Below are 142,343 nucleotides of genomic sequence, written 5' to 3' on the forward strand. Positions count from 1 at the left end.
GAGTTGTGCATGAGCGATAGGTTAGATGTTACATGTGCCGTAAAAAGGTATTGTCGAGACATATCCTGTTATCTGGACCAATAGGATCACTGCAGGGGTTTACGCCAACCAGTTTTGCCAGGGCATCTTCAATCTGTCGAGTCCCTTACTAGAGATAGCATATGGCACCTTAGTATACTCTGTCGGGCAGAAGAGGCATAGAGATAAGACTATTCGGAGAAGTAAACTTAGATTTTCCAGAGTGACTCCTATCACTCATTCCTATAGCAGCTTGTCGTGTGAGAAAGACAACGTCCTATTAATTAACTCGTATATTGACAATTTATTTTGTCTTGACATTTTCATTTGTTTGCACTCAACACAATTCAATTTGACATGATATATCCATCTGCTACCATACTACCACCATTTCATTTCCACAACATCCATCTCATTTTGCCACAACATTATCATTTGTACATACCATCACTAACTTTACTTAGGTGACAAAGTAAAGCATTTTGATAGAACTTATTCGACTTCCTCCAATCCCTGTGGAGACGATACTCACTTATCACTGTATTACTTGTTTGATTGTGTATACTTGCAAATATATCCGCACTCATTTTATAGTACCCACAAGAGTGGACACTTTCACGTATTGCACATCTCGAACAACTTTAATTGTTCCATCATACATCTTCAATTTGATGGTTCTCACGCCAACGATCTCTAAGGCATGATCATTGCAGCTATACACAGATCCTCCTGAGACAGATTCAAAATGATGGAACCATTCTCTTCTTGAGGTCATGTGATATGTTGCTCCTGAATCAATGAGTCATATATCTACAAATCTTTTTCTACCTTCCACGGTGGTTGATGCTTCACAACATAGAGCATCTCCATTATCTGAAGTGTTTGTGGTATTGCCTTGTGTATTGGAGTTTTTATTTAGACTCCAACAATCCTTCTTCAAGTGACCCTTTTTTCTACAGTTGTAGCACTTTAAATTCTTCTTGCTTCTCGACTTTGATCTACCATGTTTGTGACTACTGTTTTGGCCACGTTTTGTTGATCTCCCTCTCATCGTTGTCAACGCTTCTGCTTGTTGCAGATTTACTTGTCTGTCTTCCTTGTTCTTGCGCCGATTTTCTTCTTCTAACAGCAACTGCAACGTCATCGAAAACTAAACTGGTGACATTATTGTTTGTCAAGTTGATGATGAGTTGATCATACGAATCATGTAGACTTTGAAGTAGAAGTTCAGCACGTTATTGTTATCCTATTGTACATCTTAAGGATGTAAGCTGAGAAAATAAAGTGTTTAGGCTGTTTAAGTGCTCCGTCACTGAAGTAGATTCTGGCATCCGGAAAGTGTACAATTTCTTCTTAAGGAAAATTTTATTGTGCAACGATGTGGCATCGTATAATTTTGTGAGATGATCCCATATCCCCTTAGTTGTCTTATTCTCTTCGATGCTTGACAATACTTCATCTACTAATGCTGGATGAAAGTTTGTCATAGCATTCTCGTCCAATTTTATCCATTTGTTGTCATCTGTGAAATTTATCGGCCTTTCACTGATAATTGCTAGACAACCGTCTTTCCTCAAGATGACATTCATCTTCAATTTCCACAATGAGAAATTTCTCCCATTGAACTTTTCAATATCAAATTTCGTTGTCATAGCTTCTATTACGGATAGTTTCCACTATTTCACTATCGTGAATAGTTCTCTAGAACCTTCAAAGAATGGATAATATATTCTTACTTTCTTATGTTGGAGGATCCACCTTTTGGTGGCAACCACAAAGACAATAAGTAGATATTACACACTCTAATCTGGCTCTGATACCCATTGTTGCGAAATACGGCTATCGGATAGAGCAAAAATCGCAACTGATAATTTGAGAAAATAAAAATGAAGATAAAAAAGACACAAATTTTAGTTGAAAACCCCTAAATAATATAGGATAAAAATCACGGGTAACGATAGAAGAATTTCACTATGAAAAAATAGGAATTACAACTTCTCTCGATTTAACAAATAAAAAACAATGACAATTCTCTCTTGATAAAAATGAAAAAACAACTCTAAAAAAACTCTCTAAAATCTCTAATATTATGATAAAACTAGAACGATTTGGGATAAATTTAAAGTTAAATAAAATAAAATATTTATAATTGAAGCTTAAGGACTAACTTTATAAATATTCTAAAGTCCAGGAACTAAATAAACAATCTTTTCATTACCATAATTTCAACAAAATCAAGCCAATTTTCGATGCCCCAATTTTGACAAATTTAATATTTTTTTTCAACTTTTCACCGAAAATTTGGTCATCAATTTGGCCACTTGATGTCTACTTTTCAACAAATCTAATATCCAAATGAAGAATTCTCTAACCCCAAATCATATAGCCTCAAAACTTAAGCTTCACATCCCGAGCCCGAGTTTCTATTTGAAAAATAGAAGATAAGACTACCTTTTTCAATCTGCTATCAAAACCAGTAAAAATTGCAATGCTTAAGCAAAACAATAATTGTCCTCGTAATATGAAGCCAGGGCCGAATTTCTATAGTCCCTCTAGTCGGGGACGTAAAAAATACAAAACATATTCGGGCATCTATATTCGATAGTTGTAGCATCATCTTTTCCCAATCGATACTTCAGACTTCCACAGGCAGTCTTTCTCATTATAAAATACAAATACTATTGAAGGCAATACGACGTTGCAAATCATAATGAATTCGATTCTGAGTTCAACAAAGCGCCGAAAGTGCTACCGATGCATCGGAAATTTAGATGTCAGCTCAGCTTGCCTGGATTTGTAGCCTGGTGCAATAGATTCCCGTTCTCTTCAGAAGTAGTAAGATTCAAAGTAGGTAAGGGGACCTGATTAAATCCGTTAGACTTGACCGCTCCAGGGGAGGTGTCCGTTGAGATTGTGACTTTTTCCGGTTCAACAGTTTTGACAGCTAACCCGTCCGCTGCATCTTGTTTTTCTAACATTTCCATATACCGTAAAGATGGGACATCACCCTTACAATACCTGCACCACATGTTTCGATATGTTGCCTCCAAACCGCTGATAAAGTTTTGTCCGTCGCAGATAGGTGATTTAGACATAAGGTCTCGAAGACTCATTCTCAGGTCCTGGAGGGCAGTGACGTCTGATGCTAGTTGTAGTGCCAACTGGACGTATTCATCTTCATTTTTGGCTATCAGATGTTGCAACCCTACATTGTAAGTACCCGTATAATATATAATTTAGCCGGACGAAAAAAATGCATTAACCGATAATAGATATTCACAAGAAAAGGCGAAGCTCCTTACCAACTTTGCTGAGAATACTAACACCAACATTGTGAGCATGTACTGAACCGGCCATGGTAACACATGGGACTCCCATGTATAGAAATTCACATGTTGTCGCCATTCCGGCATATGGAAAGGTGTCCAAACTACATAAAGACAAGTAACAAACATTAGAAGTAGAAAACACGGACTTATTTTTTGACTAAAACGCTCATAAAACTTTTAAAACAATAACGAGAAGTATCCAAGTCCGAGCAACATAGAAATATACAACAGGGAAGACAAGATAAGGAAAACTTAGCAAGGCACAAAGAATGCAGTAAAATTCTACCTGATGTCCATAAGAGAATAAGCTTGCATATGATCATGGTTAAGAAGAATTAGAGGTAGAAGATCGACACGGAGTGATTCTAAGCCCAACTGCTCTAATGTTGTGAGAAATTTCTGCCGAACACTGTCACAACAAAATGGCTTGCATTTTACCACGAGACGGGAGTTTGGAACAGCACATAATATCCTCGCCCATACTCGTAAAACCTTGGGTGTTATCTGACAAAAAGCTCAGATAATAGGTTAACTATGAATGCTCTGACAAATAAAAACTACCGAATACCGTTACAGTCACCAAACAGTACCTTTGCCAGATTATTAAAGCTGCCAAATGTAATGAACCCATTGGCAAGAGCAGGAGTCGGTGAAACACGTCCGGCCTCGAGGGAAGGAGTATAACAAAGGAAGCATTCTGGAAGTCGAACTAACTCTTCAACATGCCTGTCATTATGCATGATTATTGCCCGAGAAAAACCATTTCCATATTTCATGAACATAAGAATTCTAATTAAAAATGTAGGAGGCTAAACTCTAAAGTAAAAAAGGACTTACTTCTGCTTTGTATCAGGAGGATCTGCAAACGAATCGGTTATTCGATAATCGATGGTAGGCAAACCAGTAGTATTGGGATAGCCAATCCAAGTTACCTGCAGTGAAAGACATTAAAAGAAATCAAGGAGAAGTCGAAAAATTACTAGCCTACCAAATCAAGCTTACAGAAAAAGCAAAAATCACCGTGCATAAACCGAACACCCAAAAATCAACTTAAATTCGACTCCAACAGATTTCTTTTAAAAGGAAATTCTTTTAGTGCAATCAATGATAGAAGAAATTAAACAGGAAAAAGTTTAAAAAACAAAAAACATGGAGCCCTAAGAATACCTGAACTGGTGCGGGTCGACATGCCATTGTTCCCAACTTGTTGTTGGCTGTATGACCAGTAAGCTCTACCAAGATGTCAATTTTGTCCTCTCTAACCATACTTGCAACCTTCTTTTCATCAACACCATAAATATCTCTCCATAACCCACCCTTTTTCATGACCCTTTCCCTAAATCTAATAGTTTTTGCATCAGCCTGCAAAATCATAAGAATGTAAGTTCAGAAAGAAAAGCGTAGTCCATTATATATGAATATAACACCTTAAAATCTTGCAATAGAATATGGAGTCATAGTTCCAGATATTTTGCCACCGTAATTATTGATATGGACAACATAGTGGCGAGAAAAGAACGGATTAGAGGATTCTATTTAAAAAAAAACAATTCTAATGAAGGGCTTTGCACAGCTGAGCCGGCACTGGGTGTAATCATGGAATTACTTTAATGGATGATGATAAATACGGGTAAATTGAGGGAGGAAAACAATCCTAATGCATCCTTGATGCCGCAGATGGCATTGAAATATAATTTGAATCCATTTGGAGCTTTAAAGGAGAAAATAAAAGCAAAGGTGGTGTTACTCAACTAAACATGCTCATATCTGTAGGATTGCAGATGATGGAAGCTAAGGGAAGTCACTATGCAACTGACATAAATATCTCTGATGATTTAGTACCTTCACTACCGCAGAATAAACAACCACCTGATAGTTCCCATAGTCATGATAAATAAGAGGGCCTTCAATGAAATAAGACACGGAATGAGTGAAATAATCTGAAGAAATATATCCAATCACAAGAGGTCGTTCCGGATCTTTTGGCTTGTCCCATGAATTGTACTGCGGATATAACCTCATAAATCGCCTTCCCCAGTCCCTATTTTAAAAAAATATAAATAGAAGGCCTTAAGAAACTGAGTTTAAGATTAGTCAAAGATGATCAAAATTTGATCAAGTTTTTCCAAGATGCCAATACTTGCATTCACCATTCAGCCAAGAAATGTATAAAATTTGTCAATTGACCATAGAATTGAAACAGGGAAAGTAAACAGGGATTATCCATATCTTTTCTTTCAGGCATCTATTTAGAGTGTATATATCAGGGTATCAAAGATATCATCACTTCATTTAAATCAAGTTCTCAATAGTCATTGTTGCTAATATTTTCATCATCCATAACTTTATAAAAAATTCTAGATCAGTTTAGGCTTTTCACAATGCAGGTTATTTGTCAACACAAAATTACAAGGAAACTAGAAAGATGTTGCCATTATGGCTTAAAAACATGCATTTGTACAATGCATACGAAAAAACTATATGAGATAGAAGGCTTCAATATTATAGTAGCACATAAAATATTCATATAGTTGTTCTTAGATGCTCACACAAAGGTCATAAATTATTTGTAATGACAACCAGATATTAACATAATACTAATAGAAAAAAGATATCAAAATGCAAATTAGGGTATTACGAATTCAATTAAACCTGTGAGCGTCAAAAAGTTTATCATCTCCTTCATTTATGTAGTTCATTGCCAGCAGCCGGTTCTGCAAAAAGTTTGAAACATAATACAAACAAATGGGACCGATCAATAAACAAGGAGAACCGAAGCATACAGTATCAAACTTTAAAGGTGAATAGAAGTCTCGAGTGACAACTTATTGTGTTAATTTTTTTTCTCTAGTTCATTTTCCTTTTAATTGAATATTCTGTTTTTCTCTCAACAAACAATTAGCATTTAATCTAATAGACGATTCATGTACTTGTACCTGTCCTGCATTACGAGAATCAGGATCTATCTTAAGGCATTGCTCATAAGCTGTAATAGCCATGGATATATTGCCAGCATCTCTGTAGAGAACCCCTGAATATATATAAAAATAATAAATTAAATATATATATATATATATTTGTATATAAAATGAAATTATTTCCCAAAAAATTTTCTGTAAGATTGCTTATATGTCAAGGAACTGATGGCATGTGCAAGGTGCCCCGGTAAGAATACAGATTTTGAAACAACATAAGACAGAAGGGAAAAACCTAAATTATTATATGCTTCGGCATAGGTGGGACAAGCAATGATAGCTTTCTCGATCATGCTAGCAGCAGCATCCATTTTACCCTAACAATAGCGAGCACCTAGTCAATCACTGTAGAGACATAGTAGAGTCTAATTGTTAGATCTATACGCAGCATCATACCTGAACTGTGTAGACAACACCAAGATTGTTCAATGACTGAGAGAAGTTTGGTTTGATCGACAAAGCCAACTGCAAGAAGATATTATAACAGGTAATGAAGACCTGGGAAGGCAGCAGAGAAAGAAGAATTAAAAATGTTATACAAGCAACAAACATATACCTGATAACACTCTACAGCTTTATCAAGGTTGTCTCTATCTTTGTATATTACTCCTAAATTGTTGCATTCTTCTGCACAATGGGGGTTGAAGTGGAAAGCAAGTTCATAGTAGACAACTGCCTACCCAAACAAAAATTGATAGTTAAATTGCTATATGATTGAAAGCAAATGCATCTCAAATAATTACTTACCATATTGAACTTCAGCATTTCACCATAAGCGACCCCGAGATTATACATGGCATCTGCATAGTGCCAATTATAAGATAATGCCTTCTTGTAATATGCCACACCTTGGTTAATGTCTCCTTCCAACTTAACCTGAAGAGACATATCACTGAATGCAAAATCAGGGATAGAAAAACTAAGTAGTTACTTATTTCAAAGAAAACACACAGTGACGTCCACGAACAAGTCAATAAGAGTAGCCCATGATGCAAGAAAAGTATGTTGAAGCATTGGTGTAGATTAAAACATAAACGGAGATTCAAAAATTATAAGTCAAAACCCATTGTGATTGTTGATTGTAGATGCATATACCAATTACTAGAAGGGCACAATTGAGCTATGTTGACATACAATCCATATGTTATTCAAATAAGTAAGAAGTGACTGAAGATAGTGTAATTTGTTTAAAAGAACAGAAACACGAACACAAGTATGTAATGAAGCATCCCCATTCTAAGCTCAAGGAAATTTGATGGATATACATAGATGGTGACAAAATCAGCAAAATCAATAGTATTATATTAATTTCATTGAGAAAATTAGATGGCAGCCTCTTTTCAGAATAAAGAGCTAAATTTCTTCAATAAAGGGTCATGCAAGAGATAGGAAAACAAGGAAAGTTGCTTAAAATAAAGAGGGATAGGAAGCACCTTTGTTCCCAAATCTGTCAAGGCAATTGCCATATTATTTTTTGCAATCTCGAAGTTAGGGGATACAGCTAGACATCTGGTTATACAACAGTCAATCAAATAGAAAATCAGTTGAGATGGAGGCACCACTCAAATACATAAACTACAATTGAGGCCCAACAGGCAACAGTTTTAAGCAAACAGCAGCAAACAACCTCTCATAACAGGCAATGACAGATTCCAAGTCACCACGGATTTTATAAATGACACCCATGTTGCAATATGCTTCAGCATACATAGGTCTCTCTAGTGCAGCCTTCTCATAGCAACTAAGGGTCGTGTCGTATTGCATCATCTCAGAGTAGACGACACCAAGGTTATAGTACGCAGGTTGTATAAATGAGTGATAATGCTATAAATATACATTCAACATAAAAACGGAAGATTAAAAAACATCACATAGTGAGAAAATGGGAACTTGAAAGACCAAGACTGCATGCATTAAAATTTTAGTTTCAACAAAGTTTAACAATGGATTGTGAAGGAGAATAGATTACAGCATAGTGTGGATCTATTTTAAGAGCTTCATAATACTTCTGAATTCCCTCCTGTGTATTGCCAGCAAGCTTTAAGCTAGTTCCAAGATCAGTTAGAACAATGGCCAGGCATTCTGCAGCCGGTTTGTATGAAGGGTCTGCACTCAAAGCTTTTTGATAAGACTGCACAAGTAACAAGTAAAGACCAAAGACTCAAATTATAAATACCCACAAATTAGTTAAAAAAATTAATGGTAAAAAATCTAATGAAAATACCTCAGCTGCTTCTACCAAACGACCTTCATAGTTGTACAGTATACCGCAGTGAGTGAGAGCACAAGCATTCTGAGGGTCCAACTTAATGGCTTCTGTAAAGCTCTCGAAGGCAGCCCTTCCCATGTTCTGCATCTGCAGGCATATCCCTTTTCCAATATAGGCTTCAACACACCCACTATCCTTCTCCAAGACGCGGTTATATAGGGAAAGAGCATCAGCAAACTTGTTCCTTGAACGAAGAATGTTAGCATATGAAAGAGAATCTTTCCCTTCAGATGCCTTTTGAGCCGGAATCGCATCAGCTGTCGAAACACTTGAACAAGGAGATGACTGTGATTCTTTTACGAAACCATTTTCTACGGCCAGGTCCCCCTCTCTCTCATTCGCATCATTCTCAGACCTGGACATCTAGGAAGAGCTATGTTCTTACGTTTCTATGCAAATATAATGAAAAACTGCAAAAATTAATCTTCAAAAGGTGGCATCTTTTAGTTTTGAACTTCAAACCAGTAATGTGAGACTTCAGCTGGCATTGTATATACCCTTGTAAGGCTTACTCTGAAGCTGGTCATATCGAACAATATATAAGTATAACAACAATAAGTTACTTTACAATCATGGTTTATAATAATTTGAAGGGGGGAATACTGCGTCTTTTTAATCACTTCAAGAACACAGATTGAAACCCTAGGTAAATCAAAAGGATCCAGGCAGCCATTCCATTTTAGAAAACTGATCAAATATCATAAACCTTAAAACCTAATAAATAAGCTAAAAGAACCACTTTAAACCCCTAAAATCATGAGCATTTAATCAAACCAAAAAAAATTCTGATTATAAAAAAGGAACTTTATAAACCCAGCATCCAAAAACCCTAACAAAACAAACATATTAGGGATTTAACACTTACTTTGAAGAAACCAAACTTTGCCCACAAACTAAAACTGCATATCTAATGTCAGAAACTACTCAAAAAAATGTAAGGATAGGTGTAGGATAAGGGAGAAAAGGTGGTGTAGTTTGAGAATAAGACTGGGTTAGTCGAGTTTAGGGGGGAAAAGGGCAAGCTTTAGATTAAGAAAAGCGGGTGCTGTTCATGGTGTATTCAAATGTTGGTAAAAATAAAATGGGAGTTTTAATGGCGGGGCACCCTCTCTTTTTTCAGACAAACAGAATAGTGGAAGAGAAGTGGCGTTGGCGCTGAATGGTGTTTTCGATGTCTCCCAAACACGGAGGGCGAGCCCATGCTAATGGGTGTAATGGGTCGGGTCCAGTCATGATTCGACATTGTATTATCGAGTACTGAGATGTATGTTAATGATGGAATTAAGTTGTAACAAAAAAAAAACTTATGAATAAGTTTGAACAATCAACTTGTTTTATTATTTGATTTCAAAAATAATCGATCTAAATTTAAGAAAAATTTAAAAAATTCTTAGCCATAATCCATAAGTTTATTTAACTGCTAATTTTATAGATGTATGTTAATATTTGTCGTGATTATTATTTTTCTTATTTTTTATATTTATGTCTTTTTATTTTTTATTGAATTGTTTAATTATTTATCTTGAAAGTAGGACTATAATATTCATTAACCAAATAAAATATCATCAATAACGTGTTGTCATATGCATACTAGATAAATACATTTATGATTATCATAAGTAAAATATAATTGTGAGTGACCTATGGCAATAAGATGAATAAGAGTGTGAATAGTTGAGACAACAACATACAAAGAATTATGATTTTTGACGTACCCAAACACTAGATATAGAGGAGAAAATTTTGAAGAATATCCATAGCGAACGAATGAAAAGTCAATCCCCCTTATATGTAGTCTCATCTAGCACATATATCTGAAAATCAACATAATATCATATACAAACGAATGAATAAATCAGGCATTAGGAAAGTGTAACCAAGAAATTTCGTAGAACTTTATATCAAGAAGAAGACCAATAGAAGAAACATGCATCGAGAGCCCAAAAGTATATAGCCATCAGGGGCAGAGCTTAGTGAGGGCCCAAAGGGGCCTCAACCCCTGTTAAAATTTGTATATTATATATAATTTTGGTCTAATAGTATTTTGGTTCATATAAAAATAAATATTTAAATTAGTTTATTGTAAGTTTAAATATGTCACACCTCAACTCAGGGGCTAAATTTTAGATATTATAAAATATTGAATTTAAGTTATATTTTGAAAGAAATTGAGGATTAAATTGTAAAATCGCAAAGTTGGCATACCATTTTAGGAAGTCTAGGAAATTCAGGGACTCAGACCTGAATTTACATATTTTTCTTATGTGTTGAATTATAAACCCCCTCCCCTGTTTGTTTTCTCATAAAATTTTTCATTTCCTCTCCCCCGATCAACTATTTTGAGCTCTGATTTCTCCACCGTCCAACCACCGTTCGTCGATCCGAAACCACCATTGTGTTCGTTGTCAATCGATGAACAAAACCCCTCAAACCTCTCGTCGTGAATCAGATTCGTTCGCCGTAAATCTCAACCGAAAGTATCGTCGGTTTTAACTCGATCACTATTTGTTTTCCGTCGATTCAAGTCGATCTGGCCACCCATTTTCGACATCTCCTGCACCATCATGTTCCTTGCATCGTTCCGAGTCCACCGGTGTCCTTCTTGTCTCTGTCGTCGCCGGCGCGTGAGGGGTGAGGAAGTTAAAGTTTTCGATGTTTTAAAATCGAGCTCTCCGCCGTTCAAAATTGTGAACCGAGCTTGGTAAGTGTCTCAAAATCCCTTAAAATAATTTTAGAAATTTTTATGCAATTTTTTTGACCTCCTAGGCCTCCGCACGCGCCCCCACGCGCCCCCCTTTGCGAGTGAGCCTTGTCTGGCAGCTTGGTGAGCCATTGAGCCGAGCCAAGCCGACTGAGCCTTTGACCATTGTCATGTACTGACCGTTGACTTTGACCAAAAAGTCAAAATTTTTGAAAAGTTATATTTTATGTTTTTCGACGTCATGAGTCTGATTTCGAAGTCTGTTTTTCCAAATTCAAACCTCGTAAGCTGTTTTCCACTGATTTATTACTCAATTCGATCCGTTTTTCGCAATTAAGCTCCGTTTTTCGCAATTAAGCTCCGTTTTTATGAAATTTATGTTGATATATAACCGAGGAATTATTGGAAGTTGATTTTAAGATCAAGGGCGTTCGAATGGAGTTTAAATGTCGATCATTATAGCATGAAAATCGAGGTAATACATTACTACCTCTTTATGCTTTATGGAACATGTTGATAATGAATAAATGCATGGATGTATATGATTGGTCTATTATGGTTGTTTGATTATGGATGGATTTGAACCGAATACGGTTTACGTGATAAATTATGAGAATATTTCAATTAGGTAAAATTATGAAAATACCCTTATGTTGTAAAAAGACAAGAATTGACCCTGTAAGTTGGATAAGAAGTTTGTAAAGACATATTGATATGATGAAACTACTAATGTGCATAGAAAATACTAGTTTTGCTTAGAAAATATGGATAACCGATTTCTAAACTCAAGATGGCTTGTACAAGATACTAGAAGTTTGATAAGGAATAATTTAAAGTTTAGAGATTATCCGAAAAAGCGATTAACCCTAAAATCTCTAAATTATAATTATCTTTCTTAAGAGTTTTAATACCAAAATTATATGATTAAGAAATTACGAAATTACCCTTGAGAGGAAAAAGTAGCATGAATTGACCTTGAATAAAAAAGTACTCAAGAAGTCATGCCTAAATCTATGAATTACTAGTTTCATCGTTAAGTTTACGCATTTATACAGAAAATTCCTGATAATCCGTAAATCTCCGAGTTATGAGTAAATACCTGAAGAATAAATTATCGATGGTGCTCTTTTGACAGAATTGTTCGAAATGACTGAAATAGATGATAAGTTTGAATTAAATAATAAGATCAGATGGAAAGAAATGATTGAAATACCCTGTATCTGTAAAATAACCAAAATACCCCTAGAATGCAAATGACCCACGAATTTCATCAAACCCAAGAAGGATTTGGTATTCTCAGTCTATGAAATGAAAGGAACAACATTGAGTACCAAAATGACCAAAATACCTTTATGGCCAAGAATAAGTAAATGTCTTGGATTCATTAAGGAATCCAAATAAGCATGGATGTTGCATTGCCCTTAAAAAGTTATGGAAAACACCTTACGTTGGCCGACAAACGCTAATGCTATGTCAGTACCTGAACGACATAGATACCACTTGAATTTTGTTCGTCTCCTCAAATTTCGATCGATGATAATTCTGGGAGTACTCAACTCTAGAGCACATTCGGCACTAAGAAGTGAATATTCGTTAGACAAATCAATCACGAATACCAAATTGAACTAAACGGAAGTCTAATATGTATCCGAAATTTAGAAACGTCTGAATTACTCTGAAAAACCCCGAAGTAACTAGAATAGACTTGACTACTAAATGAACTTAGTAACCTCAATGACTGAGGATTAAATAAGTGATTTGGATAAGTCTGAAAACTTTGATGAGTTTACATAGTGTACTATTCCTATGGGTTATGAACCACAAATCAAGTACATTGGTATCTTTTAATATCGTTGAAACGTGAAAATGAAATAATGACTATTGGAATATCTGTTCGTTCCCCTAAGATCTATTCAGTGATGATTCTGAAAAGGATCTATGGACAATAAATTTTTGGTATTAAAGAGTGAATACCCTAGAAGGGCAAGGAATTGACTTGTCAACATGCATCAGTTCTGGGAGTTGTTTGATAATTCGATCGATCAATATAAAGGATAAAATGTTCTGAATATGTGTTTCTCCTTTATCAGCTCAAATCACTCTGGTCATATCTGATTCACACAAGTAACTCAGATACAAAAGATTCTGGATACCCTAGATTGGTTGAGTAATGGAATCACTCTCCATAAATCTGAATCTAAAATTATTCAGTATAAAGGTTCCTGAACACCTTCCAGATGCGCCTAAATCATAGTGGGATTATAAAGGATCGATTTAAATGTCTGATTAGAACGACTAGTAATCGACTCCTTTCAATAGGACCTCATTCCTGGGATTTGATCAAAAGACATCAGTTTCATGTTATCCATCTTGGTAACTACCAAGTGTCTCTGAAAAATACTTAGACCCTCTAGTGTGTTCCATATGTACTACTTAATTGGTTTATCTATTTTGAATTGTGGTACACCAAAATCTATGGTTTACTGTTTTATTGATGCACCGACTTACTAGTGATGACTTATGGACTATGATTGTTATATGATTATTGGTTTTCACTGTACAACTTGTATCTTTGAGATACCGATTTTGGAAGGACTGGTATATGGAAGTACAACTCTGATCAAGCTGGTAAAACTTTACTGGCCTAATATGACTCTTGGGTAGGCTCTGCGACCCCGAGATCATTCTTGGGTAGGCCCTGCGACCTTGGGATTTTTCTTGGGTAGGCCTCGTGGCCCTGAGATCATTCTTGGGTAGGCCTTGCGGCCTTGAGATCTTTCTTGGGTAGGCCCCGTGGCCCTGAGAACTTTCTTGGGTAGGCCCATAAGCCCCAAGATGTTCCCTTAGGTTGGCTCCCTTTTTGATGTGTGCTTAGGGTAAGCCCTTATGGATGCAGTTATGGGAAACTGCATAATGGAATATGGATGAAGGGTTTCATTATGGAATTAAAATATTTATATCTTTTCATTGGTTTTAAATGAAACACACTAGACATCATATTCGATCTCCTGAAAATGTGATACTATAAATGTTTCCTATTAACTAAGATCTTCATGGTTTTTACTCGATGAACTACCAGTAGAACCCCAGAATATTCTGAAAACTGGTATAAGTATGATTCGATAAGGAAATTATATGGCTTATTATTTATTTGTATGTCATGTAACATCAACTGGTAGTATTGTATTACTGAGCTTCCTAAACCTCACTCTGTTACTCACCTTTTCGAGTTAAAAGAATCGTACCAATGCATTTATCAGCATCAGTAAGGGAGTTCTTCCGACGTTACTTGCAGAGTATGGTACATGTGATTATGGGGCATGTAGGTTGTATTTTGTTTTATATACGAGTCTGAAAATCTGTTTTATTTCTGAATATTGGTAAAGTTTACTTTTGTATTTATAAATGATTTTATGAGTTTACATGTTTTAATAAAAGTTTTAAATTTTCCGCTATTTTTACGGTGGGTCGCTCCGGTGACCTTAATGTGACACCCCAGATCGGATCGGGTTACCCGCATCGGTCTGAGGGGGTTACAAAATATTAGACAAATTAGGTGATGTCTTGTGAATTTTGAGTTTTTTTAATATAAGGTGAATACAAAGTAATAAATGTATAAAGACTCTCAACTATTTGACAATAAACGCTCATACCCCTACATACGCAGTGCTCGAACTTGATACCTCGAGGATAACAATAATCTCTTAATCACTAAAGTCACTTGGTTTATGTTGAAATTTGAGTTTAAATACCTAATAAATCTATATTTTTTAAATAGTCCAATATTTATCCCCTTTCAATATTTAGTTATAGTTTCATCCCTAATAACCATGATATTATCTACCAAGAAAAGGGTGAAAATTAAATATTATTATAAATATGATAAAAATACAACTGAAAATTAACAAAATCGAACAACAATCAACTGAAAAATGATAGGAATGACACGGAAGTAGCTAACGAAAGCCACCACCGTTGTCGTTAATGCAAAAAGAATTGTGGTAACTGCGATATAGTTTTTTTCCAAATGTTTTATGCTCCATATAAGTATTTGATGATTTTAAATTTGAAACAAAAATTATCTTTGTAACACATTTTTTATGCTATTGTGATACATTTTTTTAATTTTCACGAATTTATCCTTATAATTCTCTCTTATTTAAGGATAATATCTCTATATATGTTCAATTATTTGTATTATCAAATAATATATATATATATATATATATATCGAATTATATCAATAATAAAATTTTATCTCAAAAATTAAAAGATAAAACATTCTAAAACGCTAAAACGAATCAAAACCAACTAAAAACTTTCAATTTTAAAATAAGATTAGACCGACAAAAGAAAATTGCCTGTCTCATCTCGTACTTATATTATTGCATAAAGCCCACTGTTGATTCTCTAATCCGAAACCCGCCATAGTCAACGGGCCAGCCCAACCAGCTGAGCAGTAACCCTAAATCCCGCATAAAAGGCTATAAATACCCTCCTTCTAGCCTTCTCTTATCCATAACGCTTCCATACTCGAAAATTAGGGTTTTCATTGGCTTCTCTCGATTCATGGCTTTCAGTCATAAAATTTTGGGTTTGTCTCTTGAATGAATTTTACAAGCGCAGCCCCTTAAGATCGCCTTCCTTTTGATATCCGTGGAAGCGTTTCGAGTCATAGCTGCGCTATAATAAATACTTTAGCGTTTGTCTCTTGAGGGTTTTCCTCTTGTGATTTTCCCCTCTTTCCCGTCTGGGTTCTTTTTCTTGTGGCATCTGTTGAATTTGGATTTGTATAATCTTGTTTTCTCATGTTCTGGAACATCCTTTATGATAAATAGTTTTCATGCTGTTTTTGTTCATTTGGGGTGGTTCAATCAGGGATGGGTAAACTAAAGTGTTCAAATTCAAATTAAGATTCTGAGATGCTCTCAATCATTTCAGGTGGGAGACACTCTTATATATATATTGTATTTTTGTTTGTAAGATCTTTCTGAAATTGTTAACGGCAAGAGTGATGAATCAATTAGATGTGTGAATGTGAATTAAATATTCTTTTCTATTTCCCATTTTGAACTAAGATTTTTGAGGCATTATAATCTGTCTGACTTGCCATTGTTTTCTTCGGTATTCACCATTGTTCGTCGTAGTGTCTTTGCATTTTTCATTTTGTCCCTCAGCATATTGATTTTCCTCTTGCAGGTTTGATGGTAATGCTTCGTATTTGAGTTTGAGTTTTTGATTGCAGCAGATTCCTTTTTACATCGTCGTGGTTCCACATGGCTGGTCTGGCCACTCCGGTTAGCAGTCTGCCGCAATTCCCAAACGATGTTCGAGTTCTACACCACCGATGCTAAAGTAGTCTGCCAACTGCCAAGTTCCTCACTGTCGTTGGCTTCTAGTGATCACTAAATTCTAATTTATTACGTAGATGCTTGTATATTTAATTGAACAACTTATAAGTTTGGCAACAAAAATTGTTTCCAAGGATGGATTCAAACCTCATTATGTATTATATTGCTTTGCTTCAATCTCCTATTTTCTTTTTACGAATTAAATAATCTCCGTGATGAATATTTTCTAATTTGAGCATTATTGATATCAGTGATATAAATGTTTATTAATAAGAATTTGAGAGTTATTTTTAAATATATTACTTAGTATTTACTCTAAATTAATAAAAAAATATTTTAATTATATTGAAATTCTTGAACTGTTAAAATATTATAATTAAATATTTTATCTTTTTCACCCAATTAAATTTTGAACTGTAAAGTTAGATTAATTAAATTATTTGATCAATTAATAATTAATTTTTTATTACTTTTTGAGGTATTACTATTCGTCACATATTATCTGTCATGTTAATATATTTATTTTTAAAGAAAATTTGTATAAATTGTTATTACGATTCTAAGATAAATTTAGAAAGTTATTTTAAAATAATAAGTTTTTAGAAATATTGTTCGATAATATTGTAATTAACATGTGACACTAAATGATTCAAAAGAAAAAAAAAAGTTTTAATCGTCAAACATTGATTAAATGAATGAATTAAAAATTATTTATTAAATGAATTAATTAATAAAATTTTGAAATATAAAATATACAATATAACTAAATAGAAAAATAGATTATTTTCCCCCAAAATTTGAGGACTTTTAAAACCTTCAACCTTGTATTTTCTTCTAAGTCCATGACGCATATAAAAATATATATTTGTAATTGTTTATAAAAAGAGTTGAAAATCAAGGTAAAAAGTGATTTTTATTTTTTATTTGAAATTACCTTTTTGAACATGTTGATTTTTTCTGATTTTTAATATATAACAAGGGATAGACAATCTATCTGAGTTTGAGTTTTGACTTTAACTTGAGTATAGGTTATTTTGTTTGAAAATACACTTAAGGTAATAATATAATTATTTTTTTAAATTTTTAAATAATTACAATAATTTTATTTTTTAATTAAATATATATCTTATTTAATAAAAAATGAAAAAATTTATATATATATATATTTTGTGTTGGGATTGATATATGTTTTTACTTAAAAATCGATTTGGATTGAATATTCCTAAACTTGATCGAATTGAGTGACTGATGAAAGAGTGTAATAATACTCAAGTCGAGTTAAGATGGACAAAAATACAACCTTGTTCGATCCTATCCATAATAGTGATTTTTATTTAAAAAATATAGTTTGAAAAGGACGCATTTACCCCGATATTAATATAAGACATAGAGGTCAATTTCGTCTTTTAATCAACGCGGCCATCAAATTCCAAAACCCTAACTATAAATCAATAGTAAATGATTTCATTGCCTCAGTTCGATAGCTAGAATCGTCCTCAGTAAAAGCGCTCTAAGAAAACCCTAACTTAACAAGCCATGGTAAGCATCTATTTACATCTATTACGATTATTCCTCGTTAAGCTAAATCTTGTTTTGTAGCTGAGAAAAAAAGGATCATGTTTTTGGTACATTAAATTGAACAAAAAGTGGGATTTTCCGGTTCAAATGTAAAAATATAATGAACTCTGAATTTCCTTTTACTTCTTTAAATTACGAATTAGAGTCATTCTCTAATTGTATTAGATTTAATATTGCATTTCTTGCTGAAGGTTATTTTTGAGATTGAATTGGAACATTGGGGCTTTTTTTTTAGTTTTACTAGTATAAGCCGTATTTATTGATTTAGGGTTAGATAGCATATCCAAGGAATTCATGGATTTGTGGTATCTTGTAGTCGAGGAGAAAGGTCAGAGAGCCGAAGGAGGAGAACACTGCCCTTGGGCCTGCCGTACGAGAAGGCGAGCATGTTTTTGGTGTGGCTCATATTTTTGCTTCGTTTAACGACACATTCATAGTAAGCTATATGGCTCTGTTTACATTGGTCTTCTTTCTTTTTTCCTTGTTCTTTATGTTTAAAGTGCCATCACTGAATTTACAGCATGTGACTGATTTGTCGGGAAGGGAAACCATGGTTCGCATCACAGGTAAGGTTTTACGCTGAGAACGTTTGTTGCCATTTTTGAACTTGTTTTGTCAACTGCCCAACTCCAATCATTTTCCAACGTACACTGACTAATAGTTCAAATGGCATTTGGACTCCATGAATTATTAATTAAGCTGTGCAACATACTTTCATGTTCATGTGCCGGTCTAGAGTTATTTTAGCGGGGAGTAATTCTTCAACTTATTTATTCCATAGGTGGTATGAAGGTGAAAGCCGATAGAGATGAGTCATCCCCTTATGCAGCCATGCTTGCAGCACAAGATGTTTCTCAACGCTGCAAGGTTTTATTAGCTTACCCTGGAAATTCTTGTGAAATATACTGTAAGTGCAGTGAAAATATTTGTATTCATTATTTTTTTATCTCCAGGAATTGGGTATTACTGCCCTTCATATAAAGCTCCGAGCTACAGGAGGTAACAAGACAAAAACACCTGGTCCTGGTGCCCAGTCTGCACTTAGAGCTCTTGCTCGTTCTGGCATGAAAATTGGTCGCATAGGTACAGTTCTATCATCTTATTTCTCCCACTTTATCACGTTGATTCGTTTCAATTCTTGTAAACTGACATTTATCGTTTTCTTTACCTTAGAGGATGTTACCCCTATTCCAACAGACAGTACCCGAAGAAAGGGTGGCAGACGTGGAAGACGGCTGTGAATTGTTGCTTCATATCTATGTTACTCGGCAGCTGCCCTCGTCTGCTGCAGTGCCTGGAGTTCTCTTTCTTTGTTGAACAATTTTGATTTGAGATTCTAGCTTCTTGCACGTTTATAGTTCCGTAATGGATTTTGATCTTTAAACGATACATAAAAAAGTTGTGGAACTCTTGAATCTATCTTGGAAATTAAGCTTTTATTTTTGATGTAAGCTTTTAAAATATGAGACTAAGGGTGTGAACAGAAGAACACCTATGCTTGCAAATCGTATTTGATTAAGTAATGATCAATACGAGAATCAAATTCGAGTACTATAATATCTAACTTGAATGACTTTCGAGTCTAATTGTGCTTTTCAATCATAATATATTATTGAATACGATACAACTTGATGGAACTTGAGTTTGAGCTTGGTGTAAAAATTGGTAAATAAGCTTAAATAGTTTGATTGTGTTGAGTCGAGTTTTAAGTTTTGAATTTTTGAAGAAAGTATATCGCTATTCAAAGTTTGACATGATTTAAATATGGATAAGACTAGCATTTGAATAAAAAAAATATAAATATATTTTTGAGTTTAAAATGTTTTTTAATCCATATCATTGATGTAATAGAATCTAATTGAAAGTAAAATGAAAATGTTATTTTGTATTTCATTCGTGGAGGAGAAAACAGAGTGACGGCAAAAGATGCAGATATTCGTGAAAACCTTAACCGGAAAAACCATAACTCTCGAGGTCGAGAGCAGCGACACCATTGATATTGTCAAAGCCAAGATTCAGGACAAAGAGGGTAACTTTCTCCCATTTCTTCTCTTTTTTTCTTCTTCAAAATTTTTAAACCTCTCTTTTAGAAGCACGAATTGATCATTTTACATATTTTTTAAACTTTGATGAACCAGCAGGAATTCCACCGGACCAACAACGTCTGATTTTGCCGGAAAACAGCTTGAAGATGACAGTACCTTGGCTGATTACAACATTCAGAAAGGTTTCTGTTCGTTTTTTTTAAATTTTAGTAATATTTCTGTGTTTTTGATTTGATTGTGTTACTTAATTGAGTTTTATCTTTTCTGGGTTTTTGTTTATGTCGACGTAGAATCAACGCTTCATCTTGTTCTGAGGTTGAGGGGTGGAATTATTGAGCCTTCTTTAATGGCGTTGGCTCGTAAATACAAATAAGACAAAATGATTTGCCGCAAGTAAGCTCCTTTTTCATTTCTATGATTTATACTGTGTGCATTCTTTAGTTTTTGTTAAGGCAAGACCTGGATACATTGAACAATGAACACAGTACTATACACGAACACGGTAACCGAAAATGATAACTAAAACACTAACATGACATGAATACACAAGTTGACACGAAAATGGTAATTTTAAGGGAACCTGTCGATATCGTATACAGCACAACAATTACACATGTGAAAGAATAATAAACTACAAAGATGACATGAAACACTAACATGACATGAACACAGCATGATTATATGCACAAGAATAACTGAAACACGAGTGTGACATGAAATATTCTAACATGATATGAATAGACAAACAGGCATATATGTTAGGTGCACTTTGCTTAGCCTCTAATGTTTGTTGAAACGGGATGTAGGCCATACGAGGTCAGGAAAGTGAATGTTAAACCATTCCTCAACTTTGTCAGCTTGTCTAATTTTGTTGGCACTTGATTTTCATGAATTGCACGGTAAAAAGTTCCAAGCATTTTTTCCATTTGTTTTTGTATTTGGTATATATTAACAACGGGACTACAAGTTGAACCCTCTTTTGAAATAAAAGGATGAAAAATAGGGCATCCTAGTTCCCAATATGAATATTTCCATTCGTTTTTTTGTCAACTGATATATATCTTAATTGCAGTTGATTTTCGAGGGTGGGACATGATAATGCTTTGCTTGTTTTTAAGATTTGTTCTATCTCTAATTGTTTTGGGACTTGATTTAGAAACCCTTTGTGCACTGTGAGGTGTTTTTGTGGAGATTGATGCTTATCTTTTATAATCATAGAATTTGAGCGAATGATATAAACTTGAAGGGTCTAGTGACGAGAATTACCTACTAGTTGCACTGATTGTTGCTTTGCTCTATTTTCTTAATAGATGGCAAAGCAAACCCAAACTAGGACGCTCAAGGGAATCCGGATCACCCTAAATCTGATTTGACCAAAAGCCAAAATACCCAACCCGAAATGCAGACTTGCACTGTGAATCATTGAAGTTGATGCATCTCATTTTTTGTTTGCTAGGTGTTATGCTCGGCTGCATCCTAGAGCTGTGAACTGTCGCAAGAAGAAATGTGGTCGTAGCAACCAGGTTTGTATGCATGCTCTGTATTTTCGGTTCTACTTGGATGCAGGGTACTAAATATTGATCTTTTTTGCAGTTGAGGCCAAAGAAGAAGATCAAGTAAACCATGACTATGGTGGTTATTTCATTTGCTTCAAAGAACTTAAATACAAGACTTGTAAAAAAAATTCCATTTGGCTCTTTGCTTTTCTATTTTTCTTTGAAATTTAATATCTTGATATCGCAGTTGAAAATTTTGAGTTATAATTGAGGGTAATATATACACTTTTGACTATGTTGGCCAGTTTTCCTTTATGGATTGCAATAATTCAAAGTTCTTCATTGGAAAATATTGAGTTGTGATCTCAATTAAACAAATTTATCATACAACATACTTTAATCATAATGTACCAAAGAAACATAAGTAGATCATTTGTACATATAACTTGTTTCAATCTTCAAGAATTCGCCTTGCTTTTAACTGTACAGCCACTTAAGTCCTTGTGGGACTCATTAAATTTATCATCCATCAACGGCAACTTTATGGCAGCCAACCTAGGTAATGTCGCTTCCTTTCCAAATAAAATACCTCTCCCTCAGGAGCCCCTTCAAGCTCTCCTTTGGAGAGAGACTTGGCTTTCACACCGGCTTCGATGATCGTCTTTTTTCACCGACCCTACTAAAGTAGAAGAGATGAATTCTCACTTTTCCGTCGTCTATAAATTTCCTTCAATAATCACCTCGTTATATTCTTTTATATCATTCATTAGTTATATATTAACAGTCCTCTATAAGACATCTTGATGTAAATAGTTAATATAAATTTAATGAATTTTCATTAAATATTACACAAAAAGTAGACTTATGAAGTTGGGTTTAAGAGCATAAATTACATTGGGAATGCAATCCTTGATCATGGAATTGGCATGGATCATAAAACGACAATTGCATCGGAATCAATATAACAACAATTTTAAAGCATTAATAAAAGCATCGAAACAACAGGCTGCTTTGTCTAGTGGTTTGATTTTTTGCTTCGGGTGCGAGAGGTCGCGAGTTCAATTCTCGGAGCACCCCTCTTTTTTCTGGAATTAAGTCCTTTCTGTCGCGGAATACGGTTATCGGATAGAGCAAAATTACAACTGATAATTTGAGAAAATAAAGATTAAGATAAAGAATACACAAATTTTATGTGGGAAACCCCTAAATAATATAGGGTAAAAACCACAGGTAGGACTGATACTGCTAGGACTCATACTGGAAGATAATTTGAAGTTAATAGGAAGAGGGGTAGAAATTGGCTTACAATCTTGCATGTTGAATCATGACAAGATCTTTTTCAAGTAATTCTTTTGTGAAAGCAAAATCTTCCTATTACTTCTGTCTCGGTGAATTTGCATCTCTAGAATCTTGTTTGCTGATCCCAGGTCATTCATTTCAAATTCCCTAGCCAGTTGTTCCTTCAATTCTTCAATATGATCTTTGTTGGGTCCTGTAACCAACATGTCATCCACATACAACAACAATATAACAAAATCGTTATCACCAAACCTCTTGAAATAAGCACAAGGGTCTGCATTAAGTCCGTTGTATCCAAGGCACATAATGAAGTAATCAAATCTCTTATACCAACACCTCAGCGCCTGCTTTAGACCGTACAGAGATTTGTTCAACCTGCAAACCAAGTTCTTCTTTTCTTTTTCTTCAAAACCTTCAAGCTGGAACATATAAATCTTTTTTTCAAGATTTCCATGAAGAAAAGTTTTTTTAACATCTAGTTGCTCTAGATGTAAGTTCAAAGTAGCACACATTATCAAAACTACTCGAACTGTTGTTAGTCGAACCACAGGAGAAAAGATTTCATTGAAATCAATACCTTGTTTTTTAGCATATCCTTTGACCATCAGTCTTTCACGATACCTCTCAACTTGTTTGTCACCATTTTGCTTGATTTTAAAGACCCATTTGTTACCAATTGGCTTCTTTCATTGTGGTAATGGCACAATGTCTCATGTATTATTTTTATGAAGGGCTTCAATTTCTTCTTGCATCGCCATCATCCACAGTGAAGCATCTGAGTTGTTTATTATCTCCTGGTATGTTGATGGCTCACCGTCCTCTGTTAAAAGACAATATGCAATATTTCCTTCTATACCAAATGGGATGTCTTCTCACACGATCTGATTGACGAGTTGTTGGAGCTTCAGAACTCTATGGTTCTTGTTCATCATGTGTTGGTTCTGCTTCAGAAGAATCTTCTTGTTCAAACTCCTTTTCCATATGTATTTGTGTAGTCTCTGACTTTCCAGTGCTATCATTGTCTTCTTTTCTTTGTAATTTGTCTTCTACAAATATAACATCCCTGCTGATGATCACTTTGCGGGTAGTGGGATCCCACAAGCGATACCCCTTTACTTCATCAGCATACCCCAACAATTTGCATTTCCTGGATTTTGGATCCAACTTTGAAATTTCTTGGCAGTTGTACATCACGTACACTATACTTCCAAATACATGGAGGTTTGAATAATCAGCTGGTTTACCAGTCCACATCTCCATTGGTATCTTCAGCTCTATTGCAGTTGATGGAGATCGATTCACCAAATAATAGGCGGTATTGACTTCTTCTGCCCAAAATGATTTTTCTAGGCTTGCAGCTCTCAACATTGCTCTTGTTCTTTTTAACAAGGTTCTGTTCACCAACTCTGCCACTCCATTTTGTTGTGGAGTGTTCGCCACTGTGAACTGTCTTTTGATGCCTTCTTTTATGCAAAAGTCATCAAATTCTTCACTTGTGTATTCTCCTCCATTATCTGTTCTGAAACAGTTGATCTTATTTCCAGAATCAAGTTTCACCCGCGCTTTGAAGTTTTTGAAAGTTGAAAACACATCTGACTTCTTCTTAATATGGTACACCCAACATTTCCTGGAATAGTCATCAATAAAAGAGACAAAGTATTTTGCTCTGCCTAGGGATGTAACTGGTGCTTGCCATACGTCAGAATAAACCAATTCTAGAACACTTTTGCCTCTAGAATTTGACGTGTTGAATTTCAACTGGTGATGCTTACTTGTTATGCAATGCTCACACAAAGTAAGTGGTACATTTGTTAAGCCTGGAAGTAGCTTTTGCTCCACAAGGACTTTCATTCCTTGTTCTGACATGTGTCCAAGTTTCTGTGCCATAGCATTGCAGAATCTGAACTACATGAGGCAACAGAGGCCTTTGCTTCTAGCAAAGTCTCTCCCTTAAGCATGTACAAGTTTGTTGCTATCTTTTCGCCTTTCATCACCACAAGCGCTCCACGGAACACCTTCATGATTCATTTATATGTTTCAATCTTGCTTGCATTATTATCCAACAATCCGTAGGATAATAATTTTTTTTCAGGCCTTTCACGTGCCGCACATATCGAACAACTTTAATTATTCAATCAAGCATCTTCAATTTGATGGTTCCAACGCCAACGATCTCTAAGATATGATTATTGCAATTATACACAGATCCTTCTGAGACAAGTTCATAATGATGAAACCATTATCTTCTTGTGGTCATGTGATATATTACTCCCAAATCAATGAGCAATATATCTGGAAATCTTTTTCTGCCTTCCATGGCGGTTGACACTTTACAACATAGAGCATATCCATAATTTGAAGTGTTTGCAATATTGCCTTGTGGATTGTAGTTTTTATTTAGACTACAACAATCCTTCTTCAAGTGACCCTTATTTCCATAGTTGTAGCACTTTAAATTCTTCTTGCTTCTTGACTTTGATCTACTATATTTGTGGCTGCTGCTTTAGCCACGTTCCGTTGATCTCCCTCTCATTGTTGTCAACGTTTCTACTTGTTGCAGATTTACTTGTCTGTCTTCCTTGTTCTTACGCCGATTTTCTTCTTGTAGAACAACAGCTGCAACGTCATCGAAGACTAGACTGGTGACATTACTGTTTGTCAAGTTGATGATGAGTTTATCATACGAATCAAGTAGACTTTGAAGTAGAAGTTCAACACATTCTTGTTCTCCTATTGTACATCTTAGGGATGTAAGCTGAGAAAATAAAATGTTCAGTGTGTTTAAGTGCTCCGTCACTGAAGTAGATTCTGGCATCCGAAGAGTGTACAATTTTCTCTTAAGGAAAATTTTATTGTACAACGATGTGGTCTCGTACAATTTGGTGAGATGATCTCATATCTCCTTAGTTGTCTTCTTCTCCTTGATGTTTGACAATACTTCATATGCTAATGCTAGATGAAAGTTTGTCATAGCATTCCCGTCCATTTCGATCCATTTGTTGACATCTATGAAAACTACCAACCTTTCACTGATAGCTGTTAGACAACCGTCATTCCTCAAGATGACCTTCATCTTCAATTTCCACAATGAGAAATTTCTCCCATTAAAATTTTCAATATCAAATTTCGTTGTCATAACTTATTTTACGGATAGCTCCCACTATTTCACTATCGTGAATAGTTATCTAGAACCTTCAAAGAATGGGTAATAATACCTTCTTACTTTCTTATGTTGGAGGATCCATTTTTTGGTGGCAACCACAAAGATAATAAGTAGATATTACACACTCAAATCTGGCTCTGATATCAATTGTCGCGAAATACGACTATCGGATATAGAAAAATCGCAACTGATAATTTGAGAAAATAAAGATAAAGATAAAGAAGAAACAAATTTTATGTGAAAACCCCCGAAATAATATAGGGTAAAAACCACAAGCAACGGTAGAAGAATTTCACTATGAGAAAATAGGAATTACAATTTCTGTCGATTTAACAAGGAGAAAAAAATGACAATTCTCTCTTAATAAAAAAGAGAAAACAACTCTCAAGAAAACTCTCTAAATTATCTAGTATTGAGAGAAATCTAGAATGATTTGGATGATTTTGAAGCTAAATGAGTTAGGGTATTTATAGTTAAAGCTTAAGGATTAATCTTATAAACACCCTAAATTGTAGGGACTAAATTTAAGATTTTACCTTTGCCTAATTTTCAACAATTAACACCCCTTTCGGTGCCCCCATTTTTGACTTCATATCTTTGCATTTTCGATGCATAATCAATCCAATTTTCAACACTTTCGCCCCTGTGATTTTATAATGGATTTTTAAATTTCAATCCAATATTTAAATGTTATTTACAAATTCAAAAAAAATTAAAATGTTACAAATTAACTTTAATTATTTAAAATTAATAGGTCTAATGATAATTTTAGGCCAAACTTATTTTAGTTCTTATCTTTTTAATATCTTTTGACTCTAGAATATTCAAAAAAAAATTGTGTTTCTATTAATCCTCAAATATCAATAACTTTATATTTTACACAAAAATAAATAAATAAAAATTTAAAATATAAAAAAAATATTTGAGTTAAAATCATAAAAATATAAAAAATCACAACAACAAAAAATTAACGTCAATTTAAGAAGCTTGTTACTTTTTCTATTAATTGATTGATTTTAGTGAAAAAATAAAAATTCAGGGTCAAAGGAGATAAAAGGAATTTAAGGAGTAAAATGATTTTTCAGAAAAGTTTTGACAGCCAAAATATCATTAGGTCAGTTATAAAACTTACGACTAAGTTGTTGAAATTAAAAGGAGTTACCAATTTCCGGTTGAAAGCAACGATTGGGACTTGTTATTCGGTTCGTTACTATGGTGCTTATTGGATCCAACGAAATGGATGGATATTTGGACCAGAGTACCAAGAAGTAGAAGGGACTCTAAGAAGGGGAAAACGCCTTCAAATGGAAGCGGCCTAAGGTAACTGTAGGCCTAGAACCATACATGATTCATCATGGAAGCCTCCACTGGCGGGGTACCTGAAACTTAACAGCGATGGAGGCCTAAACACAGCAACTGGCCTTGCAGTATGCGGTGTCATTAGAGATGAGGCCGAAACACATCAACTCACTCCTTTCCATTCTACATCAAAACACTCCAACGGAGAGCAAAAATGGTGTGGACATTACCTTTCGGCCTTCACTCTTTCTCACTGCCACCTGCAGAGATGACTACGTTGCTGCATGAAGATAGATGCAATGCTCAAATAGTTGAGCAGTAGTTTAGTGATGTTTTACTTCTCTCTTATTAAAAAAAAAAAGAAGGTAAAATACATATTTTACAGAAATTGTCGTTTTAAACAGGGCGCGCAATGCTCACACGCTGCTTTTCCCTCCATAATTTCATTTTGCCGCCATCAAGACCTCACTCTCGCTTTTCAAAGCCTTATTCTATTTATTATAAATCCTAAAATTCAGAACAAAAGGAAAGAAAAATTCTCATCTCTAAATCAGGTAATTTTTCTACACTGCACTCTGTTTGTTTTATGAGAAAATAAATGAAACCTCTTCTGAAATTTCATTTTTCTTTCAGATTTATCATCAATTAACTGTTCACGGTCATCAACTCTCACTAAACCTCACTACAAGTTTGATTCGGTACGTTCTACATCAGGTTTAAGTGAACTATAACGCACGGTTGATTAGTATTTATTTAATTTTCATTTCCTGGAAATGACTGTGAAATGAGTAGATCCGACTGAATTAACAAACTGTTAATTAGTTTGGCCTTCGATAATCTTGCTGACTATTCCTTTATGTTTCTCGTCTTAGATTTTCAAATGATCGTAATATGATAGGAGGCTAGATTGTTGATTGTGCTGGGATTTTCCCTATTAGGTTTGAATTTTGATGTAATTAGTGATAACAATTGGGTCAAGCTCCATTTTGAATCTACGTGTTTAGCTTTTTGGATTTACTGGAACAACTTTGTTGGAAATTGCTCTTGATATTGGTGAAATGATTTTTTTTGATGTTTTCGTATTTGTCATGCAAGATATGGATATTTCAAGCCCTGCAGCTTTTGTTAATGGAGGATTGCTACGGATGCACTTGGGACGTAAGGTGCGAACTGTGCTTCAGGTTACCCAGTCTGATATCGCATCTGTGATGGGAAAGTCTACGGATGGTTACCAGCTTGTTGCAAAAGGATCTCCACCTGTTCCTCTTACAAGTTATGTTGAGGTTGTTGGTGTTGCTGAAAATGAAAATACCATCCGAGCTGAATTATGGACCAACTTCGGTGACACATTTGGTATGCTTTTCTTCTCCATATGAAAATCTTGATCTATTTTAACAGTGCATATGTCACAATTTTTACATAGATTACTGCATTTTAGGCTACTGGGTATCACAACTACATGGAATTTCAGTTTGATTTTAGTACAATCACTTCTACATGTTTTTATAGATAATTTATTGAGGCAGCTGAATCAAAACAGTAATTGATAAATGTCTCTGATTTGCTTTTGGAAAACACTTTTCTGTTTTCACAATTTTGATGAGATTTGTTAACCATTGAGGATATAAGAAGAACAATGTGGTTGACTTGCACTGAAGATAAGTGCTGGCTGATTAACACGATGTGTCAATACCCGCTGACTGAAAAGATGCTGTTATTCTTTTTGGGTGTCCATCCGCCATTCGAGGTTTTGTCACTCGAAGGTGCGTCTCCTGAAGTTTGAACCCAAAATATCCCAATGGACTCTTGTATGTAGGGCGTCTTGGGTTCAAACTTGTGTTCACGATGCGTGATGAAATTGTATATCAAGTGTTCATTGCATGCCATATGTGATTGTTTTATAACTAAAATTATATATTGCCTTGGGTCCGTCTGAATTTCGAGCTATATCACTTAGCCTTTGAAGCCATATTCCTTGACATCTCTCCTGGCATTTTTAATAATGGCAGATGCATCCAGCTATGACCAACTCTGTCAGCTAGCAAATGGAGAGTTCAAACAACTGTTCCTCTAGTTTGCGCATTTTCTTTATCAAAAGAAAGCTTCTAGGTAAACAATCTACTAGGCACTATACGTCCATATAAATAGGTAGAATTTTATATGATAGAATATGCTCATTCTAGTTGTTTGATACTTCATGTAGAAGTCTCCTTGTATTGTTTGTTTTCGAGTAGCTATATTTCAGTATTCGACATTTTATGTACTTGTATTTCGTATGGAAGTATCCTCTGGTTCTATAACGTTTATGATTCGACCTCAAGCTGTCCTTCAACATTTGTCATTGCAATAATTTGTAAGGTGGTTAAATATTTGATGTGGGTTTTTTCTTGGTTAAAAATTCAAATGAGGGTCTAAATTTTTAGTATGTTCGGGTAAGAATTTAAATAGTCAAATAAAGATCTAAGGTTTTTGAATTTATTCAAATGAAGATCTGTTTTTTGAAAAAACAATATAGTGAGTACACAGGTTAACTTAAATGAGGGTCTAATGCTTTTTACAACATATTTTTCTTTATTCAAACCATATATATTTTCGTTCAGTTCTGTGTTGTTATTGGTGTCCGACACTCGTAACCGAACCATATGCAAACGTGGGTATTGCCGATCGACACTCATATCCGAATCATATACAAACATGGGTATTGGTGTCTGACTATCCGAAACATATACTGATTAGATCACAGTGAATAATCTCATCTCTGCATTTCTCAAGACTCAGTTCTACTTCTATACAAGTTACTTATAACATTCACTAACCTGAACTTCAAGGAATTTACTCGGCTTATTGAAAAAAAGTAGAGATGGTTGTTCAAGCTCCAGGATAGCGTGATCGTCCTTTCTTCTTCAGGAACTCTGGGATGTCGAATGAACTGCCTTTGTTGAAAGAAGGTCGATTGATTCCAAGGCCGGTATCTCCCTGTGCTACCTGGCCTGCCTGCATTTTTAACTGGAGTTCAGTATATATACAAATGAGAGATGAAGAAAGAGAGTTGAGGCATACCTGAAGGGGCCTTCCTTCGCTTTCTTCTTGACGTTTAAATCCCGTTGCAATTAGGGTTATACTTACCTAAATAAAGACCCAAAAATGATTTGTCATCAAATTAATGTTTCATATTGAGAACCGTGAATTTTGCAGTACGCTAAGACCAGTACATGGATATGGATGTATGGTTTTTTTCATGTAGAAAACTTTGAAATAAATTAAACATATAAGTTTATCCATCCGACACTCAAGATGCAGGGGACTTTCAAGATCAACTCGACAGCTATTCTAACTGTCCATGAGAATTCTGCATCTAAATTTCATTCTCATAGCTAGATATGTCTGAGACACTTATCACGTAAATACAAATTGGATACAGGAGAATCATCCCCTGACGTAAATGCAAAGGCATCTCTAATCGGACCAATATGTAGCCTTGACATTAAAGTTCATTCATAAGGCTATCGATTGCAGGTATTAATCCTACGTTTTAGAATGTTTAGTTCATAGAATGTTATCAAATACCCTAGCTTAAAACTACAGGAAGCAGGTCTACTCAACATATGTTGATCGAAATAGGTATTCGCATAACCATTTGTGAGTCGACTTTGGCTTGAGTACGAAAGAGACAAAATTAACTTACTTGGCCAATAAGTGATGGATCAATCACTGCTCCAAATATCAAATTGGCAGTTGGATCCACGAGATCATATATAACCTCGGCTGCAGTATTAACCTACAGAAAATTATTGGATATCAAATCATGTGTGTTGAAACAACCAAAACATTCAAGATAATCAAGAGCTCCATTGAATAGTATTTGAGATATGGTGCGACTGCTTGGGTTTCAATAACTCTTCTCCTATCGGGAAGGGCTCCACTTACATATAACCAACAATTTTGTGCCCAAATTCGAGATTATATATATATATGAAGTTAAATCCCCCCCTCCTGATCCGCGACAAAACACACACAGATTGTTAAGAGACGGAGTGGTACCTCAAACAAGGTTAAATCAGTTCCACCAGTAATGTTCCACACAATACCAGTAGCTCTTTCTATACCAAGATCTAACAAAGGTGATTGGATAGCATTTAGTGCAGCATCTCTAGCCCGTGTTTTCCCTGCAAACCAGAAACAAACAATTACAACAGAATAACCAGTTCGGAACCGAGTTTTCAACTTCTAAATTAGAATAGATAAACTACAGTCAGATGGTCGAAAAATAAAATAAAGACCGAGGTATGAACTTTATGCATTCAAAGTCCAAGCGTCGAATGTAAATGCTAACGATCTCTTTGATTACCAGTTGCAGTTCCGATCCCCATCAGTGAAGAACCTGCATTTGCCATTATAGTTCGCACATCTGCAAAATCCACATTGACTAGCCCAGGAATCTGCAATGCAGAAACACACAACCGAATTAGAGTGCAGAAGTATGGTGTGAACCCTGAAGCTCGTAATGCTTCGAGGTTTAACTGCCCAAAACATTACACATATGAACAGGTAGTCACTCTGATATACTGATTTTTGTAAAGCTCCAGGGTTCCATTCTATAGTTCTGGAATCAATGGATTTGGTGGTACCAAGGTTTATGACCAATGTTATCCGGACTAAATAACACACCGAGTATAGAGCATACTTGATAACAAATCATAGATTTAGCAGCACCGATGAGTATGACCAAAGCTATTATTAATCAGAAAATGGTGCTAGATATTTCATCAAAAAGTGCATCCACAAGTATTAGATGGGTAAAGAGTATACCAGTTTTACCACCCAAAGCCTAAGAATACAAGTATCTTGGAGCATTCCTTAATCCATACCGTAATTATATCAGAGATGCCACGAACACCTTGACGAAGAACATCATCAGCAAGATTAAAGGCTTCAGTTACTGGAGTAGATGGTGAAACTGCAGTTAACAATTTGTCATTTGGGATAACAATTAGTGTGTCAACATTTTCTCTCAGAGCCGCAATTCCTTCCTGTGCTTGAACAGCCCTCCTTCTTCCCTCAAAAGAAAAAGGGGTGGTGACAATACCGATAGTTAATATACCCATGGACTTTGCAACCCCTGCAATTACTGGAGCTCCACCAGTTCCAGTCCCTCCACCCATTCCAGCCTGTAAATGCAAGCTCAAAGTCCAAGGTAAAAATGTTAAAGAAAGATACTAGAACACAAAAGAAAGATAAAATCTTACATGCTCATTCTAATTCTTAACTCAGAAAACATCAATCTATAAGAATGCCACATGCAATCGTACCAGAACAAAAGGTTTCACAAATGGCAATTTCGATAATAAAAGTAACAGGAGCAAGAATGAATCATGAGTGAAATTAGTTCATGAACCATCAAAGTATAAGACAAATCAAACTCTAGGAAACAGTATGATCAGATATAACGATGTTTAGCAAGTAATAACAAGTTTGCGAATTGTGATTGCAGACATAAGACATGACTTTTACCACTCGTTCCTATAGACTTTGCACATAACTCATTAACCATTAGTTGAATGAAAAAGTTTCATGAAGCATGAATTCTCGTATCTGTAGCCAGACTAGTTGTGTTTATCATATGACCAATGAATATTCACTATAAATCGGAAGCTTGAAAGATTTTCTTTGACGGATATTCCAAAAAGAAAAACTAAAACCAGAGATAATTTGGGTTGAAATCACTCACGAAATCAGTATAGTAACGGTACACATCATAATCGAAATTCTACCTAAATGATCTAGGAAGGGAACTTACAGTAACAAAAACCATATCAGCACCATAAAGTGCCCCTTCTATTGACTCCTTGCTTTCTTTGGCAGCATTCATCCCAATCTCCGGGTTTCCACCCGCACCAAGACCCCGAGTCAGCTCCTGACCAATTTGCAAACGGTTTCCAGAAAAGACAGGTGACAGTTTCAGGGCTTGAACATCAGTGTTAACAATCCAGAACTCGACACCCTTCAATGCACTCTCTATCATGCGGTTAACAGCATTTGACCCACCACCTCCAACACCAATTACTTTGATCTTGGCTTCATTGTAATTACTTGAACCAGACACATCTTCTAAGCTTTCAGGACTAGAGCTATCTTTTCCCGGGCTGGTGATTATAGGGTTCCCTTCCCCCCTAAGCATTGAAACTTCTGGATGCATATGCAGAAAAGGGTCCTTATTTTGGTACGGACTGACACTTTTAGAGTTGGATGAACATCTAAAATGAGCAATGGTAGACCTTTGGCTCGAACTCAAAGACCCACTTTTCCCATCACACATTTTAAGGCAGCTAAGTTTTCCTAAAGGGTTCTCCTTTAACACCCTCCCTCCAAGAACATTAAGTACCCCCATTGATCTAGCATCTGCAGGTCTAAAATAAGGCGATATCGATATAGCATTCGCCATTTTACCACCACCAGTAAGAAATCAGATCTTACTTCAGCTATGACTCTATGACACAAACCAGAAAACTAATCCTAAACAGCTTCAATTTCGAGTTTCAAAATCGAAGTTTTCGTTTAAACCTGCATAAAACACACAATCAAGCCAAAACTACATTAAAAAGGATTTAGAAATTGACCCATTAGCTCAAGCACGATCGTTACTCACTTAGAAGCAACACCTTAAAACTAAAAAAAAAAAACTCAAACCCAAAGATAAATGCTGAAACTGCAATACTTTTTCTAGATTGAACAGCTCAATGATCTTCTAAATGTAAAGAATAACATCAAACAAATTGCAGCTAAAACCCAGAAATAGGAAAATGACAAAAATGCAAATGGAATTGAAAAAAAAATGGCATCCGGGTTTCGTTTGAGAAAGAGGAAAAGAGAAAACCTGAAAGAAATGCAGAGTCAAAGATAACAGAGACAAGAAAGTTCGGGCTGGAAATTGGAGAGATGTGGAAGGGGGTGGTTTTGGCTATGTGAATCAGTTTGTCAGGTTGCAGTTGATAGGAAAAAAGACAACAATTAAAACCGGATTTACGAATAGTATTCCAGGGTTTAACCGGGTGTGAATTTATGGCCCTTTTCAATTCTTAAACCCTCTTTTCTTTCTTTTTCTATGTTTTCTCTTTTGGAACCAGAAGTCTGTGGTCTTTTTCCCCGGTTCAATAAATGGTTCGGGCTGCTCATTGAAGTGGTGATTTGAGTGATGTTAACTCCAAGGTTGATCGAATTAGTGAAAAAGAAAACATGGTATAAATTTAATCGAAATTTTAGTATATTTATTCTATTTAAATTTGAAAAAAAATTAATTGATTTAAAATTTAATTAATTTTTAAAATGAAAATAATACGATTGTATTAATTCAACTCAACTTGATATAACTATATATATATATAAAATTTTCATTACAACATAGTCACATGCCATTACAAGATAAACGATATAGTTAATGTGTATTTTAGTACAATTTTTTTTATATTGGATATATAAATATACACATCATAATACCATCTAAACTATGTGGAAAAACATGTTAAAAAATTTGTGCATTGAAATTTTGTTTCTTAATATTATGAATTTAGGTTGCTGAATTTGTTTTTCTTTAAATGAGATTTAGGTTATATTTATTAATGGAGTGTTGGATATTTAACTTATATTCTTTTTGACAATAATCTCTAAACCATATAGTTAAAAGCTTTCATTTGTAATTTTTTTCCTCCCAGATTATGAGTCCCTCGACTATATGATATTATTATGCCATCGACTTTTGAATGTTACAAATAGTTGATGGACTCAATAAAATAGTACCCTATAATCAAGAGACATTTTTATTACTTTAGATAGTCGAATGACACAACAAAATAATACTTTATACCTAAAGAAACTTTCATGTACTTTACCCTATATACTATGGAGATTAGAATAAATGGATTATATTTAGAGATAATGGCTAAAAATTCTTCAACGAATAAAATGAATTTGAACAACAAAATTCTAATTAGATTTCATCTACTCCTATTACTTAATAAGCCAAATTACACAGTAACAAAAGTAGAGAATCTATAAAATAATTAGATTTTTTTTATCCAAAACACGACTGTTCTAAATTTATTCTAAAAGAATGTACAAGTGCATAACTATATGACATGGAAACGTAAATCTACCACCTTGGATCAAATCATGGTCTCTCACTTTTTTTATTTGATTCTATAACACCTATTAGCTTGAAGTTGAGGAAGAAAGATAAAAACACCCAAAAAGATGGATATGAGTATTTAGGTTATTTGTTATTTTATGAGTTAATATATACTTCTGACTCGTCGTTAGTCAATAACAACCACATTAGCTATGTCGTTTATTTTATAACGACAATGGGCCATTTTGAAATCATTTAAATAGTTATGTGATCTTATTTTCAAAATTAAAAATATGATGATCATATCGATACCAACTCCATAGTTAAGTGGTCATTTGAGTAGTTTACTCATTAATTTTTATATTTTGCCCGCAATTATTGACTTTGGTTGATGGCTGTCCGGTTTTGTAATCGACTCAACCGTGCTCGCTCGAGCGGCTGTAGCTGCTAATGGCGCCATCGAGTGAAGAGTCCGCTTCTTATTTACGCCAACTTGAAATCGCGCGATTTCTCTAACGGCACTTCTCCTTTATTTAAAACCCTGCCTATTCTCTTCTCTTCACTTCACTTCACTACATCAAATCAGTAAGCGTTTCTACTGAATTTACTCATTCATTTGTCATTATCTTGCTTTGGATTTTGCATGATTTACTTGAGGAATTTTCTTTTCATTTCGTATCGTTTTCCTCTTTGTTAGTTTATAATTTCGATGTCGTTGATTTGCTTGGTTCTGTCTATTTTTGTTCCGAAGCTGGAAAAATCGTTAGGTTTTTTTATTGTTTTCTGAATTAAATTCACAGATCCGTTCAATGTGAGCAGCGATGACAATTTTCTGGAGCAGTTGTTCGCTTACTCTCCTAGTAACGATTGCGATTCTCTTACTGGACCTACGGGAGTCCTTCCATGGGTTGAAAATGAGACATCCGAAGCCCCGGATGCCGTGAACAGGCCACCATCGTTGCCCGATGAAAACCTGGTGAAGTCGTCGAGCCCGATCTTCGGTGGAAGCCGAGAATTAGTTTGTGCTATCTCAGCGGAAACTAAAGGAAAAGGCACAATGAAACGGTGCAGGCGCCGGGGACCCGGGGAATCATCACCTTCAAGGAAGCGATCAAAACTGACAAGGGAAGCAAATAATTTCGGAAAGCTTATCGATGGAAAATCTGTGGCGGAGAGTGCGAAAATTTTAACAGATCGACTCGCCAGAAAGATAAGCAATGTAAAGTCTCTTAACTTAGTGCTCCGTATTCAATTCACATTACTGTTATTTATTATATATAAGAATTATAAGAATTATAAAGAATGGGATTCTGCTTTATAAAGCAAGGGTTAACCACATATCCTTGCGTAAAAATGTTTCAATTTGTAGGAATTTGCTCTGGGTTTGTATTGATCCTCGGCAAGTAAAACAAAGGTTATCCTTTCCTTACAAGGTGCCTTTTTCTCGAAGGAAAACTTGAATGAATTCGTTTTTTCCTGCCCTCCAATGTCCCTATATTGTTTCTTAATACTTGTTTTGTGTGTACATTTGATGATATGAAGGAAAATGACAATGTCCGGTTGTTGTTTCTTAATACTTGTTTTGTGTGTATATTTTGCTATATGAAGGACAGGGCTGCAGATATGGCAAGTATCTTATTCGTAGTTAAGCTGATGATGGATTCAAATTCCTGTTATCTCTTACCACAAGTTCTCGGATCACTCGATCAAATCAAAATACACTGGCCAATGCGACTTGATATCCCAGTGCGATCTGATATCCAAGTCATAAAGCAAAATGTCAAAAGAATTGAGGACGAGTTCAGGAACAGCCGTTTATCAGAAGCTCAGGCCAAGCTGGAGTTGATCAAAGAGGAAAAGGTGATGAAAAACTTATATCAACAACGAGATGAGGTATCCTAACATTTACAAATCTAAGTTCTAAGTTTGATTTCATGATCTAGATCAATAACTCTCAAACTTGGTTTTTCAGGACTTGAAAGAAGTGCAGAATCAAGTTCAGAAGCTTGAGGCAATGTTCATCGATAACATGGTATGCATATTTCTTATTATTGATTATAACCGACATAGTATTAATTTTTTTTTTATTTATCATTTATAAATCATGAGCTAGACTTGTTTCTAGACTTAGCAAGAAGCTATATTTATCTATGTTACTTGAGTGGGAGTGTTGAGTACAGATTTATACCAGACTTATTATGTTCATTTTTTGTGCGAGGGTGTAGATAGAGGAATTTTAGATTGTCATATATCTGAATATCTGTCTATACATTAATTCCCCCATTCACTAGACTTGTTTTTAGACCTAGCATAATGTCATTTCAGCCATGTTTCTTAGTTTCAGATTCAATTCTCGAATATGGGTTCATTCCTAATATGGGTATGCTGAATTTTAATTTTTTTTTTAAATGAATTTGGTGAACCCGGGATAATCATTATAGTACATATGACTGAATATAAGTCAAACATGGACAATTCAAGCAAAATGAAGAGTTGAAACAACTCGAATTTCCTGTCTGACCAGACAAGAAAACCTAATGTTTAAGACTCCCCTGCTTTTGTTTTGCATGTACTTTTGCTTCGAAAATTGCACATATTGTTGAATCTTTCTATTCATGACATACATGCATGAATTTATAAACATGAAGGTGCTTTCTTGTGAAATGTGTTCTACATCCATATCTCTTGTGTGTCTGTTTTTGGCAATATATCCAGATTTAGTGTTTTAAGTCAATTCTTAGACTTGCACTTCTTTGCATACCTCCTCGATCATTTATATATACTCTTTTAACTTTCAGGATTTCAGCGTGGAGACTTTAAGAACAATGGTATGTTATCCATATATATATATATATATATCTTGTATATATTTAAGTGTAGACTCCATAAGTATTAAAGTGATTGACCAAAATATTCTTACGATTTATACAGTAAATAAACTCCGAATCTGAATCTTCAAATTTTAAGTTTATAAAGGTAAGGCTACTATAAAATTATGACTTGTTTCTTATGTTGGTTGTGCTAGCTTGCTTCATTAATTCCATGGATGATGTGAAAGGAACTACTACAATTGATGATCCTGTAATAAGTGGCTGAGGTCGTTTTGAATCAAAGGGTGTTTTGTAGATCACCATATGAGCTTCAATTTGGCTGAACTCGTACTTTTCTCTATCTAAAATGTACGGTTTTCGTATCTGTACTCGTTAATCCGTATTTTGTTCATGTATTTTATGAATTATATTGTGTTATTATCGTATTTGAGATGTTTTATATTCATATAAATTTTTGATTTTGTATCTTAAGTTGTTAATTGTATGGTTTTTATTATATGGTATTTAATATTGCTGTATTGTAATCGTATTTAAAAATGTTTTGTATTCGCAAGAATCAAGTGATTTCAGTGGTTAAGGGATTATTGTTAATCTCTTCAGGTCTTGAATTCGAGCACCACGTATGCAGAAGTATGAACGTTCATTGTCAAATGGTTAAGAATCTTTGAATATGTACTACCTTATATTATATTACGTGACTCAAATATTAATAAAATTAATCATGTTTATAGAGATAATGGTGGAGTGACAAAAAGTCAATCTTCAGTGATCAAATTTAAAAAAGAGGGTAAAGTATATAAATGATCATTGAACTTTTCAAGTACTTGCATTTAGGTCTCCTAACTTTCAAACTTGTAACACAATCATCAAACATTTAGTTCGTTTGCAATGTGGTCATCGACGGAACCGACCATTTCACTGTCGTTAGAAGAATATGACGTGGCACGTGAGAAAACTATTTGCAGCTATAAAAATTAGGGTAAAGTATATAAATGGTCACTGAACTTTTCAGGTGCATGCATTTAGGTCCCCAACTTTTAAAATTTGCAACACAATCATCAATTACATTCTAAACCCCAAATTTCAAAATACTTCAATTATATTTTAAACCTCAAATTCCAAAATACTTCAATTACATACTTAGCCTCAAATTCATAATCCATTCTCAAAATCTACCATATCAAACTAAACTTGAAGCAGTAACCCTAAACCCTCAAAACATAACTTTAAATGCTAAATTTCCCTACCAATTAACCTAACATAATCAATAACAACAAAATCCCCAAACAAACCACCCAAATCACTCGCTCAAGCCTTTTTCCTCTCTCCATGGTTCTCATCTTCCTTGGCAAACCAACAATAACAGTACGTGAATGTGGATTTAATGGGGGATCATACTAAACAAAGAAATTACAATTTCTCCTAGAACGCCCATAATTAACGCATCCAAAGAATCTTCTTCCAACATTCTTATTCGTCCAAGTTGTGCGTAAAATAGTTGACATTCCACAAAAACAAGTTGGGATTACATTTGATGGTGTATCCATTGCTTGCAATTGTTGACCAAACAAAGAGAAGAAGATGAATTTTGTTTTTTAGGGTTTAAGGTTTCAATTTGGGGGAACAAAATCGGGTTTGTTGTTTTTAGTATGATTCACTTGAGGATTTATTCAACTACAAACGGTTTCCTCACATGCCACGTCATCTTCTTCTAACGACAATGAAATGACCGATTACGTCGGGACCACATTGCAAACAAACTAAATATTTGATGACTGTGTTGTAAGTTTTAAAAGTTGAGAAACCTAAATGCAAGCGTCTGAAAAGTTCAGTTACCATTTATATACTTTACCCTAAAAAAGTAGTGATCAAAACATGAATAAGTTCAAAGTTCAGTGAGCAAATGCGTAGTTTACCCCCTAATATCGCTCGTTCGTCGAGGCTTTCGTTTCTGTAGTGAAACCCTCCCAAAGAAAGGACAGCCGCTCTCCTCTTCTCTTCACAGTTGTAGTCACAACGAACCAGTAAGTACTGCTGATTTTACCGATTTCATTTTCATCGCTTTCTCACAGATGTTTTGCTTTGATTTTCCTGAATTTACTAAAAATGCTGGGTTCTTTGATTGATTGTGGGAATTTCGTCTCTTTTTTCTTGTTAGGTTATAATTTTTTATCAATTGTTAGAAAGAATATAGGTGTTGTTGATTTGCTTTCTGAATTTGGGAAAATCGTTAGTGTTTTTGGTTGTTCAATGATTTCATCTGATCTGAGTTATATTTCCCAGATCCGCACTAGATGAGCAACGATGACAGTTTTTTCTTATTTTTTGAACAACATAGATTGTTATGTCGAAAACTATTGGGAGTTTAGTATGCACCTTCAACAGAAAAGAAGCAGGGAATTAGTTTCCGGTAACTAGTTAGAAGCTAAATGAGAAGGCACAAATAACATTTTTTACCGCAAGCATTTGGAAGATTAGTGAGAATTATGTGGTGGATATAGAGGGATCGAGTTAACAGAACGATAAATAAGGCGACTCTCAATTGAACTTACTACTTCATGTTCAATTCACATTATTTTGTTATATACGTGTGTATATATAGATCTTGAAGGTAAATACATCACATTGATTAGCAAGGATAAAGGGTTGTACTTGCCTTATAGGATGTCTTTCTCTCAATGGGGGGAAACCCCCCCTTGAGAACTGTCTTGACCTTCCAGTAAACAATAGCTTATAACCGGTACAATACGAAAATCCTTGTGTCAATAATGATGTCATATGTTGGAAGTCGTTCTGGATTCTTACTAGTCCTAGTCAACTAAACAATCTCGCATCAACTTGCAAATGATTGAAATGTTATCATTCCCTATGAGATGCCTTTTCTCAAACTAAAAGAAAACCGTGAACAGTTTTTACCTACAAAGTGACGGGTAGTCCAGAAAATCCTTGCCTTAAAAAGTGCAGTCCAATCCTTGCTAACCAATTTTGGATGTTTTACCCTTTTATATATGTATGGTAAAGAACATAATGCTCTTTTTTTCTTTTCAATTTTGGTTGTTGCTAGGAAGTTGATTTGCTGGTATAAAAGGTTCCCGTCGCTCGTGCTGCTTCTTTGTGCCTTTTCTTTTAGCTTCTGATAAGTCTTCGGAATCTAATTCTCTGTTTCTTTTCTTGCTACCACTTGACATCGAGCTCGGCGGGTTTATCTAGTTATCATCGGGCAACAATGTTGGTCTGTTCACACCATATCGTGCTTCAAATGTTTCACTCTGCTTCCCTCCAAAACCCCCTTTTCCCCTCAAATTTCAAATTAATGGTTCATCCAGGTACACTAGATTCAGGCCTCCCTTTTGATCTACTATCGTTTACTACTACCTCATTCATTTCATTTTCAATTTCGATTGTATTTGTTTTTTAAGACATTGCTTTTAGATCTTTACCGTCAAGACAAATCTTTAACAATATTATTATTGCTTAAAAAAAATTAGAGTTTCACTTTACTTGAGCTTTCCAATGACCAATAATGAATAACCTATTAATGAGAAATAATTCAACAAGTTCTTGCCAATGTAGTTCAAAGTATCAGATTACCTTGTTGCAGATAGTACATTGCATATTCTACATAGATTATTGATCTTACTGTTACTTGAAAGTGTGTATAATTTAAGATTTTAGGTATCAAGAATCTTACTGATGGAACGAATAACTTGAATGCTTAAGCAGTACAACTTTCTTAGTCTAACCGGTTAGTCAACTTTCTTGCCATGTTTATATTCACATTTGTTAAGAGATTTTTGTGTTCTTTGTTCTTCTGTCTATTTGATCCACTAAAAGTTTTGCATCTCTCGCCACATAGCTCCCTTGAATGCTCTGCTTCTCATCGTTTCTGGTTGTTGTTGGGGATTTGATGATTCACAGAAGTAAAAGGTTTGCTAGGTCCGACTCTGTTTCTCTGTGCCTTTCATTTTAGCTTCCGATAGGTGATCAGAAGCTAATGTTCGGTTTCTTTTCATGCTTCCAGTCTCCATCAAGGTCTCAATCTGTCGAAGGACCCCATACAAAAATCCCAGTTGCTGGTAGGAGACAATTCTACTAAAATGTTGCCGAAAACAGTAATCGTTGCTCATATTGAAAATTTCTACTTTGAAGTTTATAAGCACTTGTACGATCATCAGAAGAAAATTCCATAAGAATCAACATGTATGTACCAAATGACAACACGAGGAATGCTTCATGGATTTGGTCTATTAACCCCATGATAATAACCTGAAACCGATTTGAGTGAGCTTAAGGCAGTGATACCACCGCCACCGAAGATCATCGTGTACTCGAAATGCCCTTTTCTGGAATATTTGTAAATTTCATTTTTTTTATCATATTTAATAATTATAGTCATTTCCATATCGACATCATAGTTTATCATAATTTTATAGAATTTTTGTATATTATGTTGTACAGTGTAACATCTGTCGGTAGGCGTCATGGGCATGACCCCCTCCATGACACTGCTTCATGTCTCGTTTGTTTTGACATAGCGTTGTTTTTGAAATAAAAATTCAAGGATTGACGTAGAATTTGTTAAGGAGTATGATTTTTTAAACATTTACCCAATCAAAATTTAACCTAGATGAAAAAAAATATTTAAAATCAACCTATATAAATCTAACTTCAAAATTTATAATAAATTTTGATTAATTCAAAAATTGACCGAATTAGGTCGACGGTTCAATTAATTATTTTAAAAAAAAAATCAATTCAGTTAATGGTTAAAGAAAAAATCTATCAATTTAATTTTAGCTAATTTAGTTCATTTATCAATCGAATTATCTGATTGAACATCTAAACCTAAAGTGTATCATCTTTTTGATCCAATAATCTAAAATATTTTTTAATCCCTATCATGTGCCAACTTTTAGAAATTTTTAGCTAGAAAAGATGATATATCTTAGGTACCTAAATGAAAAATATGATATCTTTTCATCTTTCTCTCTTTCTTTCTTAAGGTACAATTCCTGCATTTTCTCTTTGGTTTTGGGTTATATTTGATCCATGGAAGAGAACTGTAAGCATGTTTTAGCGTCTACTTTCTGGGTTTGTTTTGGTTTGAAGATAATGAGTGTTTTTCCTCTACTTTTTTCTTCTTCTTAAATTTCTTTTTGTGTTAAGCTGGAAATGGAGCAAAGTTTAGTTTGCAATTTCTATTTTTCTTCATTCATTCACACACACACACACACACTGATTCATGGAAAGTGTGAAAATAAAATTGATTTTTAGTTATTTTAATTAATCAGTATATGATCATAGTGGAATTTTAAAGTAAAGCATCATAAGATGCAGAAGAAGATGATAACAAGCTACTTAAGATTTAAGAAATTTATGATGCTAAAATAGAAACAAAACCAAATAGGATCAGAGATGGTAAAAAAACGGTATCTGACTAGTCCCGACCTGATCGGATAGGATTATTATTTTTAATAAATTCGAGTCTATCAATCTTAAAGGTCCAAAAGGTAGATACTAATCGGCTTTTTGAGTCTATCAATCTTAAAGGTCCAAAAGGTTTGAGTGTTTGGTACCAAGGAGGCGCAAGCTCATTAAAGAAGAATGCATTGAAGAAGCCGGTTACGGTGGAATACTTGGCTCGGGGTCATTGTCACTGAAATAGGCACTAAGGGATCTTTGTATTTCCAAGGCATCGGAAATGGCAGCTTTGAAAAGGCAAACAATGTCAATTAGTTCTCCTTGGGTCTCTGAAGCTGGAAGGATAAAAAATTTGTTCAAACCAGTCGTAGTTGAATCCGCCTGTGGATCCGGTCGTCCCGGAGGTGAAGGTAAGCGGGGTGTGGTTGAAATATCTTTGGTGCCTGAAGAAAGCAGTTCAACTTCTTCTCAAGCTCCCAAGGTAAAGCCATTGAGCCAAAGTGCTAATTCTTCTTTCGAACATTGAGTCAAACTGATATTTCTTCATTGAGAAAAGTTGGACCTATAGCACCAAAGGCTGAGCTTCATCGGAAAGAGAAGCATACTTCTGCATCTTCGACATCTTGTTCTAAAGCCGATAATAATATTCTAGAACCTGACAACACTGTGCCTGCTTCAACCAAGTTACCAAAACGAACATCAATGCCCAAGTCGGGATGAAAGGTCTGGCTGCATGCCGTTGCTTCTTCTAGCTCAATGAATGGCAGCAAGGTAAGCAGGATGAAGAGAAATTCACCACCGCGGGTGCCCAAAACGGTTGTCAAGAACAGGAATTTGGTGAAGGAGAAAATAAAGCCGGGTTCCTCTTCTGTCACTAGTGCTGCTAATACTCCCAACGGAGTTAACAGCAGGTTGGATTCCACTACGAGTCAATTAGTGTGTTAGAGATGTCAATGCTCTCTGAAAAGTTCAAGTAACGAGTCTAATCAAGATTTCATGAAGTCGCATGCATCCAGGATCGGTGCTGAAGCTAGCTTAGGTCTTGTGAATTCTGATGTGTGCAGACCATCCTTGGCCTAAAACAAATCTAACAGAACCTCCAGCTAGCTGCCGTTAAAATGCCTGAAATCTGGAGACAAGGGAGACTTCTCCCAAAGTCCGAGTAGCCTTGGTCTAGATGTCGGAATAGACCTCACATGTCGAAGGATGTAAGGTGGGAAGCCATCCGGCACGTTAAAATGCAGGATGGAGTCTTGGGGTTGAGACATTTCAATCTTCTAAAGAAGCTTGGTTGTGGGGATATCAGGACGGTACATCTTGCTGAGCTTATCGGTACAAACTGCTTGTTTGCGTTGAAGATCATGGACAACGAATATTTGGCAAGAAGGAAGTAAATGACGAGGGCCCAAAATGAGAGAGAAATATTAAGGATGCTTGATCATCCTTCTCTACCTACGTTGTTTACGCAATTCACATCGGATAACTTATCATGTTTGGTTATGGAGTACTGTCCGGGTGGGGACCTGCATGTCCTTCGGCAAAGGCAGCCTGGGAGATATTTCTCTGAGCCCGCGGCTAGGTAAGATGCTTAGATGATAAAATGTGAATTTGAATTCGTATTTCCTTCTAATAGTTTGAATTATCTTTGATCTTGCATGTTTCGCTCGCTCATTCAGTTTGAACATCTAAAGCACGATATGTCTGATTTCGCTATGATGTGTGTCGAATGAGAGTGTTTGATGCCCTGTTTTAGTGTTTTCATTCGACCTGAAATCGGTTTATATCCGAACTGGTTATATGTAGGTTTTATGTAGCTGAGGTCCTTGCTTTGCAGCAGTTGCACATTCTTGGAGTTATTTACCGTGATCTGAAACCAGAACACATTCTCGTTTGAGAAGATGGACACATAATGCTCATGGAATTTGACCTTTTGCTTAGATGCACGGTTAGTCCGACTCTTCTGAAATCTTCATCAATATTGGATCCTGCTAGGATATCTGGCCCGTGTGGAGGATCTAGCTGCGCTGAACCCTTCTGCATAGAACACTCATGTCAAATCCGATGCTTCAGTTCAAAGTTACTGCCTGCTACTGCAAAAACAAAGACGGCAAGACCAAACCTTGCTTCCCAAGTCAGATAGTTGCCACAGCTCGTGGCTGAGCCTACGAACTCATAAGTGTTTAGCTCCCGAGATCATTAAAGGAGAGGGTCATGGAGCTGCAGTTGAATGGTGGACAACCTACGGCGTCTTTCTTTATGAGTTTCTCTACGGAAAGACACCGTTTAAAGGCACAACGAACGATGAAACGCTCGCTAATGTCGTGCTGCAAAGCCTCAAGTTCCCGGACAGTCCTCTTCGAAGGCTGCTGGTAAAGGAACCCAAAAATCGTCTGGGATCGGAAGAAGGAGCTGCCAAGATCAAGCAACGCCCTTTCTTCGAAGGCTTGAATTGGGGTTTGATACGATGCGCTGTCCCACCAGAACTACCTGAGATATACGAATTTGGGGTTCCAGCCTTGTTGTCTCCGGAAACAAAGAGCAATGATTTGGAATGTAAACCTGCGAGAACACCTTGAATTTGAGTTATTTTGATACAAACAAGTTGTTTGGTATAAGATATTACCAGATTTTGTCATACCAGCCACTGAGATCTTTTTCTCCAGCAACAAGTTACTATATAAAACAGTAAATATTTTTTCATAGAGTTTTTTCACGGACCGATCTATATTTCTAACTCGTTCGGTTTGGTTCAATTAGTTCGACTTGAATGAATCGGACCAAGGGTAACATTTAGTAAGTCTTTTAATAATTCGTGATGACTTGAATTATTGATTATACCACAAAAAATGAATAATTGAACTTGATTATGTAGTTTGCATTCCCGTAGATATATGAGTTAGTCACGCGTATAATTAAATTTAATATTTGGAAATCATTTTTGTTTTGAATTAATCACTGATATCCGATCTATTGATCGACTAATCCAGATCAGATACTGCAGAGGCGAGAGCAATTCTCCCAACTCAGTTTGCTCCATTCGCAAACGCCAGGATTTGAACCCCTAACATTGCTTAAGGGATCTAGTGCCTCATCCCACTAGACCAATTGATTGTTGGTTGAAAATGATTTTTTTGATTTAATTTGATATGTTTAGAATTTTTTAATAAATTCAAATCAAGAAATCAATTTAAAATATCGATTTAAATCTTAAAATCAAATTTAAATATTTAATTAATAAAAAATTGAGTATCGAATTAAATCTTAAAACTAAATTGAGGTATCAAAATTATAAATTTACTAATAATATGCAAGAAAAGTGTATAAAACAAATATTAATATTTCCATGGGCCGGGAAATTTCTACAAAACGGTGCGTTTTAGGCAACGGATGAACGAACCATTTTCCTTCTCGTGTCTCCACCGAGCTTTTAGCTTGCGATATCATTACAGTTGAAGGCCAACTTGCTTTGCTTCCGTTACCTTTAATGGCGTCAAGCTCCGATGACAACGAGTTCGTTATTCTCATATGCTCCGATCCCTATAACCAGATCGAAGCTGATATCTCCGATGAAGAAATCGTTATCTCCACGACGGATTTCTCCACTTGGGATTTCCCTTCCATTCTCTCTCGCCGAACATTCAAAATCCAAGCTCATCGAAATAGGTAAATTGATTTTTTGATTTTTTGATTTTTTGATTTTTCAATTATTTCATTCATTTTTAGGCTTATTGAAGAATTTACTGTTCATTCCGATGCTTAACTTCAACTTCTTGTAGGCTTATTGAAGAATCTTCGTACTTCAGTGGTCTGCTCAGTGGAAGCTTCAGGTTTGTTAATTTTAGAAAGAAAATTTTAGTTATTAAGTTAGTAATAATTAATATAATTCTGGATTAATCCAATGAAATATGATTTGCTAAGTACTATTTAGCATTTTAGCTGGAAAAAAAAAGTTATTGAATGAGTAATGTAAGTAATGCTTAATGACCTTCACATTGTTAAATGCTACGAATTTTGAATTTCTGAAAAATTCGATGCAGTGAGTCGTGCTTGGACTGTATTTCAATCCAGTGGCAATTGGAAACGTTTTTGGAAGTTGTTAGATGCATCTTTGGCTTCCGTTTGGACATTACTTCTAATACATTCATTCCACTTTTCCAGGTAATCATTTTGGTTGCTTCAAACATTTCTGCTAGTTCTTTTTTTTATGCCTGAAATAAAGATTGGTTAGAAAGCAAATTAGCTGCTTATAGGTGGATGTTAAAATTTGCTACAATATTTTATTTGGATTGATAGCTGCCATTGTCTAAATTTACCACTCTCTTTTTTATTTGACTAAATTTTGCAACTAATTTTTTATCTTGATTGAACTTACCTTTCATCTCAAAAGTACAATGATAAATATTTATCAAATTAAATTATAGTGATAAATATCAATATGTAACCATAGTTGGTGGAGAAATTTCCCTTTAACCCAATAAAGAATAACCACGTGGCTGTAACTTTGGAGTATGAACTCACCCTATTTTATCACTTTCTAAAACCAAGTCGGTTGTATTTAAATTTCTGCACCACCTTCCAGGCTGCACTTTATTTCGGAGTGGAGATGCTTCTTATGCAGTTGAAATCTTGGTTTTCTGAGGTGTCCTTGTCCAAGGATTCTGGGATGTTTCAAATACAATTGGATGATCTGATCCATATATGGAATTTTGGCTTAGAACATGGTAAGGACATACTGTGTATTTCGAGATGATCAGAAATTAATAAAGATGCATATTTTTATAGTGATTTGTATTTACTTGATGTTATGCGGTGGCATCTGCACTAATAGAAATATTTTGAAAACGTTGCAGATAATGGTTTTGTTCAAGAAACATGTGCAAGCTACCTAGCAATAAATTTCGTACGTGCTAAATGTCCATTCAGCTTTTGAGAGTTCACCAGTAATGTCAGCTTGTAACCTTATTACAAGTTTCTGATTGAACAAATCTTCTATCAATGAGTCAAACCTCATTTGAAATTTTCATATATACATTCCATTATATACTTTTTAAGCTGTTTCTGAGTTGACCAATGCCGATTACCATGACAATTAGGTTGGGTTGGTGAGTAGTTGTCTCCTCTAGTAATTATCAGACTGGGATTAGTCATTCCTGCAGTTTTCTGAGGATCCAAATGACTAGAAAAAGAATAAATATTAAAAGTTCCACTCATTTCTTAACTTATCACCTGAGCACATATATGGAAAAAGGAAGGTTGCATTAGCCTATTAAGCTTAGCATTTGGGCAGCAAGGACATTGCAGTGGTGAGAGAGACATGTTTGCCAAGGATTAACTTAAACATGTGTGTTTAGATCAAGCTTTAGGACATTCCTATGATTGATTCTTCATTTGATAGTTGTGTCTCTTAGGGTTCTTATTATTTTTAACACAACTTGGTTCCTTTCTTTGGGTTATAACCTAGGTTCTCGTGCATATTGCAAGGTTGAAAGTGGCTGTCTTATCCTGATGAAGTCCTTTGTCATATCATTTTCAGGGAGAGGCTTGTATTGCATCAGCCTGGCTATTCATTTGAGTTTTGTGATGCATTTGTTTCAGACTGTTATAGAAGCTGATGAGCTATTGTTCTTGGTTATTCATATGATCTTTGTCTCTCTTGTAGACTTATTTATTATTTCTATTACTATTAGTTTAACTCAACTTGGCTCTCTCCTTTATGGTTATAAGTTATAACCTAGGTTCTGGTGCATATTGCAAGGTTGATAGTGACTGTCTCATCATGATGAAGTCCTCATTGTCATATCATTTTTCATGGAGAGGCTAGTACTGCATTAGCTTTCTGTGCATTGTGATTTTTGTGATGCATTTGTTTCAGACCATGATAGAATCTAATGCACTATTGTTAATTTCCTGCAGATGTGGGCCATGACTAGTGAAATTTTCAAAGATGTGCCTTACGAGTTTTTGCTACTTTGCATAAAGCATCCCCATTTGACAGTAGACAGGTTAGTAATCACCATTAAAATATTCTAATATTCACTTTTACAAAGTATTTTCTGAAGTTTGATGGTTTTGTGAACTTCCACAGTGAGAAGCACCTTTCTGATGCACTATTAATTTGGCTTGATTCTAATACAGAACGGTTGGAAAGATCAAGTAAGACAGGATGTGAATTTTTTGACATTTTAAAGCAGGTGATTTATATATTTTCCATTTCCATGTTAGTTCATCAGGGATGAATCCTAGAATTTTATGCTCGGGCCTGGGGTAACATAGTATCGGATTATATTTTTTTGGGGTGGGGGGTGTCGGAATTGGTTTTTTATCAATTTTTTGAATAAGACAATTATTAAAAACTCAGGAAGTTTGACTTTGGAGCCACTCCTGAAGTTCATCAAATTTCTGTGTTAGTAGATCCTGGTATTGCTGAGTGGATGGCTCTAAGAATTTGCTATTGAATATTCGAAAGTTTTAGTGGAATGCTTTATTTTAAGATGAATGAAGATTAATCTTGTTGTTTGAGTAAAATCTTGTATAATGTTTTATTTGATTATGCGATGTTCTGAAATTAGTCATTTTATTGATGTTGAGCAGATCCGCATTAGCCTTTTGCCATTATGGTTTTCTGCAGGTATGCCAGTTATGTTGTTGTTTTATTTATTGGATGATAGGATATTTTTATTTTTCATTAAATTAATTATGATGTTATTCAAATTATTGTATTTTGCAGGGAAAAGAAGTTCTAGCAGTTTTTCTGAGCTTGCAAATGAGAGTGTTGAATCAATTTTTAAACTAATGAAAGTTACACCAACAGGATCAATAAATGTTCTAGGAGATGGTGACTTGAGTCATCTGAGAATACGATTGACTGAATATTCCAAGGTATTTCCTTCACTATCTTTATAAATTCCTTGATTCTATCCCTTGCGTGAGATTTCCAAGAGGAATAATCCAATCATATTTTAGATTTCAATGGGGAGATATTGTGGTTTGTGAGAATTTACATCTTTGGCAATTTTATTTGTATGTAGTACCAAATTCTTGTTATACATGAATTTGCATGATTTCTGCAATTTCTACATCTTGAAGCATTTAGTAAATGACAACAAAATTCTTGCATGTTTTTTTTTCTTTGATTAGCATTATCAAAATATTTTATCAAAGTGAACATAAAATTTGCTAGCTTTTGGAGTTTCTGGAACTTTCGGAAATGGGATTATAGTCTATAATTCATTCTGCACGGTACGGGTTTCAAATACTAATAGCTCATGTGAGTAATTGTTCATGCTTAGCCATCATTGTTTACTTATCAATATTCACTCCTGCTTGTTGCATGGCTCCTTTATTTTGAAAGAGAGTTCCTTTTTACTTCATGCAGAGAGTGGACCTTTCTGGCTGTCCACAGATAACACCAATGATTCTGCTCTTGTCTTTTCTTCCAAATACCTGTAATTCATATTTGGTGTTGAGAAAAGCTATCAAAGAATTTGCAAGTAACCTTGAACAAGTTGATGGAACTAAATGTCAAATCACAAAGAGACTGCTGCCTACTTTGTCTTTTGAAGGTGTACAAGAGGTGGATATATCAGGTTGTCTGAAGCTACCTCTTGAAGATGCTATCGATTGCCTTTCCAATTCATTTCCTTTCTTAAGAAAGGTGAAAGCTGCTCATCTTTTGAACTTCAAGATGATGACTTTGTATAGGTTGATCCAGAAGTGTTCTCTGGTCTCTGAAGTTGATATAACTGTTGATATAAATCCACTTATTTCATCACAAGTGTCAGTTGTATCCTCTAGCTCAGCTGTAATCTCAATGGAACCAAACAGGATGTATTTTTTGAGTGATAAGTCTTCTATGACATCTCTTTATCATTTGGGACCCTCACTATCAAATATCACAAAGCTGACATTGGAGGGAAGAAATGATGTCTGTGGTGAGATGTTTTCTTCTTCTTGGTTGAAAATAGGTTTTCCCAACGAATTACAAAAAAAATGTTTTCATTACTCTGATCAATAGAAGTTCCGAAATGCTGAAGATTATTCTTGGCCAAAGGCACATAGCAAGTGTCATCAGGAATTTTTTATTTAATTTTGCTTGATGGAATGACAATTCGTACTTGCATCATATCAATTACAGTGACCATGGGTAAAATACATTGATGTCAGAATATATTCTGCATCTTTATGATTGATATTTTCTTTAACCATGAAATCGATGACTGGTGAATCTTATGTGTTGTGATATATGGTTTCTTCAATCACTTTGTACTTCTGCTATTTCCTCATGGCAGCGCTTTCTAATGTTTTTCTAAATGTTTGTTCCAGATTCGGATATCCAGTATATCTCAAAATTCTGCGTCTCCTTATGTTATTTGAATCTTAAGGGGTGCAGCTCGGTGACAGATGTCTGTATGGCAAATCTTATTAGCAGATGTACAAAGCTACACTCGCTTCTAGTTTGTCATACTTCTTTTGGAATGAATTCGATTCTAGCTCTTTGCAATGCTAGTCCTAGTTGTATTAATTCTCAGACTGCACAGTTTGGGAAAAGGCCTTTGTATTCGTTGGCATCTAATCTCCAATTACTGCACATGGGTGGCTGCAAGTGTAAGCACAATTTCCTTTCTAGATATATTATGTATGGCACTGCAGTACTAGTTATTGGCCCCGAGTCATCTGCTTGTGATTTCTTACATTTCCCTTTTGGACTTGAATTTTTCCACATAAACTGCTATCATCTCCTCTCATAGCGTCAAATCTACATTTTGATCCCCTCATCTACTTTTTACTTTGATATGAAGAATATCACTTGATGAAGTATGTCGTTGATTATGATTGAATTGATGTTATGAGTCATATGACTATGGGGATGCAATGTAATTAAATGGTTTAAGTAACTAATATCTAATAAAGCCATGTGTTGGCAACTTGAGTTGACAAATCAAAGTTTTCTGTCTGTCTAAATGTGAGGCTTTAACGTAGGCGTCATATTTTGATCAAACTTGCACACCTTTAGGGGGTCATTGATATTGGAGAAAGTTCATTTGAGGAAAGATCTGGTAACCTAGAATCCTGCTTTGGACGGTGCAAGGAAGTTATGCATTTTGTCCGAGGGCTACAATTCTCTGAGTTTCCTTCTTTTGTCTTTTCCATTAAAATAAGTTTTACTATTTGGATGCCTATGAATACATGACTTCTTGGTTCTTCCACAGGTGCCGATGAAACTTCTTTACTAGAGCTGTTGTCTCAAACACAAATGCTGAAGAGTCTTTGCTTGAGGGACATAAACCTTGTTGACAATGTTCTTTGTAATTTCTCGGGTTCTCTCTTGGAGATGCTTGATGTTTCGAATACAATGGTTAGCAAATTTACTGGCTCTTTGTTTATTTATTTAGTTATTGTACTATGGCTGGCATTGCATTTTAGAATGGAAGAATCATAAAATAATTAACAGAGTACCAAACTTGTTTTTTTGACACACTTTTCCATGTCCTGAAATTTTGTACCTGATACATAACGGTACTCTCCTTATGCTAATAGAATTTGCATTCATATTTAGGCCATATAAACCATTTTATGTCGACTTTTAAACTTCATTATGGAGTTTGTTGTGGGCTATTGGTTAACATGTAACAAGTGGTGTATCAGACACACATGAAATGTAATTTTGGACGATTTCCTGATAAGATAGATGCTGTAAATGAAAGATACAGTTGTCTTACTTCTCAAGTCTCAAAATTTCAGATTTCTGGTGCTGTGTTGAATTTTGTTGTCCAGACAAATCCTGGCCTAAAGTGCTTGAATGCAAGAGGCTGTAAAAATTTGTTTCGACCAGAAAATAAGAAAAAAGAGGCAAATTGTTCTTCCTTGTATTCATGTGAAGAACTTTTTATGGGGCTTGGTAAGACGTGCAGATTAGAAGGACTTTCCCTGGGATGGGGGCTTTCTTACTTTTCCCTACAAGACCTGAAACCTGCAATTTTGTCATTGAGGGCACTGACTGTGGGTTTGGGTGGAGCATTACCTGAAGATGCACTGAGATTACTGCCCACCACATGTCCTTTGCTGGAGTCATTAGTTCTTTATTTTCAGGTACATAATCCATCCATTAGCAAATTTTGTCATGTTATTGGGTGGCACATATTATATTCTCTTAGGGTTTTCTTTGAAATTGTTCTAAGCTTTCAATTTCTCAGTTGTCGTGTTAGCTGCTTTGAGAATTTAAACATGCAATAATTTTTCTCCTCCTGTGGAATTAATTGAGAGTATGCCATATAAGGAAAGCAGCGATTTCCTTGATATCCTAGGAATATGTTGACCGCAATATTATTATGTTTAAGTTGTTTTCTAAATGGCAGTTTTTTTCCACGTTAGATCATGTTGTTTCATTGTCTTTGCACGAGTAGTTAACATGTGATTTCTTAATTTGTGATATAATATCTGGAATCGAAGATTCATTCAACTTTGTGAAACTGGTTGAGGATTAAACTAGCCGTGTGCTGTTCAGAAAACATAAGCTGTTTTCGAGTGTACTTCATCTGCATCTATTTTAGTCTTTTCACGTAATTGTCGAAATATACTTCTATACAGTGTTTTGTTTATTATTTATCTTTCGAGTTCTTTGTAGGTAATATCTGATTGCATCATAATCAACATAATGACATCCTTGTGGCAATTGCGAACGTTGGCTTTATGCTACTGTCTTGGTGATATATCCATATCAAGCTTGAACTTGTCTATGCCAAATCTACGGATATTGAAACTTGAGAGAGTAACTCCTTGGATGACTAATAATGACTTGGTTCTTCTGACTCAGAACTGTGCAAACTTGGTTGAGTTTTCCTTATTAGGATCCAAACTTGATTCAGGTAAAGAGACTATTTTTAAAGGATACAGTTGGCGTGCTACTAATCTTTACATGGCGTGTATTGTCATTTTCTTCCTCTTTTATTATTTTATTAGCTAATTTTCAGTATCCATAAAATAATACGATGTTGATATGATTATTGATGGATCCCCTTTTCGATGCGATTGTAATCAGCAATATTATCCATTTTGTTTGTTTTGATTTGTTTCCACAGATGCTCAATGTATCATCTCAAGCGGATGGCCAGGATTGATTTCTCTCCATCTGGAGGTTTGTTATGATCTGTACCTTTAGAATTCGGATATTATTTTCTTTGTTCTTCTTCTGTTTTATTCGAGAGGATTCCATGAAGGTTTGATGAACTTAATACACTGTAAAATATGCTGTTCTATATTTACATTTCAGCTTTAAACAAGCTCAGCTGTAAGTACAGAGGTATAGAAAGATTTAATATATTAAGGACATTTTAGCCAAGCTATAATATCGAGATAATTTAGTTAACATATTGTTCGAGTTAAAATGGGATATGCTGAGTATGCATGACGATAACAGCAATGCTGCTCGAATTACTGGAATGTGTGGTCTAAATTTTTTGTCCTTTTTTTGTAGTTATTACTAAACCATGAAAAAAATCATTTAAATATGGTATGGAGCTGATGATTAATGCAGTTATGGCATATGGATTCTGGAGTAAAATATTTTCAAGCCATTATGAGTTATTCTGTCTAGTCTAGTGATAACTCATGGCTTCCTTTTTTAGTTCGAAGGATAGAAAACGATATTCGTCTGGCAGCCCCGATGCCAATTGAGGGCTTCCTTTCGTCCATTTATAAATGAATGAGCTAGTTAAATGCATTCCACTCCGACATTGCATTTTTTATAAACTGATCTGTTTGTCGCGTAGGACTGTGGAGAAGTGACCGCAAATGGTGTTTCATCGCTTCTCAACTGCATTGCTCTTGAAGATCTCTTGCTGCGCCATAATGTGAGTGTTTGCTCATTTACTAGTCCTACACGTGCCTTTTTCATAGGGCCATTGTTACGCCATGACAAAAATGGCGAAGTTCCTCAATCTAGTTACAATCAATTTGGATACCTGAAATAATTAGCTGTTAGTTAGCTTTCTCTATTGTCATTATTACTCAAACTAGGGTGTGAGCGTCAACTACGAATATGCATACCATATGTGTATGTTCAAATTTTTAAAGTTTTCCTTGTATTTGAAAGATCATATACATATAGCCATATATGGCATACGTCTAGGGATGGCAATAAAATCCTGTACCCGGCGGGTTTTGACCCAATCCCATAGGGTCAACTTTTTTTTTTTTTTAAAAAAAAAAGAAATTTGGGTTTCGGGTCGGGTCATTTTTTCTTAAGCTTAGCCGGGTCGGATTTAGGTTTAGGGAGAACCCGTCCTATTCAGGATAGTTATGAAAATACTAGAATTATGGTATTAAATTAAATTGAATAAATTCATATTTCATTCAATTATTTTTTAATTTTGACAAATCATGTGAAAATTTGAAAATTATATTAAACTGGGTGGGATTTCCAATTAAATTTTCGGATTGAGTTTGAGGGGAGTGAAATATTTTTAAGCTCGGGTTGAGTCAGAATTTGTTGTTACAGTGTCGGGTCGGCCAAAAACTCGCTCAGTTGACATCCCTATATACATAAGACAGAGGTGTGTCAAACATGGGTACTTCAAATAAGTGAACAGTCGGAGACATAAGTCTATGTCCTTTAATGTGTCATGACTAAAGGTATGGACCTTGATACAACTCCTCCCTTACGTGTATACTCGAGGAGGAAATCTTGATCTTCCATATCGTTGTCATGTGCTCCGGATTTCCATGTCGGGTATACACGAAGAGGACTTGTATCATACCTATACTGTTCTTGTATATGTTTACGGTATAACCCTATACTCTGTTAAAATTCCACACGTTCTTATCACCAAGCCATTGCTCTTGAGATGAGAATTCGAAGCTGAATACTGTTAATCGAACTTTTATGTATTTTAATGTCATCATATTGATTCAGGGCCGTGGTATACAAAGAAACTTCATCCTTGAAGCTGCTTCAAAGGTAATCTCTTTCTCAAATAAACATTGCTAGTCTGTGTTTCCCTTTATTCAACACGCAGTCGAGTTTAGTACCTGATACAGACTGGGTGCCTTACTACAGATGCCACTGCTTCGGCAAGTATCGCTGGACGTATGTGATGCAAAAGAAGGCGATTTCAACATTCCAGATGTAAGTTACAAAATTTACTTCCTCCTTGTTTGTTACGTGCAAAAATTTACGAAATCCGTAATGTCAGTTCTGCCAGCCTCTCTAGATGATATCTCCAATTCCTCTCGATGATCATTTACGAATTTAACCAATAGTTTATTATCAATGTTCCTTTTTATCGATAGTTTCGTAAAGTCAGTTCATTGCATGTTATTAGAGAAACGAACTGAAACTTCGCTTTTGGGTGTTATCGCAGGGTACTGACCGGTATTCTTTGAGAAGCGTAAAGATCGCTCGATGCAAGTCGACAAGATGCAATGTCGGCTCCCATTTTGCAGAGGCTCGTAGAAAACCGGTGCATAGGGAGACACTAGTGCTGGTATGGAACAGCAAAAATGTTGTTAGAACAGTCGTGAAGGAAAGGCTGTAGCCTTTGAACGGACTGGCTCGTCGGCGTCGGAACGATACAAATACAAAGGTTGAGTGGTTTCGGATTCAAATCGTATCGGTTGTGTCTATCGGATAGGAATCGTTTTCATATTCAACTATAGTATTTCTATCGAAGGAATAAATTGTGTTTTTGAACTGGACTCGAAAAGAATTTGGAATTCCATTATCATTAATGCAGATTTATACATAATAATTTAAATTTTTTTTTCTTAATCTGAAATATTAAAAAAAAGGTCAGAGCTCAATTATTAATGAAAATATATACATATTAATGTATTTTTATTTATTAATTTATTGTTTTTTAGTATTAATAAACTCTCGTTTATTAACAAATTATATAAAAAAGTAAAAATAAAATGCAAATATAATTTCTAGTAGATGTTAGTTCAAATATTCTAAATACGCGTGCTATGATTGTATTTTTTTCTTTCCTTTTTGTTGGCGATATTGAAAGGACAAATTCTAATTTTGGTACTTCTATCATACTCAAATTTGAAACTTCATTCAAATACCTAATATTGTGGCCACTTCAATTAAAACATTGATGAGTTCTTTTATTAATTATTTGAATTAATTAATGGTATTACAAAATTAGATGAACCATATTATATTGTATGGTCCAATTAAGGTACACGTTGTTGACCCCGTAACAATTTTGGTTAAATTAAAACATAAAGATTAAATCTTCAATTTGATTCTACAGAACCACAATCAAAATTTGACAAAATTGAAGTATAGTTAATGATATTATAAAGGAGAGGATCAAATTATGTCAATTTGAAGGAAAGAGATTAAACCTAAAATTGAAATATAGTAGGTCAGGAAAAGAAATTTGACCAAACTGTAAAAATTTGCAATGCAAGCTGTTGAGAGTGGGATTTGAAACCCACGCCCCTTCGGACTAGAACCTTAGATCAACTCGACCATCTCAAATTTTTTTTTATCAGAAATAAGCAATTTTGGTTTTTATTCTGAAAATCAAGAGAACATTGTAAAGACTATACCACAAAAGGATGGCCATTCAAATTTCAAAGGATATTTGTCTTGGCAATGTGTACCAATCCTCTTTTCAAACTACTACAAAATAAGATGACTTCTACTTATTCAATCTTATAAGATTAATTTTTAAAAGAATTAAATTTAAAGTAAACCAAAACAAATTTTGTGAAGAATAGAGTCGATGTCAAATTTAGAGTAAAACAATATCCAATTCAACTCAATCCGAGATTATTATTATAATTTATTTTTAGGTAAGTTGTAGATGCTCGATTTGTCTGGGGTGTTATTTGATTTTTATTTGGGTTTTTATATTTTAGAAATTATATTTATATTAGTTAGTTTTATTAATTAATATTGTTTAATTAAATAAATTGTTATGGTATGCTTATATGTTATATGTATTACTATATAGAGTATAAATAATTAATATTAAGTATATATGTATATTGATTGGGCTATGATAAAATACTAATTAAAATGTTTTTTTACAGGCCCACACAAGACAACGTTGATTCAATCCAAATAGAGATCCGATTTGGAGCAAACCCGGACCAATGGCAAACTCGAGTCCTATAAGCCAGTTGTTCCATTCTTGCTAAAACGGTTTTCAAAGGTACCTACAACAGGAAATGACAAAAAAATTCATCACGAAGCATATTGTAAAAAAGGGGTGGGAACGGTTTGGAAAACTGAAGGGAAGCAGTTTCTAAAAGAGAGGAATCATCACAAATTACGGAGGACGGAGCGAAGAAAAAAAAAGGAAAAAAGGAACCAGCCTAGAGACATCAACAATTACCCGAGAGAACCAGAAGAACCAAAAAAAAAAAAAGAAAAACAATGAAAAGAAAGGGGTTTTCCTCCCTTTATTTTTGGAAATCAATAAAAAGAAATGGAGAATTGTTCCATTTATGTTTTTTCCATACAAAAACGTTAACAGAATATAACCAGAGAAAAAAACGAGAGCAAATATAACAATCCAGGAGCAGAAAATTAAACGATCCAACACAGAAGCAAAACAAAGCAATACACGTTAACAGAGAAAACATTTTCGAAAGATTTTGTAGGTGGTTTTGCCGAAGTCGTCGTCGTTGGTATGGCGTAACCGGAGACGAGCATAGAAGCAGTCAAAGGTCGTAACATGGATCGATTTATAACCAAGGCGGATTCGGTCGGAAGATAAAAAGCTAGAGAAAAGAAAAAAGCCAAGTAAAAACTTACCTTTCCATTCCAAGAGGATGGTCGTCGTTCATCTGAGCCAAGGACCTTCAAAGTTCTGTTTTTTTTAATCCCTCAAGCATGTTTATTTCCTTATTCTGTAATTTTATATTTCTGTTTCTTAACTTTGTATATATTTGTTTCGGTCCTAAATGTTCATAGTGTTATAACAGTTATGGTACCACACCGTTTAATTATTTATATTTAACCATGATGTTTTGCTTTATTTCATGCTAGTGACCTTCAGCTTTTATTTTGTTCATTTTAGCCATTACATTGCTTTCCTGGGCTCGTACATGTGTGGTATATATATATATATATATATTAAGTTCCTTGATTGTCAAAATGCCATCATGCATTTATATTTTATATAGCAATATTTTTTTGCATGCCCAAATTATCATAATATACGCGCACATGTATATATATTGCTTTTAAGTATGCTTTAGTTTTACTCTAGTTTTGCTGTTTTTCTATTTGATAAATTAAGTACCCTCGTGTGTGTATAGATTTAGGTTTTGTATTACTTATTTATTTAATAAGTGTTAATCTTATGTGCATAACTCGACATATTACATAATTGGATTAAGGGTAATACACTTTTAATTTAAAATTGTTTTAAGTGGATTGTCATAACGCATTTGAGGTCCGCTTTTAATATTTTTAAAATAAAAGTGTATCTCATTAGTGACGCCTAAAAATTGATCCATCACTTTAAAATTTGGAAATGGAAGAAAAAGAAATGTTCGACTATTTAAATTTATCGAGAAAAAGTTGTTATAGCTTTTAAAATCTGGTCTCGATATTTGTAAATAAGCAAACATTATTTATCTTTCTAAAACGACTTGGTAATCTTAATTTAATTTATTTGAGTGCTTTTGAACATTATTAAATTCACATCTTTGTTTTATGAGATCAAAAATCAAATTAAGTTCGAATTTGTAAAATTCATTGTAAAAACATTAATTAATCGATTAGGTACCGTTTTAAGGCTTTGTAGGGTGCTAATCCTTCCCCGCACGTAACCGACTCCCGAACTCATATTTTAGTAACGCAAACCTTAATTTGTTGTTTTAATTAAAATTAGTTTTTATTTAAAATAACAAACATTTTTGGGTATCCAATCACACCAAATCAAAAATTGGTGACGACTCTTTGAACCGTATTTTTTCAATCGTAAAGGAAATCTAAAATTTTTCAAAACGAAATGTTTTTTAAATTGCATTTGTTTTTAAATTAAAAATCAATTGAAAGAGTTAAATAAAAATTAATGTGATTTTTAAAATCTCACTTTCTCATTTTTAAAGAAAAAAAATCGTTTCGACATAAATAATATAGTGTTCTTTTATATATATATTCAATTATCTCTCTATCTTGTCGAATATAAAAAAAGTTAATTGTACCATTTTGATTACCAAGACAAGTGGAACATCCTCGAGCATCGGGCATGTCAGGATCAACCTAAGCTTTCAATTTTTAGATCGGGATTGGGGCGACCAAATAATCAACTAGCCCCGCCCTATGCCCATCCCTGATATCTACCAAGTGTTGCATATAGTGGCAGGACACATTGCACTCCCAAAGAGAAAACTTAGATTCGAATTTTAGAAATAATATTATTGCATAATTCGTTAAATAAAAACGAAGGATACCAAAAAATACACGATCAATTAATGCCTTAAACACAAGTATAACGATGGGAAATAATATAAACATGACATTAATCATGTTCACTAGTTCATCCAGAAATGGCAATATGTAAACAAAGATATTGTTAGACCGACTTATTTTTACACTGCAGATCCATGCTTTGCCTTGGAATGCGATAGTAAAGCATTTTCAGAGCCAAATGACCTGGACAAGTTTTGATGGCAATGAATTTTAATCCATGCGAAAATAAATGTAATCGGTTTAAGTATTTGATAAGACTGACCTGCCACAAGACTTGCAAAGAAATGATGAACCACCTGAACTTGAACTCTCTTTCGCCTGACCAGTGGTGGCCGATGCTTTTCCTGCTTGTTTCGAAGGGTGAGGGTTTGCGGTATGTCCGCCCACTTTCTTGCCATCTGTATCAAAGATTTTGCAATTATGAATCCCTCATTAGTCATTTAGTAATCAACATCTCAAGAAGAGCACATAGAAGAGAAAATGTACCTGTCTTTTGGGGAGTGATCAGCTTTGCCTTTTTCCCGGGAGCAGGGGTCTTCATAGCCGACTCTGCAGACATCTTCTTTCTTGGTCCGGCCTAAGGAAAACCAATCACCAGTGGCGGTGATCAGAATGACAAGTAAAAACTCAACCGAAACACCTCAAAGTCCTGAATGGACAAGCTTAAAGCATATGTTTTTACCTTTTCAGCCTCAGGTGTCTCTTGATCTTCATCTGAACTTTCTTCTTCACTATCATCATCACTTTCATTCTCACCATTTACTAACAGGCCAGGTTCCTAAAACAATGAGTCAAAATCAACAATAACTAGACATAGTATTACGTCACAAATTGGATTATGAAACAACAATAAAAACAGCTTTATCAAAACAACAGCCCCAACCAAGATCAAGATAGAAACAGAACATTTAATTCAGCAAATTTTTGGATGAAAAAGAAACAGTAACTTGATATAAAGACAATATATAATAAAGGAAAATATCGAAGATTTACTAGGTTCGCAACAAGGATAGTCGTGTCTGTAATGTACCATCAATCATTAACAGTTTAACACCTTATTTCAACTATTCAGAATTATGATTTGCCCAAAAACGGGAAGAACTTATCAGCTGGCTATGATTCTAATTGCTGGACATCTACCTGATCATCACTGGACACTTCATCCTCAGTAGAAGTATTATCTTCATCCTCATCGTCACTACTATCCTCCTCTTTGTTTGGTTCCGCAATCTTAACCTGCTTTGACGTTGTAGGAGGATCAGATGCTATAGCATGAGGCGTTACGGGATTAATTGTGGGTTCAGGGAACTCATCTTCGGACTCAGAATCTGTGAAGTAAAAAATGAAACATGGTTTACAGATTTAAACATTATTAAAAAATATATAAAACACTATCAGAATGACTTACCACAACCTTGAGTTGAATCAACATAATACCCGGTGAAATATATACCACCGTTCTTCCAGGTATGGGACAGCTCAAATTTGCCATGCAACACCAAATCCAATTGCATCTGGGGGAATTTCTCTTGGGAAAGTGTTCCAATTACAAACTTCTTATTATTGAATTTAAGATAGATGCAAACATCTTCATTTCCTTTTTCTTTCTTCTTATCACCGGTCACCTCACCAAGGGCAACCTGTGAGTTATACAGCAGCAAAATTAATAGATATCTTATTACAGGCAACAAAGTATGGAAACCAGAGTTCCCTGATAACCTGTGAAATATGCAAGATCCTACTGCCACCATCCTCCAATTCCACCTCAAAGATCTGTCCACTTTTAACCTCAGCACCTACATATATATTGCCAAATTGCAGAGGACAACGGGCGTTCATAATTCATTAGAACCAAAAACGTTGAAGGATGAAATGATAAGTGAATAAACCAACATGAAATTGCAAATATGCAAACATTAAAAATGAAATCAACATGCAATCATCATTAAGAAGCAAAAGTTTCAATCAAGAGACTATGATGGAACATAATACCAAGAGCACTAGCAGAGAGAACATATTCTAAAGTTTTATGCAATAAACAAGAGGACTCCTAACTTAGGGGAAGCAATTCAGGAAGTAATTTTATATATTAAAAAAATAATAATTCTACGCCGCACTCTAATGTGCATAATCAAAGATAAACACTATCAAATTGAAAGCAAAATAACTTGAAAAAGAAAAAGCCTGAAAGATCAAATCGTTTCTGGAAAACAGTATCTGAACATATAATAAGCATTTCAAAGAAACCGAAATAATCGATGAACAAATACAAATAAACATTGATTTCTGCTGATTCCGTAACTGAAAGAAAGATTAAAAGAAAAGATAATTAATTGAAACAAACAATGGCAGCGAGATAGAGAGAAATTTACCCCAAAACTCCATTTGCAGTCTGAGAGAAGAAATCCATCAGTCAACGACGCAAAGAGTGTGATTTAGTATTGTCCGTCTACTTTTTGAAGACTTGAGGAGCGGGCTAAGGCTGTGATCTGGTATTGCCGGGAGTAGAGTAAAAGGATTCTGATGTGGGCTTCTTTTATGGGTAATCAAATAGTTCTAGCTTTTCTGAAAGAACTTGACGGCCCAAATATCTTGGATCTCGTATGAAATCCAGCACCTGGTCGGTCCACCGCCTCTAGACTCTCCGCAAGGCGTCGAGGCGACTCGTCACGAACAACTTCCAGGTGCACAGTCGTCTCATCAGCCAATGCAGGCCGTACTGGAAAGTTTTGAGGGAGCCTTCATGGCCCAAATCTCCTTTCATGGCTTCGTAGATCTTTCGGCCAGCTAGCACCACCTCGTGGTTCTTGAACATCTCGTGAGCTACCTCATTGGACGCAAAGACCGTGGTGCCCAACCATAGGGTCAGATGGGTCCATTCCAACGAGCCACCTTGGCAACGACCATGACCCTGGTGGAAGTCGGTCTATTCTTCTAACCATCGATGGCACCACTCCATCCTCATGGGCCATGCAACTCATAGCTATTAGTGACATTCAAAAAATATTTCACTACTAATAATACAAAGTTTTTTATACAGAGTGGACATAAATAGAATTTTAGGATGGACAAAATCAATAAATGAGTAATTAATTGAAGAAAATTCAAATTTCAGAACAGATTTCCACCCTAAAAACAAATTACATACGCCACTGAGTGTTATATGCACGCATGTATGTATTGATATAGATATTACGTTTACATCATAACAATGATTTCACATAATAGGAGAAACACTCTTTATAAAAGTCGGTAGATTTAGTTACGTGATAAAAAAATATTCTCTATTACCACTTGATAGGTAAATTGATAGAAGAAAAATACTTTATTTATTATAAAATTTCGGATACATGTTGTTAGTAATGCTCAATCCCATATAGTATTGGAAATACTATTGAGAATGGGTATTTATGGTTTGGATTTCCCACTTCCTTGTTGAGTGAAAGAGAACAAGGGGGACTCTCGCGTACCGCCGCCGCTCGGCTCGGCTCGTGGTTGTGGTCGTGGTCGTGGTAATACGTGTCTTCGACACGTCCGTGCGGATATTATCTTTTTAGAGAAAATTCTTGAGGAATTTTTCTTTGAAAGAAGCAAATGGAATTTCTGAACAAATTGATTTTGAGCTTAGAAGAAGTAAAAGGCAAAGAGTTGAAACCTCTTTTGGATCAGACTTTATTACTTCCTTTATTTCTGAAATAAATGATTTAGACTCCATTTTAGATCCTATAGCTCATATTTTTTTGTTAGATGAGGATCCTAAAACTTTTGAAGAAGCTATAAGATCTATCGATGCTAATTTTTGGAAAAGCGCTGTTAATGATGAACTAGAATCGATAATGTCTAATCATACTTGGGAATTAGTTGACTTGCCTAAGGGATTCAAACCAATCTCCAACAAATGGGTCTTCCGGAAGAAACTAAGGCCAGATGGTTCGATTCAGCGAGACAAGGCAAGGTTAGTTGTCAAAGGGTTCACTCAAAGGTTTGGTTTAGACTACTTTGATACATACTCTCTCGTTACAAAAATCTCAACGATTCGTGCATTATTTGCACTAGCCTCTATTCTTAAGTTGCAGGTACATCAAATGGATGTTAAGACTGCTTTCTTGAATGGAGATCTAGATGAGGAGATTTACATGGAGCAACCACTAGGTTTTGAAGCACCTGGTATGGAAGGCAAAGTCTGTAGACTAAAAAAGTCACTTTATGGACTTAAGCAGGCTCCTAAACAGTGGTATGAGAAATTTCATAAAACGATTCTTAGTTTTGGTTTTGTTATGAATGGTTCGGATGCTTGTGTGTATTCGAAGATGTTTGACACTGAATGTGCTATCATAAGTCTTTATGTTGATGACATGTTAATTTTCAGTTCTAACATTGAGTCCATTAACAAAGTTAAAAATTTATTGTCCACTAAGTTTGAGATGACATATTTGGGAGAAGTAGATGTAATCTTAGGAGTCAAAGTTACCAAAACTGAGAAGGGATTTTCTTTATGTCAAGCACATTATATAGAGAAAGTGCTAAAGAAATTTGACAGTTTTGATGTCGTCCCTGTTCGAACTCCTTATGACCCTAGCATACATCTAGTTAAGAATAAAGGAATTAGCGTTTCCCAAATTGAATATGCTAAATTAATTGGGAGCTTAATGTTCTTAATGAACTATAATAAGCCTGATATTGCTTATACTGTAAGTAGACTGAGTAGATATACTCATAATCCGAGTGGTGAGCACTGTATTGCTCTTAAACGCTTACTGAAGTATCTTAAGGGTACTTTGGATTGGAAACTTGAGTTTGTTGGCTTTCCTGCGGTACTAGAAGGATATTGTGATGTCAACTGGGTTTCTGATAATGATGAGGTAAGCTCTATGAGCAGGTATGTTTTTACTTTGGGTGGAGCAGCAATCTCGTGGAAATCATCAAAGCAGATTTGTATTGCTCGTTCTACCATGGAGTCAGAGTTTATAGCTCTTGACCTAGCTGGGCAAGAAGTCGAGTGGCTCAGAAGCTTGTTAGCAGATATTCCGTTGTGGGGAAGACCGACTCCTCCAGTTTCATTGTTGTGTGATTCACAAGCTTGTGATATGTGTGGCTAAAATCCAAGCTTACAATGGTAAGAAAAGACACATTCGCATAAGACATGAATCAGTTAGACACTTAATAAAGAATGGAGTGCTCTCTTTAGAGTATGTGAAGTCGGAAAGGAACCTAACAGATCCGCTTACCAAAGGGTTAAGTCGGAAGCTGGTCCTAGATTCGTCGAGGGGGATGGGTCTCAAGCCCATTGGTTGAGAAATTCATGGTGGATACCTAACTTAGTTAACTAAGTTCCATGTGGTCAAACGAAACCATGGAAAGACTCATAGTGCACATTCTTACTTCCTATCCCTATGACAAATAATGTGCATGCCCAGGATGAGCTTAAGTGCTCTTAATAAATTCATAGCCCAGGCTTTGGGTGGTCTTAGTGAGAAAGACTTGATGAATTTACCGATTTTGGCTGAATATCTATTCTTAATAAGTTCATAACCCAATTTGAGTGGGTATTCCTAAGTGAGAAGGAAATAATGAACTTACTAATATAAATGTTGAGTTTTTTAAACTCTTAATAAATTTAAATCCAAGTAATTAGATGGTTCTAGTGAGAAGGACTTATTGAATTTACCAATAAATGAGGTCGAATATTTATTCTTAATGACTTCTTAGCCCAGAGTTTGGGTGGTTCATTTATAATGAACTTGAAGAAAGTCACCATACTCTTTGTGAGGTTGAGCTTTTATAAAAGCTCTTAATTATTTCATATTCCTGTTAAGGGGGGTTTATATCGAGATAAACTTGATGAAGTAACCTATGTAAGTGAGAAGGGTTAGCCGCCTTCTATGAAAAATGTTGGGTTATTTTTCTAGCATACTTACTAGAATTCTGAGGTAAGATGGCCAAATATATACTTTTGTATATATATATATATATCTTACACATCGAGGACTCAGGTGGATGAAGGGGTTAGTTGTGTGTTATGAGTTTACCCCCATCTTAGAAAGTTCTAGACTAGTTTCACTTATCTAAGAGAAGGATTGCTCATTATCACTATGTACTAGTTCCAGATACGTTCACTAGTGCTTAAACAACTAATCTCGCTATTGCTCTTCTGGAAATTTTGTTTTCGAGTTTCAGAAGAATTCTTTCGCATTAGTGGGGGAATGTTGGTAATGCTCAATCCCACATAGTATTGGAAATACTATTGGGAATGGGTATTTATGGTTTGGATTTCCCACTTCCTTGATGAGTGAAAGAGAACAAGGGAGACTCTCGCGCACCGTCGCCGTCGCCGTCCGTCTCGGCTCGGTTCATCACGGTACAGCTCGGCTCTGCTCGTGGTTGTGGTCCTGGTCGTGGTAATACGTGTCTTCGACACCTCCGCGCGGATACTATCTTTTTAGAGAAAATTCTTGAGGAATTTCTCTTTGAAAGAAACAAATGGAAAAATGTGAAAGATTTCAACTGATATTTATAGGCTGCTGAGGATTGTTTAAATTCAAATGATAACAACTGATTTATGAGAGTTATCAGAAATTAAACAACTTTTCCTAAATTAAATCAAAAAACGTTAAGATGTATCTGGACTGATTTCCAGCTTTGTACAGAGGAGACAAGCTGTTAATAACAGGACTTACAGGAGTTATTTGATTTAATTCCAGGGGTTACATGATATAATTTCGGGAGTTATAACAGCTGAATAATGATGCAATGAACCTGAACTATTTCTGAGTCAGGTTCATCTAGACGTTTCAGCTGTTATAAAGAAGAGATTTAATCCTGAAATTTTATGGACGATTTTAACCCTATTTCTTGCCTATAAATAGAGAGCTATATTCATCTTCTCAACACACACTCAACATTCAGAATTCACTCTCCAATTATTTTCTAAATATTCTCTCTGTGTGCTTTTCGATAAGAAGAGCAATACCACCGACAGTCCACTTCGATTTCGGGTGTACGGAATTCGGAGCGACCGTTTTAACCTCGGGGGACGGTCCGCCTACTGCAACGATTACACACATTGGGGCGAATTCGTTTCTAAGGCAGTGGTTATACCACGACACGGTTTACGAATATGTTCCTTTTAATTATTGTTTATATTTCCAGTTAGTGCTAACGGTGTAGTTTTACAGTCTATTTTACCAACAATTTAGAAACGAATTCTATATACTGCAATCATGTTAACATCTTTGAGCAAACTGATACTCGATCTTTCCAAGCTCAATGCACTTGGTGGAAAGAATTATAGAAGGTGGTCCCAAAGAATCCTGATATTCTTCGAGCAACTTGATCTTGACTACGTGTTGCTCAAGCCACCACCTACCATGCCGCCAACCCCAGCTACCGGTAATGATGTTAATGCAGTCCTCAATGATGATGCCCTAGCAACTGCCGTTGCTGCACTCGCTACCTACGAGAAGTACGAGAAAGACAACAAAACGGTGCGAGGACATCTGCTCAGTCACATGTCAAATAAATTATTTGATATGTTCCTTAGAGAAAGGAGTGCCAAGACAATATGGGATACTCTCGATAAAAAGTATGGTGCGAACGATGCTGGCATCAAGAAGTACATTGTCGGCGAATGGCTCAAATTCCAGATGGCTGATGACAAGCCGATAATGGATCAAGTCCATGACTATGAGAACCTAGTCCCTGACATCATCGCCGAAGGGATGCAAATGTGCGAGGTGCTACAAAGAGTTGTTCTCATTGAGAAGCTGCCCAAGTCATGGTCAGACTACCGCAACTCTCTTAAGCATAAGAAGAGAGAAATTTCCCTTGAAGAGCTCGTGGGCCATATGAAGATTGTAGAAGCCAAACGTTTAAAAGATAAGCTTACTAATTCTATGAGTAATTTATCTTTTAGAGCTAACTTGGTTGAGTCTAAATTTAATAAGATCATGAAATATGGGAATTAAGACAAGAAGACGAAACCTCAAAAGGCTACCAACTTCAAGAAGTCAGGAAAGGCCAAACCTGAAGGAAAGACGCTCAAGTGCTATGTCTGCGGTTTACCCGGCCACAAAGCTTACCAATACCAACACCGCTCAGACCGCCAGAATGAAAACAAGCCACAGATGCACGTTATAGAAGAAGATGATGAGATCATTGCTGCGGTGGTCTCAGAAGTCAATATGGTGGAAAACAGTTCGGAATGGGTTGTTGACACTGGCGCTTCAAAGCATTTCTGCGCAAGGAATGAGTTTTTCACCGAATTCGAAGATGGGAACGTAGGTGAATGTGTGTACATGGGGAACTCTAGCAGCTCTGAAGTGCTAGGTAAAAGCAAGGTTTTACTCAAACTGACCTCTGGTAAAACTCTGGCTTTAAATAATGTTCTGTATGTACCTGCCTCGCGTAGAAATTTGATAAGTGGTGGGCTTCTAAATAAGGCAGGCATTAAGTTAGTTTTGAGGCAGATAAACTTGTACTTTCCCGAAATGGTGATTATGTTGGGAAAGGGTTTTTAAGCAATGGTTTATTTGTCATAGAAACTCAATTTAATGAAAATAAAGCTACCACTTCTGCTTATATTGTTGAATCCATTGATATGTGGCATGCTAGATTAGGACACGTGAATATTCATTCTTTAAAGAAATTAATAAATATGAATGTTCTGCCTAAACTAGACACAACTAGCTTTAACAAATGTGAGATTTGTGTAGAAGCTAAGCATACTAGACCTCACTTTAAGACTGTTTCTAATAGAAAGACTGAGTTGTTAGAACTTATTCATACTGATCTAGCAGATTTTAGAAACACTGAAAGTAAAGGAGGAAAACACTACTACATAACTTTTGTATATGATTATTCAAGGTATACAAAAGTTTATCTCATAAGGACTAAAGATGAAACTGAAAACTTCTTTCTTATTTATAAGGAAGAAGTTGAAAATCAATTAGATAGAAGAATCAAACGGGTTAGATCTGATAGATGTGGTGAATATGGATATAATTTCTTAAAAGATATTTGTGAAAAGAATGACATAATTCATGAAACTTCAGCCCCCTATTTTCCTCAACAGAATGGTATAGCCGAAAGGAAAAATAGAACTTTAAAAGAGATGATGAATTCTTTACTAATAAGTTCAGGGTTATGATAACATGTGGGGGAAGCCATTCTATCGTCAACTCATATCTTGAATCGAGTTCCTCATAAGAAATTAGATTCTACCCCATATGAATTGTGGAAAGGATACACTCATAATTTACAATACCTGAAAGTGTGGGGGTGTTTGGCTAAAGTGGGTTTGCCAGACTTTAAGAAGTTCACCATCGGACCTAAAACTGTTGATGCAGTGTTTATAGGGTATGCTACGAATAGTACTGCATACAGATTCATGATTTTACAAGATTATTCTATTTGTGAGTCAAGGGATGCTGTTTTCTTTGAAAATACTTTTCCTTTAAAGGAACCAAGAATAAATATTGAAACACAAATAGAATATATTCCATCAACTTCTTCTAGTAATCCTGCTAGGTCTTCTGAACAAATTGATTTTGAGCCTAGAAGAAGTAAAAGGCAAAGAGTTGAAACCTCTTTTGGATCAGACTTTATTACTTCCTTTATTTCTGAAATAAATGATTTAGACTCTATTTTAGATCCTATAGCTCAAATTTTTTTGTTAGATGAGGATCCTAAAACTTTTGAAGAAGCTATAAGATCTATCGATGCTAGTTTTTGGAAAAGCGCTGTTAATGATGAACTAGAATTGATAATGTCTAATCATACTTGGGAATTAGTTGACTTGCCTAAGGGATTCAAACCAATCTCTAACAAATGGGTCTTCCGGAAGAAACTAAGGCCAGATGGTTCGATTCAGCGGTATAAGGCAAGGTTAGTTGTCAAAGGGTTCACTCAAAGGTTTGGTTTAGACTACTTTGATACATACTCTCTCGTTACAAAAATCTCAACGATTTGTGCATTATTTGCACTAGCCTCTATTCTTAAGTTGTAGGTACATCAAATGGATGTTAAGACTGCTTTCTTGAATGGAGATCTAGATGAGGAGATTTACATGGAGCAACCACTAGGTTTTGAAGCACCTGGTATGGAAGGCAAAGTCCGTAGACTAAAAAAGTCACTTTATGGACTTAAGCAGGCTCCTAAACAGTGGTATGAGAAATTTCATAAAACGATTCTTAGTTTTGGTTTTGTTATGAATGGTTCGGATGCTTGTGTGTATTCGAAGATGTTTGACACTGAATGTGCTATCATAAGTCTTTATGTTGATGACATGTTAATTTTCAGTTCTAACATTGAGTCCATTAACAAAGTTAAAAATTTATTGTCCACTAAGTTTGAGATGACAGATTTGGGAGAAGTAGATGTAATCTTAGGAGTCAAAGTTACCAAAACTGAGAAGGGATTTTCTTTATGTCAAGCACATTATATAGAGAAAGTGCTAAAGAAATTTGACAGTTTTGATGTCGTCCTTGTTCGAACTCCTTATGACCCTAGCATACATCTAGTTAAGAATAAAGGAATTAGCGTTTCCCAAATTGAATATGCTAAATTAATTGGGAGCTTAATGTTCTTAATGAACTATAATCGGCCTGATATTGCTTATACTATAAGTAGACTGAGTAGATATACTCATAATCTGAGTGTTGAGCACTGTATTGCTCTTAAACGCTTACTGAAGTATCTTAAGGGTACTTTGGATTGGAAACTTGAGTTTGTTGGTTTTCCTACGGTACTAGAAGGATATTTTGATGTCAACTGGGTTTCTGATAATGATGAGGTAAGCTCTATGAGCGGGTATGTTTTTACTTTGGGTGGAGCAGCAATCTCGTGGAAATCATCAAAGCAGATTTGTATTGCTCGTTCTACCATGGAGTCAGAGTTTATAGCTCTTGACCTAGCTGGGCAAGAAGTTGAGTGGCTCAGAAGCTTGTTAGCAGATATTCCGTTGTGGGGAAGACCGACTCCTCCAGTTTCATTATTGTGTGATTCACAAGCTGTGATATGTGTGGCTAAAATCCAAGCTTACAATGGTAAGAAAAGACACATTCGCATAAGACATGAATCAGTTAGACACTTAATAAAGAATGGAGTGCTCTCTTTAGAGTATGTGAAGTCGGAAAGGAACCTAACAGATCCGCTTACCAAAGGGTTAAGTCGGAAGCTGGTCCTAGATTCGTCGAGGGGGATGGGTCTCAAGCCCATTGGTTGAGAAATTCATGGTGGATACCTAACTTAGTTAACTAAGTTCCATGTGGTCAAACGAAACCATGGAAAGACTCATAGTGCACATTCTTACTTCCTATCCCTATGACAAATAATGTGCATGCCCAGGATGAGCTTAAGTGCTCTTAATAAATTCATAGCCCAGGCTTTGGGTGGTCTTAGTGAGAAAGACTTGATGAATTTACCGATTTTGGCTGAATATCTATTCTTAATAAGTTCATAACCCAATTTGAGTGGGTATTCCTAAGTGAGAAGGAAATAATGAACTTACTAATATAAATGTTGAGTTTTTTAAACTCTTAATAAATTCAAATCCAAGTAATTGGATGGTTCTAGTGAGAAGGACTTATTGAATTTACCAATAAATGTGTTGAGTTAATCGATCGACGGAATCGGCCAAGAGGGGGTGAATTGGCAATTAAAAATTTCGTGGAAGCTTTTGCAGAAAAATTGAAAGTAATTGTACAGCGATTTACAGTGGTTCGACTTTCTCAAACAAAGTCTACGTCCACTACCTTAGCTATCCACACTAAGGATTTTCCAATAAATTCACTAATTTGTTCTTTCTTTTGAGGCCAAAGAGATAACCTTACAAAATCCCTCAAGAGTATACCCCAACTCTTGAGAACACTCTTTTTCCCAAAGAGAAGATTACAAATTTGCAAACTTACAAGAAAACCTCACAAGGTAAGATGTTTGCACAATTCTAGAACAAGAAAAGAACACTCAAAGATAATTACAAATGAGCACAAATGGTGCTCTTGAAAGCAAAATGAGTATTGAAAGGAAAATTGGCTTGATTTGCACAAACTTGGTGTTTGATGCTTTCTCTATGATTTCTTGTTGATCAAGGGCTTCAGAACTTGTTTAAATACACCTTGAATCTCTTCTGAACGTTGGGGATGATTAGTGAAGATCATATAGGTGTTTTAGTGTGAAAACAATTAATAAAACAGTTTGGAGCGTGGGGGGAATCGGTACCCCCTATGGTGAATCGGTTCCCTAAGTGTAAAATTCAAATATTTCGACAGTTGAACAGGGGGGAATCGGTACCCCCTATGGGGGAATCGGTTCCCTTCGAGCATTCTGGAAATCTCGGAGCCAAACCATTCAGGGGGGAATCGGTACCCCTTGGGGGGGAATCGGTTCCCTCTGAGCAATCTGGAATTTTTGGCTTTGAAATGGTTCGAAATACTTTGAAAGATTATTTTGAAATTGTTTTAAGATTAAAACTTAATTTTACACTTAAGTAAGGATTAAAAATGATTTTTGAAATATTTTGAGTAATGTTTTGATATTCGAATAATTATATCGAATATACTTAGAAAATCATTTTGGAAAATCTTAAAATTCATTTAACTTAATTTGTTATATCGAAATATCAAAATGTTTTCAACAATCTCCCCCTTTTTGATATAACAAAACATTTTAGTAATTTTAAGATTTTGAAATCAAAGTTTTGAAATTACTCCCCCTTACTTTAACACTTCTCCCATTTATCATTTTAAAAACACATTTAAAACACACTTCTCCCCCTTTTTGTTAAATCAAAAAGATTCAAATAAACGTGAAAAATATTAAGCCAATTGATTAGGTATATGTATGCATAAGCTGCTAAGATCACAATTTAGAGAAACGTTAGCCATTAGTTCCGTAATCAATATTCATAAATAATGTGATATGGCAAAATTGGTCATATTGCTAATAATGATGTAAATGATGCAATAATAAATAAATCACACCAAACATATAAGTTCAAACCATCCATAAATCCAAACAAATTCACAATCCTCAAATTCAAACATCCCAAAATATTCAAAATGTTAAAATAATAAGTTTGGAAAACAAAGTAAAACATTTAATCATATATCCGGATTAGGAGGAGGAAAACGAGCTCGCATAGCGGCCATTTCGTTAGTGAGGTCATTAATACGTGCGTTGGTTGCTTCATTATTTGCACGCATTTCCTAAAGAATTTCTAATTGTTGAGCTCCCATTGTGGATAAATGGGACTCTATAGAATTAAAGCGCGAATCCATGGTCGCATATCGGTAATCAAATGTCTTCATAAAAGATTGAAAATATGGAGGCATTTGAGTCGATTGTTGTGCTTGCTCTTCGGGCTGCTCCTCGACCTGCTCAGGTTCATCTTCAGCTTCATCGATGTCTCGCATTAGTTGCTCAAGCTCGAGATCTTCGTCAGCTTCGGGTGGAGCTCGTGAAGAACTAGCTCCCGGAGTAGTTGCAGAAGATCGAACCCATTCCCCGGTTTCCTTATCCTTAATCCATCCCGCTCTCGTTAAGGAAAGAAGGTTAATTTGTTTCTTAAGAGGAAAAACGGCATCTAGACCGACTCTAAGCCCAGCTTTGGAAAACAGATTACTCAAAATACAACCGTAAACAAGAGATGAACAAAGTTTTTTATTAGGAACAAGATTTACGGTTTCAACAATTTCAGCAAAAATAATCTGAGGTAGGTTGATTTTAATATTGTTTTCGAAACAATGTAACCACCAAAGATCTAAGGCTCTAAGAGTAGAATAACGACCTCCAGATGGTCGAAACCACCAAGAAATCATTAGATAAAGAAAACGTTCATGAAGGTCTAGGACACTTGCAGTATCCCTTCTTTTATAACGAGATCCTAAAACTTATTTTTCATTTGAAATCCCTTCATTATCTAATCCGAAAGTATTGGCTATGTAAGTCGAGTCGATATATAAGAATTGTCCTAGAAGGTAGGAACGAATTCCTATGGTTTCGGTTTCAATTTGGTCTTTAACACAAACGGCATTAGAATAGAAAATACAAACAAGTTGATGGTAAACGATGGGTTCAAGGTCAAAGAGTTTATCAAATTTCCACTCTTGTAAAAGAGGAAAATATTTAAAATTAATAGCTAACATAGCTTGACGAGAAGGAATACGTTCTTCCCGGATTTTGTAAGAGTCGAAATATTGATAATACCAAAAACGATGATTTCTAGGACCAGGATGATTGAAACACGAATTTTGGATAGTCAAATTAGGATCAATAGGATTAGGATTAGAAATTGGAATAGGTGGAGGATTTGGAGGTGGATTTGGTTGTCGGTGTGAACGACTAGATGAAGACCTAGCACGTTTAGGATTAGACATGGTGAAGGAAATCAGAATAGATTGGATAACCTGCAATTTTAAAAACAAATGTATGCAATTCAATTAATCCCAAAACTTAATTGAGTCCTCAATATTTCAAGGTTCTCTAAATCAATCCTAATGGGCAAAGTTTTTGAAAAACTTTTTAAAAAATATGGTTTTGAGAAACAATATATGTATAGTTTTCATAACAATAACATAATTTAATCAAAACACAATGATTTGAAAAACAACAATTTTTTTTATAATTTCGAAAATTTAAAATTTTTGAAATTTTTTTGTGTTTTTGATGAAATTAATTGTAACATCTAGTTTCTAATCACTAAATAATCAATGTCCGATCACTATTTCAACCTGGAACTAATTAAAACTAATCCTATGTTCAAAAACAATGAAATAGAGAGTTTAAAAAAATTTACCTTGAAAGATGAAGATTGAGGGGATTTAGATGTTGTTTGCACGATTTTAATGATGATTGCAAGTTTAGGAGATGATATTTGAAGTGATTTTCGATTAATATCGTTGATTTGAGGCAAGAATGGAGATAGGGAAAAGAGTTGAGAGGGAACGGCGGCAAGAAGAGAGGATTTTGGGGTTTTGGGGTGTTCTACCCTATTTTAACAGAACCCCAGGGGGTATCGATTCCCTTGTAGGGGGAATCGGTTCCCCTTCAAAGGGGGAATCGGTTCCCTCATGGGGGGATCGATTCCCTCTGCACCAAAATGCTAAAATCCGACTTTTAAGCACATAAAATGCTAAATTAATCTTCTCTAGTGGTATAGGCAACTCATATATTGAAAAATAATTATGTTCAAACAATTAAATTAATCTTTAAACATTATTTGAACATAAAATTAATTTTTACTAAGAATCATAAACTCCCCCTAACTAATAGCAAGAATGCAATCAAAAATTATTATTATAAGCATTTTTCAGTATTTATTAAAAGTGCTAAATTATTTTAAACACTAAGTGAAGATAGGTTAGTTAAACCTAATTCTCTTCTAAGTGTCCAAAACATTTCCTTGTCTAAGGGTTTTGTAAAGATATCCGCTAATTGATGCAAAGTATCAACATATTCTAGAACTACATCTTCCTTAGTGACATGGTCTCTAATGAAGTGATGTCTTATTTCAATGTGCTTAGTTCTAGAGTGTTGGATGGGATTTTTAGTGAGACAAATAGCACTAGTATTGTCACACTTGATAGGAATGGTACCTACTTCAATTCCATAATCAAAGAGTTGTTGTTTCATCCATAAAACTTGTGCACAACAACTACCGGCTGAAATGTATTCCGCTTCAGTGGTAGATAATGCAACACAATTTTGTTTCTTTGAAAATCAAGAAATCAGCATATTTCCAAGGAATTGGCAAGTACCAGAGGTGCTTTTCCTATCTAATTTGCATCCTCCATAATCCGCATCAGAAAAGGCATGCAAGCTAAAGCTAGAGTCTCTAGGATACCAAAGTCCTAAACTAGGAGTGTCCTTAAGGTATCTAAAGATTCTCTTAACAGCTAGTAAATGTGATTCTTTAGGACATGATTGAAACCTAGCACACAAGCAAACACTAAACATAATATCCGGTCTACTTGCGGTTAGATAAAGCAAAGAGCCAATCATTGACCTATATAATTTAACATCTACACATTTACCTCCTTCATCTAAGTCAAGCTTTGTTGAAGAGCTCATTGGAGTGTCACGAGGCTTCCCATTTTCCAGTCCAAACTTCTTGAGCATATCTTTGACGTACTTAGCTTGATTAATGAAGATGCCATCTTTTCTTTGCTTGATTTGGAGTCCCAAGAAAAATGAGAGCTCCCCCATCATACTCATCTCGAACTCACTTTGCATTAGCTTAGAAAATTCTTGGCAAAGAACATCATTAGTAGAACCAAATATTATATCATCAACATAAATTTGAACTACTAATAAATCTTTACATTTTCTCTTTAAAAACAATATAGTGTCAACCTTTCCTTTTGAAAAACCTTTTTCAATTAAAAAATTTGACAATCTTTCATACCAAGCTCTAGGAGCTTGTTTTAAACCATAAAGAGCTTTTGTCAATTTTAAAACATGATCCGGAAAATTTGAATCTTCAAAACCTGGAGGTTGTTCCACGTACACTTCTTCCTTTATAAAACCATTTAAAAATGCACTTTTAACATCCATTTGATATAATTTAAATTCATTGAAACATGCAAATGCTAATAACATTCTAATTGCTTCCATCCTAGCTACGGGAGCGTATGTTTCATCATAGTCTATGCCTTCTTCTTGAGTGTAGCCTTGAGCAACAAGTCTAACCTTGTTCCTCACTATATTACCACTTTCATCAAGTTTATTTCTAAAAACCCATCTAGTACCTACAGTAGATTTATTACTAGGCCTTTCAACTAATGTCCATACTTTACTTCTCTCAAATTGATTTAATTCTTCTTGCATAGCCATAATCCAATGTTCATCTTTTAATGCTTCTTTGATGTTCTTAGGCTCTATGCATGAAATAAATGCAACATAATTACAGATATTTCTAAGAGAAGATCGAGTAGTTACCCCTTTTGATGGATCACCTATAATTTCACCATCCTTGACATAGTTGTACTCTCTTGGAAAAGATACTTCCCTTTCTTCAATGGTTGGATTCTCGAGGGGATCATGAGTTTCCTCATCTTTTGTTTCTTCCTTTGATGATGATTCTACAACGTCATGTCTAACGTCATTTGCTTTTACAATACCTACATCATCATTAACAGAAGAATCCTTCCTCGGAAGGGGATTATCATCGAAAACAACATGTATAGACTCTTCTACAACTAAAGTTCTTTTATTAAATACAGGATAAGCTTTAGAATTTAAGGAATAAACCAGAAAAATTCCTTTATCACTTTTAGCATCAAATTTGCCAAGGTTTTCTTTACCGTTGTTTAAAACAAAACATTTACATCCAAAAGGATGAAAATAGCTAATGTTAGGCTTTTTATTTTTGAGAATTTCATATGGAGTTTTCTTTAAAATTGGCCTAATCATTACTCGATTTACAACATAACAAGCGGTATTTGTGGCTTCCGCCCAAAAATATTTTGGCAAATTATTTTCACAAAGCATGGTTCTAGCCATTTCTTCTAAAGTTTGATTTTTCCTCTCAACAACTCCATTTTGTTGAGGGGTTCTAGGTGCTGAAAAATTATGGCTAATACCATTAGAATTACAAAACTCAATAAATCCAAGATTTTCAAATTCAGTTCCATGATCACTCCTAACACTAGTTATAGAGTAACCTTTTTCATTTTGGATTATTTTTGAAAATATGATGAAATGTTCTAATGCTTCATCTTTAGTACTTAAGAATAGAACCCAAGTGTATCTAGAATAGTCATCTACCAAGACAAATGCATATTGTTTTCCTCCCAAGCTAGTAGTTCTAGTTGGCCCAAAAAGATCTAAATGGATCAGTTGTAATACTCTACTAGTTGATACATCATTAATAGATTTAAAAGAGACTCGTTTTTGTTTTCCTTTAGCACAAGCATCACAGATTTTATCATTATCAAATTTAAGCTTAGGCAACCCTCTTACTAAGTCTCCTTGAATTAACCGTTGCAAAACACTCATACTAGCATGACATAGTCTCCTATGCCATAACCAACTATCATGCTCATCCTTAGCAACTAGGCATAAATTAGTCATATCAATAGAATCTAAATGCACCATGTAAATGTTTCCTATTCTATGACCAACAAGCATAATCCGATTAGATGCAATGTCAATGACTTTACAACCATTAATTTCAAATAAGACATTGAATCCTTTATCGCATAATTGACTAATACTCAATAGATTATGCTTTAATCCATTCACATATAAAACATTCTTAATTTGTATGGAAGAGGTATTACCTATTGTACCAATACCTTCAATGTGACCTTTTGAATTGTCTCCAAAAGTCACTTCTCCTCCATTTTTGGTGTTAAGCTCAATGAACCGGCTTTTGTCTCCGGTTATATGTCTTGAGCATCCTATCAAGGTACCATGAATTTGAATTTGTTTCCCGTACCTTGTAGCAATGCTCCTTTCCCTACAAACATAGATTAATTTTTGATTTTTGGTACCCAAATTCTTTTGGGTCCATATTCATTAGTTTCCAAAATCCTAGTCCCCTTAGGTATCCATTTGTGTAGGATATTTTTATCTTTAGTAGTAATGAGTTCTTTAGGAACCCACATACTTCTAATGATTTTTCCATTAGAGGTTCTTTGGGGACCTTTATGATTGTAGTTTCTAAAACTTTTTCTAATAAAGTTGGATTTTGAATTTCCACCTTTTTCAAAATGTTTTGTTCAAACTTTATCAAAAGAAGTTTTAAGATCATCAATTTTCTTTTGATGATCATTATTGATCTTTGAAAGTAAATTTTGAAAATCTAAATTTTTCTTTTCAAACTCTTCTAGTTTGATTTGCAAATCTTTGATTTTACTTTCAAGATCGTTGTTGGTTTTGGATATGAGTTTGTTTTCATTTTTCAATTTTGAAACATCATTTTTATATTTTAAAAACAATTTCTCATAATCCAAAGCCAACCCATTGTACTCCTCAAATAACTCATCATAAGATAAATCATCAAAATCAGATGAGTTAGAGGTTACCTTAGAATCTTCCCCGAATGCCATCAAGCACAAGTTTGCTACTTCTTGTTCCTCTTCATTGGAACTTTCTTCATCGCTCCATGTAGCCACATGAGCCTTGTGCTTATTCTTTGATTGACCCTTTTTCTTTAATTGTGGGCAATCATATTTGACATGCCCCGACTTTTTGCATTCATAGCAAATGATTGGGTCCTTCTCTTTTGGTTCATTTTTTAGGCCTTCGTTTCGTTTGAATTTTCTTCCTTGGTAAGGTCTCATCATTTTTCTGAACCGTTTGGCAAACAATGCCATTTCCTCGTCATCATCATCATTATTAGAATCACTCTCATCTTTTGTGAATTTGAGAGCAACTCCAATATTTTTCTTCTTCTCCTTTTCCTTTGGTGTCTCTTCAACTTTATCAAGGTCCACCTCATCTTCAAGCATCATCTCATGAGAGAGGAGTGAACCGATAAGTTCTTCAAGAGTTAAGGACGATAGGTCCTTAGACTCGATGATTACCGTCTTCTTTGATTGCTATGATTTTGGGAGGGAGTAGACTAACTTTCTCACAAGCTTTCATTTTAGATGATCTCTCCATATGATTTGAGACCATTGACAATCGTTGAAAATCTATCCGTCATAGCTTTGATGTCTTCATTTGGTTTCATCCTGAAATTTTCATAGCTATGCGTTAGAATACTAATTTTTGATTTCTTTACCTCATCTGTACCTTCATGTGTGACTTGAAGCTTGTCCCATATTTCTTTGGCGGTTGTACATGATGAAACTCTTCTGTATTCATCTGGTCCAAGAGCACAAAAAATAATATGGATGGCTTTGGAGTTGAGCTGGAACATTCTTGTCTCTCCTTCACTCTACAACCTTGGATGAGTGAGAGGTTTGATGTATCCTTCTTCTACAGCATTCCATGCTCCCATGTCACTTGCTTGAATGAAGTACATCATTCTATTCTTCCAATAGGCATAGTTAGCTCCATTGAAGAAAGGAGGCTTGTTGACGGGAATCGAATCGAGACCGGAGTCGAAGTTTGAAGCGGAGGCCATTGATGACTTTAATAATCGATATAACTCTTCCCGAATCGACTCAAGAGGCGATTAAACCTTCAAATGAGTTAGGCTCTGATGCCAATTGTTGAGTTAATCGATCGACGGAATCGGCCAAGAGGGGGTGAATTGGCAATTAAAAATTTCGTGGAAGCTTTTGCAGAAAAATTGAAAGTAATTGCACAGCGATTTACAGTGGTTCGACTTTCTCAAACAAAGTCTACGTCCACTACCTTAGCTATCCACACTAAGGATTTTCCAACAAATTCACTAATTTGTTCTTTCTTTTGAGGCCAAAGAGATAACCTTACAAAATCCCTCAAGAGTATACCCCAACTCTTGAGAACACTCTTTTTCCCAAAGAGAAGATTACAAATTTGCAAACTTACAAGAAAACCTCACAATGTAAGATGTTTGCACAATTCTAGAACAAGAAAAGAACACTCAAAGATAATTACAAATGAGCACAAATGGTGTTCTTGAAAGCAAAATGAATATTGAAAGGAAAATTGGCTTGATTTGCACAAACTTGGTGTTTGATGCTTTATCTATGATTTCTTGTTGATCAAGGGCTTCAGAACTTGTTTAAATACACCTTGAATCTCTTCTGAACGTTGGGGATGATTAGTGAAGATCATATAGCCGTTTTAGTGTGAAAACAATTAATAAAACAGTTTGGAGCTTGGGGGGAATCGGTACCCCCTATGGGGAATCGGTTCCCTAAGTGTAAAATTCAAATATTTCGACCGTTGAACAGGGGGGAATCGGTACCCCCTATGGGGGGATCGGTTCCCTCCGAGCATTATGGAAATCTCGGAGCCAAACCATTCAGGGGGGAATCGGTACCCCTTGGGGGGAATCGGTTCCCTCTGAGCAATCTGGAATTTTTGGCTTTGAAATGTTTCGAAATACTTTGAAAGATTATTTTGAAATTGTTTTAAGATTAAAACTTAATTTTACACTTAAGTAAGGATTAAAAATGATTTTTGAAATATTTTGAGTAATGTTTTGATATTCGAATAATTATATCGAATATACTTAGAAAATCATTTTGGAAAATCTTAAAATTCATTTAACTTAATTTGTTATATCGAAATATCAAATGTTTTCAACAAAATGAGGTCGAATATTTATTCTTAATGACTTCTTAGCCCAGAGTTTGGGTGGTTCATTTATAATGAACTTGAAGAAAGTCACCATACTCTTTGTGAGGTTGAGCTTTTATAAAAGCTCTTTATTATTTCATATCCCTGTTAAGGGGGGTTTATATCGAGATAAACTTGATGAAATAACCTATGTAAGTGAGAAGGGTTAGCCGCCTTCTATGAAAAATGTTGGGTTATTTTTCTAGCATACTTACTAGAATTCTGAGGTAAGATGGCCAAATATATACTTTTGTATATATATATATCTTACACATCGAGGACTCAGGTGGATGAAGGGGTTAGTTGTGTGTTATGAGTTTACCCCCATCTTAGAAAGTTCTAGACTAGTTTCACTTATCTAAGAGAAGGATTGCTCATTATCACTATGTACTAGTTCTAGATACGTTCACTAGTGCTTAAACAACTAGTCTCGCTATTGCTCTTCTGGAAATTTTGTTTTCGAGTTTCAAAAGAATTCTTTCGCATTAGTGGGGGAATGTTGGTAATGCTCAATCCCACATAGTATTGGAAATACTATTGGGAATGAGTATTTATAGTTTGGATTTCCCACTTCCTTGATGAGTAAAAGAGAACAAGGGAGACTCTCGCGCACCGTCGCCGCCGCCGTCCGTCTCGGCTCGGTTCATCACGGTACAGCTCGACTCTGCTCGTGGTTGTGGTCGTGGTCGTGGTAATACGTGTCTTCGACACGTCCGCGCGGATACTATCTTTTTAGAGAAAATTCTTGAGGAATTTCTCTTTGAAAGAAACAAATGGAAAAATGTGAAAGATTTCAACTGATATTTATAGGCTGCTGAGGATTGTTTAAATTCAAATGATAACAGCTGGTTTATGAGAGTTATCAGAAATTAAACAACTTTTCCTAAATTAAATCAAAAAACGTTAAGATGTATCTGGACTGATTTCCAGCTTTGTACAGAGGAGACAAGCTGTTAATATCAGGACTTACAGGAGTTATTTGATTTAATTCCAGGGGTTACATGATATAATTTCATGAGTTATAACAGCTAAATAATGATGCAATAAACCTGGACTATTTCTGAGTCAGGTTCATCTAGACGTTTCAGCTGTTACAAAGAAGAGATTTAATCCTGAAATTTTATGGACAATTTTAACCCTATTTCTTGCCTATAAATAGAGAGCTATATTCATCTTCTCAACACACACTCAACATTCAGAATTCACTCTCCAATTGTTTTCTAAATATTCTCTCTGTGTGCTTTCCGATAAGAAGAGCAATACCACCGACAGTCCACTCCGATTTCGGGTGTACGGAATTCGGAGCAACCGTGTTAACCTCGGGGGACCGCCTACTGCAGCGATTACACACATTGGGGTGAATTCGTTTCTAAGGTAGTGGTTATACCATGACACGGTTTACGAATCTGTTCCTTTTAATTATTGTTTATATTTCCAGTTAGTGCTGACGGTGTAGTTTTACAGTCTATTTTACCAACAATTTAGAAACGAATTCTATATACTGCAATCATGTTAACACCTTTGAGCAAACTGATACTCGATCTTTCCAAGCTCAATGCACTTGGTGGAAAGAATTATAGAAGGTGATCCCAAAGAATCCTGATATTCTCCGAGCAACTTGATCTTGACTACGTGTTGCTCAAGCCACCACCTACCATGCCGCCACCACCTACCATGCCGCCAACCCCAGCTACCGGTAATGATGTTAATGCAGTCCTCAATGATGATGCCCTAGCAACTGTCGTTGCTGCACTCACTACCTACGAGAAGTACGAGAAAGACAACAAAACGGTGCGAGGACATCTGCTCAGTCACATGTCAAATAAATTATTTGATATGTTCCTTAGAGAAAGGAGTGCCAAGGCAATATGGGATACTCTCGATAAAAAGTATGGTGCGAACGATGCTGGCATCAAGAAGTACATTGTCGGCGAATGGCTCAAATTCCAGATGGCTGATGACAAGCCGATAATGGATCAAGTCCATGACTATGAGAACCTAGTCCCTGACATCATCGCCGAAGGGATGCAAATGTGCGAGGTGCTGCAAAGAGTTGTTCTCATTGAGAAGCTGCCCAAGTCATGGTCAGACTACCGCAACTCTCTTAAGCATAAGAAGAGAGAAATTTCCCTTGAAGAGCTCGTGGGCCATATGAAGATTGTAGAAGCCAACCGTTTAAAAGATAAGCTTACTAATTCTATGAGTAATTTATCTTTTAGAGCTAACTTGGTTGAGTCTAAATTTAAGAAGATCATGAAATGTGGGAATCAATACAAGAAGACGAAACCTCAAAAGGCTACCAACTTCAAGAAGTCAGGAAAGGCCAAACCTGAAGGAAAGACGCTCAAGTGCTATATCTGCAGTTTACCCGGCCACAAAGCTTACCAATGCCAACACCGCTCAGACCGCCAGAATGAAAACAAGCCACAGATGCACGTTATAGAAGAAGATGATGAGATCATTGCTGCGGTGGTCTCAGAAGTCAATATGGTGGAAAACAGTTCGGAATGGGTTGTTGACACTGGCGCTTCAAAGCATTTCTGCGCAAGGAATGAGTTTTTCACCGAATTCGAAGATGGGAACGTAGGTGAATGTGTGTACATGGGGAACTCTAGCAGCTCTGAAGTGCTAGGTAAAAGCAAGGTTTTACTCAAACTGACCTCTGGTAAAACTCTGGCTTTAAATAATGTTCTGTATGTACCTGCCTCGCGTAGAAATTTGATAAGTGGTGGGCTTCTAAATAAGGCAGGCATTAAGTTAGTTTTTGAGGCAGATAAACTTGTACTTTCCCGAAATGGTGATTATGTTGGGAAAGGGTTTTTAAGCAATGGTTTATTTGTCATAGAAACTCAATTTAATGAAAATAAAGCTACCACTTCTGCTTATATTGTTGAATCCATTGATATGTGGCATGCTAGATTAGGACACGTGAATATTCATTCTTTAAAGAAATTAATAAATATGAATGTTCTGCCTAAACTAGACACAACTAGCTTTAACAAATGTGAGATTTGTGTAGAAGCTAAGCATACTAGACCTCACTTTAAGACTATTTCTAATAGAAAGACTGAGTTGTTAGAACTTATTCATACTGATCTAGCAGATTTTAGAAACACTGAAAGTAAAGGAGGAAAACACTACTACATAACTTTTGTATATGATTATTCAAGGTATACAAAAGTTTATCTCATAAGGACTAAAGATGAAGCTGAAAACTTCTTTCTTATTTATAAGGAAGAAGTTGAAAATCAGCTAGATAGAAGAATCAAACGGGTTAGATCTGATAGATGTGGTGAATATGGATCTAATTTCTTAAAAGATATTTGTGAAAAGAATGACATAATTCATGAAACTTCTGCCCCCTATTTTCCTCAACAGAATGGTATAGCCGAAAGGAAAAATAGAACTTTAAAAGAGATGATGAATTCTTTACTAATAAGTTCAGGGTTATGATAACATGTGGGGGAAGCCATTCTATCGTCAACTCATATCTTGAACCGAGTTCCTCATAAGAAATTAGATTCTACTCCATATGAATTGTGGAAATGATACACTCATAATTTACAATACTTGAAAGTGTGGGGGTGTCTGGCTAAAGTGGGTTTGCCAGACTTTAAGAAGTTCACCATCGGACCTAAAACTGTTGATGCAGTGTTTATAAGGTATGCTACGAATAGTACTGCATACAGATTCATGATTTTACAAGATTATTCTATTTGTGAGTCAAGGGATGCTGTTTTCTTTGAAAATACTTTTCCTTTAAAGGAACCAAGAATAAATATTGAAACACAAATAGAATATATTCCATCAACTTCTTCTAGTAATCCTGCTAGGTCTTCTGAACAAATTGATTTTGAGCCTAGAAGAAGTAAAAGGCAAAGAGTTGAAACCTCTTTTGGATCAGACTTTATTACTTCCTTTATTTCTAAAATAAATGATTTAGACTCTATTTTAGATCCTATAGCTCAAATTTTTTTGTTAGATGAGGATCCTAAAACTTTTGAAGAAGCTATAAGATCTATCGATGCTAGTTTTTGGAAAAGCGTTGTTAATGATGAACTAGAATCGATAATGTCTAATCATACTTGGGAATTAGTTGACTTGCCTAAGGAATTCAAACCAATCTCCAACAAATGGGTCTTCCGGAAGAAACTAAGGCCAGATGGTTCGATTCAGCGGTATAAGGCAAGATTAGTTGTCAAAGGGTTCACTCAAAGGTTTGGTTTAGACTACTTTGATACATACTCTCTCGTTACAAAAATCTCAACGATTCGTGCATTATTTGCACTAACCTCTATTCTTAAGTTGCAGGTACATCAAATGGATGTTAAGACTGCTTTCTTGAATGGAGATCTAGATGAGGAGATTTACATGGAGCAACCACTAGGTTTTGAAGCACCTGGTATGGAAGGCAAAGTCTGTAGACTCAAAAAGTCACTTTATGAACTTAAGCAGGCTCCTAAACAGTAGTATGAGAAATTTCATAAAACGATTCATAGTTTTGGTTTTGTTATGAATGGTTCGGATGCTTGTGTGTATTCGAAGATGTTTGACACTGAATGTGCTATCATAAGTCTTTATGTTGATGACATGTTAATTTTCAGTTCTAACATTGAGTCCATTAACAAAGTTTAAAATTTCTTGTCCAGTAAGTTTGAGATGACAGATTTGGGAGAAGTAGATGTAATCTTAGGAGTCAAAGTTACCAAAACTGAGAAGGGATTTTCTTTATGTCAAGCACATTATATAGAGAAAGTGCTAAAGAAATTTGACAGTTTTGATGTCGTCCCTGTTCAAACTCCTTATGACCCTAGCATACATCTAGTTAAGAATAAAGGAATTAGCGTTTCCCAAATTGAATATGCTAAATTAATTGGGAGCTTAATGTTCTTAATGAACTATAATCGGTCTGATATTGCTTATACTGTGAGTAGACTGAGTAGATATACTCATAATCCGAGTGGTGAGCACTGTATTACTCTTAAACGCTTACTGAAGTATCTTAAGGGTACTTTGGATTTGAAACTTGAGTTTGTTGGCTTTCCTGCGGTACTAGAAGGATATTGTGATGTCAACTGGGTTTCTGATAATGATGAGGTAAGCTCTATGAGCGGGTATGTTTTTACTTTGGGTGGAGCAGCAATCTCGTGGAAATCATCAAAGCAGATTTGTATTGCTCGTTCTACCATGGAGTCAGAGTTTATAGCTCTTGACCTAGCTGGGCAAGAAGCCGAGTGGCTCAGAAGCTTGTTAGCAGATATTCCGTTGTAGGGAAGATCGACTCCTCCAGTTTCATTGTTGTGTGATTCACAAGCTGCGATATGTGTGGCTAAGAACCAAGCTTACAATGGTAAGAAAAGACACATTCGCATAAGACATGAATCAGTTAGATACTTAATAAAGAATGGAGTACTCTCTTTAGAGTATGTGAAGACGGAAAGGAACCTAGCAGATCCGCTTACCAAAGGGTTAACTCGGAAGCTGGTCCTAGATTCGTCGAGGGGGATGGGTCTCAAGCCCATTGGTTGAGGAATTCATGGTGGATATCCAACTTAGTTAACTAAGTTCCATGTGGACAAACGAAACCATGGAAAGACTTATAGTGCACATTCCTACTTCCTATCCCTATGACGAATAATGTGCATGCCCAGGATGAGCTTAAGTGCTCTTAATAAATTCATAGCCCATGCTTTGGGTGGTCTAAGTGAGAAAGACTTGATGAATTTACCGATTTTGGCTGAATATCTATTCTTAATAAGTTCATAACCCAATTTGAGTGGGTATTCCTAAGTGAGAAGGAAATAATGAACTTACCAATATAAAGGTTGAGTTTGTTAAACTCTTAATAAATTCAAATCCAAGTATTTGGATGGTTTTAGTGAGAATGACTTATTGAATTTACCGATAAATGAGGTTGAATATTTATTCTTAATGACTTCTTAGCCCAGAGTTTAGGTGGTTCATTTATAATGAACTTGAAGAAAGTCATCATACTCTTTGTGAGGTTGAGCTTTTATAAAAGCTCTTAATTATTTCATATCCCTGTTAAGGGTGGTTTATATCGATATAAACTTGATGAAATAACCTATGTATGTGAGAAGGGTTAGCCGTCTTCTATGAAAAATGTTGGGCCATTTTTCTAGCACACTTACTAGAATCTTGAGGTAAGATGGCCAAATATATACTTTTGTATATATATATATATATATATCTTACACATCGAGGACTCAGGTGGATGAAGGGGTTAGTTATGTGTTATGAGTTTACCCCCATCTTAGAAAGTTCCAGACTAGTTTCACTTATCTAAGAGAAGGATTGCTCATTATCACTATGTACTAGTTCCAGATACGTTCACTAGTGCTTAAGCAACTAATCTCACTATTGCTCTTCTGGAAAGTTTATTTTCGAGTTTCAGAAGAATTCTTTCGCATTAGTGGGGGAATGTTGGTAATGCTCAATCCCATATAGTATTGGAAATACTATTGGGAATGAGTATTTATAGTTTGGATTTCCACTTCCTTGTTGAGTGAAAGAGAACAAGGGGGACTCTCGCACACCACCGCCGCCGTCCGTCTCGTCTCGGCACGGCTCGGCTCGTGGTAATACGTGTCTTCGACACGTCCGCGTAGATACTATCTTTTTAGAGAAAATTCTTGAGGAATTTCTCTTTGAAAGAAACAAATGGAAAAATGTGAAAGATTCCAACTGATATTTATAGGCTGCTGAGGACTGTTTAAATTCACATGATAACAGCTGGTTTATGAGAGTTATCAGAAATTAAACAGCTTTTCCTAAATTAAATAAAAAAACGTTAAGATGTATCTGGACTGATTTTCAGCTTTGTACAGATGAGACAAGCTGTTAATATCAGGACTTACAGGAGTTATTTGATTTAATTCCAGGGGTTACATGATATAATTCCGGAAGTTATAACAGCTGAATAATGATGCAATGAACCTGGTCTATTTCTGAGTCAGGTTCATCTAGACGTTTCAGCTGTTACAAAGAAGAGATTTAATCCTAAAATTTTATGGACGATTTTAACCCTATTTCTAACATATAAATAGAGAGCTATATTCACCTTCTCAACACACTCAACATTTAGAATTAACTCTCCAATTGTTTTTTAAATATTCTCTCTGTGTGCTTTTCGATAAGAAGAGCAATATCACCAGCAGTCCACTCCGATTTCGGGTGTACAGAATTCGAAGCGACCGTGTTAACCTCGGGAGACGGTCCGCCTACTGCAACGATTACACACATCGGGGCAAATTCGTTTCTAAGGCAGTGGTTATACCACGACACGGTTTACGAATCTGTTCCTTTTAATTACTGTTTATATTTCCAGTCAATGCTAACGGTATAGTTTTGCAGTCTATTTTACCAACACATGTCTACAATGGTAATTTTCAGCTTATGACTACTTCCTACCTCTAATTAAGAAGTAGAAAAATCTCAACAGTATCACCTTGTCTTCTTGTAAACATCTTTCCACAGCTGATGTTTCAATGAGTTGATAATATTTCTTATGCATTTAAATACAATAAATATTGCCACCATACGAAATTACAGATTTTCGATAAAGTTGGTATCGCTGGTGAAAAATAGAAACCTGGCCTCCACCAGATGTTACAGCTGCAGCATCTTTGGGTCAATAATAAACCGAAGTCTCGGTTGTAGAAGCAAGGCGGCTGAAAACTACCGGGTACTTGTATCGAGAATAACATCTAGTGTATCGGACTTAATATCAATGGTCACAACAACTGGAAATGAATTGGATCAGCTTATTCTTCCAGTTTGATCGATCAATGTACCAACTTGATCTCCACATTATGCTTTCAAGATGTTTCCAGGCTGAAGAAGATTAAAGACCACAACTGTGCCAAAGTAGATTGATTTAATTCGTATGGGATCAATTGTCCGGTAATGAAGAACGAAACGTAACATTCACTATTCATAAAAATTCAGAACATGGAAGACAAACATGAAGCATGATTTCTATAAGAATACCAACCGGGAATGCCATTTTCTTCACAGAAGGTCAATGCCATCATGTCCATGGCTGTGGCGCCTAACTAAATCTCTAAATGAGATGTGCTCAGAAGTAGCATTGTTGTCCTGGGAATGGCAGATAAACACCGACGACATTCGTACCTTTAACAACTACCTCAGCTTGAACTGAATAGAAAACAGTAGACACGTCAAATGTTGAGAAAAGAAAGAAAGAAAAAGTGTCATATAGTTCAAGAGACAACCAGACTTTCCGAAGCTCGAAGCGCTGCAGCTGTGTCAGTAGAAAATAGTGGATTTCCAGTGCCAGCACCAATGCCACCAAATATTATGACTCTACCTTTTTCAAGATGACGTAAGAACGCTGCCGACTGTATGGTTCTGCAACTTCTTGCACAGAAAATGACGTTTGCACACGGGTCTGAACACCCATCTTCTCCAACGAATGATTGCAGTAGTATAGAATTCATCACGGATGCCATCATGCTGCAGTAAATTGCAGGATCATGGTTTTGATTAGTTTCACAACCAGATATAAAAATGTAATTTATCCCCAAGATTGAAAGTACAGACAAACAGCAGATTCGTTAACTAAGATCTTTTCTTTGACTCATTCCATCATTTTATTCTGTTTATTGGGATATAACATGCCTATGTTACTTCGACTCTTTATTTTTGCTTAAGTACCCATGTCCGACACTCATATCCAACACATACTTAGACATGGGGATGAGAATATGATTCTCCAAAAACCCTCCTGATGCAAGGAATATTAGGAAAAAATTATGCAGGCCCATGTGAGACACATACTCATGTCCGATACTTGCACCTGAATCTAAGCAACATGTGACAACTTACAAGCAGAGATGTTACATATACCACCCAACTGAAGTCATTCCCGAAAACAGCCAAAAAGTATCGGCTTATGATCTTAACCAGAGAACGATAAAACTATCAACCAGAGTTGTTTCAACATACAATATAATGACAGCTATATATCAGCAAGCTTAGTCTTACAAGCCTCACCCAAGTTTAAGCTTTAGACTCTTCTATTATGGTTCAAAATTAAACCAAATTTGGTATGGAAATAAAAAAGAGTATCATCCATCGTGAGTAATGCAGAGAACACATTACCCAATTTGATATGCAGTACTTCTATTTAAACCTGTTGCAGTAACCCATGTGTCTCCGCAAAAGAAATTGCGACCTCCAGCAATGATCGCTACCTGGAATATCACCAAAAAGGATTGCATCTTAACAGGATTGCAAACATCTGCAATCATAAAAGATAAAGGAAGTAATGATTACCTCTACACCGAGGCGGCATGCAATTGCAATTTCCCTAGCAATCAACATTGCTACCTGATAACAAGAAAGAAACCGTATTTATGCAAATTGACAACAATATTATCCGAGCTTCAAACTTTATATAGGAAACTCATGGTGAACCTTAGGGTCAATATTGAGAGGACCAGTGCAAGCAAGAGCTGCACCACTAATTTGAATACCACTCTGCGCCATTTAGGATTTTTCGATTTCATGGTAACCGGTCCTACAGGGCTCGGGGTAGGTAAAGCATATCTGCCAATCAAACAAAAGCAAAGGCATCTCTATCGTTGTATAAAAAAATACATTAAACATGACTTTTAATCATAAACTAGGGCATCAACATCACTACAAGCCAGAGTCAAGAACTATCGAAAGATAGATCGCTTCAGAACAAATTCTGTACACTGAAACAACTAGAGAATAAATTCGTTTCCAAATGAACTCAATAAAAGAGTGAAACTGAGAACATACGGCTCACACTTCTCCTGGTAATTCATATTGACAATGAATTACATTAGACCAACATACCAAAAATTTCATTATCTTCTTCCCTTTTTATGTGTTTACTTCTTTTTATATTTGAGGTTATGAGTATGAACCCTCATAACTATAACTAATAATAGTTTAGCATTTGTTGGTAAACAAAAGATGTAAGAATCGAGAGCGTATTTGAACCTTTGGATATTCATTATTAGAATCCGCATTACTTATGCAGATGATATACCTGAATTATACATTCAGGTCTGCTTTACTTATGCAGAGAACAAATTTGAATATCACAAACAGTCATTTCCTGGCTACATTTGAACCTAGTAAAACATTAGCAAATGATAACCAGAAGCGGAAATGCTATCGAGATATACCTTTTTGATTGTCGAACGGCAGTTCCAGGAGAAGCGCTACCCTTATCTTCATCAGCTACCGCCTTTGCCGGCAGAGAATTTCCAACAATTTCTTCCATTTTCTTAAACCAAGGCCAATGACTCGCCGTGATGCCGCCATCACTCATCTTATTCCTCTCGAGCTTATACCTTTTCTTCAAATTATCAACCTTGTTCTTGCACTGCTCCACACTCTAGCTCTGTTTCTCGCATCGCTCGCTGACCGCGGCAGCCACCTCTTCCCAGTCTCCCCCTCTCAGATTCCCTCGTTCAGCTGCGTCAGCTTCTTCATGTAATCCTCCAGCAAACATCCGATCGCAGCGTCGTTCCATTCCTCTCTATCTTTCCGGCACTCCGCCGTCGCCGACTGCTTCGATCTCTTCATAGCTCCGTCGTTTATCTCTTCTTGATCCCTCCTCTTCTCGATTCGGACATCAGATGGGGTAGTGTTACTACTGATGTTGGTGGCGGTGTTACCAAATTTAGCTCCGGGAAGAGCGGAGTCGGAGCCATCGTCGGCGTTGTGAATATCGGGTGGTGGCGCGTAAGAAGGGTGGTAGTGGTGACAGGGGTTAGTTTCGTGGACGTGGATGAGAGAGAATTAGTCGTCAACGGAAGAGGCCATAGGCAGACTTTAGGTTAAGGGAACGGTTGTCGAACGGAAGACGTTAGGGGATGGAGGGAGAAACGTTGAAGAGAGAGTGCAGGGATGGTTTACGGAACATGATGGGCCGTGACGGGTAGAGACGGTTCCGTTAAGTAACGAGGGAAAGTATGTAACGAATCCGCAGGTGGGTAGGTCCCGTGTGGCGTATGGGTCGACATCGGTTAAATTCGATATGGACAAATTTTGGTTCAATATGGACTTTTTAAGGCTAATACTCATGTATTCTGCATATTTTAACGATGATAATCTGTTCAAATCTTGCGGGTTTCAATTTGATCTAATAAATCGATTTTTTATATAAAAAAAATTAGATTCAGGTAAAAATTAAATTAAATTTTGTAAAAAATTAAATTAAATTTGAATTTAAGGTAAAAAATTAACTGATTCAAAATAACAATAAAATATTTTTTTTAGATTTAGGATTAATTGATAAAATACGTTTGACTTTTCTAATTAAATTCCTATTTTTTGAAAAAAAAATTCTATAACTTTTTATATAAAAATCCAATAAAATTTCAAGTCGAATGCAATCTTCCTACACTCTCATTTTATTAAGACCAAAACTCTACTTATTGTATCAAAAAATGAAGTATTCAACGTGTTGTCGATATGTTTTTTAATTAAAGATATACTCAAACTTTTTAAACAGATTATAGTGAACAATGAAAACTTTAAATAAAAAATAATTATCCATAAAATTGCTTGATAACTTGACTTCAACACTGAGGTCATGGTACATAATAAGCATAAGGGAAAAGGAGTTAATAACCTAGCAAATCAACGCTTTCCGCCACCGCCACCAAGCTTGGGGCCTTTTGGTGCACCACCCTTCGGAACGTTACCCTTGCCCTGCGTCTTCTGTTGCTTTGCCACTACTTCAGCTTTCTTTTCGTCCTTGGTTTTCTTGATCCTTTCCTTGATTTCTCTGCACAACAGAAGGTAAAAACTCCGGAATGGCAAATATGAAAGAAGAGATGAAATTTACAAGTCAAATGGAAAAACAACACACCGGAGGGCAGCTTCTCGAGCAGCATCACGAACTTCTGATTTCTCGCTCCTCTGGATAACCTCTAAGGTGGCACCCGCGATGGATCTGGAGTAAGGCTTCTTCGTAGTACGTCTCCTCTTCTTAACAGCCTCTTGAGCAATGTCCTGCATGCAAGTACCCAATATCAAAATTAATACAGTTTCCTGAAATGAAATTGAGTTCACAAAGACGACACTGACCTTCTTATGTTGCTTCCTATACATGGCCGTCCATGTAAGTTTTGAAGGCTTCAGGCGGTTGTGGAAGTACCTCTTGCATTTCTAATTTGAAAAGGTAACTACTAAAATTACCGGATATTACTAAACATATTAGGTGTGACGCGTATTATTAAACATACTAGATGTAGACCCCATTTTCGATGATTAAGAAGGGAATCAGATATAGACCTCACTTATCTTCTTGTCATCTTCTTCAACACTACCCCAACACTAATTCCCTTTCATTTATTTAAAAATATTAATTATCGAAATAATTTTCGTTCTAATTTATTTATTAAAAAATTTATATTATGTATTCATAAATATATAATTGATTGAGCATACTTTTAGATAATACAATTTATTAAATATATTTTTATTTATGTCACATGTTTCATTTATCAGATAAAAACTGATTGTCTTTTTCGTCTTTGTCTTATCTTTGTTAACACAAGAATGTTTGTTTATGTCAAATGTTTCATTTATCGAACAAAAAATTAATTGTCTTTTTATTCTTTGTCTCATCCTTGTTAACACAAGAATGTGCACAGAGGAACGATTGTAGACACTCGTTTTTATCCGAATTGAAAAAAATATTTTAAATATTATTATTAGTATTTTTATTATTATTATTAATATTTTTTTATCAAATATTATTTAACCTAAAAACTAACTACCTATTAAATAATCATCCATTAAAAACCCACTACCTATTAAATAAAAATCCACTAACTATTAAACAAATAAAATTTTATTAAAAAAATAAAAAAATTAATATGTTTAATAAATTTATTAATATATTTAGACTCAGTCTTTGAAAAGTGAAAGACCTAAACAAACCGATGCAAAACACATTGTGTAATAACATAAGGATGAATCTAAATATACCAATAAATTTACTAAACACACCAAATTTTTATTTTTTTAATAAAATTTTCTTTATTTAATAGTTAATAAATTTTTATTTAATGGGTAGTGAAATTTTACTAGATAATTATTTAATAGGTAGTAAGTATTTAATAGGTAATGAGTTTTTAGGTAATGTAATATTTAATAAAAAAATATTAATATTAATAATAATAAATACTAATAATAATATTTAAAATATTTTTTTTCGATCCGGACAAAAACGAATATCTAAAATCGACTCTCTTTGCACATTTTTGTGTTAACAAATATGACAAAGAAGAAAAAGACAACTAAATTTTGTCTGATAAATGAAACATGTGACATAAACAAACATTTTTGTGTTAACAATGATAAGACAAAAATAAAAAATAAAAACAACCAGTTTTTATCCGATAAATGAAACATATAACATAAACAAAAATATATCTGATAAATTATACTCTCTAAAAATACGTTTAATTAATTATATCTTTATTAATATATAATATAAAAAATAAATTTCTTAATAAGTAAATTAGAATGAAAGTTATTTCGATGATTAATTTTTTTGAATAAATTAGATAAATAAAATAGAATTAGTGTTGCGGGTAGTATTGAAGAAGATGATAAGAAGATAAGTGAGAGACCATACTTGATATGTTTAGTAATACGCTCCACACCTGATATGTTCAGTAATATCCGATAGCTTTAGTAGTGCCCTAACATTATATCGACTATTTGAACAAGAATTTGATGCAACTTTACCTGAGAATCAGAACGAACAAATCTGATGCCTTTCCCCGTGTATATCTTGGGACCGCTAAACCGACAAAGCTCCGTCCTAACATATCACCATAAATAAAATAAGTGCAAGGTTTGGAAATTTCAAAACACAGAGTTTTGGCACAACAAAAGAATTACTATGTCGCTCCGTTCATTTTTTCTTGATGCACCCACGTCCAAAACATTTTCCGGCAAGGATTCGGTATTATTATCCTCCAAATGGGAGGAAGAATTTAGGAAAACAATTAAACATACCCAAACCAGCACATCCGATACAAACCCCCGGTACAGGCAACATAGTATACTATTCAATGAGCAAAACCAGACCAAGAGAGATCTATTTCATTAAGAAATTAATCGATTACAGCAGGCATTGGACTCTCATTTTCGTTAATTCAATGCTATTAGCTTCAATAAACTACCTGAATCCTACATCACAGGTACCAGATTGAAAATGAAAAGACTTCAAAACAATTTTTCAAACACAAAACAAAAACAAGAAGAAAAAAGTAACTATATATTTATCAAATCGTGATTTATAAATAAATTTGAAGGAACGTACTTGAGAACCATGGCCGCTGCTCTGCTATTTGTTCTTTTCACATAGAAACCCTACTAAAGTTGTTATCTTGTTTATATATATATATATATATATATGAATATGAGCCACTTACTGAACGGGCCTTAAATCGGATTGTTTTGGCCCGTCTAAATGTTGGCCTGGTTGCATGGATATGGCCTTGAACTTCAGCTTTTGAAAAGGATTCGGCCTGAAAATTTACCTTTAGCTAATTGAAGTAATTGTATCTCCACCACTGCATCAACCTTCGAAGTTTCCGTCAACGAAAAACGATTCTGAAATTCTACCGAGTGTGGCAGAAAATTTTTACAAAAGAAAGAAAAATTCTGAATCATACCGAACGTGGCAGAATGTATAATACTAGTGATAATCCTAGTTTTTTTTATTACTTTCATTTGACCTATTATTTGTACTCCAATAAAACTTCAAAGAAAAAAAAATATTACATTGCAATTAATGTAACCCTCAGATCTAGTCCGTAAGTTAGATCCAAATCTAAGTAGTCACATGTCTCATTCAGAGTTTTTTTTTAACAACTTATAGAACATTAAATATAATATATAACAAAATATTAATAATACAAATATATCCAAAACGATAGCAAATACATGACACCAAATATAACCGAAAAACATATAGATATATATGTTCGTACAAAATAAGTAGTTGATATCTCCTGATGCCAAATCTGTTAGTTTACGGTCTACTGTTATCTGAAAAAGGGTAAAAACTACATAATGAGCTAAAAAACCCAGTGTGCTCCATACAGTGTATAAAAACATACTAACAACATATTTTAATAAAATTTTTTTATGCAACATGTTTCGAAAACATGAACACTACCCACATCCTTTCACAATCTGTTTGTGTAGGTTCCTCAGAACCATATACCCCGCACAACCAGTAAGACCATGAGCACACAGCCGAGGAGCCTGCAGATAATCTTCCTCCAATAATATTCCCCCGATGATAGTAATGAACATAATGTATTCGCGTAAAACAATGAATAATTCTTTAAAAACATAAGAATGTTTCAAGCTTGAAAATCATAAATAGAAATACAGAAATAAAAAATCAAATCAGTAATGTATGGTAATTCAGATGTTGGGTAATCAGTATTCAGAAAACGGTATAAAATATCGTAACCAGAAATCATATCAGAAATATGCAGTAAATCGGAAATCAGATACACAATATTCAGATATTTATATACTTTAAAACAATAATATAACACTATCAAGAAACACACATGTAACAGTCTGAAAAATCAAATAGAGAAGTCTATTACTAGTTTTGTCGATCACGTTCTGCAGCAGGCGCTAGATCCTACGAATTGAAAAAAAAATCTATATTGGAATCTTAATATAAATGATCTTAATCTTTATTTAAATAATATACGAAAACCTACGTGTAAGTCTAGTAGTACGTGGTTCGGGCTGATATGACGAACGAACAATTCTGGACCTAACTGATCCTCTCTCAGTTGAAACACCAGTACCTTCATAAAATATTTTATTGAATCAATTCCTTAACCAAAACTCAATTAAATAATCAAAATATTAAAATACTAAGTCTTTTTGGGTTCACATGCTCGATTCGAGAATTTCGGGTCAGAATTTGGTAAAACGGACTTTGAAATCAGATTCAGGACGTCGAAATACATAAAATATAACCTTCCGAAAATTTGAATTCTTGGTCAAAATCAAAGTCAACGGGTTTGACTGACAATTTGAAGACTTTCGGGTTCGAATTTGACGAAACGACCCCAAAAATAGATTCGAAACGTCAAAAATTATCAGGATAGATATACTCGGAAAAGATTAACGACCGTTTAATAGCCGGTCAAAGCCGGTCAAAGTTCTGGTCAAAGGAGCTGTTAACCAAATAATTACGAAAATAACACACTTTTCTAATTAATTACTAAAATAGCACCTTTTTCTAATTAATTACTAAAATAGCACATATTTCAAATTAATTACTAAAATAACACCTATTTCGAATTAATTACTAAAATAGCACCCTGTCAACGGTCGGGTCGAGTCGATCATCGGGTCGGGTTGGAACCGGTCAAAACCTTTAAAAACCGGTCAAACCGATTATTTTTGCCTTCTCCACGCACAGTAGCGGAGCGTGCGGCGTCTATAAGCGTCGGAAAATTTACAGAAAAAATTCTAAAAATTATTTTGAGCGATTTCGAGATACTTACAAAACTCGGTTCAAATTTTTGAACGGCGGAGAGCTCGATTTCAACAAATCGGAAACTTTGACCGCTTCACCTCCCCACGCGCCGCCGTCGACGGAGACCAAGGATGACGCCGATGGACTCGGAACGGCACAAGGAACACGAAGGTGCGGGAGGTGTCGTAAACGGAGTAACAATCGGTGATGAATTTAAGATTTTCTCGACGATTGAGCTAAAAAAACGTCGAGACTTTGACTTGAAATTCACGGTGTTTAACAGCGTTTCACTTCAATTAATTTAAGGTGTTTGTTCCTCGCTCGATGACGAACATGATGGTGGTTTCAAAACGACGATCAGAGGTCGGATGGCGTCGGAATCAGGTTTGGAAGTTGTGTGTAAAAAAGAAAAAATTTGAGCAATTGGTTTCTGCGTCTAAATAACCAGAGACTGCCCACACTTCAGGGGTAAATTCAAGGTTTAGTCCTTTAATTTTATTTAATTTTAAAACAGGCTACAAGTTGTAAAAACTTTTAATTTAATCCCAAAATTTATCAATTTACAAAATTAAAACCTTAAATTTCATTTAAATAATATTTTCAAATTTTCGAGTTGTTACAATTAAAACTTAAAAAGAGTACTGTTGGGGAAATTTCAATAGTTCAATTTTGATATTTATTGAGATTGACTTCTTCTGGTTTCAATTGACAGCAACTCCTGCAGAAAGGAAATTGGGATGAAGCGCATCTACTTTTGCATTTGAGAGCTTGAGAACCTCCGCGGCTTCCTCCACTTTGGCTGCCGATGATTCCGGGGATTCTAATGGAAGTAGCAGTTCAGAGTTGTCCATCTCTAATAGCATTCCAGTGATCTTTGGAACCTGTTCAAGCTGTAGACAAACCAAAATGAGATAAATATATTAATTTTGTAAGTGTTCTAGGCTATGGAAATTACCCGGTGCTTCTGAATAAGGGGACAAAGTCGTTCCCCAAGTATTGTTTTTTGCTGCTCAGGTGAAGCCGCGGAAAGCATGCTACTCAGCATCTTAGTCCCTTGTGTCAAAGCAACGGAATTCGAACCAGCTGGTGTCGCACCGGAGCCTTTGTTCAACTCACAAGCTCGACGTTCCATGCATATTTAGCTTCTCCAGTCTGCTGCAAAATGAACATAAATATATAACAGTGAATCTATATGAAAGGGGTGGAGAGAGGGAAAGAAAAAACAACTTGAGAGGGAAAGAAAAAACAACTTGTTGGTCTTTTGAAGAATTCACCGTCCGAGTCGGCTGCTGCGATCGTGGCACGTATGTGACGGGGTGAGAACCGCCCTGCATAAGAGCGTGGCCATTCATCCGACCCCAGTTTGGCCTCATTTGGCTTGGAACAGTAGGAAACCACGTAATAACATAAATAATTACTAGTATTCAATTGTACCACTAATCTAGTAATGTACTCGTACAGGAACCTAGCATGAATACGTACCAAGGGCTGTGATGGTTGAAAGACTGGTCTGGCTGGTGGTGCCAAGCCATTACCCCTCCATCCTGTCCTTAAACCTAAAGGTTGGTACATTTGTGAAACGATGCCAGTCGGAGATGTGTAGAAAAGTGGAGGATATCCTCCAGGGAGAATAGCTGTGGAAGGCCCTGCTAATTCAGCCATACGATGTGCATACTGAAGTTGCAATTGTGCTCGTCTATCCTCCTTCCTTTGAGCAATTGCAACATACAGAGGCTTCCGGTAAAACATATATCCTAAAAGATAACAAATTCAGTAAAGCTGCAAGTTACAAGTGAATAATTTCCTACATGATCTCCATCCAGATTTCAACCATAAGGTAGCAAAATCCAAATGCTTACCTGCTCGTAAATGTTATAAAGACTCGTTAACTTACCATGGAACGTGCCAACAGCTTTAGCAGCCTCCTCCGGAGTATGGAAACAGACAAATCCGAACCCCTTGTTTATTCCTTTGTCATCTCGCATAAGTTTTGCAGAAGTAATTGTACCACACAGACTGAAAAGGTCTCTCAGCTCATCATCGGTGACATCTTCATCAATGTTCTTCACATAAACATTTGAAGCCTGAAATTTGGATAAAGAAAAACAATGGTGAAAGGAATCAATACACAAGTAATGATCACGAATTCATGATGTAGAGAAATGAGCTCAGGCAGAGTTACTTTATATTTCATGATCTGCTCCTTTCGTCGTTCTTCGAACTGATTACGCAATTTCTGCTCGCATTCCGCTTTCTTCTGTGCCCTCGCTACATATAGGGCCTTTGAACCTAATCCATACAAGTAAACAAGCATGCCCTCGCTACAGCTAAGCATGGATAGGGCACAAACTGAAGTGAATCAAGCAAAACAAAACTCTGAACTCGCCACGCTCGGGGCGGAGGAGATGAAGCAAGGGATTTGTGAAGAGGCTAGTGTTGCAGCTAAGTAACAGCTTGAAGTTGCAAAAGCCAGGCATGCAACTGTTATTGGGGAGCTGAAATCTGTTCATGAAGAGTTGTAAACGTTAAGAAAGAAATATGTTTAAAATTGAAGAGGTTGTTTTTGCTTCGAAAGAGGTTGAGAAAAGAGTGGAAGAGTTGACTTTTGAGGCGATGACGTCAAAGGAGTACTTAGAGTCTGCACATGCTATCCATATGGGGGCTGAAGAGAAAAGGAATGGAGCAGCTATGGCCCGAGACCAAGATACTAGCTTATGGGAGAATGAACTAAAACAGGTTGAAGAGGAGCTTCAGAAACTCAAACAACAAATCCAGTCAAAAAAAGATCTAAAACCAAAGCTAGATACCATTTCGGTACTGCAAATCCAATCTAAGTTCAATTTAGAAAATTATGGATTCTCCACTGATGCGTCACAAATACCAGAGAAAAAAATGAAAAGTACTTTTTATTTAGATTAAAATATGTCGTTATGGTCTAAATTTATTTTGTTATAAGATCTAAAACTACGTCGTTTTGGTATTGATTGACACATCATAAAACCGCTAGAAACTTAGAAGTTGAGTAATAAAAAAATTCAATGTATAAAGTTCAATAATTAAATTGAAAAATTAAAAATATAGTGAGTGAAATAGGAAAGTGAGTAAATTTCAGTGACTAAAACTAAACTTATAATTTACTCAAAAAACCCTTTCGCCTCTGCTTCGTGGCTGATACAATTCAATCAAAGCTTTTGTTTTATTTTCTGTATTTTTCATTTGGTCAATTGGGTTAACTAGTTGATTATACGACGATTAATAAGCCTACCTGTCTGAGCTATGTTCAAATTCTGGTGCTTTTCTTCTTTAATTCTTCAATCTCTTTTGGGTTGTTTGGATATCCAGAAGCCTAATATATTTTCCAATTGACTGTGATTTTGACTCATTTCACTTCAATTTCTGATTTTGTTTTAACTTTGCTTATAGTTTCCGTGAAATTCAATCTGGGTTTGTTTAAAATTGTGCCAAAGAACAATAGGGTCATTGTGATTTATAGTATGAAACTTGTTTTGGTTAGACGAGGAAACTGTAACTAAGTTCTCAATCTGCTTCTTGGAAACTATGAAACTAAGCATAATTTGGGAAACTTTTGTGTGTATAAAAAGATATGTTTTCATGATGTTAGATACAAGGATGATCTTTTTCTAGTTGCTTAACATGTTAGTGCAATTCACAAATGTCAATGCTTGATAATTTTGATATGCACTTTTTGTTAGATTTCAATGGGGGTAATAGTAAGTAGTAACACTGTTATATGCTTGAGAATTGCCATTAGTTGAAGTTGTGTGGGTATATTAAGTTGTGCAATCATGGTCAAAAGTGCTGTCATGGTCTTTTTAACTGCATTTAGAGTTTTCACAGACATTTGTGATATGCATATATTGGTTTCACTTTGTTGCAGGAATTCACATGAGCAACAAGCTCAGCCGCATGCGCAAGAGGGTTCTTCACACTCTTGGTATCCTTCTTCTGTTGTTGGCTCCTCTAATTCTTCCCGACCCAGGACTCCGAGTAACAATGCTTCCAGCAGCTTCAACTCGCAGAGGCCTGCAGAGTGGTCGCATTCTCCCCCACCTGTTTCGCCTGCTGAAGCTGCTGGAGTCGTCGGTCTTTTAAAGGACAAAAGGTGAGGGGTCTGGTTTATGCCTTTCTATTTATTGTTATCGACAGAGCAATCTCCATTTGGCATTTTGTCTTAAGAATGTTTCTTGAATCCTAATTACTTTCGTATTTTCTTAGTGTTGATGAATTACGGAAGCTTTTATCTGACAAGGACGCATACAATCAGTTCTTACAATCAGTTGACCAGGTTAAACTTCAAAACAATGTAAGTATCAAAATCGCCTTGATTTATTCGGTTTCTCTTTCAAAGTAAGGAATTTGCTGCTTGTTTTTCCTTTTGCACTGTGTGGTATGTTCTTGTCTTGTTCTCTGGTCTCAAAGATTCTGATTGTTTGGCTTTTAGGTCATAACATAACCAGAGGTATCAATTAACCAGTGAATTTGGTGAGATTGATTGTCTATGATTGACCTCAATATCAAAATGCTTAGGATACTTACTGCCTATTCAGATGGTTGATTCATATTGCTACTTTTCATGTGCTGCTGATATCATTTCATGTGTCTGAATACTGGTTATGAAGATAAGCCATTATCGGTAGCCCACATGTGCATACTGGTGAGGAGATAGGGGTTGATAAAGTTCTGATGTTTTGGAATTTAGTGGATTCTGTTCTTGTTTAAAAGACATGTAAAGGAAGACTTAATTCAAAACACTGAGCCGAAGAGGATCTCGTTGTTATATTGGTCTCGGGGGATAGCCTGTTAAATTCCATCGGCCAGATCTTTAAGGTTCCCCTTTGTTTTTTACATGTGATTTTTGATCAGTGCATGGCTCTCTGCTGACTAGGGCCCTACTCCGTCTTATATTTTCTGTTCCTTGTTGGTATCATGATGGGATTGCACTTTAGCTATGTTTTACAACCATTTATTCGAACTAACATGCATGTGATGAGAAAACTGTCTTTTTCGTTACTTTGTATTTCATCATTTTGTCGGTTTCTTACTCGTTCAGGATTATTTTTTTACCAGATAAGAGATGAACTTCGCAAGGAGACTTTGCAGCTTGCCAGTGAGTTCTTATTCCATTGAGTATTATGATAATGTCATAAATTTCATAGATATAGAAATGTGCATAGAGAGACAAATTCCCATTTATATGATTTCAATAAACAGGGAACAATTTGGATAAAGAACCACGAATAATGGAGCTAAGAAACCAGGTGAGATTTTCTGTAACATCTAACAACCTTCTTTTTGTCGCGGATCAATGTTAGTATATCAGTTCTGTAACCTTTTTTCCCTTTCGTGTGATCACAGTGCAGAATTATCTGCACAACCGAATTGGCGGCGGCTCAGGAAAAACTAAACGAGCTCGAGAGACAGAGAGATGAAACTCTGAAGTTCTACTCTTCTGCATCATTAATGCATAGGCTTCAAGGTAAATATTAATTGTGTTACCTGCCTTATTCAGATTTAGATGTAAGTACTTAAAGAAGTCAGAGCGACATAATATATCTCTATAAGAAATAAAAGATGGTTCTTCTTCCTTGTAGATGCAATGAATGTGACAGAAGAGGAATCGGAAATCGTGAACAGGCAGCTTCTTGACGGGGAAATAGATATCGGCACCTTTGCGCAGAAGTACAAGAAGCTCAGGACCAGTTACCACCGGCGAGCTCTTATTCTTCTTGCTGCTAAAACCTTTCCGATTGGATGACGAAAGTAACTGGAACTGGAGATGGTTATTGATTGTATCTATGTACCTTACTATTGATAAAAACTGTCACCTGCTGCTTGTTGTATGAATAATGAAATCCATATATTCTCAGTTTGAAACTCTCAACATTTTACAATAAAGTCTTTGTAGTTTTATTGTGTTCAATTCAAGCCTCCTACTTTGTTTTAATGTCACGGTCCGCACCTGCAGCTGCCGCAAGGCTATGTCCGGACCAGTGACACAAACTCTAATTAATAATGCATCGAAGTTTCTAAATACAACGAATCCGGTGTTCTCTTCTGCCTAGTTCTTGCATTACTTGTAATTGCAACAAACATAAATATAGAAATTAAAATTTCATTCGTACCCCGAAAGAATTGTTGTAGTTTTTTGTTCAACGATGGTGCATTACGACTATGACACGATACAATTCAATACATCGACTAAGTCTGTAACTTATTTAGGCGTTGGCTGAGCTTCATGTACAAACCCTGCATCATAAACACATTTATGAAATCTGCTTGACGAGTTCTTATGCATAACAAAAACAGGTCATTTGTGAAAGAGAAATTACATTTGTAGTATGTATCGTGGCTCCAGTGGTCATACTAATGTTTTGATCCGGAACCAGCTCGAAATTCAAACGTTGAAGAAAGATTGCGAGTGCGACGATAGCCTCTAGCAAAGCAAATTGATCCCCAACACACTTACGAGGCCCCCCGCTGAACGGAATGAACCTGAACATATTTCACCGTATTTCATCATATCGATACAATAGAGAGTATGTATTATGTAAAGAAAATGTGTAAAGGATATCAAGGATGGAGAGCAAACTAGTAAAACATGTTTGTGTCTCGGTATCAGAATTGGAAACTTTTCGACCTGTAATCAGTATTTGTTTCATTAGGAACTGAGCTTTCCAATTCAAACCTTTCTGGCACGAACTCTTCAGCTCTTTCCCAAACCTGGAAAATGAAAATGAAGAATTGTAGCAACATATAAGTAACTTATATATTTAAGTTAATCACAACATTCGGAAAAGGAATCCAACCAGGAAAAAGAATTACACGTAAGATGAAATAAGGCATAAGCTGTCACCTGTGAAGAATGATGTATATTGTATACTGAAATCATTATGTCTTGACCAGCTTTAACTTTATAGTTACCGGGAAGAACATCATCAACTTGAGCTCTCCTTATCAAGACCTATGGGCAGAAAAAGCCAGAAACCGTAAGAAAAAATGGGTCTTTTAATTGAGAAGATATAGAAGTCACAAGGTCTGTCTTTGTTGTCTACTTCATATTGTATTATATATATGTATGTATATGTGTATTTGTATGTATCTACTTTAAAGGAATCTGTAAAAGTTGCAACTTACAGGAGGATGCGGATAAAGACGCAATGACTCAGTTATGCATCGAGTTAGAAACTTGAGGTTCTTTATGTCTTCATATGTAGGCAGCCGTCCCTCTAAAACTGTGTCGACTTCCTGTTGTGCTTTTGGCAACGACGAAGGATCCTGCATTAGAAAATGGAAGAATGAAGCAGAACGAAGCAACGTTACTCGTGTTCTCGATTCAAGTAACACATTTGCCTCTGATCTAACATATCATGCTGATAGAAAAAGAAGTACCTTGCTTAGAAGATACAATGTCCATGTCAATACTGAACCGGTAGTCTCATGACCTGCAACTAACATCGATAAAAGGTCATCTCGTAATTGCAAGCTCGAAACCTGTGACAGATCGAGCCATTGTCAGAAGAACAAGAAGCAAAGTGTTCACGCTTAAGGAAAAATGAAATCATAAAGAAAGAAGTAAAGAGCAGTTGTGGACCTCTTCCCTGCTTGCTAGCAAGAACCGAAGGATACTCGGATCAGCATCATTTACGTATTCCTCCTCATTGATTCTTTCACCTTCTTTTTCCACAATCTCTTTGCACTTTGTTATAAGTTCTTCAACAGTTTTCCGAATGACTGTAACTGCATTTTCAGCCTTTATTTGCCTCGGAACCATCTTGCACAAAACTCCAATCTGCAACAGAAATCAATAACCAGTTCGTTATCGAAAGATCAAACGCAAGAGGCCAAACAAAGAACATGAGCAAGAACCTGCCTTCCAATAGGGTAAAATGTCCGTGGATCGTAACTCTGCCTCTTTCAAAGCAGTATAAACTGCATCAATGACAGGGCTATCGGTTGTCAGTGAATCAAAATTATAATTAAATACTGATAGACCGATGACATCAAGAGTCAGTTGAGAAAACTTTTCTTCCATGTTTACAGCCGTGCCGTCTAATGCAAAAGGTTGCAACTTCTCTACTAATCTCTCTGCGCATTTGCAAAATACTCGATCAACCATAACAGACAAATACTTCTTGTGAAGAGATGGAACCACAGCTCGCCGCCTCACCTGTCGAAAATCGAATTTTTCATGCTCGAAAAGTGAAATGAAACACAACAGAACTGCCAGTTTCTAACATTCCCTGTTATAGATCGATTGTTTGTTGAAGTTAAACGGGTCATTGAGTATTCAATTTAACAAAAGAACTAGGCCAAGAAATCAACCTACAAGGGACTTCACTCCTTTTCTTTAGTACTCACTACTCGGCCTATAATTAATATAATTGCTTGCTTCGGCTCTTGATTTTTCATGAAATACATTTGTCCGAGACATATCCGAACATGCGTATCTAAATTCTAACACTTAGACCCAAGTCCGAGCAACATAGATGTCAAGCACTATATTTATAAGAACCAGGTCAAGCAATCCACCTACACGGAAGATGTGAAAGCGAGGGTGGGGATGGCCCCTATGGTAAAACTATGCTCAAGTCTCTTAAGAGTTTATAAAATTATGTTAATACTGGTAAAATTGCATTCTCTTCCTTCTAAAAAGTTTATAATTCAAGTTCGACCCCAGGAAAATTTTTCTAACTCCACCCCTGCTACATTAGATTTTTAGCATTTTCCTCGATACTCCCTACTCAGCCTATAATTAATATCATAGCAAGTTTGGACTCTTCATTCTTCATGAAGTACTATCAATGGCGGATCCAAGTATAGCTTAGGATAGGCAAGTGTTCAATCTAAAACCTGAATTTTCACTTACACAAATTTTATGTTGTTAATATATGTATTCACCCTAAAAAATTATTTTTCGATCTACCATCGAACATTATTCAAACATGGGAATACAGTAACACTTAAAACCCGAGTCCGTTCCTTCAAAAAAGAAAAATAAAACCCCAGTCCGAGCAACATAGAGATATCAAGCAAAAGAAGAGTCATTTACATGTTCTTATCCATTATCACTAATCTAAAATGTCCAGTCATAGAGAAACTTAGAACAAATATAACAAACACGTGGTGGGCACATATCAGTATCCGATTCTTACACTCAAATCCAAGTAACATAGTTATCAGTTATCAAGTAGCCAAGAGAACTCACTCAAGTAGCCAAGAGAACTCACTCAAGTAGCCAATTGTTTAAAGTTCAGTGAAGGAAACCGATGATTACCGTCCAAAGAGAACCTTCAGCAATGGCGAAACCCGACCCGAATAGAAATTCAGAGACCTCGGAGACAAGTCCTTTAGCGTATTTGCCATAATTTCTCAGCACGTGCTTGGCAATGGCGGGGTTACTGACCACTACAAAGTTCCTAGGACCAGCAGCGAGCCGATAGATAGGCCCATACTGATTCATCCACTTAAACAGCGGCAAAAACAAGGCACCCCCAAGAAGCTCAGAGACATCTTCCAACTGAGCATTGGCTACGGGAATCCCCGAGTCATCGTTGGCACCAAATGTTAAGGACTTGGTCAATGAAGTGAGCCAATTGGGGCTGACCCAAGACGTGGTTTTCGAAGGTGCTGGTGCTGGTTTGGGCTTGGTGGTGGGTGTTTTATCAATGGAGGATTTGATTGAGAATGGTTGAAGTGGACTGTTAATGGGTTTTCGAGGAGGGATTGAAACGAGAAACAAAGAAGAACTAGGAGTAAGACAAGATTGCATGATGTTTCTTCGATGTTTTTTTAGGATGAAATGGTTTGGAAGTTCATTTGAGTTCGGTTCTGTCACTCTTTTCAAGCGTTCACCAAACTAGAGATGTCTGGTTTGTGGTCAATTTAAAGAAAACGTAAACGATAAAAATAAAAGAATAGTTAATTGTATTACACACTCTCAAACTATAATCCTCGTTACAAATTGGTCTCTAAAATTTTAAAAATTCTAATTTCATCCAAAAACCATGACTCTCCTTTTAAATCAGTCCTCAAACTTTTGAACATTTCATTTTCATCCTCAAACTTTTGAACATTTTGATTTCATCCCAAACTATTAATATATTTTAATCACATCTATTGTTAATAAAATTATTAGGTCAAGTTATATTATTATATGTTTGAAAAAAATAAGTTAAAATATAGTTGGAACTAATTACTTATTGAATGAATATGAAGAAGAAATTGAGAAATTCAAAAGTTTGAAGACATATTTTTTAAGAGTCTAGTATGATAGCTTGCACACGCTTTACAAACGTAATTATTCAAACTCTTAACTTCTAAAGAGAATAATGTTCTTTTTTATCACTTACGTCAATTAATAAATTGACTGAATATTACCTTACATTGTGGGTTAGTACGTACACCATCAAAACACATTTGATCTTATTGCTTTTGCAGATGTTAAGTGGAAAAGTAACGTTGACGATGGGAGATGAATCATTTTCCTTGTTCATTTGATCTAGAGTTGAATTAGATTGGATTTTTAAATGAAGAAAAATTGTTTTAGAAATGGTTTTTCATATAGAAAACTTACATTTTGATGAAAAATTAAGAGGTAATTTGAGTAACCTCTTTAGTTCGTCGAAGCACAAATTGAATCAACAGTTCCATGTCCCGATGAGAAGATCCACCTTCTTCAATAGACTTAATAGCAATCTCCCCAAGCCTTTTAGCCCTTCTCCTCCTCTCTTCACCAGCATCACTTTCCTCCATTACTTCCTCACAAGCCATTTTCACTCGTTCGCGTTTCATCACCAACCCGAACTCCTCCTCCAATCCCCACGTCACTGCCTCTTCGACACCGATGCTAACGCCGATCCCGAGCACGTCGACGACGAGCCTCTCGTTGATAAACTGCTCGGCGAACAACGGGCAAGCGATGATCGGCACGCCAGCAGAGACGGCTTCCGTCGTCGAATTCCATCCGCAATGCGTTAAAAATGCTCCAATGGCGACATGTGATAAGATCCATAACTGCGGCGACCAACCACGGATTATAAGCCCTCGATCTTTAAGACGATCCTCAAATTTTTCTTCTGAAATCCAATTTTCCAATTCGTTTGATTTTGGGTTTTCTCTTATGACCCAAATGAATGGCTTCTTTGATGATTCCAAGCCTAATCCAAGCTCCACAAGCTGCCATTTTGTGAGACCCGATATGCTTCCGAGGCAAGCGTAAATCACTGAGCCAGGCTCCCTCGAGTCAAGCCATGGCTTCAGTTTCACATCTAAACAACACCGTTTTGAACCTCTCTCTGCTTTGTCGGAGCTCAGCTTGTTGATGGCTGAAAGCGGACCGATACAATACACTTTGTCGTCGCCTTTAACCTTTTTATACTTTTTTACGTATTCGGTTTCGAGTTCTTCGAAAGTATTAACGACGATTCCATCGCTAATATGCTCCGTCGCTCGCATGTTATCTCGCACGTTCTTCAAATCGTTCGAGTCTTTGTTTAAATTTTCAGGTAACTGAGCTTTTTTCAATTTGATTTCGTGAGGCAAACCGGGGATTACGAAGGAATCAAATTTGGAAACGGATTCACGGGTCTTCGAAAGCTCGATATTATGAGTACAGGTGAATGAAAAACAACCCATTCCATCAAAGAAAATTCTTGGAATGTTGAATTTTTGAGCTGTTTGAACCGTCCATGGAAGATTCTTACCAGAGACGATGCAACTGGGTTTGGGTTTTAACTCCTTGAAAAGCTCCTCGAATCGTTCTTGTAACTCGGCAGCCGCCATGAAGTAGTTCTTGATCAAGTCGCGGGAAGGGAGCTGGTCCATGTTTTCGCATCCTTCCGGTAACCCGAACTCGGTCGTCGGGAACTGGAGGTGGAGGAGGCGGATGTGGAGGCCGGAAGCAACGGCGCGGTCGATGACGGTGACGAATCGGGTGGTGTTGAGAGGTGTGGTGACGATCGAAACGGTGATGCCGTGAGTGGCTAAGAGGCGAGCCATGTCGACCATCGGTAAAAGGTGGCCGGGGGACATTAAAGGAATCAAAACGAAATGAAGCTCTGATTCCATGGTGGAAAACTGTGGTAATCGGGAACCGTTGAACATATTACGTGAATATATAAAATTTGGACAATTTTTAAACATCATTATTTTAACACAAGTGTTTAATTCTATATAAAATAGTTTTTGTCGTATACTTAATTATTTTTACACTTTATTTGATATTTTTAAAGAATGTAATATTTTATTACTAATAAACATCACCGGCCACCCGTTGTCCTTCAACGCATGCCAAAGGATCACTTGCCTAAATTAATCGTAATTTATGTAAACCCCTGTATTCCACCTATACATTATAATCAGATCTAGTGAATTACATTTAAATTTTTTAAAACGTTCTTCGATAATTTAAATCCATATTAAAAATGACATTTAAAAAAAACATAGTTAATAAAGATAAAATTCCAACGAGTAAATATAAAATCGTAAGTGATTGAGTAAATTAAAATATGACATAATCAGTATTGTGGAAATCTAACATCAATAACAAAAGAAGTAATAGTCGTAAAAATAAGTGTTTTAAAATAAAGACACATGTCACCAAAAATGAAGGCAGTTCGAAAGATAAAAAATATTACAACAAAATGTACTGTATGAAATTTGTTGATTCTTCGAGGACCAGGTTCGGGGTGTCTATCTAAAAGTATCTGAAAGGGTAAAAATGTTTGAATGAGCGAGCAAGAGGCTCAGTATGTTCCAATAGTGCAAGTAAAACATAATGAGTAAATTAATCAAGAAGTAGTTCAGTAAAGTATCTCAAAAGTCGTAGTCAAGTTAAATTTTAAAACTCATAATTACCCTCGTCCCGTACACCAAAATGCAGTTCCCCAAAATTGAATCCATAAGGGCTCATCTTATACTCATTGGGTATAGGAGCCAACTTAAAGAACATCTTGGGGCCTGAGAGCTTACCCAAGAAAGTTCTTAGGACCTCGAAGCTTACCCGAGGGTCACTTTAGGTCCGTAAGGAATTACCAGCTTAATTAGAGCTGAACCTCCATACTCGAGTATCCTACCCAAAATAGTATCTCAATAAAACAATTCACATAGTAAGTAGTAAATTCCATGATCCATAAATCGACATAATTATATTCTTCAGTGACATTTTAAAACATATATGTAACATCTCGAAATCCGGGTCAGTGACTAAAATGAGATTTTTTTGAAAATTGGGGATTAATTTAGGAAAATTGAAAGGTTTAAGGATTTTAATAAGAATATTTCAATATTGGATAAAAGGTAAATATGAAATGATTATAAGGTTATTATGGTAATTTGGCTTGGAGGATATTTTTATCTCCCTTATTTAGGAAGATAACACGTGGGGATGGGGAGAGTTTTCTGAAAAGCTTATTTCTTCTTCTTCCTTTTTCACGTTGGCTTCCATTGTTAAGGGTAAGTTTGATTTTAGTTGTTGATTTCTTGAATATTAAGTAGGTTTTTATTATTTGGGTGTTATATAAGCTTAAGTAAAGCTTATATAAGCTTAAAACACCAAGAAGAGAGAAATAGAAAGGAATTTCTATTAAGAGTTTAGAAATGAACTTTTGTTATAAAAAATGTTTTTGAAGTTCTAAAGATGAATTTAACTTGTCAAAGGGTTAATTAAGAAGTTAGAGGTGATAGAATTGAATTTAGAACACATGGAAAACTTGATGAAATTCTTTGATTTAAAAATTATGGTGAAATATGAGAGATGGTGAAGTGTTATAGTGTTATAAGAAGGTTTACATATGTATAAATAAGTTTTAAGGCATAAAGAGGGGTTAATAAGTAGAATTTGAGGACAAAGTAAGAATTTTTGGGCTCAAAATGTAATTTATGGGTTGTGTGCATTGATGCATCTTCAATGTGTATCGATGCACTCCCAAATAAATGAACATCGAATGCAATTAGTTCATCGATGCATGAGGAGTGCATCGATGCACCCCCTTAAGATTAAAACATCGAAGGAGATTTGTGTACCGATGCATAGGTAGTGCATCGATGCACATGTTAAGGGATGCATCGATACATTGTAGAATGTACTCACCTGGTCTCAATTAACACTCTTAAGCTCTTGTTTTCCTTGCGCATCTTACTCTGCCGACCTATCTGAACTTTAAGGGGATTGTTCCTGACTCGATAACGAACACGATGGTGATTTCAAAACGACGATCGAAATTCGGACGGCGTCGGGATCTAAGTCGGAAATCGGCGTAGGGGGAAGGGAATTTGGGAGCAATTGAGGTGTGGTTTTCTGTTTTGAAACAGAAAACCACGTTTATAACATAACATACCTAACTTTCTTGGGTAAATTCAGGGCTTGGTCCCTGAATTTTCTTTAACTCTAAAACAAGCTCCAAGTTTTAAAATCTTTCAATTTAGTCCCCACAATTTACCGATTTTCACAATTAAAACCTCCAATTTCAATTAAATATTATTTTGAAAATATCCGGGTTGTTACAATTCTCCCCCTAGACCTGGCCTATGCGTTTCGACTAAGTCTAGTGGATCACATATATGATTCTTAAAGACATTTTCTGAAGCCGTTATTCAATCATTGTAAAATCACATTATAAATGACATGATATTATACTATCAAAACCCAACTAATAAATATAATACCAATAAGTAAAAAAAATTAATTTAAAACATGTCTTAAAAATCAAAATCACGATAAACCGAATATTAATAGCAAAAGTGTAATCACTATAAAATCCAATACTTTAAAATAAGGTCCATGTCACCAAAATAAAGTCAACCTGAATGATAAAAACATTACAATCAAATATACTTCAAGAGATATGTTGATCCTCCAAGTGCTCAATCCGGGGTATCTAACCAACAGTATTTGAAAGGGGGAAAAACATTTTCGAAAGGTGAGCTAGGCTCAGTGTGTCCCACATTACCATAAAATCACAATAGGTACAATAAACGAGTAATAATTCAGTAAACCATCATAATTTCATAATAGAGTTTAACTTTTGAAAATCATAGTTTAAACCCTTTTCTTGTGCACCATCCGCAGTTCCCAAAACTGCGTCCATATAGCTTACTTTAAGCACATAGCAAAAAGGAAGCCAACCTAAGGATAGGCTTTAGAGCTTGTATCCTTAAGTCCGTAAGTCCATAAGTCCATATAGCTTACCTTAAGCACACAGCAAAGGAAGCCAACCTAATGAAGCATCTTGGGTCCGCGAGTCTACCCAAGAGTCACATTAGGTCCGTACTGTTTATTAGCATGATCAAAGCTATACCATTTTAATTCAATCCAACCCTAAATCAATGTTTTCAATCAATATAATTTATACAATAAGCATAATTTCCATAAATTCGTAATCTTATATAGGTGAAAACCAATAATCATATAACAGTAATTGTCCATAAACCATCAATAAACAGTAAATCATAGCTTTCAATGTACCATATTTCAAAATAAATAAAATAATTAAATAGTACTTAGGGAACACACCTCGATAATAGGTTCAAATAGTAGATTTACTTATTGCTGGTTTTACCACGCTCTGCTACAGTTTCAAACGTGGTTTAACTGATCTAGAAGAGTTGGGTCGAGCTGTCGAATGATCCAAAAAGTCTCTTATACCTTCAAATAATAATAATTTATCAGCCTCAAATCTTACTTAATTGTTCAAAGCTAAAATTCTTAAGTATATAAGTATTTTTAGGGTTTGACTATCAATTTGGAGGATTTCGAGTCTGAATTTGGTCAAACGGATTACGGAATCGGAATCAGGACGTTGAAAAACATAAAGTATGACATTTCGAAAATTTAAATTCTTGGTCAAAGTTAAAGTCAACCACTTTGACCGTCGATTTGGAGGCCTTCGGGTTTGAATTTGACGAAACGAACTTCGGAAACGAATTTGGGACGTCGAAAACTATCAGAATAGGTATACTCGGAAAAGATTAACGGTCGTTTAATGGTCGGTCAAAGCCATTTTAAGTTTTGGTCAAAGGAGGTCAACGATCACGGTCAACGATCAACGGTCGGGTCGGGTCAGACCGGTCAAACTGGTCAAACCGGTTAAATCGGATTTCCAGCTTCCACTCTCCCTGCGGCGGCGCGTGAGACCTCCTCTGGGGCTCTAAAAATCCTGGAAAATTTTCTAAAAATTATTTTGAGCGATTTCGAGATACTTACAAAGATCGGTTCAAATTTTTTAACGGCGGAGAGCTTGATTTCAACTCGGCCGAATCTTTGACTGCTCCACCTCCTCACGCGCCGCCGTCGACTGAGACCGAGGATGACACCGGCGGACTAGAAACAGTACAAGGAACACAATGTTCAGGAGGTGTCGTAAACGGAGCAACGATCGGCGGTGAATTTGAGATTTTCCCGGCGATAGAGCTAAAAAAACGTCGATGCTTTGACTTGAAATTCCTGACGTTTGGCAGCGTTTCGCTTTAATTAATTTAAGGGGATTGTTCCTGACTCGATAACGAACACGATGGTGATTTCAAAACGACGATCGGAATTCAGACGGCGTCGGGATCTAAGTTGGAAACCGGCGTAGGGGGAAGGGAATTTGAGAGCAATTGAGGTGTGGTTTTCTGTTTTGAAATAGAAAACCACGTTTATAACATAACATACCTAACTTTCTTGGGTAAATTAAGGGCTTGGTCACTGAATTTTCTTTAACTCTAAAATAAACTCCAAGTTTTAAAATCTTTCAATTTAGTCCCCACAATTTACCGATTTTCACAATTAAAACCTCCAATTTCAATTAAATATTATTTTAAAAATATCCGGGTTGTTACAATTCTCCCCCTCTACAAGAAATTTCGTCCTCGAAATTTACCTTATGAGAATAGTTGAGGAAACTGAGCCTCCATTGACTCCAATGTCTCCCAAGTAGCTTCTGAGGGGCCTCGATTACTCCATTGAACTTTGACCATTGGAATACGCCTATTCTGAAGAACTCGCTCATCTCTTTCTAAGATCTGGATGGGCTCCTCCTCATATGACAAATCAGGTTTCAGCTCTACCTCATCAACTTGAATGATGTGATCTGGATCTGGACTGTATCGCCTTAACATAGACACATGAAAAACATCATGAATACGACTAAGATGGGAAGACAACTCAAGCTGATAAGTAACAGGTCCAACTTTCTTCAGAATACGATACGACCCAATAAATCGTGGACTAAGTTTACCCTTACGTCCAAATCTCAATACTTTCTTCCATGGAGATACCTTGAGAAAAACCTGATCTTCAACGTCAAACTGTATATCCTTCCTCCTTTGATCTGCATAAGATTTCTGCCTATCAAATGCCTCTTTCAGACGGTCACGGATCAATATGACTGTGTCTTTCGTCTCCCGCACTAACTCAGGTCCCAAAGTCTTCCTATCACGCAACTCAGTCCAACAAATCGGGGTGCGACACCTACGCCCATACAGTGCTTCATAGGGTGCCATACGAATGCTGGTCTGGTAACTATTATTATAAGCGAATTCAGCCAAAGGCAAAAAGTTCTCCCAGCTACCACGAAAATCAATTACACAACCCTATAGTATATCCTCCAGAATCTGAATTACTCTCTCAGATTGACCATCAGTTTGTGGGTGGAAGGAGGTACTATAATCTAATCTCGTACCCAAATTCGTATGTAGCGCCTTCCAAAATCTCAAAGTAAATCTCGGATCTCGATATGAAATGATAGATAACGGAACACCATGCAATCTGACAATCTCTGAAATATACAACCTCGCCAACTTGTCCAACGTATAATTTATCCGTACAGGAATGAAGTGAGCTGACTTTGTAAGTCTGTCAACAATCACCCAAATTGAGTTCTTTTTCGAAGGAGTCATAGGTAAACCAGTAACAAAATCTATAGTAATACGCTCCCATTTCCATTCAAGAATCTTGATAGGTTGTAACAAACCTGATGGATGTTGATGTTCTGCCTTAACTTGCTGACAAGTCAAACATCTCGCCACAAAATTCGAGATGTCCTTCTTCATGCCGACCCAATGATACCTCTCTCTCAAATTCCGATACATCTTATCTCCACCGGGGTGCATAGCATATGGACTACTATGAGCCTCAGTAAGGATAGTCTGCCTCAACTCAACATCATTAGGCACACAATACCGACCTTTGAAGCATAAAACTTCATCCTGATCAAGGGCGTAATCTGAGCTTGTCCCTTGCTCTACTTGCTCAAAGATGGAAAGCAAGGAGCTATCAAGGGGCTGCTTAGCTTTGATCTCATCAACCAAGGTCGTCTTAACTCGTAATTCTGCTAACAGAGTGCCATCGTCATATAAATTCATCATGGCCATTAAAGATCTCAACTCTGTTACCGCCTTTCGACTCAAAGCATCCACTACAATGTTAGCTTTACCAGGGTGATAATCAATCACGCAATCATAATCCTTTAGAAGCTCTAGCCAGCGTCGCTGTCTCAAATTAAGCTCTTTCTGGGTCAGAAGATACTTTAAGCTCTTATGATCCGTGAAAATGTAACACTTTTCTCCATAAAGATAGTGTCTCCAAATCTTCAAGGCAAAAATCACTGCTGCTAACTCCAAATCATGAGTAGGATAATTACAATCATGCGGTCGCAGCTGACGGGATGCATAAGCCACCACCTTACCTTCCAGCATTAGAACACAGTCGAGTCCTGAATGTGACGCATCACTATACACTGTAAAATCCTTCCCGGACTCTGATTGAATCAGTACTGGTGCTTGAGTCAAAACCGCCTTTAATTTCTCAAAGCTCTCCTGTTGTGCCTCACCCCAGTCAAACGACACATTCTTCCTTAACAACTTTGTCAAAGGGAAGCAATGATCAAGAATCCCTCAACAAAACGTCGATAATATCCAGCCAAACCCAAGAAATTGCGGATCTCAGAGATGTTCTTGGATCGTTTCCAATTCACAATAGTCTCGATCTTGCTTGGATCGCCCTGAATACCTCGCGCAGGAATAATATGCCCCATAAACAACACTTCTTGAAGCCAAAACTCACACTTGCTTAGTTTGGCATATAGACGATGCTCTCTCAAAGTCCGCAGAACGATCTTCAAATGCTCGTCATGCTCTGCCTCAGTACGAGAATAGATCAGAATATCATCAATGAAGACCACCAAAAATTGATCCAAATATGGTCGGAACACCCGATTCATCAAATCCATGAAAGCTGCAGGAGCGTTCGTCAAACCAAAGGCATCACTAAGAATTCATAATGACCATATCTAGTGCGAATGGTCGTCTTTGCAACATCAGATCCTTTAACTTTCAATTGATAATACCCCGAACGAAGATCAATCTTAGAGAATACAGTAGCTCCTCGCAATTGATCAAATAAGTCATCGATCCTGGTAATTGATATTTATTCTTGACCGTCATCTTATTCAACTTCCGATAGTCAATACATAATCTTAGCGACCCATCATTCTTTTTCACGAATAGAACTGGATCTCCCCAGGGTGAGGTACTATGCCGAATAAATCCTTGATTGAATAATTATTGCAATTGGACCTTCAACTCCTTAAGTTCCTTTGGAGCCATGCGATAAGGTGCCATAGAAATAGGTGCAGATCCTGGATAAGTCTCAATCTCGAACTCTACCTCTCTATCAGGAGGTAACCCAGGCAACTCCTCCGGAAAAACATAAGGAAACTCGCTAACTGTACGTATCTCCTCGATCGTTGACATTGAACCTTTAGTGTTCAAAATACAGGCAATGAAAGTCCCATATCCCTTTCTAATCATACAATCAATTTCCATAGTTGAGATAATATTAGAGAGATAGCCACGCCGTTCTCCAAATAACATAACAGTCCGACCATCTGAAGTCTTCAGAGAATCTCGCTTGTATTCACAATCCAGATTTACCTTATGTTTATTCAACCAATCCATCCCAAGAATTAGATCAAACTCCTCTAAAGAAAGCTCCATAAGACCAGCAAGAAAAATTTCTCCCTGAATCTCCAGAGTACAACGCCGAAATACTTTATTCACTAATACTGCCTGTCCTACTGGACTCGTAACTGTAACCTTATTATCAGTGTTCTCGATCGGAATCTAAAGGTTTCGAGATACTGAGCTCGATACATAGGAGTGGGTGGAGCCATTGTCCAGTAATGCAAAGTATGGGATAGAATAAATAGTAAATGTACCTGCAATAACCTCAGGCTCATCCCTGTCATCCCGTCGTCTAGTGGCATAAACCAAAGCTGGATGTCTAGCCTCAGAAACTGTTAGCCCTCTATTTTGCTGAGGTCGGGCTCTACTGTCTGTCCTAGACGCTGATCCTCGAGTCTTTCCTTGACTACGATCTCTAATTGGGGTCTGTACTGTAGTCTAAGAACGCATAGGAGTCTGAGTAGCGGTCTGCTCAAACGAACCTAGCTGAGGACAATCCCTCCGAAAATGATTACTGGATCCACACTGATATCAAAGACCCATCTTCTTACGACACTCTTCTTTGTGTCGTTTACCACAATACTCACAAAGGGGCCCATGATAATACGACGAGGAACCGCCTCTACTGACAACTAAAGGTGAGGATGCTGCAGGCCTGAAACATGTATTGCTTCTCTGAGGGGCTGAAGTACGAGTTCTCTTCCCGGACTGTGCTGATGACTCAATAGGGCCTGAAAATTTCTTAGATCGTTCATGATCAACACGCTCTCTACCAGAAGCTAAAACCTCAACTTCTTTAGCATCTTTGGCTATGCCCACCAGCACATCAAATATCTCATCTTGATGGGTTACAACTTGCCTACGCAGCTCGTATCTGAGTCCAAGGGCAAATTTACGACATCGATCTCTCTCAGTAGGTACCATATTGAATCCATACTTCGGTAACTTCAAGAACTCGATCTCATACTCAGAAACGGTCATGTCTCCCTGAACCAGGTCTTGAATCTGCTGTCGTCTCTGAGCTAAGTAACGCTCTCTCGGAAAACGGCTCTGAAAGCGATCCTTAAAGAAATTCCAGGTCAAACGATCAGTAGGAACACTACTGGTAACTGACTCCCACCAAGTGTAGGCATTGCCATCTAACATCGCTACTGCCCCCAAATATCTCTTAGTTGAGTCCAAACCCAACTGATCCATGCGTTTTTCTGTATCCTGTAGCCAATCCTCAGCTTCAGTAGGAGCTCCACCAATCTGTCCCCCAAAATTTCTAACTCCATTGGTAATCAAAGTCTGTGAAATAGGAACCTCGGATACAACACCAGTAGATCTGACTTTTCCCTGTATTAATTGCAGAAACTATCTACCAAAATTCTCATCCAATGCAACTCTGGTAGACTCGGACTCAATATTCGTCGCTCCTATGATCGGTGTAGTCATGCCAATACCAGCGGCATGAGGCAGATTCGTTGGGGTCGTAGGAGCATGATCACCTATCGAAGGTGGGGGATCTACCCGTATCTCATCGATCGAATCTGCAAATCTAGCCACTCGACCTCGTCCACGGCTAGTTCGACGACCATGTCTAGCACTCATTTTGATGGATCTCAAGTTTACTACAGAAGATAAAACTTAGGGTTAAATAAGCACTTGGAGTCTCGAACACAGTTAAAATCTTAATAACTTTGTGACATGGCCTTTGTAACTTGTTTTGTAAAATATTTCAAAACCGTATTTTCAATGTGGACTCATACACAGTCCGAGGGTTAAAAACCAAAAGCTCTGATACCAATAAATGTAACCCCCTAGACCCGACCTATGCGTTTCGACTAAGTCTAGTGGATCACATACATGATTCTTAAAGATATTTTCTGAAATCGTTATTCAATCATTGTAAAATCACATTATAAATGACATGATATTATACTATCAAAACCCAACTCATAAATATAATACCAATAAGTAAAAAAAATTAATTTAAAACATGTCTTAAAAATCAAAATCACGATAAACCGAATATTAATAGCAAAAGTGTAATCACTATAAAATCCAATACTTTAAAATAAGGTCCATGTCACCAAAATAAAGTCAACCTGAATGATAAAAACATTACAATCAAATATACTTCAAGAGATATGTTGATCCTCCAAGTGCTCAATCCGGGGTATCTAACCAACAGTATCTGAAAGGGGCAAAAACATTTTCGAAAGGTGAGCTAGGCTCAGTGTGTCCCACATTACCATAAAATCACAATAGGTACAATAAACGAGTAATAGTTCAGTAAACCATCATAATTTCATAATAGAGTTTAACTTTTGAAAATCATAGTTTAAACCCTTTTCTTATGCACCATCCACAGTTCCCAAAACTGCGTCCATATAGCTTACTTTAAGCACATAGCAAAAAGGAAGCCAACCTAAGGATAGGATTTAGAGCTTGTATCCTTAAGTCCGTAAGTCTATAAGTCCATATAGCTTACCTTAAGCACACAACAAAGGAAGCCAACCTAATGAAGCATCTTGGGCCCGCGAGTCTACCCAAGAGTCACATTAGGTCCGTACTGTTTATTAGCTTGATCAGAGCTATACCATTGTAATTCAATCCAACCCTAAATCAATGTTTTCAATCAATATAATTTATGCAATAAGCATAATTTCCATAAATTCGTAATCATATATAGGTGAAAACCAATAATCATATATTAGTCATTGTCCATAAACCATCAATAAACAGTAAATCATAGCTTTCAATGTACCATATTTCAAAATAAATAAAACAATTAAATAGTACTTAGGGAACACACCTCGATAATAGGTTCTAATAGTAGATTTACTGATTGCTGGTTTCACCACGCTCTGCTACAGTTTTCAAACGTCGTTTAACTGATCTAGAAGAGTTAGGTCGAGCTGTCGAAAGATCCGGAAAGTCTCTTATACCTTCAAATAATAATAATTTATCAGCCCCAAATCTTACTTAATTGTTCAAAGCTAAAATTCTTAAGTATATAAGTATTTTTAGGGTTTGACTATCAATTTGGAGGATTTTGAGTCTGAATTTGGTCAAATGGATTACGGAATCAGAATTAGGACGTCGAAAAACATAAAGTATAACTTTTCAAAAATTTAAATTCTTGGTCAAAGTCAAATTCAACCACTTTGACCGTCGATTTGGAGGCCTTCAGGTTCGAATTTGACAAAACGAACTTCAGAAACGGATTCGGGACGTCGAAAACTATCAGAATAGGTATACTCGGAAAAGATTAACTGTCGTTTAATGGTCGGTCAAAGCCATTTTAAGTTTTGGTCAAAGGAGGTCAACGGTCACAGTCACGGTCAACAGTCAACGGTCAACGGTCAACGGTCAACGGTCGGGTCGGGTCAGGTCGGGTCAGACCGGTCAAACCTGTTTTCCAGCTTCCACTCTCCCTACGGCGGCGCTTGTGGCGCGTGAGACCTCCTCTGGGGCTCTAAAAATCCCGGAAAAATTTCTAAAAAATATTTTGAGCGATTTTGAGATACTTACAAAGATCGGTTCAAATTTTTGAACGGCAGAGAGCTTGATTTCAACTCGGCCGAATCTTTGACTACTCTACCTCCTCACGCGTCACCGTCGACTGAGACTGAGGATGACACCGGCAGACTCAAAACGGCATAAGGAACACGATGGTGCAGGAGGTGTTGTAAACGGAGCAACGATCGGCGGTGAATTTGAGATTTTCCCGGCGATAGAGCTAAAAAAATCGATGCTTTGACTTGAAATTCACGACGTTTGGCAGCGTTTCGCTTCAATTAATTTAAGGGGATTGTTCCTAACTCGATAACGAACACGATGGTGCTTTCAAAACGATGATCGGAATTCGGACGGCGTCGGGATCTAAGTCGGAAACCGGCGTAGGGGGAAGGGAATTTGGGAGCAATTGAGGTGTGGAAACAGAAAACCACGTTTATAACATAACATACCTAACTTTCTTGGGTAAATTCAGGGCTTGGTCCTTGAATTTTCTTTAACTCTAAAACAAGCTCCAAGTTTTTAAATCTTTCAATTTAGTCCCCACAATTTACCGATTTTCACAATTAAAACCTCCAATTTCAATTAAATATTATTTAAAAAATATCCGGGTTGTTATATGTGTGATAATAGGTTATATGATTCCATGAGATGAAATATACGTGAAAGTGATATGACTTATATGTGTTATACTAGAATGTTACATGATATGTTATGTATGCTAAATAAGTGATGTGAATACATGTTAGTGTAATAAGCTAGGTTAAATGTTATAACTGAATGAAGGGATTGTATGAGAATATGTATATGCGAACACGTGTTATGAGATAAGAATCATGACTATGAGCTATGTGAAAAAGAATACAAGTAAAGGTGAAAAGCTATGTGATAAGTGAATGTGAATTACATGGAAATATGCTATATGAAAGTGAACTATGTGCCTACGTGAATATGTGAAAAGATATAAAAGGTAATGCCCATGTCATGTGTTATGAGAGTTATAGCTACAATTGGCATACCAAGAGTCGAGGGATTATCAGTGGTCCTTCGAGACACAGTGGTCCTACGGGACACAGTGGTCTTACGGGACAAATTTCTACGCGCCCCTAGTGGGATTTATACGAGCTGTGGTGACAACATTGTGCACAACCTCTATGTACTCACATACCTTAAGTTCTCAAAAGAGTGCATGAGCTTTAAAGATAATAAATATGTGTTATGATAATGTATGTGTTCTTTGTGAAATGATATTTGTGCTATATGACATGTATAAATTATAAGCTCAGAATCATATGATAATAGAAAAGAAGTTAATGATAATGAGTGCATATGTGTTTTGTGATAAGAGATGACATGTGATTATATACGATATGACATTAGTATTTATTCATGTATTAGTGTGTTTTGGAGTTATATTATACGTTTATGTCAAATATATGCTTAGATGATATAATAGAATTAATGACAAGGAAATAAGTAATGATAAATATATTAATGATTGGTTCAATAGGTATGTAATTATGATGTGTATTATATGATATCTGTATGCATTTGTTAGTTTGCATTGTGCATTTACATATCTCACTAAGTCTATGACTTAGCGTGTAATTGTCTTATACGTAAGTGTGGATAAGTCAGAAGATCAAGCTTCGGATCCGTAAAGCAGCATATCTCCGCGCAAAGTTCAGATCAGAAATATCTTGTAAAGTATGTTCTGTTATGTAAAATAGTATGTTGGCATGTAAACATAGTTATTAAAAATGTACGCTCTGATGGAGTCTGTTAAGGTTTTAACATGATTATGTAAAAGATTTTTTTTTTTTTAATTTTCTATGGTTTTGTAAAAGTACATGTTTGACTAGTCAGTAACACCCCCAACCCGTACCCGACCCGGATACGAGTCTGAGGTGTCACATTGACTTTTCAAACTTTGACTAATGACAAAAACTCGAGAAAATTTAAAACTTTCATTAAAGTCACAGCGGTTTGTTTAACTCAATCAATTAGTACATGCCAACTATATTCAATATATATAATACATCTAATTCAAGACATCTTTTTTGATCTGATCTTCGGTAAGAAGTAACTGACCGGTCTTGCTCCTCTTCACTTTTCTTCTAGCTTTCCGGAACCTACGTGTGAAACACTCACACGCTAATTTGATGACTTAGTGAGGCATAAAAACATATAACCACTACTAATGCATTCATAATCTATACTTATTATATCATACAAAATCATACATTCTGTCATGCACCCACTATCCACTTGTACACACACATCATTCACATATTCTTATAACAGGTTTCATAGCACAAAACATGTAAATCATATGTAAGGTATTTATTATTATCTCTTTATTAGTCTTATTTTCGTTCTTTATTTTTTTGTCATATGCTCTTACATCAATTCCTCTTAACCAAGCTATATACACATCATCATATCACATATATCACTTCACACCATAAAGATTACAAACCAATCACATACTATCATGCAAGGTTCTTTTATATTATTTCCTTTATTAGCCCATGTACACATGTGAGAACCATAGATATGTGAGTCTATAGAGGTTGTGCACTAATGCTGTCACCACAGCTCGTATAATTGCACCGAAGTGCCACGTAGAATTGCACCGGAGTACCGCATAGAATTGCACCGTAGTGCCATATAATAATGTCTATAAGGACCACATATCATTCATTAAGAATCATATACATATACTAGGGGATCAAGTATGTGTCTCACAAGACTTCACACATGTTCCAAAGAATATATATATATATCCCGAAGGACTGCGTAGACCCTCGACTCTTGGCGTGCCAACTATACCCCTAGCTCTCAAGACACATAACATGGGCATTTTCTTTTATACTTATCATTTCACATAACACATAGTTCACTTTCACATATCACGTAGCTTATATAACTTTTCGTGTCATTTTACATTTCTTGACACCTTGCTTACATTCTATTATTATGACTTTTCATAATTACACATACACATAATCTTATAGTTCATTCACATGGCTCATCATAAATTTTCATAAGATCACACCCATTCACGTAGTTCATTTCCATATAATTCACCTGTACCTATTTGGTTTCTCATATAATCACAGAGTCTTATAATATTTCATACGACCTCATACATCACATCACCTAGATACATACTCAAATACTCATAGTTATATAGTACTTAAATTATTCCTATTCACATCATTCATGGTCATATTTATAAACATGCATTTTATATTCTATGTGCATATCATCACTTTATATCCAAATCTCCTAAGTGATATATTATTCTCAGTTCCTTTTATAGTTCAGTCTTATCTAGTTTTCCTCTATTCTCCATAAATCTTATAACTCTAATGCACAATTTCCCATAATTGATCATATCATTACTTACTTGTCTCATTTATATTTCTATTATTTATATAACCTTTACACATGTTTACCTAATTCAGTTTCATATACTTATCGCATATGCAAGTCTTCTAAAAAATTATCATCAAAAGCTCCTATAACATCTTCATATAGCTTCATAGGTCTTTACCATATAATTGGTCTTACATATCCCTATAACCAGTTCTATCAATATCTCCTAATATATATATATATATATATATATATATATATATATATATATCTATTAATCTCATATTGTTCTATAGGTCAATGTTATTTAACTTATCTCACATTTTATTTAATCCCTTAAGTTGATTCCACCAATTCCCTTATATCTAAATAAGGTAATTTATATCTTGTTCCATATTTTATGTCACTTTCTCTTGTTAACACATAAGTCGTGGTTACCTTACATAATTTGTGATCCTATAACTTATATCACATGTTCATATAACAATTTTCCTATAATACATAAATCATTGTCATATAACTCATATCATATAAATTCATACCACATAACATATAATACGAACAAAACATATTCACACAATATCAAACATAATCATACTTCTACTCCTACAATCATATTGGAAACAGACTTTTCGTAAGTCCAATTTCCATATTCAATATGTATATATATTATAATAACATGCACTCACCTGGCATCACTAGTCAATACCGATCTCTTATCTTTCCTTGATCGATCTTACTTGCCAAATATTCTGGAATTGTTTTACGTTTAGAATCTACATAAATATACATTTTAAGGCAATTATTAGATACCTACACCTTGTAATTGGATACTAGCAACTTACACGAACCTATTAAACCAATATTCACAACTTTTCTTTAGGGGGAATCGATTCCCCCATGACATTCTGTAAATTCTGGTTCGTTTGAGGGGGTATCGGTTCCCCTTGAATGGGTACCGATTCCCCTAGCCCAGAAATCACATTTTGAGCTCGAAAATCACTTCATTTTCAGTTCCACACTTCCTATTTCACTTCCTTTAATATTCTTAACTCAAATATACATACTTAAACTAATAAATTTTCATTCAATATCTCTTTAACTTAAAAATCCACTCCTCCACATAGCATTCAAGAATCATACCAATTTTTTCATGTTACACAAACTTAATTCTAACACTTCTAGCTTCTTATTCTCATAGATGACAAGTCAAATTCAACTTCCAATTTGAGTAATGAACTCTATTCCAAAAATTTCATTCAAAAACTCTTAATCTTTAATCTCTCCTAATTCCACCATCATTTGTTTTAAAGATGATTTAAGCTTTCCTTAAGCTTAATTATCATCCAATAATCATAACCAAATCCTAAATTCAACTAAATATCAACTAACAAGAGATCTTACCTTTGCTTATGGCTTCACGGTGGAAAAGAAGAGAATGAAGAAGAGAAGTCTGGAACTCTCTCATAATTCCCACGTTTTATAATACTCAAAAAGGGAAGATAAAAATCTTTCCCATGAAAAGACCATTTTGCCCCTTTAGTTCATCCATCTTTGCTATTTAATCCAATATTAAAATTCTTTACTTAACTCCTGAGACTTTTAATTTATTTCTAAATTAAGCACAAAACTTTCAAAATTTGCAATTTAGTCACTGACCCTGATTTGAGATGTTACAGGGTATTACAATATAAAACAACCATATAACATATAGGGTTTATGGATCATATGAGTAATAATTGGCTCGCGAGATTGAACGGATTGAGAGGAGTTGGTCGAGCTGTCGAATAGTCGGGAGAGTCTCGTGTACCTTCAAATAACAATATCTTATACCAGTCATTAACCTTAATTTAATTATTCTTAAATAAAATACTTATGTAAATATGCATGTTCAGGTTTGACGGTCAATTCGGAGGCTTTCGGGTTCGAATATGACAAAAAGGACGTCGAATTTGGACTTAGTACGTTGAAAACATAAAATATGACTTTTCAAAAAATTTGACTTTTTGATCAAAGTCAAAGTCAACTTTGGTCTAAGTCAACGGTCAATCAAAGTCAATGAGTTGACTTTATTCGGGTTGACTCAACTCAACACAGTTTGGTCTGATTGGACTAGTTCGGTTTGAATGGACCCGTTCCAGGAGGCTTTTGGACTGGCAGAGGAGCCCCACACACATTGTTGATCCGTGGCGGCGCATGCAGTAGAGACAGATGTCATTTTAGATAGCTGATCACTCTCGATTCAACGATTAACCTACTCCAACTAATATTAAGTCCAAAATTACCTCAAAAACACACCAAAATCACCAAAAAAACATCCAGGAACTTACCCCCAATGGTGGACGACGACTACGCGACGATCCTTAACGAGTTTTGATCGCACGACGCTAGGAACACAACGGTGGAGGTGGTGAGGTGAGACGACCACTGATCGACAAAAATCGTTAATAAATAGTGGTGTGATTTGGTTTATCCCGTGGTTATTCGCGATGAATTTTACAGTGAACGATGCCAATTTTCAGTGAGAGGTTGGAGGGATGTGGGTGGTGGTGTGCTCAATGACGGTCGGATGACGATGGATTTGGTGGAGGCCGACAGTGAGGTTAGAGATTTGGGAGAGTTTGGGAAATTAGTTCTGGAATGGGTAATGGGTTTTTGGGTGTTATAACCCGAAACTTAAACAATAAAAGATATATTTAATTAATAATATCACAAACAGTGACTTAGCCTAAATTGTAGGGTGATGGCTAGTATACCAGGGGATAGGGGTTTGAAACCCTACAACCATACATTTATTTTTTTTTCATTTTTCCTTACCGAAAAATGGGCAAATTCAAGGTTAAGTCACTGAACTTCCTACAGGTTTAAAACCGAGCCACAAGCTTTTGAAACTTGCAGTTTTGTCCATAAATCAACCAAATTAATTTATTTTAAAAAAATGGGAGTGTGACATCTTGAGTTAATTACAACAACTCTTTAAATTATAACTCATATTTTAAATTAGTCTTGAAATTCTTGAACATTTTAATTTATTCTTCAAACTTTGAATTTCATTTTAAGCCTCCCCTTAGGTTTTGAATATTCTAAATTTATTATCAAATTATGATCATCATTCTATATTAATCCTCAAACTTTTGAATATTCCAATTTCATCCCTGAACTTTTGAATGACTTTGGGGGATGTTATTGGATGTTCAAAAGTTTGGGATTGATTTAGAATGAAATTCATAATTTGAGGATGAATTTGAATCGTTCAAAAGTTTGGATATCCATTTAGAATAAGAGCTATAGTTGAGGATAAAATTGTAATGTTCAAAAGTTTAAGCATTAATTTAAAATGAGTATTGTTGTTTAGAGATGTGTTGGCAATTAATATTATTATGAATATAGTTTTGTATATTTTTTATATGAATATAATGTTTAAATTATTCACAACTTTTTAAAGCAAGAATCAATTGTACTTAAGCACACTTGAACTCACGTATATTTAGATTTTAAAACATTAATAATATTAATCGAATTAATATTGAATCAACTTAAAACTAAACTTGAATACATAATGAATGAAGTTATATCATATCTATTGATCATTTCACCTATAATTATTTATTGGGTAAATTATATATATATATATATATATATATATATATATATATATTTACGTAAAATATTTTATTTAGTAATTCATATGTTTAACAAAATTTAACATAATAGAAACACATTACAAAGTGGATACAAAAATTTACTATATAAATGAGTCTAAATATGTTTTTTTCATTGTTTTTCTTTTGATTTCTTTTTATATTTTTTTATCGTCAGTAGTAACATTAGTTTTAAATTAATTGATGATTGTTCACCTTTTTTTCCCTTCATTTCCACTTTTCCTTTTATTCAGATTTTCGATTAACCATCTCGTACTATTAAAAATAATAATCTTCTTATCAGTTAATCTTCCATTTTTTATAAGTAAATTATGAATGATTTATTTGTTTTTGTAGTACTTTCTCTTTTTTAGAATTAAATTTGACATCATCTTTTTAGTTGTTTTTTATTTAGTCACCAAAGATAGATCGTGATTGAAATGTGATCAAGTTCGTTTATTAATATATTATCATTATCATATGTATTTTTATGTTAATATTGATGGTGTCTGTATTTCACTATTGATAATGGTGCTTGTTTGTATTTACCCTTTTTTCAAGTTATTTATTTGACTTTTTAGCTCTTTTATTATATGATTTATTAAACCGGTTAAACAATTTAATTTACATGTGTAATATATTTATTAAATATTTAAAATATATTTAAAAAATGTAACCAATTTAATTAATATAATTTATTAAACATTACAAATATATTTCAATCTTTTATCTTTTAAAATTTGTAGCGGGAGAGAGTAAGGGCGTTTGCTGCCAATATTCGGTTTGTTTCCGAAGACATTTGGGCCAGCTTCTGATGCGCGAATGTGAATCTGGATCATGTTCTTGGGGCCATATTCTGGGTTTCCATCACAAAATGTAAAGACCAAAAGCTGATGAGATGAAATGTTACCTTTTTTAAATAAAAAAAAAAAATCAATGCGCGGTGTGGGTCACGTGACGAGAACAACCAAGCTGGCACCGACAGTGATGAAATTAAGAAAGGAAAATGGTGAGTCATGGGTGACGAGCAGTCGCCCAGAAACAACACATTTCCAGTCATCATCCACTACTCTGCAGATTGTTACAGCTGTAGAGCCGCAACTTTATATTTTAATTTTAGAATATGCATTAGGTATCAAAGATCCTCCCATTTTGGAATCTCTTTAAAACCTACACCACATATATGATACGAAACAGTTAAAGTACATTTTCAACCATAAAAAAGACATATATATTAACCATTCACTAATTGAACTTTGATAATTACATATATTCATATTTATTTTTCCTATGTCAATGGATATAATAATAACAATGATAATAATAAGGTGGGCCATTGAAGAAAGCGAAAGCATAAATGGATGGAGATAGAACAAGTAAGCCATGTTGCACATATAAAACATGCAAACATGACAAAGATGGGCTATCCAAAAGATTCTCCTCTGTAACAAACTAACAATTATCATTTCATTTGGTCACATATTTCACTCATTTTTTTATTAAAAATTAAAAGTTAAACTCAAGATAGATAAAAATTGATCTGAATATTATTTTTTATTCAATTGGTTTTAAGTTTAGAAAAAAAATTATTTTATCCGATTTGAGTTTAGAATTTTTTTTATTTAATTTGATTTGAATTTAGAAAGATTTTGTTCGACTATATTTTTAGAGTAAAAACTCACATTTGGCTTGATTCGCCTCAAATACAAATAAAAATTATATTTTATTGGGTAAAACAAGAACCTAACTGAAAAAATATAAAGAGAGGAATATTATAACAATTATTTCTAAATATATAACTATCAATCATTTATTATTATATTCCGTCGAGTCGAACATTTTTCACCTTAAATTTAAACCCAACCTTATTCTTTAGAAAATCTAACTCAATACAGATCTAATTCTTTAAGAAAAATGTAATCAAAACTCGTTAAATATAAATGTAATATACATCTCTAATTCAAATATTAATATTATAAATAATAAAACTGAATTAATTGAGCCAAATTATATGTTATTCTTTCTAAATTATTTTTATCTATAATTCTAAATTTAAAATACATTATAGAAGATACGATAAAAAATGTTATCATTAGCCTTTTAATTTTGGCAGTTTATGATGCCATTGACATATATGAGCTTTCCGTATGAACTACGGAATATATCAATCAAATGAGGAAGAAAATAATATCAGAGCTGATGGCAATAATGAAATTTCCTACCGCAGCTACTTGCTTACCATTATAAATGTTCTGTCACTATATGAAAATAATAATATCCAGCCAAGCTGAAAGGAACTGCTAAGACTTGTTGTCAGGCTAAGATGGGATATTCCGGTGACGAATTTGACGTTATTGTAGTAGGCGCCGGCGTCATGGGGAGCTCCACGGCGTACCAGCTAGCCAAGAGAGGCCAGAGAACACTTCTTCTCGAGCAGTTTGACTTCCTGCACCACCGCGGTTCTTCCCACGGCGAGTCTCGAACCATACGAGCAACATACCCCGAAGACTACTACTTCAGCTTGGTGACTGAGTCGTATCGGTTATGGGAGCAGGCTCAGGCCGAAATCGGCTTCAGGGTCTACTTCAAGACCCAACACTTGGACATGGGACCAGCCGATGCCAAGAGTCTGTTATCAGTCATCGCCTCGTGTCGAAAAAACGCCGTCCCACACCAGGTTCTCAACCGCAGGCAAGTCACTGAAAGATTCTCCGGTCGGATAGACATACCGGACGATTGGATTGGCGTGTCGTGTGAGCTGGGCGGTGTCATCAAGCCCACCAAGGCGGTATCGATGTTTCAAACACTTGCTCTAAAGAATGGTGCATTCCTTAGAGACAACATCGAAGTGATTAATATAGCCAAAGATGGAGACCGAGGCGTGACGGTAACCGCAAGCAACGGTGAAAAGTTTCGCGGTAAAAAATGTGTGGTAACCGCCGGTGCTTGGATGAGAAAGTTGGTTAAAACAGTCAGTGGAATTGAACTACCGATTCAACCATTGGAAACCAATGTATGTTATTGGAGGATCAAGGAAGGACACGAGGGTAAGTATGCGATCGGGAGCGATTTCCCGACGTTCGCTAGTTACGGAAAGCCATACATATACGGCACACCATCGTTGGAGTACCCAGGGCTGATCAAAGCAGCAGTGCATGGGGGTTACCAATGTGACCCGGACAAAAGGCCATGGGGACCTGGATTTGTACCGGACACATTGAAGCAATGGATCGAGCAGAGGTTTAAAGGGTCGGTCGATTCGAGTCGACCTGCTGCGACTCAACTGTGCGTGTACTCGATGACACCCGATGAAGATTTCGTGATAGATTTCCTGGGAGGGGAGTTCGGGAAACATGTGGTGATTGGAGGTGGGTTTTCAGGCCATGGGTTCAAGATGTCACCTGCTGTTGGGAAGGTACTGGCTGATTTAGTGCTTACAGGAGAGGCAAAAGGCGTTGAGCTAAAGCACTTCAGGATAGAAAGATTCCAAGAGAATCCCAGAGGAAATATTAAAGATTATGAAGATCAAGTTGGGCTATTATTGAAAAGTACACTGTGAATTAGTAATACCCAAAACTTGTATTTGTATCACTTAATTTGATGTTTCAGTGAATAATATGCAATTTTCATGGAATGACTTGCAGTGTTTTCCTCTAGCACATGATAGACATCCCTTTCCTCTCAAAATCTGCAACGTTTTCCATATTTCTATTGACTTGCAGTGTTTTTCTCTAGCAATTTTCCTTCCCATTTCTTGGAGCAAGCCTCCCCTGTACCGAGTACCAAAAATAACCAATCTTTTTGAACATGTCACAGTTTTTCATGGCCAATTCTCACATTTGCCTTCCCTTTCCAATTAGTCTATAGAAACACCTGCAAGGCAGTCTTTATCACTAGCAACTCATCTTCAAACAGATCAATCGGACCAAAGAAAATCGCAGAAACAGAAATGGGTAGACTGGGAAATTCAATTTTACTCGGGTCAGAATCCTCCCAACTGGGGTTGAATCAAAGAACAGCATTGGAGCTTTGAAGATGGCATTGGTTAGACCAAAGAAGAAGGCTTTAGAAGCTTTTAATCCTCAAAACATCTGTCTCAAGTTGAAAATTCATGAAATTCTACACGCTTCATAGTTTGAAAACACAATTGTAATACTTGGAATATTATGTTTAAATCTTAAATCTTAGACCCTGCAATAAGACTAACCATATCTCGGAAGAGCTCCTCAAGTGACCTTGGTAGAGTCAAGTCCCAAAAATTCTTTGTAGTCAAAAGGTTTGAAGAACAAGCCATTGTGGGCATCTACAAGCTCTTCTGAAACCTTGCAAATGCTGTATCTTACCTTGTTTCCCTTCATCACAACGCGGTGATGACGGAGACAATCGACTGTTTCACCATACCTGCAATAACCCAATTGAAACAACATAATAGCCACGAATGGGCTTGTCAGAAACATAGAGTTCTTTTGTTCATAAAGGCAGATCAAACAGCTCTTCCAGCGCTCCAAGCGGTGCCTTTCGAAGATCCAGGACTTGGTTGAACATAGCCGCATTTTTCTCCTCTGCCTCCTAAAATAGTAAGCCGCATTAGAATTAAATCTTCAAAGCGTAATTACAAAAGAATACTAAAAAACAAGCTGATAATGATATACTTTCTTATCTCGTTTTGCCTTTCTCTGCTCCTCAATTTTCTTTTTTCTCATGGGGAGTCTTTAGTGCGTCATCCTCTTCTTCAGCCGGTGAGTTCAAAGGAGAATCTACAACTTTAGACAGCACCTGCATTTCAAATTCCATTGTTCATAAGAATGCAAGATTGTATGCGTAAAATATATGTGTTTTAATTGACCATGACTAATGTTTCTTTGATAATGTGCTTAATTTAGTTAATATTTTACTTTTAAATTATTCTTTAATCATTGATTTTTGTGGTTTATTTATTCATTTTAATTTATTTTCTATACAGGACGTAAAATTATAGAAATTGCACAAAAAAGACACAATTCTGCAGATTTTTATTTTCAGAATCAAAGCTGGCTAGAATTCGGATTTGGATTAAACTCAAATTTAGGATAATATTTTAAACATTATATTTTATCTTTGTATTTTAGTTTAAATAGGTTTTTAGTATTTTAATTAAGTTTTAGGATATTATTTTTATATTTTATCTTTATCTTTGTATTTTAGTTTAAATAGGTTTTAGTATTTTAATTAGGATTTATAATATTATATTATTTTTTTAGGTATTTTAGTTTAAATAGTTTTAAGTGTTTTAATTAGGATTTAAGATATTTTAGTTTGTTTTTAGGATTTTGAAGGTTATAAATACCCTCTAAGGATGAGCCTAGAAACATATCTCTCTCATTTGAGAATAAAATCTTCTTTTTCTCTCTATTTTTTTGCATACTTTTCTATTATGCTAAGTATGACTTTGGTTATGCTTAGCTAATTTTCTTTCAAGCCGAAGCCTAAAGCGAAGGCTCAATTCCAAACGTAAGAATTGTAAGGTACTTAAATCGCTTCGGATTTTCTCTATGTTTTCTGAAGCTTACTTTTCAAATCAAAACTATTTCGACATTGGTTCGGATATTGTTATGGTTAATGTTTGAAGAATGATTTGCTTATTGAAGCATATTCAACTTCCCGAGAACACACTTAGCAAAAATTGTTTGCTAAGAGGAAACTGAGATCGGAATTCGTTGTTGTTGAAGCGACACAATCCGAGTTGGCAGCGAAGAATTGTTCTTGTAAGCTTACGTGAATCTTGAAGTAAAAATTTGTTTCGATGATCCGAGGAATTTGAGGCGAAGCTGAAGTCTGAGGCTGCTTTCACAATAAGTTTCTCTTTATCTTAATCTCTTTAATTTGTTTATTTAATTATTATTTTTTCTTTTATTTAATTCTTATTTTTTTATTTTAACCATAACTTTAAAAAAAATCATTCTTTTATATTTATTACTATTAATATTTATTATTATATTATTTTTTTTATTTTAATATATCTTTTCAACTTCATCTGAAATTCTATCTTTTTCTAAAATCAAGAAAGAGTTTTATTAAATCAGAAACACCACAGTCCCTGTGGATCGACCCTGCTTCTCTATACTACATTTTCATTTTTATTTATTAAGAAACCAAGAATTATTTTGATAGCAAAACGACGGTTATCAAATTGGCGCCGTTGCCGGGGACTAACGACAAGTACTGATTTATTTTTCTAGTTTTTGATTTATGACCAGAAGTAACCCAGGTGAATTAGTAGATATAGATCTAGAGATCGAAGTACAAGCACGAAGAATCCACGCACAAACGCTTCGAAAAAAGAGAAAAAGACAAGAAGAACAAGAGCAAAGTTTAGAAGCAGAATCAATTCCAGAGACAGACTCTGAAGCAGACGCATACAACATCCCGATGGCAGAAGAACAAACGATCCGAGAGCTAGCCACAGCTCCTGTCACTCAGACGCCATTATACATTAATTTTCCTAGTGGCGGGACTCCATTTCAATTAAAGATAGGACTTATTCATCTTCTTCCCACTTTCCACGGCTTTCCCACTGAAGATCCGTACAAACACTTGTTGGAATTCCACATGGTTTGCACTAGCATGAAACCACATGGTTTGCACTAGCATGAAACCACAAGGAGTCACTTAGGATCAAATTAAATTGAGAGCTTTCTCTTTCTCTTTATCTGACTTGGCTAAAGATTTATTATTTTATTTACCTCCAAATTCAGTTAATTCATGGGCTGACATGAATCGAATTTTTCTTGACAGGTTCTTTCCAGCGACTAAAGCAATCGAGTTACGAAGGAACATTCTTTCCATTCAGTAAAAGAGCGAAGAAAGTCTTTATGACTATTGGGAGCGATTTAAAAAGCTTTGTGCACGTTGTCCGCAATATGGATTAAGTGAGCAAACGTTACTTCAATACTTTTATGAAGGTCTTTTACCAATGGAGATGAAAATGGTGGATGCCACCAGTGGAGGAGCATTAGTTAACATGACCCCAACAACAGCAAGGGAATTGATTTCAACCATGGAAGCCAACTCTGAACAGTTTTCGAGTGAACCCAGCCGACGGGTTCACGAGATAAGTACGTTTTCCCTTGAAAATAAATTAGATAAATTAACTGAAGTAGTTAATTCACTTGTTGCAGGAAAATCTGGAGCAACAAGAGCATGTGGGATATGCACAAAGCTATACCATCCGACGGATTGCTGCCCGCTGATACAAGAAAGAGGCAATGCAAAAAATCAATGCAGTAGGGAACTTTCCAGATCCTCCACAAAGACAATACAACCCATACAACAATACTTACAATCCAGGATGGCGAGACCACTCAAACTTCAGCTATGCGGCAAATCAGAGACCAACTTATCAACAAAGGCCTCATCCTCAACAACAAACGCAAAACTCATCATTGGAGGAACTCATAGGAAAGTTAGCAATTTCACAATAAAAGTTCATTGCATCCCAAGAAAAATTCCAAAACCGAACCAAAACGCATCTTCAAGAGTTAGATAATCAAGTAAGCCGACTAGCTCAAACTATGGGAAAATTGGAATCACAAGGAAAACTACCTTCTCAAACGGAGTTAAATCCGAGAAAGAATGTTAGTGCCATCACACTCAGAAGTGGAAAAGTTATCTCACCTAAAGTTCCAGCAGAAAAAGTCGCACATCAGGAAGAACAAGAGGAAAACACCACCTCCAGAAATACAAGGTACGTCTGACTCACATCCTTCTCTTTCTTCTCATGAAATCACACCACCACCCTTCCCATCAAGGTTGATGAAGCGTGATAAAAGAGCTGAAGAAAGGGAGATCTTAGAGGTTTTCCAAAAAGTTCAAGTCAGCATACCTCTTCTTGAAGTAATTCGACAAGTACCAAGGTATGCTCGATTTTTAAAAGAACTTTGCATTACAAAGAGGAAATTAATGGGACACGAAAAGGTAAATTTTGGAGAACATGTTTCTGCAAATTTTCAACGAAAACTCCCACCAAAGATGAAGGATCAAGGTATGTTCGCTATACCTTACAAAATAGGTAATTTCAAAATTAAACGTGCAATGTGTGACTTAGGAGCTTCAATTAATGTTATGACATTTTCTATATATAAAATGATTACTAACGAGCCTTTGAAGGAAACAGGAATAACCATACAGTTGGTTGATCGATATGTGATCTATCCAGTGGGAGTAATGGAAAACGTCTTGGTAAAGGTCGATGTATTATTATTTCCTGCAGATTTCTATGTCATTGACATGGAACATGATAGTTCGGATTCTTATTCCGAGGTACTCTTAGGCCGACCCTTCCTAAGCACAGCACATACAAAGATCGATGTTAGAAGTGGTATACTAACAATGGAATGATGGTGAGATCTTTGAATTTGATGTTTACAAAGCAATGAAATGCCCCTGATCATGTTGAAAGAATTAATTTTGTTGATATTATATATCCTTTAATTGATGAATATATTGAATCTAATTTTTCTTATGATCTTTTTAAGGATCCTGAACTTTGCCACGAAGATAAAAAAAGGGAGTTTGAAAATATTAATTCAATCAATTATGATTTATCTTTATATTCCTCTAAAACTAAAATTTTACCTTCTGTTTTGCAGGACCTGAGGTAGAATCGAAGCAATTACCGGAGCATTTGAAATATGTTGTTTTGGACGAAAATGAAACTTTACCAGTGATCATCTCAAGTAAATTATCCAAAGGAGAAGAGGAAGCTTTGGTAGCGATATTACGCTCTCACAAAGAAGCCATAGGATGGACCATTGCCGACATTAAAGGATTAAGTCCCTCGACTTGCATGCATAAGATCAAAGTCGAAGAAGGAGCAATGCCATCACGTGAAGGACAACGTCGATTAAATCACTGATGATGGAAGTAGTAAAGAAAGAAATTCAGAAACCCCTTGACGCTGACGTAATATATCCAATTTCGGATATTAATTGGGTAAGTCCAATTCATGTGGTTCCCAAGAAAACGGGAGTCACAGTGGTCGAAAATCAAGAAGGGGAGTTAGTGCCAACAAGAGTTCAAAATGGATGGCGAGTTTGTATTGATTACAGGAAGTTGAACTCTCTTACTCGAAAAGATCATTTTCCTCTTCCTTTTATAGATCAAATGATTGAAAGATTAGCTGGGAAAACTCATTATTGTTGTCTTGATGGTTTTTTCAGGTTTTTTCCAAATCCCAGTGGCGCCAGAGGATCAAGAAAAAATGACTTTTACTTATCCATTCGGTACATTTGCATATAGACGAATGCCCTTTGGTCTTTATAACGCACCAGCCACCTTCCAAAGATGCATGCTAAGTATATTTTCCGACTATGTGGAGAAGGGCATCGAAGTCTTTATGGATGACTTCACGGTTTATGGTAACTCTTTTAATGAATGTCTTGATAATTTAACTAATGTTCTTAAAAGATGCTTAGAATATAACCTTGTTTTGAAATATGAAAATGTCATTTTATGGTTGATAAAGGGTTAATTTTAGGTCATATTGTTTCCTCAAAAGGGATTGTGGTTGATAAAGCTAAAACAGATGTTATACGCTCACTTCCTCACCCCACAACTGTGAGGGAAATTCGTTCTTTTCTTGGCCATGCAGGATTTTACCGCAGGTTTATTAAGGACTTTTCGAAGATAGCACAACCTTTATGCAATCTACTTCAAAAGGATCAAGACTTTGACTTTAATTCAAAATGCAAAGAGTCTTTCTATTCATTAAAGGAAAAGCTCATTTCAGCTCCAATTGTTAAGTCGATAGATTAGAATAATCCATTTGAACTTATGTGAGACGCATCGGACACTAGCATTGGAGTCGTTCTCGGCCAAAAAATAGGGAAAGAGCCATATGTCATAGCCTACGCGTCCCGAACTTTGGACTCGGCTCAGAAAAATTATTCTACAACGGAAAAAGAACTTTTTACTATAATTTTTGCTTTAGAAAAATTTAGATCCTATTTGCTTGATACTAAAATTACTGTTTTTTCTGATCATGCTACTATAAGGTATTTGATGAGCAAAAAGGAAGCAAAACCAAGGCTTATCCGGTGGATCCTACTTTTACAGGAATTTAACTTGGAAATTAAAGACAAAAATGGATGCGAAAATCTGGTAGCATATCACTTGAGTCAAATTCCCCTTTCCACATTCGAACCACCACTTAGAGAAGAATTTCCTGAAGAAAAACTGATAGTGGCGCAAAACATAACTCCATGGTTTGCAGACATGGTTAATTATTTGGCCATATGTAAGTTATCATTAGATTTGACGAGAGCTGAAATCAATCGAATTAAGCGAGAATCCCGATACTATATTTGGGACGATCCTTATCTATGGAAGCACTGCTCAGATCAGGTAATTCGACGATGTATTGCCGAAAGTGAGGTAAACTCAATTTTACAATTTTGTCATTCTTACTCTTGCAGTGGTCATTTTGGGCCAAAACGTACAGCTCATAAAATTATTGAATGTGGTTTCTATTGACCTAACATCTTTAGGGATTCTTATCTATTTTGTAAAACTTGTGAAAGATGTCAACGTACAGGTAATTTAAGCCGTAGGAATGAAATGTTGCTTAATTCTATACAAGTTTGTGAAATTTTTGATGTTTGAGGAATCAACTATATGGGTCCTTTTACTTCGTCATTTGGAAATACTTATATTATTTTAGTTGTGGATTATGTTTCTAAATGGGTGGAAGCTAAAGCCACTCGGAATAATGCTAAAACTACAGTTAATTTTTTGAAAATATTTTTTCCAGGTTTGGCACGCCACGGGCTATAATAAGCGACAGAAGAACACATTTCATCAACCGAGTAATCGAGTCGCTAATGAAGAAATTTGGAGTAACTCAAAGAATTGCTACCGCTTACCATCCACAAACAAATAGACAGGCAGAAGCATCAAATCGAGAAATTAAAACAATTCTTGAGAAAATTGTTAAACCGGACCGAAAGGATTGGAGTTTAAAATTAACCGATGCACTTTGGGCGTGTCGAACTGCTTATAAAGGTCCCATTGGGATGTCACCATACCGACTTGTTTTCGGTAAACTATGCACTTTACCGGTCGAGTTAGAACATCGGTCTTATTGGGCCGTTAAACAATGTAACATGGACATTGATGCAATTGGTGAAGCTAGGAAATTACACATTCAATAACTTGAGGAAATCAGAAGAAATGCCTATGATAATGCTCGGATATTTAAAGAAAAAATAAAAAGAATTTCACGATAGTAGAATTTATTTTAAAACTTTTTTTGTTGTCAAAAGGTTTTATTATTTAACTCCAAATTTAAACTTTTTGCAGAAAAACTCAAATCAAAATGGCTCGGACTATTTGCAGTTACTCAAGTATTTTCTCACGGTGCTGTTGAAATTGAAGATAACTCAGGAGTACGATTTAAAGTTAATGGTCAAAGATTGAAGCCATATTATGAAAATGCTCTAGTTGGTCTAATCGAAGAAATTAATTTAGAGGAACCCACGCTTTGAAAAATTAGGTCGTCGAGCTAATGACTTTAAACAAAAGCGCTTGATGGGAGGCAATTCATTTTGTTATATTTTTATTTTTATTTTTTTATTTTCATTTTATTTTTTTATTTTTTTAGCGAACTTTATTTCATTCTATTTATTTTATTTTATTTTAATTAATTTTATTTTTTCTAAATAGATCTAAATTCTGATCGAATATTTAACGAAAAAACAGTGCAGAAAAATTGACTTGGTTCGAACTGTGCAGAAAAATTCGAACAGAACAGTGCAGAAAAAATTGATTTGGTTCGAACAGTGCAAAAAAATACACAACAGATTCAAACAATGCAGTGCAGGAAAAAAACAGTGCAGAAAAAAATAGATTTGGTTCGAACTGTGCAGAAAAATTCGAACAGAATAGTGCATCATCAGACTGTTTACTCTACAACAGCTTGTCTCGATGTAGCCGTGATCGCCATTAGATTGGGGAGTATTCTTTTTTTTTCATCTCTTTGTTTTTAAATTTGATATACATTTTGAGGCAAAACGGAATAAGTGAGGGGGAAGGATAAACATATGTCAAATTTTTCTTGACTTGTTTAATCGTTTAAAATTGAGTTATTCTGATGTTGATATATTGTAATCGTTGGTTGCTAGTCTTGAATTTCGCTTTATACTCTTGCTTCCTTTTGGATTATGATTATTTTTTTTATCGAATTTAATTTACATGATTGATGATTGATATAACTAGCGAGTTTTTTTGTTGAGTATTGATATTTCATGCTTTTGTCAATATTGATGAACTTGACTCAATGCATATAAACTTTTCTTGTGAGATTTTGAGCCTAACGAGTATACATTTTCTTTATTGCTCATTGTTTGACTTGTGTGTGCCGAACTAATTAGGATATTCTAGAACTTGTAATCACAATGCATATTGAGACTACATGTTGAACGTAATGTTTTAATTAGGGATGGCAACTCAACCCGAATCCGACGGGTTCCGACCCGACCCGATCGGGTCGGATTTTTTTAAAAAAAATTCGGGTTCGGGTCGGGTTGGGTCGGGTTTTTTTTAAATGCATGTTCGGGTCGGGTCGGGTCGGGTTTAGGGTAAAAAAAATCCGACCGACCCGACCCGAAAAATATATAATTTTATTATATATTTAGGGATAATTACAATAATATCCATATATAATTTTTTTCAATAAGTCACTGTTTTCATTGAATTAATTTTTTTTATTCTCGG

General features: G+C 35.6%; 13 protein-coding genes, 1 long non-coding RNA gene, 1 other non-coding gene and 3 pseudogenes across 22 annotated transcripts; 10 read left to right on the forward strand and 8 right to left on the reverse strand.

The window, feature by feature from the left end:
• Positions 1-2,502: 2,502 nt before the first annotated feature.
• On the reverse strand, positions 2,503-9,798 carry LOC120158081 (probable UDP-N-acetylglucosamine--peptide N-acetylglucosaminyltransferase SPINDLY). Of its 3 annotated transcripts, XM_039169011.1 has the most exons (19): positions 9,457-9,798; positions 9,054-9,110; positions 8,547-8,946; positions 8,292-8,453; positions 7,950-8,125; positions 7,756-7,831; positions 7,070-7,198; positions 6,879-6,998; positions 6,719-6,787; positions 6,558-6,639; positions 6,284-6,378; positions 6,000-6,061; positions 5,190-5,388; positions 4,515-4,709; positions 4,185-4,279; positions 3,938-4,073; positions 3,634-3,851; positions 3,321-3,448; positions 2,503-3,223 (listed from the first exon to the last, which is right to left on the reverse strand). In XM_039169011.1, the coding sequence occupies exons 2-19, from the start codon at positions 9,077-9,079 to the stop codon at positions 2,793-2,795; spliced, it is 2,799 nt and encodes a 932-aa protein (XP_039024942.1). In that variant the 5' UTR covers positions 9,080-9,110; positions 9,457-9,798; the 3' UTR covers positions 2,503-2,792. The 3 variants fall into 3 exon arrangements, with proteins under 3 accessions (XP_039024942.1, XP_039024944.1, XP_039024943.1); XM_039169013.1 differs by lacking the exon at positions 9,054-9,110 and having other exon boundaries at positions 2,504-3,223; positions 8,547-8,954; XM_039169012.1 differs by lacking the exon at positions 9,054-9,110 and having other exon boundaries at positions 2,504-3,223; positions 8,547-8,980.
• Positions 9,799-16,292: 6,494 nt separating this feature from the next.
• LOC120158119 lies at positions 16,293-16,407 on the forward strand. Its single transcript, XR_005519201.1, has one exon. It is a non-coding gene; the product is annotated as a small nucleolar RNA Z266 (small nucleolar RNA).
• A 1,659-nt stretch (positions 16,408-18,066) lies between these two features.
• On the forward strand, positions 18,067-19,663 carry LOC120158117 (40S ribosomal protein S14-like). The gene is made up of 6 exons (XM_039169045.1): positions 18,067-18,182; positions 18,538-18,657; positions 18,742-18,787; positions 19,003-19,088; positions 19,175-19,304; positions 19,395-19,663. The coding sequence occupies exons 1-6, from the start codon at positions 18,180-18,182 to the stop codon at positions 19,460-19,462; spliced, it is 453 nt and encodes a 150-aa protein (XP_039024976.1). The 5' UTR covers positions 18,067-18,179; the 3' UTR covers positions 19,463-19,663.
• Positions 19,664-20,116: 453 nt separating this feature from the next.
• On the forward strand, positions 20,117-21,939 carry LOC120158110 (annotated as a pseudogene).
• A 6,159-nt stretch (positions 21,940-28,098) lies between these two features.
• LOC120158111 (replication protein A 14 kDa subunit B-like) lies at positions 28,099-29,751 on the forward strand. Its single transcript, XM_039169040.1, has 4 exons — positions 28,099-28,221; positions 28,619-28,876; positions 29,533-29,632; positions 29,672-29,751. The coding sequence occupies exons 2-3, from the start codon at positions 28,621-28,623 to the stop codon at positions 29,595-29,597; spliced, it is 321 nt and encodes a 106-aa protein (XP_039024971.1). The 5' UTR covers positions 28,099-28,221; positions 28,619-28,620; the 3' UTR covers positions 29,598-29,632; positions 29,672-29,751.
• Positions 29,752-30,266: 515 nt separating this feature from the next.
• On the reverse strand, positions 30,267-34,539 carry LOC120158109 (cell division protein FtsZ homolog 2-2, chloroplastic-like). Its single transcript, XM_039169039.1, has 8 exons — positions 34,398-34,539; positions 33,321-34,084; positions 32,392-32,691; positions 31,872-31,962; positions 31,565-31,689; positions 31,209-31,301; positions 30,584-30,649; positions 30,267-30,517 (listed from the first exon to the last, which is right to left on the reverse strand). The coding sequence occupies exons 2-8, from the start codon at positions 33,963-33,965 to the stop codon at positions 30,392-30,394; spliced, it is 1,446 nt and encodes a 481-aa protein (XP_039024970.1). The 5' UTR covers positions 33,966-34,084; positions 34,398-34,539; the 3' UTR covers positions 30,267-30,391.
• Positions 34,540-36,068: 1,529 nt separating this feature from the next.
• On the forward strand, positions 36,069-38,849 carry LOC120158079. Of its 2 annotated transcripts, XM_039169010.1 has the most exons (6): positions 36,069-36,230; positions 36,446-36,864; positions 37,254-37,538; positions 37,618-37,677; positions 38,444-38,473; positions 38,671-38,849. In XM_039169010.1, exons 2-6 carry the CDS (start codon positions 36,703-36,705, stop codon positions 38,698-38,700), a joined length of 567 nt encoding a protein of 188 aa, XP_039024941.1. In that variant the 5' UTR covers positions 36,069-36,230; positions 36,446-36,702; the 3' UTR covers positions 38,701-38,849. The 2 variants fall into 2 exon arrangements, with proteins under 2 accessions (XP_039024941.1, XP_039024940.1); XM_039169009.1 differs by having other exon boundaries at positions 38,444-38,691.
• A 1,560-nt stretch (positions 38,850-40,409) lies between these two features.
• LOC120158080 lies at positions 40,410-42,815 on the forward strand. Of its 3 annotated transcripts, none has more exons than XR_005519193.1 (5): positions 40,410-40,500; positions 41,541-41,802; positions 42,145-42,221; positions 42,333-42,412; positions 42,498-42,815. It is a non-coding gene; the product is annotated as an uncharacterized LOC120158080 (long non-coding RNA). The 3 variants fall into 3 exon arrangements; XR_005519192.1 differs by having other exon boundaries at positions 42,152-42,221; XR_005519194.1 differs by lacking the exon at positions 42,145-42,221.
• Positions 42,816-43,525: 710 nt separating this feature from the next.
• On the forward strand, positions 43,526-46,489 carry LOC120158067 (annotated as a pseudogene).
• A 791-nt stretch (positions 46,490-47,280) lies between these two features.
• On the forward strand, positions 47,281-57,656 carry LOC120158107 (BTB/POZ domain-containing protein FBL11). Of its 2 annotated transcripts, XM_039169037.1 has the most exons (19): positions 47,285-47,560; positions 47,674-47,724; positions 47,935-48,055; positions 48,477-48,618; positions 48,748-48,797; positions 49,811-49,899; positions 49,983-50,088; positions 50,489-50,525; positions 50,625-50,776; positions 51,273-51,828; positions 52,220-52,501; positions 53,107-53,252; positions 53,639-53,986; positions 54,522-54,762; positions 54,976-55,031; positions 55,666-55,746; positions 56,808-56,852; positions 56,952-57,020; positions 57,256-57,656. In XM_039169037.1, the coding sequence occupies exons 1-19, from the start codon at positions 47,382-47,384 to the stop codon at positions 57,427-57,429; spliced, it is 2,925 nt and encodes a 974-aa protein (XP_039024968.1). In that variant the 5' UTR covers positions 47,285-47,381; the 3' UTR covers positions 57,430-57,656. The 2 variants fall into 2 exon arrangements, 1 of the variants encoding a protein (XP_039024968.1); XR_005519200.1 differs by lacking the exons at positions 56,808-56,852; positions 56,952-57,020; positions 57,256-57,656 and having other exon boundaries at positions 47,281-47,560; positions 54,522-54,600; positions 54,711-54,762.
• Positions 57,657-61,349: 3,693 nt separating this feature from the next.
• On the reverse strand, positions 61,350-63,759 carry LOC120158089 (histone deacetylase HDT1-like). 2 transcript variants are annotated; one of them, XM_039169021.1, is made up of 8 exons: positions 63,707-63,759; positions 63,054-63,130; positions 62,749-62,974; positions 62,475-62,662; positions 62,017-62,112; positions 61,821-61,911; positions 61,597-61,732; positions 61,350-61,517 (listed from the first exon to the last, which is right to left on the reverse strand). In XM_039169021.1, exons 1-8 carry the CDS (start codon positions 63,717-63,719, stop codon positions 61,454-61,456), a joined length of 891 nt encoding a protein of 296 aa, XP_039024952.1. In that variant the 5' UTR covers positions 63,720-63,759; the 3' UTR covers positions 61,350-61,453. The 2 variants fall into 2 exon arrangements, with proteins under 2 accessions (XP_039024952.1, XP_039024951.1); XM_039169020.1 differs by having other exon boundaries at positions 62,743-62,974.
• Positions 63,760-90,021: 26,262 nt separating this feature from the next.
• On the reverse strand, positions 90,022-93,392 carry LOC120158086 (annotated as a pseudogene).
• Positions 93,393-94,109: 717 nt separating this feature from the next.
• LOC120158088 (60S ribosomal protein L24-like) lies at positions 94,110-96,974 on the reverse strand. The gene is made up of 5 exons (XM_039169019.1): positions 96,913-96,974; positions 96,333-96,408; positions 94,662-94,742; positions 94,444-94,586; positions 94,110-94,359 (listed from the first exon to the last, which is right to left on the reverse strand). Exons 1-5 carry the CDS (start codon positions 96,921-96,923, stop codon positions 94,212-94,214), a joined length of 459 nt encoding a protein of 152 aa, XP_039024950.1. The 5' UTR covers positions 96,924-96,974; the 3' UTR covers positions 94,110-94,211.
• A 2,835-nt stretch (positions 96,975-99,809) lies between these two features.
• On the reverse strand, positions 99,810-101,443 carry LOC120158068 (polyadenylate-binding protein, cytoplasmic and nuclear-like). Its single transcript, XM_039169001.1, is given in 7 exon segments — positions 99,810-99,998; positions 100,064-100,233; positions 100,236-100,272; positions 100,275-100,505; positions 100,594-100,862; positions 101,003-101,192; positions 101,291-101,443. Coding segments are annotated over 7 exon segments (1,239 nt in total).
• An 858-nt stretch (positions 101,444-102,301) lies between these two features.
• Positions 102,302-105,049, forward strand: LOC120158087 (vacuolar protein-sorting-associated protein 37 homolog 1-like). Its single transcript, XM_039169017.1, has 7 exons — positions 102,302-102,398; positions 103,007-103,231; positions 103,345-103,432; positions 104,197-104,236; positions 104,341-104,387; positions 104,485-104,605; positions 104,721-105,049. Exons 1-7 carry the CDS (start codon positions 102,385-102,387, stop codon positions 104,882-104,884), a joined length of 699 nt encoding a protein of 232 aa, XP_039024948.1. The 5' UTR covers positions 102,302-102,384; the 3' UTR covers positions 104,885-105,049.
• Positions 105,050-105,225: 176 nt separating this feature from the next.
• On the reverse strand, positions 105,226-109,022 carry LOC120158085 (carotene epsilon-monooxygenase, chloroplastic). Its single transcript, XM_039169016.1, has 9 exons — positions 108,404-109,022; positions 107,000-107,296; positions 106,721-106,918; positions 106,519-106,620; positions 106,264-106,404; positions 105,983-106,090; positions 105,767-105,849; positions 105,459-105,621; positions 105,226-105,375 (listed from the first exon to the last, which is right to left on the reverse strand). Exons 1-9 carry the CDS (start codon positions 108,896-108,898, stop codon positions 105,328-105,330), a joined length of 1,635 nt encoding a protein of 544 aa, XP_039024947.1. The 5' UTR covers positions 108,899-109,022; the 3' UTR covers positions 105,226-105,327.
• Positions 109,023-109,697: 675 nt separating this feature from the next.
• Positions 109,698-111,214, reverse strand: LOC120158074 (UDP-glycosyltransferase 73C3-like). The gene has a single exon (XM_039169006.1). It carries the CDS (start codon positions 111,193-111,195, stop codon positions 109,717-109,719), a length of 1,479 nt encoding a protein of 492 aa, XP_039024937.1. The 5' UTR covers positions 111,196-111,214; the 3' UTR covers positions 109,698-109,716.
• Positions 111,215-131,886: 20,672 nt separating this feature from the next.
• LOC120158113 (probable sarcosine oxidase) lies at positions 131,887-133,230 on the forward strand. Its single transcript, XM_039169042.1, has one exon. It carries the CDS (start codon positions 131,920-131,922, stop codon positions 133,153-133,155), a length of 1,236 nt encoding a protein of 411 aa, XP_039024973.1. The 5' UTR covers positions 131,887-131,919; the 3' UTR covers positions 133,156-133,230.
• The last annotated feature ends 9,113 nt before the right edge of the window (positions 133,231-142,343 follow it).

The sequence above is a fragment of the Hibiscus syriacus genome, unplaced genomic scaffold, assembly GCF_006381635.1.
Source record: "Hibiscus syriacus cultivar Baekdansim isolate YM2019G1 unplaced genomic scaffold, ASM638163v2 tig00111303_pilon, whole genome shotgun sequence".
Taxonomy (NCBI): domain Eukaryota; kingdom Viridiplantae; phylum Streptophyta; class Magnoliopsida; order Malvales; family Malvaceae; genus Hibiscus; species Hibiscus syriacus.

What these genes read in the sequence shown, in the direction of transcription:
- LOC120158109 (XM_039169039.1), bottom strand. Translation starts at nt 33,965, where the DNA reads ATGGCGAATGCTATATCGATATCGCCTTATTTTAGACCTGCAGATGCT. An exon ending in GCATCTCTGATATAATTACG is followed by an intron (nt 31,963 to 32,391) that starts GTATGGATTAAG and finishes TCTGCATTGCAG; the next exon opens with ATTCCTGGGCTAGTCAATGT. An exon ending in ATCCATCACTTATTGGCCAA is followed by an intron (nt 30,650 to 31,208) that starts GTAAGTTAATTT and finishes GTCTTTATTTAG; the next exon opens with GTAAGTATAACCCTAATTGC.
- LOC120158088 (XM_039169019.1), bottom strand. An exon ending in ATAGGAAGCAACATAAGAAG is followed by an intron (nt 94,587 to 94,661) that starts GTCAGTGTCGTC and finishes ACTTGCATGCAG; the next exon opens with GACATTGCTCAAGAGGCTGT. An exon ending in GCTCGAGAAGCTGCCCTCCG is followed by an intron (nt 94,360 to 94,443) that starts GTGTGTTGTTTT and finishes TCTGTTGTGCAG; the next exon opens with AGAAATCAAGGAAAGGATCA.
- LOC120158081 (XM_039169011.1), bottom strand. Translation starts at nt 9,079, where the DNA reads ATGCCAGCTGAAGTCTCACATTACTG. An exon ending in GTCATTGCCTGTTATGAGAG is followed by an intron (nt 7,832 to 7,949) that starts GTTGTTTGCTGC and finishes TTGTATAACCAG; the next exon opens with ATGTCTAGCTGTATCCCCTA. An exon ending in ATTCTCGTAATGCAGGACAG is followed by an intron (nt 6,062 to 6,283) that starts GTACAAGTACAT and finishes AACTTTTTGCAG; the next exon opens with AACCGGCTGCTGGCAATGAA.
- LOC120158085 (XM_039169016.1), bottom strand. Translation starts at nt 108,898, where the DNA reads ATGCAATCTTGTCTTACTCCTAGTTCTTCTTTGTTTCTCGTTTCAATC. An exon ending in ACATTTTACCCTATTGGAAG is followed by an intron (nt 106,919 to 106,999) that starts GCAGGTTCTTGC and finishes TTTCTGTTGCAG; the next exon opens with ATTGGAGTTTTGTGCAAGAT. An exon ending in GTCTTTATCCGCATCCTCCT is followed by an intron (nt 106,091 to 106,263) that starts GTAAGTTGCAAC and finishes TTCTGCCCATAG; the next exon opens with GTCTTGATAAGGAGAGCTCA.
- LOC120158087 (XM_039169017.1), top strand. An exon ending in TAATGGAGCTAAGAAACCAG is followed by an intron (nt 104,388 to 104,484) that starts GTGAGATTTTCT and finishes GTGTGATCACAG; the next exon opens with TGCAGAATTATCTGCACAAC. An exon ending in ATTAATGCATAGGCTTCAAG is followed by an intron (nt 104,606 to 104,720) that starts GTAAATATTAAT and finishes TCTTCCTTGTAG; the next exon opens with ATGCAATGAATGTGACAGAA.
- LOC120158079 (XM_039169009.1), top strand. Translation starts at nt 36,703, where the DNA reads ATGAAACGGTGCAGGCGCCGGGGACCCGGGGAATCATCACCTTCAAGG. An exon ending in TATATCAACAACGAGATGAG is followed by an intron (nt 37,539 to 37,617) that starts GTATCCTAACAT and finishes TTGGTTTTTCAG; the next exon opens with GACTTGAAAGAAGTGCAGAA. An exon ending in CAATGTTCATCGATAACATG is followed by an intron (nt 37,678 to 38,443) that starts GTATGCATATTT and finishes TTTAACTTTCAG; the next exon opens with GATTTCAGCGTGGAGACTTT.
- LOC120158113 (XM_039169042.1), top strand. Translation starts at nt 131,920, where the DNA reads ATGGGATATTCCGGTGACGAATTTGACGTTATTGTAGTAGGCGCCGGC.
- LOC120158089 (XM_039169020.1), bottom strand. An exon ending in GGATCTTGCATATTTCACAG is followed by an intron (nt 62,975 to 63,053) that starts GTTATCAGGGAA and finishes TATAACTCACAG; the next exon opens with GTTGCCCTTGGTGAGGTGAC. An exon ending in CTTTGCAAGTCTTGTGGCAG is followed by an intron (nt 61,518 to 61,596) that starts GTCAGTCTTATC and finishes AAACTTGTCCAG; the next exon opens with GTCATTTGGCTCTGAAAATG.
- LOC120158111 (XM_039169040.1), top strand. Translation starts at nt 28,621, where the DNA reads ATGGATATTTCAAGCCCTGCAGCTTTTGTTAATGGAGGATTGCTACGG. An exon ending in CAACTTCGGTGACACATTTG is followed by an intron (nt 28,877 to 29,532) that starts GTATGCTTTTCT and finishes TAATAATGGCAG; the next exon opens with ATGCATCCAGCTATGACCAA.
- LOC120158117 (XM_039169045.1), top strand. An exon ending in CGTTTAACGACACATTCATA is followed by an intron (nt 18,658 to 18,741) that starts GTAAGCTATATG and finishes CTGAATTTACAG; the next exon opens with CATGTGACTGATTTGTCGGG. An exon ending in CATGAAAATTGGTCGCATAG is followed by an intron (nt 19,305 to 19,394) that starts GTACAGTTCTAT and finishes TCTTTACCTTAG; the next exon opens with AGGATGTTACCCCTATTCCA.
- LOC120158107 (XM_039169037.1), top strand. Translation starts at nt 47,382, where the DNA reads ATGGCGTCAAGCTCCGATGACAACGAGTTCGTTATTCTCATATGCTCC. An exon ending in CATTCATTCCACTTTTCCAG is followed by an intron (nt 48,056 to 48,476) that starts GTAATCATTTTG and finishes ACCACCTTCCAG; the next exon opens with GCTGCACTTTATTTCGGAGT. An exon ending in GCTACCTAGCAATAAATTTC is followed by an intron (nt 48,798 to 49,810) that starts GTACGTGCTAAA and finishes AATTTCCTGCAG; the next exon opens with ATGTGGGCCATGACTAGTGA.
- LOC120158074 (XM_039169006.1), bottom strand. Translation starts at nt 111,195, where the DNA reads ATGGAATCAGAGCTTCATTTCGTTTTGATTCCTTTAATGTCCCCCGGC.